The sequence below is a fragment of the Cryptomeria japonica genome, chromosome 5 (assembly GCF_030272615.1).
Source record: "Cryptomeria japonica chromosome 5, Sugi_1.0, whole genome shotgun sequence".
Lineage (NCBI taxonomy): Eukaryota > Viridiplantae > Streptophyta > Pinopsida > Cupressales > Cupressaceae > Cryptomeria > Cryptomeria japonica.
The window spans coordinates 462,523,202-462,667,380 of NC_081409.1; the positions used below are offsets into that span (position 1 = coordinate 462,523,202).

The 144,179-nt window shown below is 36.2% G+C and overlaps 1 protein-coding gene across 1 annotated transcript; it reads left to right on the top strand.

The window, feature by feature from the left end:
- Positions 1 to 34,321: 34,321 nt before the first annotated feature.
- On the top strand, positions 34,322 to 120,663 carry LOC131060972 (UDP-galactose transporter 1). The gene is made up of 4 exons (XM_057994466.2): positions 34,322 to 34,990; positions 35,083 to 35,290; positions 119,774 to 120,005; positions 120,112 to 120,663. The coding sequence occupies exons 1-4, from the start codon at positions 34,654 to 34,656 to the stop codon at positions 120,337 to 120,339; spliced, it is 1,005 nt and encodes a 334-aa protein (XP_057850449.1). The 5' UTR covers positions 34,322 to 34,653; the 3' UTR covers positions 120,340 to 120,663.
- Positions 120,664 to 144,179: the final 23,516 nt, after the last annotated feature.

Here is a 144,179-nt window from a genome sequence, read left to right on the forward strand (position 1 = left end):
TACACATGTACAAAGTAGTGCTCTGACTAGCTGTTGAAACAGGGACGTATGCAGACAATACAAACTGCAAATGGATTGAGCTTGCCAAACTGAGCAAATGGATTCATAGGGACTTGAAATTTGTCATGTGGACTCACCTATATGCATACAATCCAGGGGTATACTCCTTTTAACATGACAATCAACTAGTCATAAAATGCAAAGCCTCAAAGTAGGCCACTTAATAAAATCTGAATTTGTGCATAGAACAACTTTCAGCTTACCCCTTGAAATGGGTACTTGACAAACTGATCCAAACTAAAATCTGAAAGTTGTAGAATACTGCAAAGGCTAAATGAAAGGTATAGGACACATTTCCCAAGTCTTACCCTTTGATAATCAACTGGTCCCATTTTATCCTCTTCCAAACTAGGCCACTCTGGTTGATGAGTCAAGTGCCATTCTGAAAGTGCAAGAGCAAAATTTTAAAATGGGCCTCTCAAAATACTCAAATTTTATGAGTCCCAACATAATGCTTTTATGGGGTTGTTTTATAGGGAAATCTTTTCTATTTTTATTTTAAAGAAGTAAACCATAAGTAGGAAGTGGCGAGCCACTTCCCCACTCCTTTCCCTAACTTCCTAACTATCGTTACATGCAGTTCTTTTTAGTTTTTTATTTTATTCCTTGCTAGCCAGTTTTAATAACTTAGTTATTAATCCACTAATGTATTAAATTTTATTTAATATTTTTGAGTTGGATATAATAAATTTGATTATAAAATTGATTTAGTTTATAAATAAAGATTTGTTAATATAAGAATATGTAATTGATTAGTTTATGAATAAAGATTTGTTAATATGAAATTGATTTTTATAAATTAGTTTATAAATAAAGATTTTTTAATATATTAATATGAAAATGATTTTTATAAATTAGTTTATAAATAAAGATTGTTAATATAAAATTGATTTATCAGTTTATAAATAGAGATTATTAATACTTGAAAAATTTATTTAACATTAATTTTATTATTAAATAAATTATATTTGGGTGTTAATTATAATTTTATTTAAAATATATTTGTTAGAATTAAAAATTTAGGGTTTATATCATTAGACTTAACTTATATTTAATAGTTGTAAGAGCTTCATCTTATCTAAATTAATTTGTATATTTGGTAGTTAAAATTTATTTGGGAATTAAATTGTAAATTTTGGACCTTTCCTTCAATAAATTTCTTAGAATTTATTATCTCCCTAATGTGGGATAAGACAACCCTTTGGATATCAAAAGAGTAATTTTACAAAAGGCAAATGACTAACTAATACTTATGGGAGTTAGATGGATAATCAACATTAAGAGGCTCCCTTTACCTTAATATAGTGGTTAAACCTTCTTATTGAATAAATTAGTTTGAATTAGGAAAACAAAGTATTTATGATGCACCTTGGTAAGCTTTGCATAGTTAATGGAATTATTGTTTTGTCTTCATTAAGAATCACTAGCTAACCTCAGATAAATTTTTAGTAGATAGATAAATACATTCAAATTAAGTCTCTTACTTCTGAGTCATTAAAATCGCTTTTAATATTTCCGATTGGTGTAAGAATTAAAGGTTAAAGACTTTAAATGTCCAGTGAATGTGTTAGACTCATAGTTGCCCTCTTTTTGTGTACTTAAAGAAATATGGAATAATGTTTAGTTAATTTTTTTCCCTCAATTCGAGAAGATTGTTTCTTAAGTTTAAAAATATAGTATACAAGGCTAAAACATTTACCTTCTAGTTACAAAAGAACCTTAAGACTAGAAAACAGGAGAAGCCGCATTTAAATTACAAGAAACTAAAGATAAATTTAATTAGCGTCTAGAAATTAAATGTGAATTTCATAGTTGAATCTTCATACAACCTAAAAGGGTATAATTCATTTTGGATGAACTTTTGTATTAATTAAGATGTAAATAAATTCTTGAAAAGCAAATAGTTCTAGCAATGGAAATAGAATAAAAATTGTTATATTTTCACAAGATGTTGTTAAACTTGACCTCATCTTGCGTAATCTTAATTCTAGTACTCATCTTTTGTGAATGGTTAAGGAAACTTAGCTTGAATAATGAAATAAGTTATAAGTGGATTCTCACCTTAATATGAGTTCTAGAAATCTGCCCTTTGATCACTTAGGGAGTTAAATTGGAGAAAATTATAGAGAAAAAATTAGCTCACTTCTAAGAAATTGATATTGATAGGATTAAGTTAATGTTTCATCGAGTGGATGCTATAGTTAGTTACATCCTTATAATATTGTAAAGGAATTGGCATTAGTTCAAAAAATACCTAGAAGCAGATTAACTTGAGACTTAGCATTAGTTTGGTTAACTAGCAAGTGTTTAAACCCTTCTCTAATCTCTTTTCCAAACAATTAGTAATTAAGAATAATATGGTTATTTGAACCTTATTATCGAAATTCTCTTCAACCAAGGGAGTATTAAATTCATTTTTAAAGTATTATTATTTGATAAATTTTATTTCGAGCAATTTAGTACCTTTCAATTGTTTGGATTCACATTTAAATTAAGGTTATCCTTTGTGGATGAAATTTATGTTTCTTCAAATGAAATAATTAGTTGAGCTTATCATTAAATAAATTATCCCTTCAAATACGTAGGTGTTTTTCCAAAGTCCTCTTATTTAATCATTTAATTTCCTTTCAAGCAATTTAGTACCCTTCAAGTATTAGGATTCATATCTAAAGTGTATTGGGTTGTTCAAAAACAATTTTATCTTGCAAGTAATTCAAATCATTTTCTTAACGCACCTTTACAAGTATCACAATTTTCAAGCAATTAGTATTTTCATGTAATTAAGTTCAAGTTTTAAAGTTTTAATTATTATCATAGTTTTTTTTTCAAAGATTATACTATTTTGAAGTAGTTTTTTTGTTATGATCCTTTCAATTAAGTAAAATTTGTATCTTAGTTTTCAATTTCAAGCAATAATTATTTGTATTTAATAGTTTCCTAATTGTAAAGTGTGATGTTTATTTACGCTTTCAATAACTTATAGTTCACTCCTAGTTAGATAATTAAATAAGTGGAGTTGAAACCAAAACCTTAGCAGTGTTCGGTATCTATGGTGCCTCTGGGTCATGCTTACGAGTAATGTCGTCATGTTGAACTACTGCACTTAACGCCTAATAAAGCTGCAATAATGACGTATGTGGCATCATCCCTATAAACTGTCAGAGAGAAATAAGGGCCTTTTGGAATATAAAATCCAAGGGGTGGGTAATCCCCTTGGATCGATAATCTAAAAAGATGAAATTTAAATGAATTTACATCCACTCAGTTAAACCTTAGAAAACCTCATTAGGGTTGGTTGTGAGTGATGATTTTGGAACTTATTTATCTTGATGATTATTTCAACGGATGATAATGGATTAAGGGTGACGTATTTAATAGGAATTGGGACTTAGATGTTTTAGGGCACAAGCAGAAGGCCACTTTGAGCCTCCTTGCTATAGAGCTACCATCGTGAGTAGCAACCACAAAGAAACTGTTTGGGACATTGAACCTAGAAAGGGTTGCGTACCCACTAAACAGTTTACATTATATCATAAATAGAAACCAGAACTACATACTTTACGCCTTGATCCTGTACCGAAATTGGTATGTAGGTAGTCTAGGGACAAAGTTGTCCCTTGTACTCAAGCGTTCGAGGATGGGGACTTAGGGTTTGGTTATTGGTGAGATTTTAACTTTCGAAGCTCCTTAGTCCTACAAACTAAGTGAACAGATAATGATAATTGGAAGATTAAAAGTTTTTTGATGCATACTTGGAAGGGATCCTGAATGGATTCACTTGATTTCCTGAGGCTTTATGCCAAATTCTGAGGTGATGAGAATAAGTAAAAATAAGTAAAAAAATCAATTGAGATTTTGGATTAAGTTAAGTGGTTATTACATAATTCTACTTCAATCATTTACTTTCATTTACTTGCAAGTACTTTTCATTCTTTGGTTGATTCCAAAATTGGGGTTTGACCTGAAGGCAAACCCCCAATTCCAACAACATTTCCTCTCTTTTATGTGTAGGTTACAGGTGCATAGCTATATTTGCAGGTTTAGGCTTCATTTTCAGAGACAGAAAAACCCTTATCCGTGTACGGATTTTTTGGAGGAACAAGTACACTTGCAACTCGGTCTTGACAACTTTCGCTCAAATTTACATGGGAGATTTGTCTCAGCATTTTACTACTAATTCCAGGTGCACAGCTTCATCCCGCATTTCTATCTCAATTTATAACCATTTATTTGTCATCTTTACACTTAGCCTTAAATTGCTTAATTCAACTTGTCCATCTAAAAGAGGGGTTACTATACTTTTCAAATTCATTGTCAATTCACTTAGCATTCAATCTCTTTCCATTGATATTGGATCTAGTGAATTTAACCCCCTCTTTAATGTAATGTGTGTGAGAGGTTGAAGAGGATCCTTTGTGAAACTTTCACTCCTTTCTTGAGGAGGGTAAAGCTTTCCACTTGATCTCCTCATCACTCCTTTTTCACCATTACATTTTGGTGAACCCGACGTCTTACATGCTTGATATTTCACATTATTGCATATTTTTCATTTACAAGTTTAATTTTCTTGCAAACATTAATGGTTAATTCATTCAAAACCCTAGTTGCTAAAATTGGAATTGAACTTGTGTTTTGCAAAAATTGCTATCTATTGTTTTAGATCTGAAAATTGCATTCAATTCAATTCTTTCATTGTCTTGTTCAGTTTGCAAATCAAATTTACAAAATTAAGTGGTTAATTGTCAAAACCCTAATTTTCAAAAATCAACTTGAACTTGTGCAAAAATTGGATTCACATTTAATTTTCAGATTTAGAACTATTTTTAGCTTTGTCTTCTTGCCTAAAGTTCAAATTTTCAATTCCCCTCCTTTTTTTTCCAAAATCCAAAATTTAAAAATTCAGTGGTTAGGTCCTAAACCCCTAATTTTTGAATTCACTTGAATTTTGTGTAAAATTCAATCAATTTCAACCAATTTCAACCAATTTCAACCAATTTTAGTTTTCAAAACATTATTCAAGATGGCCTTATCCATTAGGTTTGACCTTTTTCAAATTTACAATTCAATTTCTTATCTTTTTCAAAACCCTAATAGGGTCCTTATTTCACATTCAAACCTTAATTTCACCTATCTAATTCGTAAAATCAACCAATTTTGGGGGGTTAGCTCTAAAATAATCATAGCTTTCATCCTTAAAAAATTTCGAAAAAGTTGGACGAACCAGGTGCACTTTCAACCTAGTCCTCGACTTTTTTCTTGAAATTTCAGGAGACTGATATGATTGTATTTAATTGCTTAAATCTAGAAAATTGGTTGATTTTGTCAAATTTTGATCCCTCTAAAATAAAAAATACTTCACAATTTCAACATCACAACTTTCAAGAAAATTAAGTGGTTAATTGTAATCTGTTCTGATTTTAAAAATACTAATTTTGTCAATTTTAATTTTAAAGTTAAGTGGTATCCCATTAGCCCTAATTTTAAAATTTCAATTTATTTTCATTCTTATTTTGGAAATTGTGTCATTTCTTCTTTCAACAAAGTCCAAATTGTATATCCATCATTTGTGCATTATTCAATTTTGCAAACTTTGTTCACTAAATTCAAAACTCAAATTCAAATTCAAAATTCAAATTTTCCCTCTAGTGTGTGAGTTTTGCCACTATTAGTCCTACCTTTACTATCCCCATTAGATGAAGCATTAGAATTAAGGCTTCCCAAGGTTTAATTCTTGGAGAGATGGAGCCTAATTTGGGTGAATTCTTCAATGTGGATAATGCTAATTCTTCTCATCCTAATAACATCCCTATCTACCCAATTGATGATTCCAATGATGAAGAAGAAGCTTTTACTAGAGTTTCCATAGATCAACTTTCAAAATTGGATAATCAATTTGACAATTTTCATCAATGGATGTCCCAAGAATATCCTACTAGTGAAGCTCTTCCATTAATTGAAGGTCTAAAATGCATGATTCAAAGTGATAAGAATGGAATTGATATATTGTGTGGCATTGCCTATATTATTGATTCTAATGTCATGCCTATAAATATTTTTGCTGAGAAGTTAGGTTAATCACAACCTCCTACACAAGTCAATCATTCTATTCCTTTGACTACTTCAATAACTAACATTCCTACTTTCACTTCAAACATCATGACTACATCAACTTAAAATGTTATACCTACAACCATTAGTCATGGGGGCAATCCCTCTTCTTCATTCAATCCTCCATCTTTATCTATGCCTTCAATGAGTATTCATATTGTCTCTCAACCAATCAATGTGACACAAGGGGCAATTCATCCAATCATTCTATCCCTCCTTTTAGTGTCCTATTTCCTACTCAATCATCACCTATGCCTACTTACCATTGTTCAACTACCCTATTCTCAATCAATGCCTTCTTTCAATAACATCACACCACCTTCTCAGTCAAACATGTCTAACATAAATTCTTCAACTGAAGCAACCATTAATAGCCTTGCCCAAACTGTGTCATCATTGCAAAAACAAATTGCTTCTATGAGTCAATCCAAGTTTAGTGTGCCCACATTTGATGTTGCAAGCCCACTCTCTCTTGATATTGTTAAAGTTGTCCCTCCTAAACACGTTGAAGTCCCTCAATTAGAACTCTATAATGGAAAAGGCGATCCTTTAACACATGTCAAAACATTCCAAACTTTGTGTACTGACTTTGCTTATGATCAAAGATTGCTTGCCAAACTATTCACTTGATCACTAAGAGATAAGGCTTTACAATGGTATTTCTCTTTGTCTTCCTATTCTTTTACTTCTTTTCAATAATTAGCAAATGCTTTTATTCAACAATTTCAAAACAACATAGATCCTAAAATCACCTTGACTAATTTAATGCACTGTAAATAAGGTGTTAGAGAAAAAGTGACTAATTTCATTGGTAGATATAAGCATTTGTATTCTCAAATTTCTTTTCCAGTGCTTGATAATGATATTCAAAGAATTTTTATTTCTAATTTGCAAAAAGACATTAGGGACAAACTTCTCCTTTCTGAGTTTACTTCCTTTCTGTAGTTTTGCGCAACACTTCACAATTATCAACTGACTATGAGTCAACTGGAGCAATCTACTCCTATGGCTCTGAGTGATAAGGGTGAGAGTGCTCAACAACCATTTGTGAACTTCAAACTAAATAAAGGCTTCATCAAATTCAATGACACCATCAACAACAACAATGTGAATGCTACATTAGGTGTGCTTCCTATTTCTAATTTTTTCATAAGAGAAAGACAATTTACTCCTTTGAATGAATCTTTGCATAGCATCATGTCTCAGTTGTTACAAAGAAATGTTATCAACATTCCTCAAATAAAACCAATTGAAATTTCCCCACAATGGAGAAATCATAACTGTTGATCATAGCTTATTTCGACCAACTGAAAGAAGCCTAGGTGTTCCTATTGATTACTTTTGGCCTCAACAATTTCAATCTCTTCCACTAAGAAGCAATGCTCTCTTTCAATCTTATCAAAATGGAAGAAAGATATGATCTTATCCTTAAACCACAGTAGAGCTCCAACACTTGATATTCCCACTATTCTTGAAGATGAAGTTCTTCCTCTAATGGATAGAACTAGTCTTCCTCCTAAGGAAGATTCCCAACCTATTCCTATGGATGAAACTATGCCTTCTCCTAAGAAGAACAATAATTTCCTTCCTAAGGTTATACATGTACCTCCTCCTCATGATGGACTTGGTCTCCTTCCTACACCGAACATTCCTCCTTTGTATGGTGCAGTTCCGCCTCCTTGGTCTGATAGAGAGAAGAGACCTGTATCTCCTCTTGTTCAACCTAAGAGACCTCAACCTAAACCTCCAACTACCAAAGATGAGAATATTTATCCTTCGACAACTATTCCTCATTTAATAAATATTCCTCCTTCTTCTCAGCCTTCCGTTAAGACAACGAAATCATTGTGCGAGAGATCACCGACGAAAATGTCGTGCTAGAGCTCGTGAAGTTTGTTTCTCAAAATATTCAATCTCCCAAAACTCCAACAGTTGACATGATTCCATTTTCTCCTAAGCCGGATATTGAACCTGAATCTCCAAATCATAAGTTGTAGAAAATATGTGATGCTTTTACTTCTATTCATGTTAGAGCTCCTCTTTCTATAAATCTTGATGAAGAAATAGGTGAAAATGTTATTCATGATGGCAATATAACTCCTAATGCTTCTGATAGTGATTATGAATATGTTGATGTTGACAAACATTTATGTACATAATTTTCAAAAGCCTTAATCCTACTTCCTAGAATCGAACAAAGTGACTTAGCACATGAGCATAGTCCTTGTTTGGATCTTGTGATAGCTCCATCTGTTGTGCTTGATGTCGCTCCTCTAGCGTGTTTCCCGCCTTCCTGAAATAGTGATAAGCAAGATCGGGAGGTGGATTGCATGCTAGACTAGCTACATTAGCACCGTAGATCTGCTACCTCTCTCTCTTTTCTTGCTCTTTTGTGACCATTCTTCTATGTGTATCCATCTTCTTCTATTTGTTGTCCCTATTAATGTCTACTTGAGGATGATGCAAAGCACTGAGATCTCTTTTGGTCTCTTTCATGTTGACTCCAAAGACACTCGTGTTCCCTTTCTTCCAAGGTAGTTTCTTTTCTTTGGGAAATGACAACTATTCTATGCATATATATACATGATATACATGAGTTATCATACAACATACTAACCCTGAGGAAAGCAAAACTACCTCGTGCTTTGTGTTTTGTGTTCATTATCCTTGGGTTTATTCCTCAATTGAGGGCTAAATCCTTGCGATAATGTGATCCCTCTCACTCTCTCTTGGGTGTATCCTACCTTAAAGTAATCACTCCCGATAAGGCATGCACGATCGCCGTAACGTGGGCGCATACACTCCGCTCATATTTTCCTTCTTGATACTTAAAGTTACTTAGTGAACTTGACCTTACTTTGTAATTTTTTGGTATCTTTTATTTTTTACTCATAGTGAGGGGAACCTTACTACTAGCAGTCATGGTTCCTCCCTTTTGATCTTCCCTTTTACTTTGCCAATTAAATTTGTAAGATCCTTAGTCCACTGGGGGCTTGGTGTATCTTGCCTCCTTGACGTGGTGAAAGTCTTTCAATCTTGTTTCCTTGTACTTTACTGGTAGTATTGGTGTATGCTTATACTCCTGCTAAAGTGGGGGCTAAATGTAGCGTCATAAAATTATGACCTTGCAATTTTCGACCACATTTGGGTCTTCATATTGGCAAAACGAATCCCTAAGCCTGATTGGAGACCTGAGACATGCTCATACCTTCTAAAACATGCATTTCCTTGTATCCTGCACTACCTATTCCCACTTCCTATCCTGAATTAGGGAAGGACAAGGGCGCGACACCCTTGTCCTTGCCCTATTTTGGGCCCCCTTTGCATTAATCCTGCATCGGGCTTGTCAATGGTGAAGCGGGAAAAGGTTTTCTATGTCGGCATAAGATGAAAAATCAGTCAAATAACCCTAATTGACGAATATATAAGATGCATTTCCCCTCCCATTTGCATAAGTTCAATCAAGTCAATAAGGCATGCATAAGCTCAACAAGTGAAAATTATGATCCTAAGTGAAATTGCATTCAAGCATTGAGCATCTCAAATCTCCTTTCAAGGCTAGGTGTTGCATTCAAGTCAAGGATTCAACCATTGAAGTGGAGATCTCTATTTACATTCAATTCTACATATCCTTTCAAACAACTCTATCAACATTTCAATTACATCCTCTATTGAGGTGAATTCTACTTCAGTCATTTACTTTAATTTACTTGCAAGTACTTTTCATCATTTGGTTAATTCCGAAACTGGGGTTTAACTTGAAGGCAAACCCCCAATCCCAACAACATTTCCTCTCTTTTCTATGTGTAGGTTGCAAGTGTGCACCTGTATTTGTAGGTTTAAGCTTCATTTTCAGAGACGGAAAAACCCTTTTCGGCGTGCGGAATTTTTGGAGGACCAAGTACACTTTCAACTCGGTCCCGACAAATTTCACTTAAATTTATAGGGGAGCTTCGTCTCGGCATTTTACTGCTAGTTCCAGGTGCACAACTTCATCCCGCATTTCTATCTCAAGTTATAACCATTTCTTTTTCATCTTTACACTTAGTCTTAAATTGCTTAATTCAACTTGTCCATTCTAAAAGAGGGGTTACTTTACTTTTCAAATTAATTGTCAATTCACTTAGCATTCAATCTCTTTCCATTGATATTGGATCTAGTGAATTCAATCCCCTCTTTTAATGTAATGTGTGTGAGAGGTTGAAGAGGATCCTTTGTAAAACTTTCACTCCTTTCTTGAAGAGGGTAAAGCTTTCCACTTGATCTCCTCATCGCCCCTTTTTCACCACTACAGTGTATGTGTATGTGTATGTGTATGTGTATGTGTATGTGTATGTATACTACATACATACATACATACATACATGCATACATACATACATATGTATATGTATATGTATATGTATATGTGTATGTGTATGTGTATGTGTATGTGTATGTTTATGTGTATGTGTATGCATGCATGTATGTATGCATGACATATTAGCATGGCACAAGTATACATACATATATACCTATGAGTGTATACTATGCGGAACACATATTTATATAAATACACATGTGTGTGTATGTATATGTATATGTATATGTATATTTATATGTATATGTATATGTATGTATATGTATATGTATATGTATATGTATGTATATGTATATACATACACATATATTTATATATATATATCTGTAGCATAGAAATTAGGAATCATCACAAAACAAGATAAACATAATAATCAATAGCTCAATCACAAAACTCATTGCAAATGAACCTAATCCTAAGCACACTCAATAGAGATATGAAAACAAAGCATTCAAAATGAAAGATTATGCAAACCAAATGCAGAATTGAATGCTCCTTCCATGCGGCTCCATTGTTGTTCTTTCCTCTTCAATGGATTTGTGGATCTCACCTACAAGTGCACACACAATTGAAAGCAAGATTGATGAAAAGCTCAAGAGTACTAGAAGCATAAGTTCGATAGTTCGATTAAGGATTTGGATTAGCTTTGATTGAAAATCATCCAATTTATAGAAGAATTGGATAAATGACAAGATTAGCATGATGCAATTCAAATGGAAATTGCAAATCAATATGACAAATTATGACAAATTATGCACTTTCCATGCACAATTTGATTGATTGATAATTCATGACAAATTGAAATGTCATTCCCATAGAATTAGGAGAGAAATAGGAGGAATTTGAAATTAGGAAATTAGAAAATTAGAAAAATTAGAATTGATGACAATTAGGAATTAGAAATTGATGGAAAAATAGGAAATTAGGAACTAGAAGAAATTAGGTAAATTAATTAATAATTTGTCATTCATTAATTAATTTACAAGAGGAAGAATAATTAGCCAATTAAATAAAGATTTAATTGTAATGAGAAGACTTAGGATTAATAAATAATTTAGTAATCCTAGAGGAAGAAATGACAAATTAGGTTAAATGAATAAATCATAAAACCCTAGAAGACGAATTAGGAATGCGAAAATGACAATTAGGTCTTGATTGAAGATAATTAATGTCGATCATGATTTTGATTTTGCATTGATAAATGACCAATGTGATAAATGATTTAATTGATGCGCCAATTGACGAGGAACAATGACAAATTGATCCAAATTGACATAATTGAGACAGACAATGATCGATAGCGAAATGATCGCAAAATGACAAAATTGACAAGAGGACAAGGATTGATGACAAATAGATTGCAAAATGACAAGATTGAAAATGACCACGATCGATGACAAATCGATCGTTAAATGACAAAATTAAACATGACAACGATTGAAAAGAGGACAAAACCCTAATTAGGATTGACGATGTCCAAAAATGATAAGATTGATGATAAGATTGATAAGAGAGCCACGATTGATGACAAATCGATCGCAAGATTGACAGGAGGACAAAACCCTAATTAGGATTGACGATGTCCAAAATGATGACAAATAAGCACGCACATTGATGCAATAGGATAAGATCGATTAAAATCATGACTGGATAGTGTTGTTGACAAGACCAAATTCGAGAGCGAGACAGAATGAAGAATGTAGAAGAAAGACTCAATGTTCGCAAATGATAAAAACCAAGTGCGTGACATAGGAGAAATGTTAATGCGACGCAAAAACCTAAAATGAGGCAATGCGCAAATGTTAAAGTATGACTCCGCAAGCGTTGACCATTTTTAGGTGTCTACAATATCTATGTATGTGTGTGTGCGCACGCGACATATTAGTGTGGCACAAATATACATACATATATACCTATATATAATGTGTACCCTATGTTGTATGCATTATGATCATAAAGTATCGTTATCAATACTAGAAGAACTTATCAATAAAGTAACACATGAATGTATGGCCCAAGGCCATGCTCACTTGTGTCAACAACTTCATTATTTCAAACATATATCTTTTGTGGTAAACTTTATTATGCCCATATTCTTTAATGTGACAACAAACTTAAGCAAATAGCCACGAATCTCATAAAAAATTGAAGGAAGCAAATTGAAGGAGGTTTTTGTTATATAGAAAACATTATAAAGAACTTATCATTGCATTAAGCATAATAAAGTTGTTGCCACTAGCTTCTAAGTTGGAAAATTAATAAACTCGCGAATGTGAGTGAATGTATCCTCACCACCAAAATGAATTCATGGAAACTTAACCAAAATAAACTTAACTCGCATAACTACTTAGAATAAGTAGTAAACAATAAGAATTTGAAATCCATTCGATAAAAAGAGAGAGAAGCAAGCTAAGTATTCTCATTCTAAAAATTGGAAGTGAAAATTATGCAAACTACTTTCCTTAATTGAAAGGGAAAAACACATTGATTACCTGCAAAACAATTGGTGATAGTTGGAAGGAAGGGTTGGAACTTAGAGTTCATCCTTAGCTTGATAAAAATATTAATTTCAAGTTAAATAATTGATTCTTTCCTTGCTTTGAATTTGAAATATTTTTCCAGTTTGGAATCAATTGCTTTTAAATTAAAGAGCTGCCATAAGAAAGGCAATTATCTTCTTAAGCTTGAAATCTATCTTTACTTTGAAAGGTTTAGAATGGCTGTGAAAGTTATAATATTTTGTAAAAATCATTAAGCCATGAACGACAAAAACGTACCTAGTTGAATCTTCTTTGAAATAGCAAAAATTAAATAAACAAAAGTTGTTTAAAAGACTCTAATTTTTATATTCCAACACTGCAAAGAGTAAATATGAACTTTGAAAGATATTGCAATAAATAAATAATGGTAACCCTCTCTTGTTGGAGTAGTAGACAAGGCTCATGACAACCTGCAAAACTAATCTACGACTTACCAGAAAATGGAAGCAATGTTAGAACCAATTTGTAATACTTGATACATTCCATTAAGAAGGAAAATATGGATTAAACATAATACAATCATGTAATGATATAGAAAACCCAAGAAAGAATTAAAACAAAGACAAAGAGTCATATCATACATAATGTATACAATTCTTTACTCATGTTGTACACTAAAAATCCTTATCACATAGTAGAGATATTAACAATGAGTTACTGATTTGAGACTCATTCCCATCATATGAGAAGGCATGTAGTATGCTACTCATTAATGTGGGTATTGCAAGTCGGTAAATATGACCTTAAAATGTAAAGGTAGAAGACCATTAATCTTGACAAAACAAGTTGTACCGAGTATGGTAACTAAATTCAGTGCAAGTGCACCTCTAGGTTATGTCAAAATGTTGTTAGCATAAGAGACTTCCTTGTTGGTTAGTAAGACTAAACTCGTATGAAGGTTCTAATTGAGTAGGGTGGTGGACAAGAAAACATGTAATTTGTGTATGCAAACAAATATTTGGCCAAGGTGACGCTTCGTAGAGAAATCATCTATCAATTCACATGGTCTAGATACACCACCTAGTCAAAGGGCATGCTAGCTAGGAGGTTCCTATGGTGTGTGGTTGACTAGAGTAGTGTAGGGTCAAAACACTAGTCTCAGATGGCAATAGACCAATTAACCATCTCACACCCGTGTGAAGGGAAAGGCTACTTCTAGTAGGAAGATGTGCGGATGACTGCTAGGTCAATGGTTGGGTGGGAAATCACCTTGATGATATTTTTCCTCTAATTAGATACTTGGGATCATTATGAAGTTCAAAATGAAAATCTAAAACTGTAAATTCTAAACTCTTCTTGTATTTATTGAAATGGAATTATGTTAGAATAGATTTCATTTGTATTCACATTGTTGCTTTATGATGTTAGTTAATTTTCCTTAATTGTATTAAAAAAAAATTCAGTTCTATGTTTTAGTAACTTATTCCTGTTTTAGTTGCTAGTTTTTTCATTCTTGCTCTGCTCAGTAAACTTAGCATGTTACAATCTATTATACAATATAATTCTAATATGTATATCTCTATGCTTATAATATTAAATATACATCTAGATGATCAATTTATGATGGATTCACAATGATTCAAAAATTGTTTTAATTAAAGAAAATTCAAACAAAATTAATATGTTGGTCTACAAGAACGATTAACAATAATACTTACATTTGTATGCAATATAAATCAATTTTGTTTAGATGTTTATAAAGTGTCTTAATATGTTATTAAGAATATTGTAGGAATGAAAAAATATATAGAGAAATCAAATTAGTATGTGAAACTATTGAACATACCACTGAGAGGGGGGGGGGGTGAAATAAGTTTGAACCTTAAACTGATTTATCTTTAAGCTTCTTAAACCTCAAACAACAATTATTTTATTTTTTCAATAATGAAACATGAAACCACAAAACACAATACATAAGAGAACACCAATTTTTTGTGGAAAACCCTAAGCAAGGAAAAACCACAATGAGAATCACACTCACAATATGAAAAATTGATTACAATGTTTTAGGCTCAATGCCAAGGTATCTCACTACTCTTGATTTGGACTTGTAGGACTAAGGTGCACAACCTTGGGGCAATAAACAATAAACTTGCATTATTGAGATGCACAATCTCAGGGAAAGGTACAATAGACTTGCAAGACTGAAGCTCATTATTCCAGTGTAAGATTCAAATTTGCACAAGTTGCCAAAAGGACACATTATCTTCCACCAGGCATAGGAAAATGATGAATTGAAATGAACAATATCTCCTGATCATGAAACTAACCTTGAACCACTGTGTCAATCGAACATTATGGAAAACATATCTCACACATTTATTGTCTCAAAACTTTGTCACATTGAAAGATATGGTCATCAAAGCTCATCAGAAACTAAAATTCTTAGTTCTTCTTCTCCACATATGTTTGCATATTATCCACAATTAATTTACACCAATCAATACCAAAATCCATGCATCTCCACACATATATATACAAGGTTATCATTGAAACCCTCAACTAGGTTGGCCACAAACATAATATACATTAATTACATAAAGTCGGCCACCATGAACAACTATGCTAAATGTTGTCCACTCTAGTACATAAAGGGGACCTAAATATATCACATCAATTCTTCCAAAGTTGATTCCAATGAGCCGCATACAATAACACATCCTCCAAAGTCAACATTAAACATAACATGTAGATAAACAATAAAGCACATTAACCAGTTAGCCCAAAAACACCACCTAATGCAAATTACTCAATGTGGATCTTCACATGCCATGGTGAGACCCATAAAAACAAATTAAGTCAACTCAAATGAATATCTAGACCAAAAGAGTATGATCCAAAAAAGATAAATCAACTGAGTCGGCCAGGGACCAACATAACTGACCACACCGAACAATAGAACAATATAACTTCACTTGCCGAGCAAACCAGCACATGAAATATAAACTGGACTACTACACAAACCATATGAACATGTCCTCCAACCCAACACTTCAATCATCATAGTGGAGCAATGTAGAGTATTCTCCAAACCATTCATGATAGACAACTTCACTATCAACAAACTATAACCACCAACTTTACCATCTGAGCAACAAAGGACCTAAAAACATGAAAGTGCAACATCCACAAACCATAGACACTATATCTAGAATTTCAAGTCATAATTTTTAAATACTAGAGAAAAATAGAGCACCCTCCATAAGGGCATTACATATTATTTCCTGCATATTGTAACTTCCACTACTTGTCATCTTCCAAAAACACCTCATACTTACTCAATGTCACCTGCAGACAACATAAAAACATCTAAACACATATCTTTGGATCATATACCACAACCGCACAACTAAACAACTGCAACTTCACCTTTGTCACCACTACACACAATAATAGACAACACAAGCTCATCTACACTTGTAACATCAATAAACACACCAAACAAGTTTGCATCAATGACAACACAACAATATTTGCTACAATCTCCCCCTTTGTCATTGATGGCAACACTTGTGCCAGAAATTGAAACATCTTCAGCCTTTGACATCAAAGACAAAGAGCGCAATACTACGAACTTGATCTCTGTAGCTATTTCTTCCTATTCCAGGTATAAATATGATATCAACAACACTCCCTCTAATAAGAATATATATCTTTTGCAGCTATTTTCCTACAACCAAGAAATCACAACCCTCACTCCTCCCCTTGAGAGTAGCACATTACTCCATGAGACAAAGGATAAACCTTGATTTTACCCTTGTAATGATGCACCACTTCTATGAATCTAGTTTGAAGAAGGGAAAATAATCACCAACTTATGTTGAAGATACTTAAAGGTATCTTTTGATGGTGACTTGGTGAAAATATCTGCAATTTGATCCTTTGTGGGCACATATTCCAATTTGACTTCCTTCTTTGCAACCTTTTCTCTTAGGAAATGATATCGAATAGAAATATATTTCTAAGTCCTTGAAAGTATCACTAGTTTCTTTGAAATGTTAATCGCACTTGTATTACCACACATAATAGGAATTGCCTCATCATACATCACTTTGATATCTTTAAGAGTTTGCTTCATCCACATGACTTGAGTGCAACAAGATGCTGCTGAAATTTATTATGTTGTTGTTGTAGATAATGACATTGAATCCTTCTTCTTGCTCAATAAAGAGACCAATATTTCTCCCAATAAAAATGTACCACCAAATGTACTTCTTTTTTCCTTATCACATCCAACATAATCAACATCAATGTAAGACTTTGAAGAGAAATCATCATCGTTCTTATACCATAAATCAAAATCTGGAGTCCCTTTCAGGTATCTGAGTATCCTTTTCACTACTTAATCATGAGATTACTTTGGATTATCTTAATATTTGACAACCAAATATATTGCATGCATAATATTCAGTATTGAGGCATTTAAATACAACAATCCACCAATCATAGATCTATAATGTTTTTGACCAACTTCTGGAGATCCATCATCCTTGCTTAAGTGACAACTAGTAACCATAGGGGTTCCAATTGGTTTATAATTTTCTATACCAAATTTCTTCAACGTCTCCTCTATAAAGATTTGTCCCTAAAGGTTTGAGCAAACAATTTAGCCATAATTATTTGTTCATGAGAAAAATCACTACACAAAGTTTGAAATGTTTTCACATGAGTCAAGGGGTCACCTTTTCCATTGTACAACTCTGATTGAGGACCTCCATATGTTTAGGAGGGACAACACAAACAATGTCATCAGATAATGGGCTCACTACATTAAATGTGGGTACATTAAAATTGGATTGAGTAATGAAAGTCAATTGATGTTGTAAGGATGTAACAGTTTGGGCTAAGTTGTTAATGGTTTCTTTGGTGGATGGATTAAAATTAGACATGTTGGATTGTGATGGAGGAGTAATGATGTTGTATGTGGGTGGAGCTTGAGAATAAGGAGGTGGAATATTATGATATGTGGGTATGGGAGATTATTGGGATACAAATGGAAGACTCGCGGAAGGAGGGATATAAGAATATTGATTAATAGGATTGCCCCCATGACTAACATGTTTAGGATTAACATTTTTTGTGGAACTTGAATAGTGGGTTGAGAGCAACCAAGGTCTTTGGCACAACTTTTGATTGGCATGATATTAGTGTGAACAATATGAGCAAGGCCATACAACAAATCAACACCAATTTTATCACTTTGCACTATTCTCTTTAATCCTTCAATCAATGAGATTGCCTCACTTTCAGGGTATTGTTGACTCATCCATTGTTGAAGATTTTCAAATTCATTGTCAATCTTCTCCAATTGGTCAATGGTAACCCTAGTTAGTGATTCATCTACATCATGAGAATTATGAGGATAATGAGAATAAATGATATCATTTGTTGGGTTGGAGGAAGCACCAACATTCTCATGAAATAAGTTATCCAAATTAGGCTCCATATCCTTAGTGATTTAACCTTGGGAAGCCTTAATTCTACAACTTCTTCTCATGAGAATATTGTAGGTAGGACTTGTTGTCATGAAGGATTGCGCCTGAAAATGCTAAGTGTGAAACCTAGCAATTCTGTAAAACATGGGAATACTTTTAGGCTTGTGGGTTTCTTATATTGAAAGTAGACCTCCAAAGATCAGGCCGACTTCTTGTCTTGATGAATATCCTACAACTTAATTTTACTATGAAAAGGGATAGAAAGCTTGCATGTAACAAAAAACCTATCCTAATGGAGGTGATACACCAAAACGATGCAATTCTACTTGTTGTCCTAAAGCTATAACTAGCTGCAACAAAGACCAATAATAATTTCACAAATCAAATAAGATCATGAAATTCATCAATATTTCATGCGAAGGCTCGAAGTTATCCAATTTCCGCATGTAGGAAAAGTGATCTTTCACAACATGCAAAGAATCGAAAACCAAATGAACACAACCCATAACCTGAATTTACTATGAAATCTTCCTATTTCTACAAAGCATAAAAAAGACTGAGCAAAGGATTCTAATTTAAATCACAATAAATCTATCGAATCATTCATCTGACAATGGAAAAATAAGAATAATTGACAAGGAAACTGAAAAACTCTCTATTGCATGCTGAAAAAAATCTCTATAACAATGTTGAAAATTGAAGTGCTGAGATACAATCCTTTTTCTGCTATGTGTGTAGCAGAAAAGAAAGAACCAAAGGCAAAAAAGGAGGAGAAATGAATATATAGAAGATTATCCTTCAAAAACCCTAAAATGAAAAAACTGCATGAGAAAAAGCCTTGGGCAAAATTTGCCTAAAAAACTCATGTGAAACTATGCCAAAAATAGCTCTTGATGCTGAAAATAGGCCTCCAACTCAAATTGCATGAAAAAGATACCTCTTGCTAAAAATAGAACTGTCACCTTTGCTCAAAAAAGCCCATCTGAAAAAACAAACTCCTTGTACTAAAAACTACACGTCAAGCTGATGCAAAAAATAGCTCATGAACTAAAAACAACTCCCTCTCTGAAATTTTATATGTCATATATGTTGCATACTGCCCGATATAGCATCTGAAAAGAAAAAATCACCTCCCCTTTGAAAGTCTACATGAAGGTATTTCTTTTATCTCTTAAATAATTTTATTTTAACACAAGAATAAAACAGTTCGTTTTATTTCAAGTGCTAGTTATTTATTTTCCTTTATTTTTCTTTAAAATAATCTTATTTAAATATTTATTTAAAACAATTAATAACATTGTTTTTAAATAAATATTAAAACAATTTATTTATTTAACATGATTTTATTTTAACTTTGCCTTTTATAACTTAAAATATATTTATTAAGATTTTTAATAAATGTTTATTTTAAGTTGTAAACAAAAAGTGAAGCATAGTTGAAATAATAGAGCTTTATATTATCTCTTACATGCGGTCTCATATTACACACCTAGTTCAATGAATTTGCAAGTCATGACCTCGGCCCTTTTATTACATGCATATTTGTTTTTTAATAAAGGAAATACAAAGCCTAACATTTTAGGGCATATCAAACCCTAAAAACATGATATCCGCTCATTCTTCTTTTGCATCTTCTAGAAGAACTTAGAGGTTTGTTTGTTGCCATGCATGTGTATTCGAGCTCGAACTTGGAGTTAGGGTTTCTATGACTTGACCCGAGCTTTTGGGGAACTCATTGCATGACAGGTGTGGTATGTTACACATGCACCTTTTGTATCGACTTTGAGCTATTTTTATTTCTAGCTATTATCTTTTAGATGATCTTCCTCATGGCTTTATCGTCTCTGTGTTCTGGACTGCTAGAACTTTTATTTTATCCTTTGTTATCCCTTTGTGTTGCAAGAATAATATCTCTAGTGGCGACTAATTGTTCTAGTTTGTTCTTACGGTCTTTTATTTTGTTGTTTGATGATAATGTTGTTTCTTAATAGCCCTATGGTTATATTATTTCTGCCATTTCTAGATTCTTTGCAACAATATTAAAATCAGGTGTTATATTGTTGTAAAAACACTAGGGTTTCGACTTTTTATTGAGAAAAACCTTTGAATATTTTTGCTCATATTACTGCCTTAGAGAGGGTTTTGAATCTGCTTATGATAATAGGTTTCTTGGTTGTTTGATGCTGCTCTGGAAGGTCTCATGTCCACTGTCACTATATTCTAGCAGACTTTGCTTTGTCATTGATTGTTGAGACTTGTGTTTCTGATTGTTATACAATTTGTACTGTGTAAAATTCTATTGAATTATCATTTGATTAGACATATTTATTACTTTAGGTGTTGCTCCTTTATGCTCAGGCTCTATCATAATGGGTCACTGCCATATGAATACTTTGTCTTGCCTACCCTTCTCTACCTTCTGACTGAGACTTTCTTTATGGGAACTCATTAACACTATTGATTAGTGACTTTGATTTGACCTTATGACTGTGTGAAATTTTCTATCCATGACATCATTGTGTTTATTCTTTTACATATAATCACTATTATTGAATTTCATTGCTCTGTTAGGGATTAATGTATACCCTGTGTCTTCAATGACCTTTTTTTTTTCTATAGATCTTTTTCACTGATCTATCTTTGATATCTTGTGCTCATTCTTGTACTCTAGGTTGTAAGCATATTTTGCTATTAGGTTGCTCTATTTGTAGGGCCTACAAATATGCATGAATTTTTCTTGTGATAACCTTTATTATCTTCATGTATAGTGATTGTAGGTAGTCATTTTGATGTTCATGGGCCTGTGTGGTGCATGCTGGTTACAGACTACTTATCTGGATACTTCTATGACTTCTTTTTGACAAAGACTGATAATGACCAATAAGATAATGAGTTGTGAAAATATCTCATAAAGGCATTCCTAGCCTTTATACCATTATCTCTCCATATGATAAGCTCCCTTTCTCTAACATTTCAAGTCTATCTTTGTGTGCTCCTGTGTGTTGTGATGACTGAGATTTGCAATGACTGTTTTGAGTTGGGCATGATCTTTGTATTACTTGCATTTCCTATAAGTGTATATTCATTGTTGTAGCAACCCTGAAGCTTGAATGTTGTCATCAAGAAGTGATAACTTAAATAGTCATGTAACTATTATCACTTTTCTTTATTATGCTGCTCCAAGATGTATAATCCTATAATGCCTTGTAACTGTGAGAATACTATTGATCAAGATTGAATTAAACAATACTGTGATTATTAACCTTTCATTGTCTCTAAGAATGCATATGCCATGATGGATGTATTTTGTCTTTTTTAGATCATGCAGTGATCTTTTGTACTTGCATTCTTGTCCCTTTCATCAAAACTTTATCTATTATCATTCAATTCTCTATGACTGATAGACATGTTATTTGAGCTAAGTCATGGCTATTTTGAATTGAAAAAATTGTTGTCCTGAAGCTCATTATGCTTGGCTATTTTGTCATGTTATATTGAAATGTTTCATTATTCTTGTATAAATCTACTTCCTTTTGATCTATCTCTTCTTATTTAAGGTTGTCTTTCACATAGTACAGTGTTATGAATGTCTTCTCTATCCCTTGTTACTTTTATGCTCTTTCACACTTATGTGATGACTTTAGTCACTCGTTGGATATCGAATGCAGTCTTATTCATTGTTGTACGTGCTATCATTGAATGACAATTTATATTGTCATTGAGTGACAATATATAGGACCGTGGATACTATCGTATTCCTTGTTTATCAAGATGATTAGAGTCACCTCATGAGTGATAATTGGTATGCTGAGCTCAACCCTTGTGGGAGCCCATTTTAACCCACATACCTGATATTCATGAAATTTGTATCTGCACATGAAACAAACAAGTTAGATAAAACATGATACTTTTTGTTATCTCATGGCTCCTTCTCTGCATTGATCTTTCTTTTTGCTCCGAGTCTGATGTAGCACTATAAGCACATTGGGAATAACATTATGTATGCAGGAGTGGGATAAGTAGCCCAGAGCTCTGACAAATCTTTTCTCTTTCTCTTTTCAGGTCATCTCTTGGAGAGGACATCAGAGCACTTGGACCTACCAGACTATTCTGAAGACTCCAAAGAGAACTCATCAACCTATCCAGGCAATGATAGGTTTGTTGGGATTTGAGAACACTGAGAGGGGGGGGGGGTGAATCAGTGTTATGCCGGAATGAACAGTTTTTAACTTTCGAAACCATGCATGTATGTACCGATAAACAAATAAGCATATAACAAGAAGCAAATAAACTGTCCACATAAATGAACACCATAACACACAAAATTTATACGTGGAAAACCTCAAAGAGGAAAAACCATGGTGGGATTTGTGATCCACAATATCAGTTCATTGGCCATATAAAAAGATATTACTTAAAATAGGGGCCTACACTTGCATAAAGGCACACTGCCTAGAGCATACTGCTCATCACAAAGAGCCTCGCTGACTACAAGCTTTCTGCCAAAGTAAATTATTGAAAATGAACTCAGGAATGCATTTGCTATGTGAAATAGAGTCCCAGTTCTGGTTCTGCTCTATACCAGTTCACAAACTTCAACTATTATCGGTATTACTTCTCCTCCAAGAATGCTTTCCAAGCTATCTATAGATCATTGCATGATATAATGTTCGCATACAAAAATGATCTCCATACATATATTTCGCATCTCACAGTTCTGCTATACCTATATATGTCTATCATCTATTCCATCACATCATATATTAAATTTACCTAGCAGACTGACTTATATACCTATTACACATGATATGCCTTATGTCGGCTTACAATGCATTTACAAAAGATATTCAATGTCAGCCTCGATAATAATTACAAAATGATTTACTAAATAAATCTTCCTTGATGTCGGCTTCCTTGAAGTATTGATGTCGGTGCCGGTGCCAGTGTCGGTGTCGGTGTAGGCCTGAATCCTTCCAATGCTGGTATTTGTTGGTATATGCCTCCTAGTGTCGGTTTGTGACTTCCATCAGATCTTGTTGCCATCAATGACAACAAAATGAATCCAATGAGTGTCAATTGCCAACAATCTCCCCCTTTGGCATTGATGGCAACACTCATGTGAAAAATGAATTCCCTGTCGGTGTGCTCCCCTTGAGCAATACACTCCATATAATCCATCTGATAATATTTTCTTTGATATTTTTCACATATGTACATACTCCCCCTTTGACATAAACGCCAAAGACTAGTGAAAGAATAAAAGAATGAAAGAAGTCTGTTAGTGTCACTTGAGCTTAGTCATCTTCAGGATTTCTGGGCATGCCTTTTGTAGAAACTGAAGATACGTGTCTTAGCCTGATTTGAAAGTATTAGATACCGATGCAAGTCCACTGAGTAAGTGGGCAAGTGATTCCTTCTCCTGGGTATCTACCAGTGTGGGTTTTGCTAGCATATCCATACATTCTTTCTTGTGAACACCTAATGAATCAAGTCTAGGGATTACCAATCCTCTAAAAATTCTTGCTCTCCTTATTATTTTATCTTTCTCCTTCTCAAAAGAAAAAACTTGGTTCTCCAAGGACAAAATTTGTCCATCAATAGATGTAGTTAGTGCAGTCAATCCATCAAAAGAGTTAGCAATATTAGCCATTTTGTCATATAACTCCTTCAATCTGCTATCTACATTAGATGTAAGATTTCCCAAATTACAACATACTCTATAAATATTAGTACATTGTTTTAAACAAATTTCAATGGGAATAAGCTTATCTTCTGCATAGGCTTCCTTACCGGTGGCAGAGGTGTAGTAGGCTGAGCTGCCTTTCTAACAAGTTTCCTCCTAGAGTCTGCCTTCTATTTCTCTACCGGTGGTTTTACCACATACTTCCTTTGCACCCTTCTGAAAGCTAGAGGTTCATGATCCTCAGAGTCAGAGTCAGAAGTGATTGGGGAAATGTGAACTTGTGGCTTCTTTACTTCTATAGTACCAACCTCTGCCGGTTTAGTTGCCTATTTAGATTTAGAGCCCAACCGAGTGTCTATCTTGTGGATCACATCTTAAACATATGCAAACATCTTCTCTATTTTATTTTCTCTTCTTTTCCTATTAAAACTTGTTTTTACTTCAAGAGTCTTCTCTCCTGTTGTATCGAAATGCTCTATTTTATCATCTAATGGGGCATCTAACAATGTTTTTGCATAGAGTTAAAAAATGATGTCATCTACCTCATATCCAAGCTCAGTAATCAAGATTTGCCTGGGTTCAACTACTTCCATGAGAGTTTTATCAGTTTTCACCATGAAACATATGTCGGTAGAATACTTCTCCACAATATTCTTTGAAATTATCTCCCTTTTCCTCATGTTCTCCTGAAATGTCTTAAAATAACCCCAAAGTTTCTCATCTCTACTGGTACCAAGACCGGTGATAGCTATCTTGATCTGCGTACCTACTAGTATGTCATGAGCCCATTGCTTCTTTCCTAAACTGGGTAGCTCATTCAGGAAATAAATCATTAAACAAACAATCAAGTTTCCATATCTGAAAGTGCCTTTCTTGGTTCCTTTGATCTTAGTAAGGTTTAGTATCAATTCAATCCTCATCCATTCACATAAATCATACTTCGCATTATTCCTTAGCATCTAATATGCAACATGAATGCATGAACTTGCAACAAAATTCAATCGGTTGGATTGAGTTACCTTATATCCTATGATCATGCTTGCAAACTTTATGTCTGTGTCAGTGATTGTGCTTATCCTCATTGATCTATTGTCAGGTGTAGAACCGGTGAGTTTCTGAACCTCTGTGTTGGAAATTTTCTTACCAGGTTCTTGTCCGACCCTGGGTAACCCGGTGATAGCTTGAATAGCTTCCTTTGTGATCATGTAGGGTTTGTCTAACCAAATGAATTCGTTGTGAACCCTTCTTAGAACGTATCTAATAACTTCATCCTTAAATTCCGGTAAATACAAAATACCAGTTAACCCTAGATCCTCAATTGCCTTGAATTATGGTTTGATCATTCTGGTGTCTCCCAGTATGACTGATTGATACATGCTTTTGATGTCTTTGGTGCCCAAATCCTCAAGAGTGCAGTGAATGTATGCCCTCACATCTTCAACATACATTACTCTGTCAGGAACCCTAGAAAATGCTCCCACAAAGTCTTCCTTCTTGGCAATTTCAGGAACCTCCTTAAAGACTGGCCATAACCTATCCTTGACTTCGATGATTGTAGGGTTTGCAATAAAAGTAGGAGTGGAAGATCCAAATGCCATTTCAAAAAATCCCTGAAAGTGAATGCTGGTGAAAGATTTGAGTGCTTCAGATAATTGCTCGAAATCCTTTCTCAATGCTTTGCTCGCTCTTAATTTGCCTTTACTTCGCTCTGATTGCTTGAATGCTCAGTGAGTGAAAGTGAATTCACTTACCCTCTTTTATTAGCAAATAAAACCCTAATTTTTTGTAATTAATGCTTCACCAACAACCCTATAGATGTTGATTTCACAGTTATGTGCCGGGGTAACCTTCATCGATGATGAACACAATTCTCCATATTTCTTTCTAGATCTCCTTGGATCTCTTCCGGGGTAATATTGAAAAATTTAGTAGTGACTTTGCCAACCCCTAAGGCTTATGCCTTAATTACTGGTGGAGGAATACCTTGTTCTACCGGTGGATTTGCTGGTATAGATCCATCTCCACTTTGTTCTTCAGATTTTCTAACCCATCTCTTGGTGTGATCTTGTTGTATTTCATCTACCTTCTGCTTTCCTTTCTCATTGTCTTTATCATTATTAGTCGGTTGAGTCTTGCTTTTGCAATACTTAGCAATATGACCTATTTTGTTGCATGCATAACATGTAACATTGTTCATCTGAATTGCTTTGACATATCCGGTATTATTATTTCTTGACCTACAATGATTAGAAAAATGTCCAAACTTTCCACATGCATGACATTTAACATTCATTCTACAATCTTCTGATCTATGACCATATTTCTTGCAGTTTGTGCATTGACCGGGAACAGAATTGTAGTTTTGATTTGCCTTATTTCTACATTGTTTAGCCGTATGCCCAAATTTATTGCAAACAAAACATCTACCATTGAATTTATAAGCATTAGGTTGCCTTACCGATTTCCTCTGTTCTGATGAGTTTTGCATACCGGTTGTCTGATCTTCATTTGCAGTACCAGAGCTTTCACCTTGTACAAATCCAAGTCCTCTAGAATCATCAATCTGTCTTTGTCTTTTTAGTAAGTCATCCAACTGTGCAACATTGATCCTAAACTTTTCTTTATACTCACTTGCAGTAGTCAAATCATCTCTCAGAGTAGTTACTCGCCTTTCAAGATCTTGTTCATTATTCCGAGAGTGTGCCAAATCAATTCTCAATAGATTATTCTCATGAGTCAATCTTCCACATTCATCAAATTTGTTATTTAGAGATATAACAAGATTATCTTCCTTCTTCTTTCTGTCCTCAATATCTTTTGATAACCTCATGGTCAGATCTTGCATTTCATTCTTCATGAGCATGTTTGCTTGACTTAGTTTCTGACATTGTTCCTTAAGAGCATTCTTCTCCTCATCATCCGGTTGTTGCAGAAGTTCTTTTGTCTTGGCTTGAGCAAATGATAACCTTTCTTGCAGGATAAGAATGAATTCATTTACATAATTCATTTTTTCTTGCAATTTCAAGTTCTTCATCCTTTCAGCATCATAATCCTCAAGAGCCATCTCAAGTTGCTTCTCCATAACCATGTTCAAAGATTTCGGTTTTAGGATCTTCCTCAAGCTGTTAAACTTCTTCTGAGGTACCAAGCTCTGATACCAATTGTTGGGATCTAAGAACACTAAGAGTGGGGGGGGGGGGGGTGAATCAGTGTTCTGCCGGAATGAATAATTTTTAACTTTCTAAATCATGCACGTATGTACCGGTAAACAAATAAGCATATAACAAGAAGCAAATAAACCATCCACATAAATGAACACCATAACACACATAATTTATACGTGGAAAACCTCAATGAGGAAAAACCACGGTGGGATTTGTGACCCACAATATTAGTTCACTGGCCATATGAAAAGATATTACATAAAATAGGGGCCTACACTTGCAGGAAGGCACACTGCCTAGAGCATACTACTCATCACTAAAGAGCCTCACTGAAAACAAAGCTTTCTGCCAAAGTAAATTAATGAAAATGAACTCAAGAATGCATCTTCTATGCCAAATAGAGTTCCAGTTCTGGTTCTGCTCTGTACCGGTTCACAAACTTGAACTATTACCGGTATTACTTCTCCTCCAAGAATGCTTTCCAAGCTATCTATAGATCATTGCATGATGTAATGTTCGCATACAAAAATGATCTCCATACATATATTTCGCATCTCACAGTTCTGCTATACCTATATATGGCTATCATCTATTCCATCACATCATATATTGAATTTACCTAGCAGACTAACGTATATACCTATAACACATGATAGACCTTATGTCGGCTTACAATGCATTTACAAAAGATATTCAATGTCGGTCTCGACAATAATTACAAGATGATTTACTAAATAAATCTTCCTTGATGTCAGCTTCCTTAAAGTATTGATGTTGGTGCCGGTGTAGGCTTGAATGCTTCCAATGCCGGTATCTGTTGCTATATGCCTCCTAGTGTCGATTTGTGACTTCCATAAGATCTTGTTGCCATCAATGACAACAAAATGAATCCAATGAGTGTCAATTGCCAACAGGGTTCCCTCTCTCTCTCTCTCTTTCATATATTCTTTTGATTTCTTATGTGTTTATTGTACTATGATCAAAAGATATCTCTTGGCTATTCCCACGGCTTGTGTGGGATTTCATGAACAATTTGATCTTTCTAAATAAAAATGTGTTACATGCAAATGTTTTATTCATGTATATCTCTTTTGATTCAAACAATTGCACATTTGAAATAAGATACTCACATGGCATAGATGTTTATTTGTAAAGATAACAAAATTGAAAAACATTTGTGTACCTTTCTTCGAAATGCAATGTATAGGGCCTGTAACAGGTCACCAAATTTCGGTGTAGCAAAATTTGGTAACATGACTAATGGTAACAAAACTCATGCACAAAGGAGAGAAATTTGAATGCACAAATTGAAAATTGTGATTAAACAATGCAATTTTTTGTTAAAGTGATTGATTAACCAATTAATTAAGAAATTTGAATTGTGAATTTGAATGATAAATATCTCTAATTCATAGCATAACATATCATAAACATCAGATCTGAAAATAGGCTTGAAAAAAGTAAATTTTAGAATTATAAATTAGGGTTTTTGTGAATTTGACCTCTAAATTTATGTAATTCAATTGAAAATGAGATCTATGAGTGCAAATTTGAATTTTACCATGCATAAACAATCAAATATGAGATAATGAATCAAAATTATGCAACTCACATGTTTAAATTTAGAATTATAAATTAGGGTTTTTGTGAATTTAACCTCTAAATTTATGTAATTCAATTGAAAATAAAACTTATGAAAGCAAATTTGAATTTGAAAATGTATGAAAATCAGATCTAAGATCACAAATCAAAAATTAAGGTGGAAGAAGATGGATTCACCAAAATGTAATAGGTGGAAAATTAGGGTTAGGGTTAAATTAAGATAATAAAACCACTAATTGACCTAATTGACCATTACATTAGGGAGGAGATGAATCCAATAGATCTATCCTTAAAAGACCAAGATTTTGATCAAATTCTAGGCTCCTTTGATAGAAATTTCTTCTCATTAAATTAAATTGAATTGATTTGTTGAAGATTAGGGCAAGATAATGAACTATTGAAGTAATTTGATAGAAACAGTGAGCTACAGATGTATTATGGAGCCACCAACCTAGATCTGAGCAAAACAATATGTTTCAAATCTGTTCCCAAAAGTTCAGGTTGATTTTTCAGAACCAGGTAGTATGAATTCACCATGGTCCTCTAAATTTCTCGCCGTCGAAAGTTGAACCTATTCATCTATGTGAATTCTATTGATCCTCTTGATTACAACTTTGTACCTATTCTTGCACACAAATAAAAAGGGGAAATATGTGGGAATAGGGGTTTGTCTTTGATCAAACCCTAGTTTTGGAATTAACCATGAAATCGAATTAAAAAATGTAAATGAAAGACTATAGTAAAATACTTTCCTGTTGAGGGAAAGACAGAAAAAATGACTGAAACACTAATGATATACCTCAATGAAGTTTTTTTTGTCTCCATAAATGAATTAGGGTTTCATGTATGTTGTCTTCATAAAACATGGATCATGAATGTCATCTCTAATGCTTTGAATCTTGACTTCACTTCTGCTCCTATGCTTGATGGAAGACTAATTGTTTGCTCACTTGAATTTAGGATCTTAATTTTTCTTTCTTGAGTTGATTAGGAATTATATTAGGGTGAAAATGAGAGGGGTAGACATCCTTTTATACTTGCTTGTCAAAAATCAAATTAAATTCTCACACCAATTCGACACGGGGCTAGTTTTCCCACTCACCAAAGATGACCATTAAATGGGGCCAATTTGGGGCCAATTTAAGAGGCCTAGGGCATATACGCCTTACTCCCGATTTAGGACTAGTGCGTGGTACATCCTAGTCCTGATTTGGGACCAGTGCGTGGTAAATCATAGTCTTGGAAATCAAGACTCGAAACTAGGGGCTAAGTTGGAAAATTGATGAAAATGTGAAGTAGATGGGTGGTGTAAGCAGAATTGGTATTGCAATAAGGCTTGGAGGATGAAATGCCAAAGTGAGTCTTAAGTGAGGACAAAATTGGGCAATGGCTACGCAGTGGACAAAATGGCCCGCCCATGCCATGCCTTCTCATCCCCATTCTCCCATGCATCATCACCATCCACTCAAACGGTCCCAGCAAACCGTACCGATCTGCACAACTTGTACCTTAACTCGGGAAAGGAAATGCTCCTCGTTGCCTCGACTGCTGTGCTGACTACCCCGTGCAGTGAAAAGGAAGGAGCAATTTTTTAATGTTTTTTTTAATTTGTTCAATATATGAAGTTTTGTATATGTTTATATTATCATTTTTAAATATGTCTATATAATGTATTGTTTAATATTTTTTTAATAAATATTATATAAAAAAATTTCATATGTTATTTTTTTATTGTTTTATAAATATGTATAATTTTTTAATTTAATTGTATACAATGTTTTTTTGTTATAATATTATTTATTTAATAGATTTATTAAATTATAATGTTTAAATTTTAAGCAAATCTATAAAATAAATAATTTTAAAATTTACTTAAACTTAAAATATAACTATCAAAATTTACTAAAAAATAAAAGTAATTCACTAAGTTTCTTAGTGAAAAATATTATAGTAAAGTAATTAAGTTACACATATTTAAGTTAAAAAATATCAAGTAAAAATATGTGTAACTAATATACAAATTTAACATATATATTAAAAAAAAATATTAATATAACTTAAAAATAAAATAAAAATATGTGTAAGGAATGTAAAATTTTAACATCCATAATATATAATTAATTAAATGGTTTTAACATATGTAAGTTAAAATTAATGATTAGTTACACATATTTAAGTTAAAAGAAAAATAAAAAAATTAACTAAAAGTAAAAAAAAAAAGTAACTAAATTGCTTAGTTAAAAATATTTACTTAGTTACTTTTATTTTTAACTTAGTTACTTAGTTAAATATTTAACTTAGTTAATATGCGTAACTTAGTTACTTAGTTAATATGTGTAACTTAGTTACTTACTTACATATTTTTAACTAAGTAACTTAGTTACTTTTATTTTTACTTTTAGTTAATTTTTTGATTTTTTTAAAACTTAAATATGTGTATCTAATCATTAATTTTAACTTGCATATGTTAAAATCACTTAATTAGTTATATATTATGGATGTTAAAATTTTACATTACTTACACATATTTTAATTTTATTTTTAAGTTATATTAATTTTTTTTTTTAATATATATGTTAAATTTGTATATTAGTTACACATATTTTTACTTAATTACACATATTTTTACTTTTATTTTTAAATGAAAAAATATAAAAAATATGTGTAAGTTAATATTTTTATCTTAAATATTTTTAGCTAAGTAGCTTAGTTACTTTTATTTTTACTTTTAGTAAATTTTTTTGATATTTTTTAACTTAAATATGTGTAACTTAATTACTTTACTATAATATATTACACTAAGAAACTTAGTTAATTACTTTTATTTTTTAGTTTTAGTAAATTTGATAATATTTTTTAACTTAAATATGTATAACTTAGTTAAAAATATTTCAGTTAAAAATAAACTATTATTTACCTATTTATATGTATGTAAATAATTAAAAAATAATATTATTAAAATTTCTATATGATACATATATCTTAAAAGCATCAATTATATATTATAAATATTATAATATGATTTTTCTTAAAATAAATAGAAATAAAAAAATTAAAAAAAAACATATAACTTATTATTAAAAAATCTAAATATATAATCAACTATTAATTTATTATATTACTTAGTGTAACTTTTAAATATATATATAATAAATTAATAACATATTAAAATAAATGAACGTGGTAGGACAATACTAATTTTGGGGGCAGAACTTCTGACGTGACAGTTTGATTGGACTGGCGTCATGGCATGGGGGCATGGAGAAGGGAAGGCATGGCATGGGGGGAGCGTTTTGTCCCCTGCGTAGCCATTGCCACAAAATTGTAGGCGAGTACAATTTGGGATGCTGCAGATAGTTACTTGAATGATGTAAAAAGGGTAACTAAAATTATATCTCAAAACGACTAGCTTAAATAGATGATTCTAACTAGATAGTTACTTGAATAATGAAAAAAAACAATTAAACCTTTTTTTATTAATAGTGTTCGATGGATAATTTTTTAGACATAAGTGTCAAGATCCTTTTAGATTGAAGGAAATATGTCTTAAGAGTTGTAAACTAACAAATTATATAGGAGTCAAATACTAGTGTTATGAGTAACACAAAATAAGTCTACAATCTAAATATTATCTAGTTTCTAAATATAACTACTTGCTATCTAATTGATTTACTCAAATGAAACTACTCATATTTCTATAGATTTTCTCAATTCTACTAGTTTTTGGCAAACTATGCCCAAATTTGTTCATAACTAGATAAAATTGAAACTATTAGGCTAGGGTTATTTGGTTTATAAGCTCTTTGGTATACTTGTTTCATTCATAAATTGTGAACCCACCCAAAATTTTAAAGCTCCAACTATGGAGAATTCCACCATCTCATAAGAACACTATCTTGATGTTGAATACTAATCAATGCACTACAAATTACAAACAATTGATGGTTGCCTATGACAAGGTTTCTATTAACACTATATGGTCTTTTGATATATGAAAAAATACTGGAAGCTCAAGTCTGTTTGTATATGTTGTTTGAGAGATAAGTATTGGAGTCTACGAAAATCCTCACTTTAGTAGACCCTTTTATGGGAAATTTTGCTTCGTAAAAATAATAATTCTTTACAATAGTTAAAAAAACCCTAACATAAGGTTTCTAACCTAGATAACTATTTTAGGAAAAAGCTTAAAAAAATTGTTAGTACCTTGCTACTTTCACCACTTTTTGACCATCAAGATCTCTTAAGGGTGAAGTGAGAATATATCATACATAGTTATAACATAACACTAATCAATTATGACTACAATGAAATGTGGCCCTAGAAAGAGCTCTAATAGGTCACTTGCAAGGAATATATAAATGATATACATAGATATATACATGAAATAAGAGAAAGAGAGTGCTTGGATATTAAATTTGTGGTGCCATTTCAAGGGATAATCTTCTCAATAGAACACAAATTCTGATTACAATATTTAAGACACCTCACTTTTGCTTAAACACAATTGTATATAGCTAACAACTAAATACAAGTCCTACTATCTCATGCACGTGGGATAAATACTTTATTCTAGCTAACTAATAGGGTGACGTGAAAAACGTATGCATACCCAAGCCTTTGTTTAATAATATAGAATGCACATGTGAGAAACGACATTCTTAATATATGTCTATTTAATTTTTTATTACTTCCTAAAAATTGACATGTGTTCTAAAGGTTTTCTCCTTGATCTCACATGTGAATTACTTGCACATTGAATGTCTTTAAATACTATGACATAATGACATGTTGCATAAAAATATGTTAAGTAAATTCACAACGACTAATAGAAAGAGAATAAACTTGGAATTTGAATTTGAACATTTAAAGTTCATGTTTATTTGACATGTTGCATAAAAATATGTTAAGTAAATTCACAACGACTAATAGAAAGAGAATAAACTTGGAATTTGAATTTGAACATTTAAAGTTCATGTTTATTTCTTCGCACCTCAAGATTGTACTAAGTCAATTCCTAATTAACAATTTTAATGTAAGGAACAAATATATAGAAATAAGTATGAAATGAGAGAAATACAATGAATAAGTAAATAAAGAATATTTGAAAATTGATGTAAAGAAGATAAATACTATTGAATAAAGATTAGGTAAAAAAAACCTAATTAAAAGAATGTCATAAAACTAAATAGAAATTAACATTAAGTATCACAATTTAAATTTGAGAATCATATGATTATCTGTCACGAAGAACATGCTCGTTAGGAAGAATCAGACTGTCAAATTTAGGCCCCTGAAGGTGTGCCAACGACCTTGTCCTCTGAAAACGATGGATACAAAAGACGGCTATTTGCAAGTCAAAACTTACTATACGAAGGTATTTTGTCAAACAAAGCCTAACAATTTGGCATCAGTGGTTGTGTGCATGTCACATGTCCTTCGCAGCGAGATTTTAGATGCAAGATTGGCGTGACCCATGGATCGAGAGCAGACGGTGAAGGCGAGCATGCCTTTGGGCTGGCGATAAGCACCTGAACTAGGCCAGTACAATTTAGAATTTCTGGGTGTGGCGGAATTGAAGAATCCCGAGCACAGTAGGAGGTGGGGATTGGGAAGAATGCCTTAAGAATAGAGAGGGGAGGAGTAAGGTGGAGTAGGGAGGAGGGGGGTAGGAATAGTAATTAGGCATTGTGTAAGAAAAAAAATGGAGGAGTGGAGGGCAGCGGTGGCAGTGGCGCAGTGGTGGTGCTTCAATGTGGCTGTGATAGTGATGAACAAGTGGATCTTTCAGAAGCTGGATTTCACATTTCCACTGTCGGTTTCGTGTGTGCATTTCATATGCTCAGCAGTTGGGTCTGGCATAGCCATCAGAGTATTGAAGGTGAAGCCCCTGATCCAAGTGAATGGACACGATCGCTGGACCAGGATCTTCCCCATGTCATTCGTCTTTTGCATAAACATAGTCCTGGGGAATGTCAGCCTGCGGTACATACCTGTCTCTTTCATGCAAACTATCAAATCTTTCACTCCCGCCACCACAGGTTTGCATACTTTCACATCTTCTTGCCTTACCAAATATTTTTACCTACAATTTGCCTAACTTGTAGATCGCTTGTATTGCTTGTTTTGGCAGTATTTCTTCAATGGCTGGTGTGGAGAAAAAGCTTTGATCAACGCATATGGTGGTCATTAGTCCCCATAGTGGGCGGAATTCTTCTCACTTCTGTTACAGAGCTCAGTTTTAACGTGTTTGGTTTTTGTGCAGCCTTCTTTGGATGCCTTGCTACTTCTACCAAAACAATTCTTGCAGAGACTTTGCTTCATGGATATAAATTTGATAGGTGTGCCATACTATAATTTTGCTTCTTTCGGATTAATAGATTTTCACAGTCCATATTAGTGAGATTGTAGAGCTTTAAAGTAAATTGGGTATATATTTTTGAATCAAGTTTCATATTTTATTAATTGTAATCTTTTTAAGTTGCCACACCTTTGACTCCTCTGTCTGCTATCTCCAGATTTCAATGACAATATTTATCAACAAAAATTCCTTGCAACACTCGTTTGTCTCCCTATACAAATGATAATGTTTTTCAAATGCAAGATTTTATATCTTCATACTTTCACATTTAAATTTACGACCAGAAATAGAAAACAAAAAGCTTTTCACATGCTGGAGAAGCATTATATGCAAATGCTTATGATTTTTTGTTGTGTAAGATGGCTTAGTCTTGTAGTTTCAAGAATTGAACGAATATCTGCCTTAGATAACAATCTAAAATACCAAGCATATTTACTAGCTCGTCGAACTGGTTAAAACATTCTCATGTTAAAATGCGTGATAATGGCTGAGGTAATCATAAGCAGCCATAAATTGTTTTCATAGAAATGCCCTGGAGGATGATTTCTGATCAATATAAGTACACTTGTTAACCATTTGCACTACAATAGATAGACTAAGGTAGAACATAGAAGATATTTAGCAATTTGATGGGCTACTCACCAAGTTAGCCCTGCCAAGCAGATTGTCTCATGGTGGTTGAGTTAGTTTTTTTTTTTTTGCTAGCTTCCATGCCCCCTACTAACATAGAGAATAACACTGATTGAGTTAGCTTACTCTTCTGAACACGTTCTGTTTCATTTTTTGTGATAGAATCAAAGAACTACATGTTATAATCTTCAATAAAGTTATTGTGGACGTAGGATTACCTTTTCAGGAGTGTCTCAAGAAGTGAAACAGATTGGACTATCAATATGTCTGTTTATTTTCTGTTTTTATACTTGTTATTACTTTCTCAATAACTTATCTATCATCTCAACCTTCAAAATCCAAAATGTGTGCGTGTAGCTTCCAAGCAGACATCAGAGCCAAAAAGAGCTACCAAAGCTACCATAGAAAATGTCTTGCAAAGATTCAAGACAGTGGAACAGAGTACAGGGTTTATTATAGGCTTGGTGTTAGTCAACTTTGATAAACTGGAGAATACGATAGATGACATTTTGACATTACTCAGTCAACTTTGATAAACTGGACAACACGATAGATGACATTTTATGCAGTAGACTAAAAATATGTTGAAGAGGAGCAAATACATCCAAAGATTCCAATGCAAACTGTAGGATAACATTGATGCCAGGTTCACAAGGAGTGACCATGCAATAACACGCTTGATAATATAAGTTGATCATAGGCAATCTTATTTCAAAAAAATGAGAGCCCTACAACATTAACTTGAACTTTTAAAATCTCTTTCTTCCAATCTAGATCAGACATGTAACAACAATAGAAATTCAGGAGGTGGAACTCGTGCTTCATGATTGATTTAAAAAAAGCAAAAAACATTTATTGAACATATTCTCATACAAGATGAAATTAACAAATTATATATTGAAACAAGAATGGTCAAAGGGAGCAATAAACCTGATCATAGTGGGTGTGATGAAATAGAGGAAGTAGTTTGTTAAGGTCAAACTCTGGTCAATCTCGGAATTCAACACAAGGAATTTAGAAGCCGAGAGATTTGGTAGAGACGAGAAACAAGAAAAGATTGTGTAGACCCTGTGTGTGTGTGTGGACTAGTATTTAACTATATTTTCACATATTAAGTTTTATTCACCCACTTTTCCCGCATACAGATTGGTTCATATTAAGGCGGCTTCACTTGCTTTCCAACCTAGCCTCCTCCGCAAATCTCCCAAATTAAAGGTAACATAGTCTTTTATTAACAAAGATTTAATATTATAGGATCACACATCATTATGATAAAAAAGGAAGAAGGAAGGAATGATGGTAAGGTAGTCTTCATCAGAAATACGAAAGTTGTATTCCTAGACAGAAAGACTGTTATTTAAAATTGAGGATTCTAGAATTGGATGGCCAAGGCTCTCCATAGAGAAAATTTTCTCGACTAAGTTGAGCGCTTGATCAACAGAACTTTGGAGAATGAAAAAATTCATCTTTCAAAAATGGAAGGGATTGAATTACTTTTTTTGTGGGGTATAAAATATGGAGGTAGTGGGTTTGCGGATATTGCATATCATATCAAATCAAGTCTGAAGAATTCCTGTAAGCAGATAGAAGACAATCTGTCATGCCCCCGCCATGTTAGGAAAAGTGGCAGCATTATTAACTCTATATTGCTGCCTTTATCCTTGAGAAAAGAGATACGAAGAGTAGTGATTCTACAAAGGGGTCGATGGAGATTAATTAAGGCATGCAAAAGAAAATTAATCAAAAGTTTCATTACAACGATTATTAAAAACAACTCCAAGGAAGCGACTAATTATGAAGGGGTGTATCCCTTGCAAAGGCAATAGTCTCAATCAAAGGGTGTGACTCCCTCTCATTTGAAGATGTAAGAGGGAGAACAAATCCTTTGGGAGAGGCATCAATTCACAATCAATTCAGAAAAAAATTCAAGCAGCACTCATTAATAAAAGCATTCAGGATTATTCATGGATTGACTTGTCAATCCATCAAGAAATATTAATCAGCAAAATACATCAAGTTATTGATTTTGAATTCTAGGGAGTATTTGCAAACCGGAAGGACAAAATCCCATTTGGGTTCATGAGAATTGGAAGGATGAAAACCCTTTCATGCTCTTATTGAGTTTAGATCCAAATCTTGGTTGAGGAGGATGAAAATCCTCCAAGGTGGTCTAAGAGTTGGAAGGACGACAACTCTTTTGTGCTCTTTAGCAAGCTAAGGACAAAACTCTTGATGTTGTCATTGTTGAGTTAGGGACGAAACCCTCTAATTCAGCAGATTTGTAAAGTATTTCTAGAGAATTCATGGTTTGATCAACCTTGGGTATTATGCTATGATTTATTGATCAGAATATGATTACAAATTCTTAATATTTGATAAAAATATTATCAATTTTTTTAATCGGTTAATGGTATTTTTATTGCTAATAACAGAAAATTACATCTTCAGCACATCAAAAAGCAAAGTTCGTAGCAGCCATACAAAGATTTTCACAAAGACTGTATCAGGCTTCCCCACCTCTTAAACATACAAAATCAAAATGATAATGGTTCCCCACCCATAGTATGCAGCTGATATGTCTTTACAGTGCTACACATTACAAAAACAAAGAGTCGATTGAAAGGAGAAAACAAAATAATCAACAGGCTAGACTACTCTGCAACGACTAGTTCCTTGCCTTTCCCACTTGCATCCCTGCCATGCTCCATCTGTTCCTCCGAGTCATTAGTGTCATCATTGTCTTCAGGCGGGAAGCCAATCCACATTGTTCGTTGGCATTGCTTCATCTTCAAAACCCTCGAGTGACCGCACTTGCATTTGGAAGGTGGAGTCCCGCCAGAGTGTAAAGATTTCATCTCATTCAGGCCCCATTTTTCTAGCTCCAATCTCAGCTCCTGCCTCTCCCACGCCTTCAGATACTCTTTGATCCCTTGCATTCCAATCTGCGTAGAGGCACGACGAACCTCCTTATTGTAGTTTGTGCTCCATAGGAGATATGGGCATAGGGGAGGTTGGAATTTGCTTACATGGAACCAAGACCCATTTGGGCAAACAAAGCCCACTCCATCACGTGTCATCCGCAAAAAACTGTCTAGGCCTCCACATCACTCCTCGTGGACACAACCACGCACAATCCATTCAACTTGTTTCTTGTCCTCGAGTTCAAAGCACCAAGCCACAAACATGGATGCAATGTCAGCATTGGTGTGATATTTGAACTGCGCCCGCAGATATTCCTCCCCAAGGACAATCTTAGCTCGGGTAAGGAATTTTTTCTCCTCAAAACAGGATATGTTAGCCAATCTTTTGTCAGAGATTTGCCCCTAGAATGCCATCATTGGCCTCGAAGCTTGCAAGGAAAAGTTTGGCTTCGTTCTCACCTGTGTCGAAATAGCACCGAGTCGAAGTGCAGACTAGCAAAATCTTTTGGTGAAGTTGTATCCTTTTCGCACAGCGGTTTCGTTGATATTACTTTGGCTTTTGTAGGAAGCAAAGCCATTACTAATATCACTGTCCTTGGCTAGGGGGACTTTAATGCGCTCAGCCTTTTGAATTTGGCAATGCTTATTAGATATGACACTACATGGAATTCGCATGTGGGTGGTACATTAATGCGTCGTCGGCTTAATCCATTGTGGTCGCACATTCAATTACGCCAACAAGCCCGAGAGATTTGGAAATGATTTTCATCTCTTTGCACGCCCGATGAAGGTTGTTATCGTACTAACTTTGACTTGCATTTACTTCCCTTGATCATTTCCACAACAATGACAAGTTTCGCCACTCGAAACATTGCCAACAAGGCAAATTCAAATCACTCCATGTTATAGCCGTTGGGGAGGTAGGTGTCTAAGGTTAATTCGCCAACTTGTAAGTCAAAAGCTTGGTTGGCACACAAATCAGCATCATTATTTTCTTCTTTGAGGACATGAGACACTTTGAAGTTGTGGAAAGAGTTGAGTTGATTTTTAATCCATTGAATATCTCTATCAATCTTCCAATTTTGAGCTTCACCCCTGATAATGGCCTGCGTTATGATTTGAGAATCTCCTTCCAAATGGAGTTTTTCCACACCAATCCTTTTAGCCATTTGAACCGCCAAAAAACCCGCTTTTACTTCGGCTTCATTATTGGTGCCCAAGGTTAGTTGCTGTTTACACGTAGCAATGACAATTCCATTACAATCTTTGGCTACACATCTTGCACTAGAGGGTCCCGGGTTTCCACGAGACGCCCCATCAAAGTTGATTTTTATCCATTTTGGTTCCGAAGGGCTCCAATTAGAAATCCTCCCTGGTGAAACAAAAGGATTAACCCTTTGATACCCATTAACGGGTCAAAATATTATCAATTTTGAGTAAATATTATTGTTTTAAGGCAAAAATCAGCAATATCAAAAAAGGGGACATCACAATTGGTATCAGAGTGTTGATCTTGCTAGCTTGGGGATCTAAAAAGTAGCTATGCAATTGAGCCAAAGAGCTGAACAAGCCTTGGAAAGAGGAAGGAGAAAACTAGAGTCAAGTAGCAACTGAATTCAAGGTAATCAAATGGTTGATTATGAGGGAGATCAAGTAAACGAATTGAAAGCTTATATGGAGCGAAAAGAAGAAACAACACAAATGTTTCTCCAAGCAATTCAGAACATGAATAATACAATTAGTGCTCTTAGACCTAACCAAACAATGGAAGGGATTTTAATTCAAACCATTCTGATAATAACGATACAACTCCATTAAGATCTTCACCTAGAGTAACACGACCTACATTTTTACCTAGAGAGGAGAAATCACGGGAAGAAGAAGAACCCAACATGGCAACAAATGATATTGATGAATGTGTGGAAGCATATTCAAGAATTGAACCTGGCCTTAGAAGGCATATTCTGTTTAAAGAATATTATTATGCAAGGTCAAGAAATACCTCAACAAGAGAAAGAAGGCAGCCCAACAAAGATTAATGGAAAAAAGTAAGATGACTTCCCACTTTTGATGGTTTGGGGAAAGACACTGCCTGAGCATGGATGCAAAAACTAGATACCTATCTTTTTCTTAGTACCATTACATAAGACAAAAGATATTAGATTCCCCATTCTTCACCTAGAAGGAATAGCACATGACTGGTGGCATCATGGACTGATCACACAAGGGCATCATCTCATCGTAACATATGCTGACTTTACACAAAGACTCATAGAAAGGTTTGATAGGAAATATCAGGAGATGCATTTTAAGGAGTTAACATGACCAAGACATCAATTTTTTGCACCTATTCCACTGAAGTAATTATCAAACAGTTTGCTTGTCTGGTTTGTGAAAGGTTTCAGTTGGCAATGGTGTTGCTATTTGTTTTATTGCAGATTTTGCCACATGAATAAGAAACACACAATGTATGCATAAAAACATTTGCATAACCAAAATAAATAATATTACTTCTCATTATGAAATAGCTGGAGTAAGATTACAAGAACAAAATTACAGAGTTTGACCTTTCTTTGTATAACTATAATCTGACTGAATATGGTATTGCAGCACCCAGAAATAATAACAAAAATATTTAAATGCAGATATCAATAACAGGGACCAGCAATATATCATAGCAGATGAAGGCCCAGTATGAGGGCAATACACATCAAATCTCCTCTTCTAATGGCAAGCAATGGTGCCCATTAATGGTTTTCTAAAGCACAAACAATCTCTTTTCTTTGCATCCCCTTATGAATGGAAGAATAGCAGATTCAACCCCTTTGGTATTAGCCATGACCACCTGAGAAGAGTGAAATACAAACAATGTACTCAGGAATTTTTCCACGTCCAGCTCCAACAACACCACGTCCTCCAACAAGAATATTAATACCAAAAAGTAGCCCAACAAGGAGTTTTGTAGCTATGAACTCACTCAATGACTGAGAAAATGTTCACGTCAGGTAAAGAAAATTGCTATGCCCAACAATCAAAAGATAGGCGGCCAGAAATAAATATTAGTTGCTTTGAAAATGCAAGTCGACCCTTAACTTCTGTCTATACGGTCCAAGGAATATGGATAACAAGGTTGCTCAAGTGGAAGGGAAGCCACGACCTAGTTTGGTATCAAGCCAACCCAACCTCCACACGCCCAACTGAAAATATCTAATACGACAAGACACAAAAGAAGAATCTCACGCCAGCATAAAATTACTCAAGTCCAAACCATACAAATTTCTAATTCGCCCTTTATTTTTTTTAAATCGACCCAATTGGCATAAAAGGGATCGCTCAATTCAGTCCCAAAGAGTCTTCATATTATATGCTTATAATAATGACACCGGTCCTCCTTGAAAATGAAATTAGATTCACAATAAATTACTTCAAATGCATAGGACCAAACAATTGCCTAGCACATAATATCAATGGCATCCAACCTTCAAGCAAATTTTTACAACCACACACTTGAAATTTATCTTTTTTTAAAGATTTCTGAAATTTCAATATCTTCGATCAATTAATCTGAAAAAAACCCTGAAACTTCCTTTTTGCACCAATGCAAACCTTGCCTGGATTGCCTCCAAAGATGCACCAGGAACAAGGGTTTTTGCCCTCACTCAAACCTTCAACGCCCTGTTGATCCTTGTGAGTAGCCACTCTACTGAAGTAAGAGGGTTTTCATCCTCAGCTCCAATAAACCATTGGGGTTTTTGTACCATTGGCAAGTTCGGCCACAAGCACAAACATTTGAATCTCCACAGAGGAAACAACAAGCTTTTGAATCTTTTGTATGTAACAAATGAGCCCTCATCCTCCTTTTATAACCATCTTGGGATTTTTTTGGAAATTGTAATATAAAATCACTTTATAATTTATTTAAGCCTTATATCACCATGAAGTGATTTAATTCATTATTTAATTATTCTCGGCACACAAATTCACTTTATAAGCACCCCAACATTTAAAACTTTCCATCTTGGTTCCAACAAGCTATAACACTAAGGTGCCTATGAAATTATTTTAATTAAAATAACAACTTTAGTAAATTAACTAAAAATAGCTCAATATTACACTTGAGTTACAAAAGCGGTTGAAATGCATTGGATTCAAAAATTGATTGTGCAGGAGTGAAACTGATGATGAATGATGATAATTGGGCATGCTGAGTGACAGTATAAATAGATGCCATCTCCAAGAATCTTGGAGAACACACCAGAAGTTGGAGATGACATTGGAAAGTGCCCACCGAGTTACCTCGACCATCTGATCTTGCTGGTAACACTAAATAACCACTTTAATAAGGCAAACACACACTTAGAAGGTTAGAGCCAATTGCAAAGCAAGAGAACCCAAAAATGGGGACATTACAATTCTCCCCTCCCAAAGATTGCTAGTGCTCAAGCCCTTGGCTAGAAATGTCTTCCCAAATGTCACCAACTTGGTGGGATACCAAGTTTTACTCATAACCTCTCTCTAGTCCACTTGCAGGAACTCAAATGGACTCATATGAAGGTTGAAATAAGAGGTAATAAAAGCATTATTATCACTTTTTTAGGCCCACATCTTCGCATGGGATACTTTTTCCATTATCATTAGTCACTAATAATCCCTGAAAAAGATCTTGTGCATAGATACCAACATAAAGAGTGACTCCACCATGCTGATGCTGCACTACTCTGATTACCATATGGACCCCATTGAGAGTACATTTGATGACGCTTATAGATTCAACATCCATGGTATCCACCCCATCAATCTATAGACCCACAAGGTCAATTGTCAACCCATGATGATGCAATCCACTATAGTTCACTGTAGGAAGTAAACCATCAACAATCCTGGGTGGCATGATAGACAATTCAGCTGGATTCACCTCATAATCGCACACCACACTTGGATCCTATATCTCACTTGTGTCATCGAAAATAGGAGTCACCTCATCATCCAACTCAAAGAGTGGATTATCAAAATTCAAATCAGCACTCATCACAAAAAGGGGGTTATCAACAAACTGGGAAGTATTCCCACTTTTTAACTTACACCAACCATCCTGCTGTCCCATATGTGAAAATGCCAAATTATGGTTCAGCTCTAAGTCAAAGTCTTCTTGGATTTGGTCAAGCTCTCCAATCACCTTCATGAGTTCTATTGCCCTTTTTCTGTTTTCTTGTTCCCTGAATTGTTCACCAACTACAATTTGATTTTCTGCTTCTAGTAGAGCCATTTGAGTATTCTCCAAGGCATCCCGAGTATCCTTAAGCTCCAAGGTGAGCTTATCAACCTCATCCTCTTTCCCTTTCAATGCATCAACATCCATTCAGCAATCTTTAAGATATGATCTCTGTTTGAAAGTAATTGCAAATAATCAGATTTCATAAACCCCAAAACTTCTTTGACCACTTGCAAATTTGCAAGAGAAAATTCACCTTCCAAGGCATCCTGAGTATCCTTAAGCTCCAAGGTGAGCTTATCAACCTCATCCTCTTTCCCTTTCAATGCATCAACATCCATTCAGCAATCTTTAAGATATGATCTCTGTTTGAAAGTAATTGCAAATAATCAGATTTCATAAACCCCAAAATTTCTTTGACCACTTGCAAATTTGCAAGAGAAAATTCACCTTCCATGCCCTTTTGTCTCCTCTCAATTTGGGCCTTCTAGTAGAGTTCTTCAATGATCTTGTGGGTGTCATCAATATGTACTTAGGTGGCAACAATCATATCCTCAGTGACCTTCAGCTGATTCTTCAAACTCTATGTCACAAAACCAACACCTGGAAATATATATTCTTATTGGTCCTCCAAATCAGCCCCCTTAAGGTCATCTTCTTTGCATGGTTTAGGCTCACAAGTTGGGACAGCCCCTTGGTCAAAAGGAAATTCATCGACTGCTGCAATAATTTCAGATTCATATGATAAACCTCCTTCCAGCAATATGTTAATTCTTCCCATTTCTGAATTCACCAAATAAGCATCGTCATTAAAATCAACCTCCTCATCAAATTTAGGATCTTCCAAGTTCCTTATTTTGGCCTCGAAAGCTGCGTTTGAATGACACAATTATGCATAAGTGAACTGCTACTACAATACATGGTTGATTCATCATACCTTTCATTGGAGTTGTTAGTGTCACTATAGGCCTCATAATCCTTGTTGGACTAATCTGAAAGCATAGCCAAAGCTGCTGTTTTGTCATCTTTGTCAAACAAATCCACATCATATGAAGATTCATGCACTTTAATGGAGCTATTTTGGGACTCTGTCATACCTCCTTAAGTTAGGCCATTTTCTTCAAACTCTATAGCCTCAACCGTTTCTTTGTCCTCAACACCACTTGGCTGCTATAATTCACTTTTTCTGTTGGTCCCACATATGTGATTAGGTGTCCAAGCCTCTTGACATGTGAAACAACGCTGCTCTTTTCTCATTTGGTTCTTCCTCTTTTTGGGAGATCCTGTAATTTGTAAACCCAATGAACTCAATTCCTCTTCAGTCAGTTGTCTTTTGAACTTCTCATTTTTCTGCCAAACCAATCATTTTGAGAACTCATGAGCTATAGGTGAGACATCTTGCTCCTTCCTCCAAATAACTGACAAGTCAAATTGCAATTGCTTGGAGAAGCATCATCCTCATTTAAAATCAAGCACAAAATAGTTAGCATAGCTTCTTTAACATTGCCTACATGATGTTTTTTGATTTTGGCAAAGAAGCATTGGAACATTTGGAGAATTATATTGTTACACTTGACATCAAGCAAAATAATACATGATCTAACTGTTGTCATTTTATGACACCCTTGGTCCATCAGTAAGAACCGATCAAAGATACGATCCATGGACTAGCGCTGCCCTAGTTGATCAAGGAGAAAGCAGAAGAATCATGAAGTATGAGGTGTTGCCTTGCCCGGAGGAAGTTCCTCCCTCAGCCTTTTCTTCCTTCCCTAGAATTTCGGAACCCCGAGGTTCCGAAGTTCCTTCTCTTTGCCTTCTTTCGTTTTCCTTCTCCGGAACTCCGGAACCTCGAGGTTCTGAAGTTCCCTCTTCGTTTTCTTCTTTCTTGGAACTTCGGAACCCCGAGGTTCCGAAGTTCCTTCCTTTTGCTGCCTCTCCTTTCTTTTCCCGGAACTCCGGAAACCCGAGTTTCCGAAGTTCCCCTCTTTCTTTCCCCTCCTCTTCTGTTCCTTGGAACTCCGGAACCTCGAGGTTCCGAAGTTCCTTTCTCTTTTTCTTCCCCTTCCCGGAACTCCGGAACCCCAAGGTTTCGAAGTACCTTTCCCTTGCCTTCTCCGGAACCCCGGAACCCCGAGGTTCCGAAGTTCCCTCCTAGCCTTTTTTCCTTCCTTTCTCCGGAACTCCGGAACCCCGAGGTTCCGAAGTTCTCTTCCTTCGCTTCCCTTCTTCCTTCTCGGAACTCCGGAACTCCGGAACCCCGAGGTTCCGAAGTTCCTTCCTTAGCCCTTTTTTCAGTTCCTCGAAACTTCGGAACCCCGAGGTTCCGAAGTTCCCTGCTGCTCTCCATTCTCCTTCTCAAAACCCCGGAACCCCGAGGTTCCGAAGTTCTTTCCTTGTCTTCCCCACTTCAGGAACCCGAGTTTCCGAAGTCCTCGAACTCCTTCTGGCTTGCAACACTTTCGGATGGCGTGATCGACACTCAAAGCTTTAAATGCTCCGATGACTTTTGTGACTTGTGCACCTTCTTTTGTGGAGCCACAGGGGTGCATTTAATATTTTTTGGCAGGATTTCCATCAAGAGAGGTACGGGGCCATGCTTGTTGTAGTGACTTATGTCATGTTTGCATACTCTGACTTTGGAAGGTCAGTCAATCCACCCTTCTCAGGGTTGCCTTTTCAGGGTATGGCTAGGTTGCTTGCATGCACAAAAGTCAAGTGCATGCACTTCCCTGCACTCCCAGACTGACATGCATGGGTCATGATCACTCTTGCAACCATTTTTCTATATAAAGGCTGTTAAGCCTCATTGTAAAGGGTTCTCTCCCTGCTGGCTTGAGCTATTCTATGTTCTCTCACTTGTCTTGTATTATTCTGTATTTTGCAACTGTAAGTTGGCCATTGACCTTATAATTAATTGAAATCACCATTCTTGCCTTCTTTCAACTTATGTATGCTGTGTATGTTTTCTTACCTTCATCATAGGTGTATGTTTTGTGGCTCTTCTCTCATTTATGTTGTGTTAACTTATTTCCGAGTGTGATTTGTGGGAAAGCTTCTCCCCTCTTGGCATTCAATGAATTCTAACCTCCATACATGCATTGGAGTCACTCATACAATTGAAGTTTGTGCATCTCCTGGGTTTTTCAGTTGATTCTTTGTGTCATTTCGGGTAGGGAGAGGAACAATCTCTTCTTGGTGCATCACCTCCTTTTATTTCAAGCAATTCTCTATTCCCTTTACCTCTGGAAGTTGTTTGGATAGGCTTAGGAGTAAGTTTTGAAGTGTTGAGTTGGTTCAACACCTGCACTTGGATTGAGAAGGAAGCCGGCCTTCTCCGGAGATTCAACCCCTTGCGCAAGGTCCCACACTTCGGGGTTGTTTCCATGTTTCACAAGGTTGCTGAGTTGATAGCTCAGCAAGGGTGCAAGCTTTTGTGATAACACTAACCTTAGCCAAAGCTTCTAAAATCTTAGCCCTTGTATCAAAAGAAGGGCTTCTTGTATCACTCAGCCAACGAAAGCTTTCAATAGTCAACCGTAGAATCTCCCTCATTATGTCATCATTGTAGGGAACTTTAGGAGCTGTAATCCTTGTGATCTCATTAAGACAATTGGTGACTATAAGTCTCATGCCATTATCTGGATGTCTCATAATGTAGGGTTGAATTAGTGCAATCAAAGGTACTTCGTTCCCCATTTCAAAGTCTCGAAATCAGATTTTTCTAACTGTGATAAATACATTTTTATTTCTCCCAACTTGTTAAGAACAATGTGTTTTGACTGATGCGGAATTCAAGTTGCTTTCCCAATGCATAAAGCATAGTTCCCACTTCTATTTCTTTCTCCAAGCCCTTAGACTGAATAAGTCTGAATGACTTTTTGAAATGTTCTGTTAAAGGATTCTTTTCCCTATTAGCCATCTTTAATCACTGAAAACAACACATAGGCTGGCAGGTTCACAAGCTCTGATACCACTGTAAGTGGCCACCCCTGTTTCTACCCAATTTTTTGCACCTATTCCCCAGATTAATTTTATGAAACAGCTTGCTTGTCTGGTTTGTGAGAGGTTTCAGTTGGCCATGGTGTTGCTATTGTTTTATTGCAATTTTTGTCTACTTGAATAAGAAACACACAATGTATGCATAAAAACATTTGCACAACCAAAATAAATAATAGTCTTTATTATGAAATAGTTTGAGCAAGATTATAAGAACAGAATTGCAGAGTCTGACCTTTCTTTGTATAAACCAACTGAATATAGTATTGCAGCACCCAGAAAATAATAGCAACAATCTTTAATGCAGATAGCAATCTGAAATAGCAATAAAAGATGCCAGAAATATATGACAGTAGATTAAGGCCCAGTACGAGGGCAATACTCATCAATTCACCTCTTCTAATGGCAAGTAATGGTGCCCACAAATGGTTTTTTGAAGCACAAACAATCCCTTTTTCTTTGCATCCCCTTATGAAAGGAAGAACAACAGATTCAACCCCTTTGGTATCAGCCATGACCAGCTGAGAAGAGTGAAATGCAAATAATGTACTCAGGAGTTCTTCCACGTCCAGCTCCAAGAGTACCATGTCCTCCAGCAAGGATATTAATACCAAAGAGTTGCCCAATAGGGAGTGCTGCAGCTATGAACTTGCCCAGTGATTGAGAAAATGTTCACGTCAGGTAAAGAAAATTTCTACACCTAGCCATCAAAAGGTAGGCGGCCAGAAATAAATATTAGATGCTTTAAAAATGCAAATTGACCCTTGACTTTTGCCAATATAGTCCAGTGAATATGGATAACAAGGTTGCTCAAGTGGAAGGGAAGCCATGACCTAGTTTGATATCAAGTCAATCCAACTTCCACATGCCTAGTTGAAAATATCTCATATGCCAGGACTCAGCAGTTATAAAGAATCTCATGCCAGCATTAGATTACTCAAGTCCAAACCATACAAATGTCTAATTCACCCTTTATTTGTTTAAATTGACCCAAGTAGCAAAAAAGGTGTTGCTCAATTCAGTCCCATAGAGTCTTCATATTATATGCTTATAATAAAGACACGAGTCGTCCATGATAAATAAATTAGATTCACAATAAAATACTTCAAATGCATAGCACCAAACAATTGCCTAGCTTGAAAGATCAATGACGTCCAACCTTCAAGCAAATCTTTACAACCGCACACTCCAAATTTATCTTTCCAAAGACTTCATAAATTTCAATATCTTCAATCGATTAATCTGAAAGCATATCTGAAACTTCCTTTTTGCACCAATGCAAAGCCTGCCTAGTTTGCCTCCAAAGATGCACCACGAATGAGGGTTTTCATCCCCACTCAAACCTTCAGCACCCTGTTGATTCCTATGTGGAACCGCTTTTGTGAAGTAAGAGGATTTTCGTTCTTAGCTCTAATAAACCATTGGGGTTTTCGTCCCGTTGGAAAGAGTTTGGCTACATACACAAATGTTGAATCTCCATGGAGAAAACAACAAGCTTCTGACTCTTCTATATGTAACAAATGAGCCTTCAGCCCCTTTTAATAACCATTCCACAAACTTTTTGGAAAGTGCAATATAAAATCACTTTCTAATTTAATTAAGCCTTATATCCTCGAAAAGTGATTTTAATTCATTATTTAATTATTCTCGGCGCATAAAATCACTTTATAAGCATCCCAACATTTAAAACTTTCCATCCCAGTTCCAATGAGCTATAACACTAAGGTGCTCGCTAAATTGTATTAATTAAAATAGAAACTGTAGTAAATTTTATTAAAATATAGCTTAATATTACACCCGAGTTATGAAAACGGTTGAAATGCATCAGAATCGAAAGTTGACTCTGCAGGAGTGATATTGATGATGAATGATGATAACTGGACCTGATCGGGTGACTTACTATAGATATATGTTCTCTCCAAGGATCTTGGAGAACACACTAGAAGCCAAAAATGTCATTGGAAAGTGCTCCTTGAGTCCTCTCAACCATCTGAGCTCACTAGTAACACTAAATAACCACTCTGATAAGGCTTACACACACCCAGATGATCAGGGCCAACTACAAAGCAAGAGAACCCAAAAGTGGGGAAATTGCATCCCATGATGAAAAATGAAGCTATTAAATTTGCCATTCTTCACGTAGAACTTAGAAGGAATAGCACATGAATGGTGGCATCATGGACTAATCAAACAAGGGCATCATCTCATTGTAACATACACTGACTTTACTCGAAGACTCAGAAAGGTTTGATAGGAAGAATCCGAAGATGCATTATAAGGAGTTAACACAACTAAGATAACGAGTTTCCTTGGAAGAATATGTAACAAAGCTCCAAAGGATCTCCGTCATGGTACCATACTTTACTGAAAGTAGAGTCAAGTTTTTATTTATCAAATTACTCTTTGAATCACTTAGAGGATTGGTTTGAGCTTTTCAACCATCATCTCTACAAGATGGTATTTGAAGGGCTTTAAATTTGGAAGACTCAACAGCCAAAAACAAGATCTATCACAAAAATATACAATTGGGGTCACATAAGCAACCCTTTGCCAAAATAATTGGCAACCAAAAGCATTACCTCCTTAATTCAACAAGGAGAAAGAATCCTTGAGTGAGCTTCAAAAGAAGAAATTATGTTTTAATTGCAGAGAACTATGGAAGTCAAATCATTGATGCTCCAAGGGACAAGTCTGCCACATAGAAACAATAACGGATGAATTTGAGGGAGAATTGGAACCTCATAGGAAGAAGAGGAAACAAGATGATCAAGAGTTTGCAAGTGGTACATTGGCTACACTTTTAGGGGCAACCAAGTATCACCCCTTTAGAATTCATAGTGTTTTACAAGGGCAAAAAGGGACTATTTTAGTGGATAGCAGTGCTACACTTTATTTCATTGATGAAAGTTTAATAATGAGGATAAAATTAAAAGCTGAAAACTTTGAAGGTTTCAACGTAGTCATGGTAGATGGATTCACTACCCCTTGCACACTGTAATGTCCCCAAATAGTGATTACCTGAATTTTGTCCTAAATTAGTAATTCCTCAATATAGTTTATCATTTTTTCAATATATAAGAGTAACTTCATCTAGTCATTCAATAAACTTAGGAATAGACAAATAAACACATGGATTAATAGCAAATATATTACATAGAATGATAAATATGTCTTTCTACCCATAACCAATCATAGTTTAGCTTGGTAGCAAAGCCTCACGAGGGTGCCTGTAAACTGCTCAACCCAACTAAGCCCAAGAGCACACAGTGTCTCACTATGACCCCTCACCTCTTGGCCCACAAGAGGCAGAAACGTCCCACTACGACAATTCCATCCCTTGGGGTGGCCTACTTAGCTTGGGAGAACCGGTAAACTGCAATTCCCTAACTTACTTCCTCCATTCATTCCTTTGATAGATTATGAGATAAGACATACACACATATATAAATAATCTAAGAAAATATAATCAAAGGAATTTATTCATTATATCCATAATAATATATATATTTATAATTTGTTTTTTTTATAAATATATAAATATAATCTTATTGATATTATTTCAAGTATATATGTATGTATATCAAGCGAATATAAATCTTGCTAACGTCATTATCATAGATAAATCTATTATCCTTATTCTGATTTGAATATATATACATAAATAAATAAATGAATTAAATTATATTACCAATTTTTTATTTATCTGCCAATTACCTATTATATATTATTGGTTCATAGAACCATTAAATCTCTTCATATGATAATTTCTATTGATAATACAAGAATATTAAATACTTCAAATATATAAGAAATTTACTATCCTTCCTATATACAATAATATTCTTATCATATAATCTGTAAATTTCTTTATTGAAATGGCGATCAATCAATATTAAATAATGAATCTTCCTTACCAATAAAAATTGGTGACTGCTGTTCTAATCTTAGTTTGACTGAACTGCCTTTCTCCTTCAGCATTCGATACCCTTTCCTTTTGTCATTGTTTTTCCTTAAGTAACACCCAATGGCTGTCTTAAAAGCCACGTCCCATGCCCATGACACGGTGGAGTCTCTTCCCAAAGTTAGTGCCTTTCCTTTGACCGCTAGGTAATGCTTGTTGGTAATAGTTACGTGTGCTCAGCCAGCAATTCATATTTTAATTCAGTTAGTAGTTATTATTTATTATAATTGGCAGTTTTCATTATTAGTAATAACTCTGATTTGATTTATTGTTAATTATAAATTGTTTATCCATTGTTTATTAATACATACAAGTAATATATATGTAATATAATTAAGGGAAATAAATAGATAATGATAGGCTCTGAAATATGTTTATATATTGATCAGTTGTTTAAAAGAATCATACCTGTTTTTAATTTGAATGAATCTCAATATATTCAAATACAATTTATTTTTTACAATATAGGGGATATGACACACAAAGAATTCAGCAACTAAGCATTACCTTGGGGAGACACCAAATAAGTGAAGACTTTTATGTAGTAAACATGGGAGATACAAATGTGGTTTTGGGCATTCAATGGTTACATATTTTAGGTAGGTATTATCAAGATTTTCAAAGGATGGAACTATGTTTCCAACACAATGCCAAGGAAGTAATTCTACAAGGACTATCGGATGGATCTCCAATGGTGGTGTCATTAAAAAGGATGGAGAGAGATTTTAGAAATGGGCAAGTAGAATGGGTGGCATAACGTATGATCCTTGATAAATTTTCATCCAAAAGAGGGAAGATGACACATGTTGATATTTAATCTATCTTAGACAAGTATAAGGGATTTTTTAGCAATAGTCCACCCAGACTATCTCTTTAGAGGGGTTTTGAGCATACCATTGAACTGGAAGGAGGAGCGAAACCTATCATTACCATACCTTATTGTCACCCAAAGAGATATCAGGAAGAAATCAAGAAAACAGTTAATGAGCTACATGAGATGGGGCATATACAACCTAGCTCTAGCTCTTTCACCTCTTTCATGGTATTGGTGAAAAAGAGAGATGGCACTATGAGGATGTGTGTGGATTATAAGACTCTAAATAAAAAAACTATCAAGAAACGATATCCCATATCTAGGGTTGATGAACTAATAGATGAACTTCATGGTGCAATATAGTTCTCTAAGATCAATTTAATGTTTTGGATATCATCAAATAAGAATGAGGAGAGAGGATGTTCACAAAACTGCTTTTAGTTGTCTTTTTTGGCATTTTGAATTTCTAGTCCTGCCATTTGGCTAACTAATGCCCCTGCCATATTTCAATCTTGCAAGAACCACATATTTAGCAAATAGTTAAGGAAATTTCTTTTGGTGCTCTTCAACAATATATTGATTTATAGTAAAACTTGGGAGGATCACTTAAAACATATTGATGAAGTATTGGGGATTCTTGAGTAACAATCACTATTTGCTAAGGCATTTGAATGTGATTTTGGAATGGATCAAATTTTGTATTTGGGGCACAAGATCAACACTCGAGGGGTTAGTGTGGATGAAGAAAAAATCAAGGCAATAGTAGATTGGCCATGACCAAAGACCTTAACTCATTTAAGGGGATTTCTAGGATGCTTCAATTATTATAAAAGATTTGTCAAAGGATTTTCAAAGCTGATGGCTCCATTGACATACTTAACTAAGAAAGATGCTTTTTCATTGAACAAGGAGGCCCAAAGAGCTTTTGACAAACTCACAGAAATAATGAGTTCTTGTCTAGTGTTAGCCATTCTAGATTTCTCTCTTACGTTTGAATTAGAATGCAATGCTTCAAGGGAAGGTATTGGAGCTATATTAATGCAAAACAAACACCCAATAGCTCTTGAGAGTCACAAGCTTAAGGAGATGGAAAGGAATAATTATTTTTATGACAAAGAAATGATAACTATTATGCATGCTCTAAGTTTAGACAATATCTAGTTCGTGGAAGATTTATTGTCAAGACTGACAATTACAACTTTTTTTGAACCACAAGGAACCAAATGATAGACATCAAAAGTGGGCTAGCAAGTTGCAAGCCTATGACTTTAATAGAGTACATGAAGGGAACAAATAATGCTATGGCCGATGCTTTATCGCGAAGACCTCACCTATGTTCTATGACAAACATCTCCGCGGACTAGAAAAAATCAACATATACGTAATATGCCACAAATGCATTGACAAATGATATATTGGAGGGGAAACTACAAGATTATAAGTACAAGGTGGTGGAGGAACTCATCCTCTACAAACATAGAATATATCTCATCCCAGGATTGAAAATGAAAGAAAAGATTATGAGGGCATCCCATTAACTCCATTAACGTGTCATCAAGGTTATTACAAAACATGCAAGCGAGGGAAATATTTTCTTGGAATGGCCTCAAAGGGGATATTTTAAAGCATATCAGGGAATGTATGGTTTGCCAAAGAAACAAGGTTGAGCAAACATTTCTAGCAAGGTTATTACAACCTTTGCCAATACCAAGTCAAAAATGGGAGAGCATTTCAATGGATTTCATCATAGGACTCCCAAAAGTAGAAGGAAAGGCTTGTATATTTGTGGTGGTGGATAGGCTAAGTATGCTTATTTTCATGTAATATTTTCTAAATATAGAACACCACAAGTAGATGATCTCTTCTTTAGATAAATCTTCAAATTTCATGAGTTACCCATAAACATCGTTAGTGACAAAGAGTAAATTCCTTAGTTTATTTTGGCAAGAACTGTTTAAGTTGGCTGGAACCCAAGCACTAGCTACCACCCACAAACAAATGGGCAAACTGAAATTGTAAATATGTGGCTTGAAGGATATTTGCAAAATTATGTCAAAAGGCAACAAACAACATGGGTTAAATGTCTACATCTCAGAGAATTTTGTTTCTATACTACTCATCATATGTCAATAAGAATGACTCCCTTCAAGGCACTATTTGGGTATGAGATATTGTCATTTGGATATTTGATTCTTATGGATAGGAGAGTCTCGGGAGAAAGACACTTGGTACAACAAAGTGTAGATATTCTAAACACCCTCAAAGAAAACTTGCAACATGCCCATAATCAACAAAATATATATGCTGATCGACATAGATTTGAAAGGACATTTGAAGTTAGAGACTTAGTTTTCCTAAGGTTGCAACCTTATAAACAATCCTCCCGCAAGGGAAGTGGTGTAGAGAAACTCAAGCCACGATTCTATAGGCCTTATAAGGTTATAAGAAGGATCGATGAATTTGCTTATGAATTGGAGTTACCAGAAAACAATCGAATTCATAATGTCTTCTACATATCTCGCCTCAAAAAGGTGCTATGTCAACATGTTACACCATGTCTGAAGTTATCCCCATTGGATGACGAAGGAAAATTAATTTTTGAACTTTTTGCCATCATTGATATGAGAGAAAATAAATCAAGGAATAAGGTTATTCCTGAATGTTTGGTTAAATGGAAGAATTTACCTATGGAGGACGCCACTTGGGAAGGAGCAGAAAAGAGATATAAAGAGTAGCGATTCTACAAAGGGGTTAATGGAGATTAATTAAGACATATTATTAGGCAGTGATTCCATAAAGTATGCAAAAGAAAGTTAATCAAAAGTTTCATCACAGTGATTACTAAAAAGAACTCCAAGACAGCAATTAATTATGAAAGGGTGTATCCCTTGCAAAGGAAATAGTCTTAATGAAAGGGTTTGACTCCCCTCTCATTTGAAGATATAAGAGAGAGAACAAATCATTTGGGAGAGGCATCAATTCACAATCAATTCAGAATGTCAATTCAAGCAGCAGTCACTTATAAAAGCATTAAAGGATTATTTAAGGATTGACTTGTCAGTCCATTCAAGAAATATTAATCAGCAAAATACATCAAGTTATCTGTTTTGAATTATAGGTAGTATTTACAAATCAGAAGGATGGAATCCCTTCTAGGCTAATGAGTATCAGAAGAATGAAAACCCTTTCATGCTCTAAGTTTGGATCAAAACCTTGGTTGAGGATGAAAACCCTCCAAGGTGCGCTAAGAGTTGGAAAGATGGCAATCCTTTCATGCTCTTTAGCAAGCTAAGGACAAGACCCTTGGTATTGTCATTGTTGAGTTAGGGACAAAACCCTCTAATTCAGCAGATTTGCATAGTATTTCTGGAGAATTCACGATTTGATCAACTTTGGGCTTGTGCTATGATTTATTGATCTGAATATTATTACAAATTCTTTATCTTTGATAAAACTATTATCAATTTGAGTAAATATTTTTGCTTTGAGGGAAGAATCGGTAATATAAAAAAAGGGGACATTACACAATCTCAATTGCCAATTTATGTGGTTTGAATGGAGAGATAAAGACAACTCAATAATTTTCATTATCTTTCACCTGGCTCTTAACAATTCATAGCAACTTTTCTTTGTACATAAAACAAAGAAATAGCTAAACATTTCCTTTTGAAAACCTTGGCAAAACTATTGGCCAAATCAAACACAAACGTGAAATGTGACCGTAATGCTTGAATATACAAAAAGGCTACTATTGTTAAATGCGATGTTGAGTTCTTTCCACTGTGACTTGTTGAAGATCCAACCCAGACCTATTTCGAGATTTGAGAACATGTTTGGTCAACTACTAATTAAGCTAATCAATTGCGATGGTTTAAAGAATTAGCAACACTATTCGTGTACATTGAGGGAAATGCAAGAAACATAATTCATATTGTCATCTCCTCGATTTATTGAATTAACCAAATTGAAAGCATTGATATTAGAACTGATCATGAACTTGATTCGTATCATAGATCTGTCTTCCTAACATTAAAAACAAACATAACTTGTAAAGGCAAATCCACACAAATAAAAAATCTACAAAGATGCTGTTCAAACAAAAGGACCACAAACCTTTCTTAAGAGATCTCCAAAATACTTTTTACATCCCTCTTATTTTTTTTTTCTATTGTGATCTATACAATACCTTCACCTCCACGGGCACTCTCACAAAATCTCCTTTAATCATAATTGTCACGAAACCAACAAGTGGTATGTCTTTGATTGTAAAGTTGCTAGACAAAACATTAGCCTTGCAATGACAATGACAATGATGTAAGATGAAAGAATTCAAGAAAGTATCTAAAATAAAAAAATCAACTATTTACTATCAAGCATCAGAAAAACTTTAAGATCTTTGCAAACATAAATGTAAAGCAAACTTTGAAGCAAATCTTGTATAGGAAGCTACAATTGACCTTCAGATTGATGTAAATGTCTGGAATAGCTATATTAAGCAGTCCAGCTACAGAGACTATATAAGATGGTGCCTGTCATGCGCCCGTCAGATTTGGGTTAACAACCTCAAATGACTGTCTTGTAAATTTAGACAGTAAGACTTAATAATTACAGCTGACTATTGGATAATAGAAGTTTCAGATCATTGGAAGTAACCAATGTCTTATATTAGTAGACACTTGCTAATAGCAGAAATTACATCATCACAAGCCAAGCGATCACCCTTAATCATGCATTATGGAGGTCGACTGCTAGTATGTGAATTTGCTTATAAGAAAGTGGCAATTCATTATAAACGGCAGCGACTATATTTATGAAAATCTGCGCTTAGGATAAGGAATGACTATAGGTGGTGTTTCTTAAAGGATTAATACGGTTACAGTTTAAAAGAATAATAAATCAAATCTGATTGCTTTTTAATGAAAAGGTATGATTATATAAAGACATGACTCACTTAGGAGATTTCTAAATGCATAAGGGGTATGTCTCCTCAAATATATATATATATATATATATATATTAATGCATTTGATGGGGAAGGCATATATGGAAGTATATTTTGACATACACTAATATATATAAATCTGAATATAATCAGAGATCAGATTGAATTACTGCAATCAAGATTGTAGCAACAGATTGGTATGCTGTATCTTATTTATGAACTAAGTGCTTATTTACAGTAATGTTATATATGAGTTCTAGTAGGAATAAGGTGCAGATATATGGCCTATAATATAAGCTATTTTATTTATCCTTATATATATACATATAACAGAAATAATGTCAATAAGATATATATTTGTTAATCAGATTTATATAATAAGTATTGCTTAATTTCACTTGTTTACACATAGTCATAATACATGAGATAATAGTATACTCATAGCCTAATCCTTAATCATTCTCTATTGTCCCTCATGAGGATAGGTTGGTTTTGTTAGGGAAAGGCAGTATTAATATCTCACAAAGTAGGTGAGCCCCAAGAGGTGCTATGGATGGGTGTTCTTGAAACCCTTGGGCCTATTTGTCGAGAATGGTTTTCTAGCGCCCTGACATAGTGATGCAGGAGCATCCCCGGTTCATAGCAATCTTGCATCAACCACAAACATTTTCTTTCTGTTTTGCTTTCTATTTGCAGTTTCAACATTTCTTTCCGTGTGTCCCGGTTTTGGCTCACCGGATCATGTGGAGTTGGATTCTACTTGAAGACTTGATCATCTTCCTTATTTCCAGACCGCATTGCATTTGGATCATTTTCTGACAAGATATCGCTATCGGTTTCCTTGACAGTTTCCTGTTACTGGTTGACAGTTTCTTATTACTGGTTGCCTGGACCTATTTTGGTGATCTATTGGAATTCCTTCCGAAGCTTGCGGAGCCTTGGGCATTGACTCCGATGTTCCTTGGCGTGTGGCCAACCTTTTCCCGCGATCTACACTTCACCTTTGGATATTCCGGAGGAATCTCTTGGCGGAGGCCGACCTTGTTGATTTTACACGTTAGGTCTTGTTCTTTGGGTTTTGATCCCTTTTTGGGCCGACCGGATCCCCTTGGATTGTATATATAATTGTAATTGCGCATTAGAATGTATCGATCGAAGAATCAAGTAGCTAGACTGAGCGTAGAAGATAGACTTAAGATCAAAGGTCTCGGCTGTGACCTATTTTGTATTTGAGCATGTTCTAGCCGGCCTGCGAGCCGGTTATGCTGTAACTCGGTTGTTACCGGTTGGTTGTAATCAATTTTCATATTATAATACAATCTGTTCTGCATTGCCTCCATCATATCTTTGTGTTTCCGTTGTGTTTACTCTTGTTGACCGGTCCAAATTGATCTCTTTGAGATCCCTCCTAATCGGTGACTGCTTCAAGTGGTATCAGAGCAAGTTTTGTTCCGGAGGTTGCGTGTCTTGAGATTTTGTTGTAGGGTGGCGAATTGTGGATCCGACCTGCAGCTGCAGAGGACCGGAGTGAACGATGGCGCGAAGAGGAGCTAGGAATGGTGGAGCGCATGGGAATGCAGACCCTGCTGTGATGGAAATGTTGCGAGGTATAGAAGCCCGGTTGGAAGCCGTGGAGACAGCCCAGAGAAGAGGCCAACATATTGAAGATGCAAGTGAAGATGAAGGAGAAGAAGCCTCGAAAGAACAAGTAAACCCATCGGCGGTTGATTCGGATGAGGAAAGGTTTTTGAGGGTTTTGAGTAGGGCGAATACTAAACCTCATTTTACCCCACTGGAATATGATGGGAAGTTGGATTCAGATGAATTGATGGATTGGATCTCGGAGATGGAGAAGTATTTTGATTTTGAAAATACTGCAGAAGAAAGGAAGGTGAAATATGCTTGTATCCGGTTGAAAGGTCATGCGTCTCTTTGGTGGGAACATTTGCAAGTTGATAGACAAAGAAGAGGTAAAGAGAAGATTAAGGCATGGGATCGGATGATTGCTAAGTTGAAATCAAAATTTATGCCAGCGGATTATCAAGTGAATCTGTTCCGGAAGTTGCAAAATTTGAGACAGAAGGAATCCAGTGTGAAGGAATACACCAAAGCATTTTACAAGTTGAATATCAGATTCGGACATGTTGATGACGAAGTTGAACAAGTTCCAAGGTATTTGAATGGATTGTGAGTGTCTATACAAGATAAACTTAGTTTGATCAAACTATAGAGTGTTGAAGAGGCTTACTAGTATGCCCTAAAGGCAGAAGAGAAACTAAACAAAAGACATGAGTAGAGGCAGAGAGGCAGAGGTGGAAGGTTTACTGGAGGAAGATTTCAAGGAGGAAGAGGATATACCTGAGGTAGAGGAACTTGTACAGATCAGAACAAGGACAAGGAAGTGAACAAAGAAGGTAATTCATACCGGAAGGATGATAGAAATTTCTATCGGAGGAGAGAACCGGATGGCTATTGGAATGAGAATTTTGGAGGACAAGACAAGAGAACATTTAGAGGAACTTGCTATAAGTGTGGAGGAGGACATCATGCTTTCGAGTGTAAGAAGACATAGAATACCGGAAGAGCAGCAGTGGTGGAAGAAAACCCCATTGGATCAGACAATAAACTGGAAGATGGAGAACTGTTGATGATGAGGAGAGCTCCGTGTCATACCGGGAGAGATGAAGAGCCCTTGCAGAGGAAGAATTTGTTCAAGACCAGATGTATGGTATCCGGTAAGTGTTGCAAAGTTGTTATTGATAGTGGTAGTTCAGATAATCTTGTTTCAGAAGAGATGGTGAATAAGTTGAATTTGGAGGGATTGAAACACCCTAAGCCTTATCAGATAGCATGGATTCAAGATGAGCATAAGTTGTTAGTAAGTGAGCAATGTTTGGTGAAATTGAAAATTGGGAATTATCATGATGAAGTCTTGTGTGATATTATGCCTATGGATATTTGTGATCTTTTGTTGGGTAGACCTTGGGTAGTTTGATAGACAGGCAGTAGATGATGGGAGGAAGAATACATACACTATTGTAGCCAATGGAATGAAGCAAACCTTGTTACCCTTGGAGGGACCTTTGAAGAATTAAGTCTGTACGAATGCTAGAATCTGTTTGGTAGATGGAAGGAAATTCTTGGATGGATTGAGACATGAGAATGTGTGTTTTGCCTTAATTCCTAAGAAGACTGAGAATCCAGAGCATGAAGAGGAACGACCGGAAGAGATAAAAGATTTGCTGACAGAATATGAAGACATCATTTCAGATAATGTACCTGATGGATTATCACCTGTGAGAAGTATCCGTCATTGCATGGACTTGGTTCTCGGAGCTCGTTTGCCTAACTAAGCTGCACACCGGATGACACCGACAGAGAATGAAGAACTGAATAGACAAGTGCAGGAGCTGTTGAAGAAAGGTTTGATTAGGGAAAGTCTGAGCCCTTGTGCAATACCAACAGTATTAGCACCTAAGAAGAATGGAGAGTGGAGAATGTGTACTGATTCCAGAGCAATAAACAAGGTCACAATGAAATACTGGTTTCCTTTTCCTAGGATGGATGACATAATGGATTGTTTGAGTGGAGCAAAATACTTTACAAAGATATATTTGAAGAGTGGATAGCATCAGATCAGGACCAGAGAAGGAGATGAGTGGAAGACAACATTCAAGACAAATGAAGGACTGTATGAATGGTTGGTGATGCCTTTTGGGTTAACTAATGCACCGAGTACTTTCATGAGGCTGATGAATGAGGTATTGAAGAAATTCTTGGGTAAGTTTGTTATTGTGTATTTGGATGACATTCTGATTTTTAGTAAGACAAAAGAGTAGCATTTGTTGCAGTTGAGACAAGTTTTGTAGAGGTTGAGAGAAGAAAAGTTGCTGATAAATATTAAGAAGTGTACTTTCATGAAGGATGAGTTAGTCTATTTGGGATTTGTGATATCTGAGGATGGTTTGAAGATGGACCCTGAGAAAGTAAAAGCAATTGGTGAGTGGCCTACACCGAAAAACATTGGAGAGGTAAGATCATTTCATGGATTGGTTAGTTTTTACCGGAAGTTCATCAGAAATTTCAGTTCAGTTTGTAACCCTATGACTGAGACCATGAGGGGAGATCGGATGGAATTCAAGTGGACCACTGGAGCAAACAAAAGTTTTGAACTATTGAAGCAAAAAGTGACTGAGCAGCCTATGTTAGCTTTACCGGATTTCAATAAAGTATTTCAGGTGGATTGTGATGCAAGTGGAACATCAATAGGAGCAGTCTTGAGTCAAGAAGGAAGAGCAGTAGCTTATTTCAGTGAGAAATTGAATGATGCCCGGAGGAGATATTCAGTGTATGATCAGGAGTTCTATGCCATAGTTCAAGCCTTGAAGAAGTGGAGACATTATCTGTTGCCTAAGGAGTTTGTGTTGTATACAAATCATCAAGCTTTGCAGTATTTGAACAGTCAGAGTAAGTTGAATCAAAGACATATGAGATGGGTAGAGTTTTTGTAGAGTTACACCTTTGTGTTGAAGCATAGAAGTGGAAATAAGTTGAATCAGAGACATATGAGATGGGTAGAGTTTTTGTAGAGTTACACCTTTGTGTTGAAGCATAGAAGTGGAAAATCTAACAAAGTTGCTGATGCATTGAGTAGAAGGAATTTGCTGACACAGATGAGTGACAGTATTAGGATTTGAGGAATTGAAGACCTTGTATGATGATGACCCAGATTTTGTAGAACCTTGAAAGCATGTAGAGAACCGGTTATGGTAGATAGAAGCAAGTGGTTGGATTACTTCATTTAGGATGGGATGTTATTCAGAGGAGTTCAGTTGTGCATACCTAAGAGTTCTATGAGGGAGAATCTGATAAAGGAGAAACATAGTGGAGGATTGGCTGGACATTTTGGTATTGACAAAACAGTAGCATTGGTGAGTGAGTAGTACTTTTGGCCCCAGATTCATAAGGATGTTAAGAAATATGTGCAAAGTTGTAGAGTTTGTCAACTTGCAAAGGGTAGTAGTCAAAATGTGGGATTGTATAAAGCTTTGACAGTACCGGTAAGACCTTAGGAGGATATAAGCATGGATTTTGTACTTGGATTGCCTAGAACACCGAGATGGAATGATTCTATATTTGTGGTAGTGGATAGATTCTCGAAGATGGTTCATTTCATACCTTGTAAGAAGACATCAGATGCATTACATGTAGCAGACCTATTTTTCAAGGAAGTAGTGAGATTGCATGGATTGCCTAAGAGCATAGTTTCAGACAGAGACACTAAGTTTGTTGGCCAGTTTTGGAGAACACTTTGGAAGAAGATGAAGACAGATTTGAAGTTTAGTTCTACTTTTCATCCACAGACTGATGGACAAACAAAAGTAGTTAACCGGAGCTTGGGAAATTTGTTGAGATGTTTGGTGGGAGATAAAACCGGAAGTTGGGATTTGATCCTTTCACAAGCAGAGTTTGCTTGCAACAATTCAGTAAATAGGAGTATCGGAAGAACACCTTTTGAGATTGTTACTGGAGTGCATCCTAGAGGTATATCAGAATTAAGAGATATTAGCAGTGAAGACCGGAGAAGTTCAGAAGTAGAAGATTTTGCAGATCACATGGCAGCCTTGCATATTCAGGTTAAGTAGCATTTGGAAGACATGAACAACAAGTATAAGAAGGTAGATGAGAAGAGGAGACATAAGGATTTTGAAGTTGGCAATGAAGTGATGGTATATCTGAGAAAAGAAAGATTCCTGGTTGGAACTTATAACAAATTGCAGATGAAAAAGTTTGGACCTTCCAGGATTTTGAGGAAGTTCAATTCTGGAAATGCATATGAAGTGGAGTTACCAGATAGTCTGAGTATTTCACCTGTGTTTAACATTGCAGATCTTCATTAGTATCATGAACCAAAATTCAGTAAGGACAGTATTGCAGACTTGGAGAAACAGTTGCCCTGGAAGGAACCGGATTGGATTGAAGAGATTTTGGATAGTAGGATTGGGCGTAGTACCCGAAGTAGTCAGTATAAGGAGTATCTTGTGAAGTGGAAGGACAGACCAGTTGAAGATTCATCTTGGATTTCTCAGGCAGAGGTAGACCGCCTTGGTTTTCCTCTGACCCCAGCAAAGTGAGAGGCTCACTTTTTCAATAACCCCGGATGTCTGATGCAGGAGCATCCCCGGTTCATAGCAATCTTGCATCAACCAAAAACATTTTCTTTTTGTTTTGCTTTCTGTTTGCAGTTTCAACATTTCTTTCTGTGTGTCTTGGTTTTGGCTCACCAGATCCTGTGGAATTGGATTCTACTTGAAGACTTGATCATATTTCTTATTTCCAGACCGCATCGCATTTGGATTGTATATATAATTGTAATTGCGGATTAGAATGTATCGATCGAAGAATCAAGTAGCTAGATTGAGCGTAGAAGATAGATCTTAAGATCAAAGGTCCCGGTGTGTGACCTATTCTGTATTTGAGCATGTTCTAGCAGGCCTGTGAGCCGGTTATGCTGTAACCCGGTTGTTACCGGTTGGTTGTAATCAATTTTCATGTTATAATACAATCTGTTCTGCATTGCCTCTATCATATCTTTGTGTTTCCGTTGTGTTTACTCTTGCTGACCGGTCCGGATTGATCTCTTTGAGGTCCCTCCTAGCTGGTGACTGCTTCACATAGTAATTCCCCATCCTCTGTTAGGGTTGATGATTAGGAAAGGATTAAAGACTAGGAGCTTAAATATAGTGATTATCAATTGTAATATGAAATCTAATTGTTCCTCTAGTTTTAATAATCTGATTTAAGGCATAATAAGTATGATGAAGTATGTTTAATTATGGAAAACAGGCATACTCCTAGTAGGGGACATTACATTCCCGAGCATAATCCAAACCCTATTTGGGAATTTTAGGGCAAATTGAGTTAAGTCCTGATAGGGGACATTATAGTGTCTAATTTGTAGCTCCTGCCACAGTCTAATGTTGACTATATTCACATTGTCAATGAAGAAAGCTTAAAAATAAAATCCCATGGTCCAAATTTAAACACCTTCTAGCCAAAAAGATCTTACTCAAATCATCTTATGGAACTAATGCAATCTCCAACTCATGCCAGCAAGCAAACTTGCTCTAATGCCATTTGAAGCAATCGCAGTTCAGATACCTAGTTAAGGGCCACAAATTTCACAGCCTCCAGACACAACAACAACTATTAAATGTATTACAGAAACAATTACAGTAAATACTAACTGTATTTATCAACACAAATTATATGTTTGCCTTACAGGCAATCAATCCAGCTATAGGGACCTTCAAACATCACTAAGAAATTTGCTGAATATATAGTCTGCATACAACTACTAATGCGCAGGCATTTAAACCATCATAACCATCCAAAAATTCATATTTTATAACTATAACTTCACTCTTCTACAGACCCATGGCCTAGTGACATAAGAGTTCAGTTGCAGGCATTAGCCCAGCTATCAAAGGAAATTGTTCACTCAAAAAATTGCTTTCAACCCCAGTCCCTGTCCCACACCCCTATTAAAACTGGGCATCAGGGTTATAATTATTGCTGCTGGTAGCAGCGACCACCTTCCAAACTTAGGCTAAAGCTGCCAAAAGGCTGCAGCAGGTCATAGTATGATCCAGGACTTAATGGAGTCAACAACGACCATTTAGAAATAGTTTAGGAGTTAATAAATCTGCCAGGGGTTGTCAGGGCTGCTGTAGTCATAGAAACATTTTCTCAAAAATAAGGTGGGGCCTGATTTGTAACTGCCACCTCAGTCTAACATAGACTATAATTTCATGGTTGTTAAGTCCCATGACCCCGCCAGCAGTGCCCAGCAATGAACAAAACATAAAAATAAATTCCACGATCTAAAATTGAATGCTTAGCAAAGGAAGACAATTTCCATGGGTGCCATAGAATCAGTCCGCAGACATGATAGAAAATTTACGTCGAATAAGGCCTTGGCAGGTCCGAGCATAATGTTATGTTTTCTAAAAAGTCCGAACTTTTGTGTCCCTTTCCCTTTTGTGTACCCCACACACGACAGTCTTGTCCCCACAAACATACAACCACTGCCAAGGAAATAGTGTGGGTCCCAGCAGGAGAATTAGCAGTGCCTAGGTAAAGAATGAATGGTTTTTCAATTCCTTCATGTCCTCTTGTCCAGATCATCCCACATTCAAGGAGATATTCAGTGGGTCCCACCAAGCAAAGAATTTCAACAGCCAGGCCTCGTGTGCTTCCCACAAGTTCTTCAGCTGCAAGCAACCAAAAATAAACCTACACATACACAAATTAGAACAAATCTAAAATTGACCTGCAATGTTTTTTTCTATGTTACTGTGCTATCCTGTCGGAGGCCCTGTGCCTGCTCTGAAACGGCTTGGGAGCAAGAGCAGGAGTGGGAGTGGCTTGGGAGTGTCCCAGCCATCCTGAGTTCTCTGTGGGTATCCCAAGGTGGCTGGGATGCTCCCAAGATGCTCCCAGGCCCTCCCAAAAGATCCCAAGTGCTCCCACAGGCAAGCAAAGACAACACACACCCAGAAACGCTTTAAATGGTGATTTTCAAAATCCTAAAACCTTAAAGTTGAGGACTAGCTTCTGTGAAAGATTTTATGCTATTAGAGTTGGGATTGTGGGTTGTAAAGGTGATTTGAGATGTTAATCTGGTTAAGTACTGTCTACTAGTGATTCTTTTGTTTTAGTTGAAAATGAAAATTCAGTGGGGTTGCTAGTTGAAAATTAATCTTGTGACTGTATTTGGTTTTGGAGTTGTTGGAAAGGGTTTGTTCAATGTTTCCTTCAAAGTTAATCATTTATCTCTGGCTAGGGTTTGTTTGATCAAAACCTTGTAACCTTACCTTAGAGCTATACAAAGAATTTGATTACAAACTAGATCTGAATGACCCTTTTCATTCTCAACGAGTCATTCATCATGCCCTAACTGATAAGGAAAAAGTGAAACAATAATATAAATTACTATTTCCACCTTGCTTTTCATCTGCATTTACAATGATTACTAGGTATTAACAGTTAACAAATGCATCTAATCCTCCATTCAGGACCAACGTCTTTGACACAATTAGATAGGCACAAATTTTTCTCAGATTCAAACATGCAACAGTCCAAAACCTCACCAACATTCCAGCAAGATCAACTTCTTCAAGGTGCACTAGACCTCAAGCTCTTATCAATTTTTCAAGAATGGTGGTGCAATATGGACCCAACTATAGGATCACCATGGTTCAAGTATGCAATTGCAACATATATATATAAAAACGTACTATACCCAGTAGAATTTTTTTTTGCTGTATCGAGCTTATTGACATACCAGAACCCTGCACCCATACCTGACCCCATACTAGAACCGGCAACTTTGTTTGCTTTTGGGCAATGTAGGATTCCCTGTGGTCCTGTATGCTCTTGCATCAATTTGACCTCAGAACTTAATTATTGGGGTGATTGTGACATGATCGGGTCAATCAAAGAAAAAAAGGTGGTCTTTGCCTTCATCCTCACTAAGTTAACCTCCACAATTCTTCAATTCCTAACATCCAATTTAAAACAAGTTTGGGAATGGGAGCTTCACATTACCTAATTGACAAAGGTACTCTAAAAGTGCTTGAAAAATTGATAATTTTTATCTTAGATAGACTTGTGACATTGAACATATAAATTTCATCATGGATGTCAGACTTGAGATTCCTAGGTAACTGTCCATTCCTCCAAATGTCACAGTTCAGGAATGTAAAATGCTCTTTTATATGTTGCTCCAGCATCTTGTGTTTCCATCTAAGGAGGAATGGTGGTGGGACATCGAGCACAATATGGTTTTATGATGAATATATCGTTTAACAGATTGAGGGTTATCAAATAAAAATCAAAGAATGAAACCAGTTAGAGTTTGATGGAGTTTTCTAGAATGGTGGGAATCTTCTTGAAGACCAAAAGATGATCAGTGATGGGAATGTAGCCTGTTGTGTATATACTATATATGCTTTCTGTAATGAGTCACTTCTTTCTCATGTCTTTATACTTTCACAATTGAAGACTGGAATTTGGCACTAGGCCCTTGTAAGACATCATCCTCAATATCCTTCTTATGGCCTGAAGAAGAAGAGGTCATAGAAGAGAGATCGAAGGGTTTCCTCTTGAATTCGCCATGGTAAGTAGGGGTTCTGCACCTCACTCTGCTCTTTCTTTCTTTATTAAGTACGGCTTCTTCATAATTCTCCAAAGCCACCAGGTTTTCATCTATTGCTTAAGCCCAATGGCAGAAATCATCCAGGTTATTCTCTGTGTTCTATGCCCAACTGGATAGCACCATTTGTAAACTTCTTCAATATATTAAAAGGAAAAAACTTGCTAACCAGTTATGCTGCATCACTTCACTGCTTTGCACTGATGCAGTAGGATTTGACTTTTGAGGATATTGAACAGCAGTCAGTCATCTCTGGAGGCTGATCTGGGAAGGTTGAATACCTTACTTTTCGAAGTCATCTGCCAGTCTTTATGGTAAGAAGTTTCCTTCTATGGGAAACTTCTTATGAAACATGAAAGATCTGTCAAGGTGCTTATAGGCTATTTTTCACTGACATGCTCATTCTTTTGTCAACATTTATCAAGGTGCTTCATAGGCTCATTTCCACTGATAACTACATTCTATTTTTCTCTTGTTGACACCCGACTGCTACTCTAACTGTATATTGATTGGCATTCTCCTTGGTGAACATATGGAAGTTCTTTCCTTACATCAGGTTTTAACAAGTATATAAATATGATAACAGCCTTTTTTAACACACTTCGACTTTAAGATAAAATGGTTAAACTTTAGAGATACCCACTTTATCTTCTGACTGTTCTAAGATAGCTTTTGTCTGTACTTCGTAGACTTGTGTAATCAAACTCCAAGTTAGCAAGTGAGCATGTCTCACAGGGATAATGCTGGTGTTTGATGAGTCTGTCTATGGAATCTTTAGAAGGGAGATGACAGACATTAGATCTCATGATATTTTTTAGGCTGGAGAATCTTGTACTATTAATTTTGGCAAACACGGATCCTATTCCTGTATCTATGCCTTTTGTAGCAGTAAGGATTTTTAAGCTTTGTGAAAATTGGAATCCCCAAGACTTACGGTGAAACTTAGATATATTTCATTGCATTGCATGTTTTTATCTAAAATATACCTAGTATCCTGAAACTGATCATGCCTACAATCTTTGTTAAAGCTCCAAAATGGGCGTGCTTATACTTTTCTTGGAAACCAAGCTTTCTAATTATATTAGTAACAGAGGTTAGTTTTAAGCTCTAAAAAATAAATTGAATGAATGATTCAATAATCGGATGATTACATTGAATGATATACACACGTATATATAGAGGTTACAAGACGATGTTCTATAATTAGAACATAACGTTAAAGTAAAAGATTAAAGAGCTAAAAACTAAATTAAGCTTAAAAGCTAATTAACTAAAAAGAAAAAGCTAAATGCTAAATAAAGCTTAAAAGCTAATTAACTAAAAAGCTAAATGACCATTAAATAAGGAATTAAATATAGGTGACTAAAATATAATTAAATATTCTAATACCCTCCCTTAATGCTCATGCTATCTATCACATCAAGCTGCCTTCTAAATTTGAGAAACTTTGTCGGGCTCAAGGACTTGGTGAGGATATCTGCAATCTGATCTTCTATAGGAATGTACTGCAATATCACTGATCCATCTTCAACATGCTGGACCCTCCCTAAATTTGAGGAAAAAATCAGCAAACCCTTTTATAGAAGAGTACCAACTCCAAAACTAATTGCAAGATACCACGGTTGCAGATGTACACCTTGGCAGATGCGACCCAAATTGATTGTAACAAAGCACGATTTTTGAGGTCTGCAAACTTAAAACCTGAAATTTTTCCTGAAAATAATCAGAAAAAATAATAATTTGCAGAAAATAAAAAAATACCCATGATTTTTTTTTTGGAAAAAAAAAGGGAAAAATATTGATGACTTTTTTCCAAAAAATAGGGCAGAAACCCTAGGTCGGATGTACAACATAAACAACGCCCACAGAATTAGCAGAAATCGTTGACTGTTTTTAAATTCCAAGGCAAATTCGTTGGCACAAAATTTGAGGCACGGAAAACGAGGCAACCAGAAAAATCTGAGATCAACCCAGAAAAGCTCTTGAAGAACCCACCAAGAATCTAAAATCAAAATATAGATCCGACGACTCAAAAATCGAGGCACGGAAAACGATGCACCTAGAAAAATCTGATGACGACCTAGTTGCGGTCTTAAAAAACCCACCAAGAATCTGCAAGCAAAATAAAATTTCGACTTAAACTGAAGGGTCAAAACTCTAGTAGAAAATTGCAGAAACCCTCAAAAAGTTTTCTAAACAGCAAAATCGTTTTTTTTATAAAAAAACAATAAAAAAAAAATCTGGAAAATATTCCAGAAAGAAGGGCATGAATTTTTATTAAAAAATTCGCCAAACTTTAAAGAATCCCATTGACCCGCTCTAATACCATGAAAAATAAATTGAATGAATGATTCAATAATCGGATGATTACATTGAACGATATACACACGTATATATAGAGGTTACAAGACGATGTTCTATAATTAGAACATAACGTTAAAGTAAAAGATTAAAGAGCTAAAAGCTAAATTAAGCTTAAAAGCTAATTAACTAAAAAGAAAAAGCTAAATGCTAAATAAATCTTAAAAGCTAATTAACTAAAAAGCTAAATGACCATTAAATAAGGAATTAAATATAGGTGACTAAAATATAATTAAATATTCTAATAAGCTCGACTCCCCCATTTTATATACTTATATTGGCCTTTGTCTTCTTGGCTTGAGTTTAGGTTAAAACAGCCTTAAAAGATTGAAGGGATTGCAATTGTGGCCTTTGTTTCTTTGAAGGAGATAAATTTGAGCAGGATCTTGCTCTTTTCTCTTGATTACATATATTGATTTCCATGGTGCTTTTAGACATTGACTTTGATATTTTGCTAGAACACTGAGTTCATAACCGTACTATTTTTCTACACCAAAGCATCATACACATTAGTCGAAACACCCAACACTATTTGTCTTACAGTTTGTTACCAACCTAATTAACTACTAGTTAGCAACATATAGACAACAATGGCTACTAGTTAAGTACTAGAACCCCCATAAAACATTGGCTCACTCTGACATTCTTCTTCTTCAATGAACAAGAACAAGAATAAGGCATATGGTCTTGCTGTCAAAGTCCTCTCTAGTTTGAATGTTACAGGCACATTGTAAGAATAGCTAGGTCCTGCTATCCAAGTCATGTTCAGCTTCATTTAGAGAGAGAGAGAGAGAGAGAGAGAGAAGTACGTGTTTTGTCTAATAGGCACGTCCCATTGCTGTTAAAGTCCTCTCAAGTTAGAATGCTACTGGCAGATCATAAGGAGTAGCTAGTTGCTGCTATCCAAGTCATTTTCACCTCCATGCGTCTCAATTTAGTCAGAGAGGAAGGGAGGAATGGATGGATGCCACAAGCAACACTCGAGAAAGATAACAAACTAAGTGCAAAAGAAATGCAATAAGGAAATCAAGGGCTTAAGAAAATGGTGGCTGCAACAGTTTAGCAGACCATATCAGGGTTCTACATTGAGTTCCAAGCACAATGCCCCAAATTTGAAGACTTGCATTGATTCACTAACCCAAGGCAACCTTAACTGTCAATAGATAATTCTAACGATAATTTTTTGCAGTCAAGGAAAGGAGTTTCAATGTAGGACAACCTAAACCCAACAACCTAACATTTGCTAGCATGTGCAAACGCCAAACAGGAGCAAATACAACATTCCTTGCATTAAATTGCAAAATCAGCTTGTCACAAGCTTACAAACATGCTCAAAAAGTCCTTTAGAGTACATTGTTCATGAATGAATCAAATGAGTTTTCATTCCCTTGGAGGAATGTGTTACAGACTAAATCCCTCTCCTTGTTTCCCCTATCTACTTCCATCCAAAGGATCTATTCTTTTCCTTGTCTGTCCCCATCTAAAATGAACAACTTTGCCTTGAAGATTGATGGATCTTTTCATGGTAAGGATATTCCTTTATGGCAACTAAAAGGGCACTCAGAGTGACTGTTCAATTGGCAAGATACTGACTGACAATACAATCCGTGCAAGCACTAAACACCCAAATGACCAAGAAAATGGCCTGTATGCATGGAGAAATGAGTAGTAGCCATCTAGAAATTTAAACAATACTCACTTAGGGAAGTTGGACGGTTGTTGACAAACAACATAGAAGAATGTTGCTCGAAGGAAATTGGAATAGTAACCAAGTTTCAAACAAGGCAAACAGCCATGGTTAGGAGGATGAATGATTGTCAATGAAATGATTTGATGCCCTAGTGTTGTCAGACTAGGAAAAGATAAAAGCTCAGTCCTTTTAGGAAGTCAAAGAAACAAACAATTGCCTACACCTCCACAACCTTCAACACATCATGAACACCAAGAAATATTGCAAAAAGCAATGAAATTGTTCCTGTAATGATCCAAATAGAAGAATGTCACCACAAAGACTTGTAGGAAGAATAGGCCTTATGCCATTTAGGTGTAAGACATAATCCTTACAGCAATCTGTAGACATGTATACAATTTATACCATAAGTATTGCTAGATTTGTGGCCTAACAGACACTTTGAGGCAACTATAACAACATTTTGAGTATGCATGCTTTACTAAAATGTCTACTATTCAAACATCAACCAAAACTTTGAAACATATTTTTTTGGTGATGCAAGATCGCTTGTGGACCATGATGCTCTTGCATCACAGTCTAAACGTAGATGATATAAATTAAGGAAATAATGCAAATGAGAGATGCAATAATTACACTTATAAAACGTTGATGAGAATAGATTAACCAGCTTATGATGGGTTAGGATCCATACTAAGCATTATAATGACTCACAAAAGTGAAACCCAATTTTCTTAATTCAGATGAAACGATCACCATTGCCAAATTATGATTAGATGGGGAAACATCATGTTATTACAATTGGCTTCACCTTGAGTTGGAATGGCTTTACAGGAGATTTCTTAAAGAAATTTCATTATTTACATATGAACTATTTCAATCAATTAATGTGGCTACGAGAAACTAAAGTTGTTAAAGAATATATTTCTCGATGGGAATCACTAGCTTCTTTGGTAACAACAGAGTTGAAGCCAATTATTACTTGAAGATTGTATCCAAGGTCTTTGGCATGATACTGAGAGTGATGTATGAATGCATGAATCTCAAGCACTTTAGTAAGCTATTCAAAAAATTCATATGGTTGAGGAAAAACTTACATATTAGTGAAGGTTCATTTATTTTAAAATACCTAGAGACAAATAAAAGTCCAAAACTTCAGACAACTAGACCTCCATAAGAAAGTAAAAAAAAATAGATATAGTACACGAAGGAGAAAAAGGTAGGGAAAAACAAGCTAAAGAAATTATACTTCTATGAAACCATAGCCCAAGAAGATGGTCAAATTTTTAGGAAACTATGAATGATGAATCTAACATGGTTGTTAACCAAGAAAACTTGACATGTATCAAAAATCAAAATTCAAGCATATATCAAAAAGAAAATTACAATCTTAATTATAACTTTATTGTTGGTGCACCCATATTAACATTAAATTTGTTCTTGTATCCCACCAATGACTTAGATGCAATGGTTGGGATGGAGCAATAGGATCTTGCCAAATTGTAGCACCCTACTCTCTACAATTGAAAATCTACTAACAACTAGAGTTTTTTTGAAACTAAATTCATCTAGTTTAACAATTGGTACTCACTTTATTCCTTCCTAATTTTCTTAGTCATTTTGTTTAAAGGTTCAACCCAAAACTATTTTGGGCTTTGCTTTTCCAACTTAACCAAAAGTCGTAGAAGCTCTGATTCCCATTAAACTGAAAACCTTGCAATGGTTGAAGCCTACAAGACCCAATCTGATGCAGACTACTGCCTTGGGTTCTAAGCATCCTTGAGTTTTGAAATTAGACAATGGTTGAGGAATATATTATTAGACAATGGACCAAAAATGTAACTTGTTTATCAATCTACGAAACTCAACTTCATTTAATTCAAGCTTGATAAATCTAGGTTACTTTAGTCCAAAGTAACCAAATGCCATTTTATTGTGTTATCAGCACTATTCTTCATCTTCATTCCTCTAAATACTTTGATTAGGCAATGAATTTTGGTTGTTGACTCAACCTAGGTTAATAAACATAAGTTAACTACTTATTTGGGCGTTTTATGATTAGCACCAATGCTTTAGATTGGAAAGTTTGTTCAGCTATGATATTGCTTGAACAGGGCACATAAATCCGGTAAGCCTGATTGATATTTAACCCAAAATGATTAACCTTGGTTCAAGTACTTGAGAGCTTGAATCTTAAAATTGGGCATTTTGAGCATGAGAAAAAGAGCAGATTGGGGACGATTAAATCTGATTTTGAACTCTAGACTTGAGAATGCAATCTAGTCTAGTTAAATTGCAACTTAGCCCTAAGATAATTTAAATCAAATAACCTTAAGTATCATCTGAATCTGAACTATTTAATTTGGGCTATTTGCATCGTCAATGCCGTTTTGTTTAAATTTGAAGGTTCTTGTTATTAATAATCCAATAGGGCAATCAACTTGATTAATTAGTTAAATTGACTTCCTAATTTTGGTTAGTTGGCTATTGGCACCAAGGGGAATTAACATCAGACAAGTTATTTGGGAGAAAGATTTGGACGCAAAACAAGATTAATTGATTTGAAACCTAGCCTCATCTTTGTAAGCTTTATTGGAGAACCAAGGCATCCTATAAACTCAGTGCCTTGCAAGGAAAATGTGTATGCAAGGTTCTCACTCTATTGCATCTTGGGCCTGCTGCCAACTAAAATATAGAAAATCATGAGATGGGCCATGAGAGGGATTCTGCTGTGAGGTAACTATCATATCTGGTTTATTTTGAAATTCATCACCTATAAACCTTTTAAAATTCTAACCTAGGTTGAACTAGGGTTTATCGTAGCCTCAAAATTTAACTAGAGTTAATTGTAAGGGTTAAGGTTTTTTCTTCCTTGCATGATGGACAATTGATTTTGGGTTTGATAAGGATTACAAACACGAGAACAGTTATTCAATTGGATTTTTTATTTTGATCGTGATAACTTTATCTATTATAGTTATATTGCATTATTTGGGTTATTGGGGGCCAAAGATATTAAAAGAGGCAGGTTTAATGCAAGAATTCAAGAAGATATGATAATACTTAAGAATCTAGTCTATTCCATGCTTAGTAATTTTCCAAATTCACTGCATAACACTTTTACTATAGTTTTGCTCATTTTTTATCATGGGGGTCAAATTTGTTCTTTGGTTGATTGCAAGGTTTATAAATTCTTACATTGGCATAGCATGAAAACACTGGTTTTGAATGTGATACAAGGAACAAATATGAAGGATTAATTAAATCTGGTTTAATTAAATTTGTTTCTTAGTCAACCATCCGAAAGCATCACAAGGACTATAAGGCAGGCGCACAATAGTGATTTGTCGAAGGGTTTGATACTTTGATTTTAACCAAGGTTTATTGCTTATTGAAGGCCTTTCAACCAAAAAGGGAAGAATTTCTCAACCAATGGTCCCAATAATGTGAGTGCGTTGATTGTAACACCTGTCCCAATTTCAAGGTGCAATCTCATCCACTTGGCCTCCATACTTGGCACCAACAATTGCTTAGGTTCAAAATATAAATCTAGAAGTAGGCTGCATGAGACTCAAACATGTGTCAATAATTAGTGCTTACTGAGCATCAGGGTAAATCTGATAGTCGTTTGAATGCCCCAGGAAAAAAAAGGATTTGTCAAAGGAATTGGACATCATCTAGTTCAGCCGTGGATGTGAAAATATTGTGGGGCAAACTTCAGATCTTTGGATGGTATCCAGAATGGCTTTGCCAATACCCCTGAGCATAAATCTAGTGAAACTGAATGATATGAAATCTGGATTTATTACCTGATTCTCATCAGCGTAGGAGTAGATTAAATTGATCCTCAGGGTTTGGCTTTACTTAGGGTCTTGGGACATAAAAACCTTAATCTAGCAAATGAGATTAATATTGTAGGGCGTTTGATTATACACAAGATCTTAGACTATCAACCTGAGACTTTGACTCAAAGGCTTAGAGAGGCAAGTCTTTGAAATCACTGCAAGAAGAATTGTGAGTTTGTAACTTCAGGAAAGATAGAGAATACCTTAGGGGAAAAAGTGTTTCTCAAACCATCCCCAGAGGCAGTCATGTAGCAGTGAACCCATATAACTCAGGCTCATCTTAGAGTTTCATTCTGCTGCTGCAGGGAATAACTACATGACACTTGGGATTTAGAATCGTTGGGAAAACATCAAGAATACTCTTGGTTCATTTTATCTAAAATCCAGAGGCTAGTGCACTGATGCAAAGCAATAAGTGAAAATAAACCTTTTAGACTTAGTTGAGAATTTCTAATAAACCTCATCAAGCAATATCCCTTAGTAAATATTTAAAATCAATGCTAATTCCCATTTCCTATTTAGAACTCAAAATTTAATGGAGGTTTCAAAACAGTATACAAATAGTTTCCTTACTTGAATTCATAAGCATGCATGTCCATTCTGTGTTCATAAGTCTCATAGACTTGAGGGCATCTACTCAACCTGCCCTCTGTAGGCAAACCAACAGATCTATTTCAGTCAGTATTTACAATTAACTTCCCAGTCTTCAACCTGTCTTTGGAATAAGTCAACAAACTTAAATCGAAACAGAATATTCCAAGTTTGATCATACGTCAATCCATATACAGACAAAGTATAACTCTTTTTCTCTTCTTTACAAGATGAAGACATTGGACAGTTCATAACCTTTATGCAAGCTTACACTCATTAGATCTAATCTCTATGTGTAGATGTATAGTCTTTATCTTTCTCTATCTCTATGCATAGATATTATCTTGCATAGAGATTATACATACAAAGTATAACTCTCTTTCTCTCTCTTTTCAAGATAAACATCTACACATCTCTCGCATCGGTGACCCCTCTTCTAATCCAGTCAATCTTCCCCATGTCCTTGAGTACATTGTTCATGGCATGCACACAACATGGGGTCCACCAAATATGTCTATAGGCTGCCTCAATGAGTCTCCTTGCTGCTCTACACGCATGGGCTGCATCTGTCACTACTTGGACCACATTTTGTGGCCCAACCTCCTCAATAGCCTCCTTGAGGACTTGTAACTGAAAGTCAGCATCTTTGTGATGCCCTGTACAATCAACTGCTCTAAGGAAGTATGGGCTCTCTACACATGTGACCATGACATTGATGAGTGGATGATGGCTAATGACTGTCCACCCATCCATAACTATGCTGCACCCAGATGCCACCCAACATGCCTTCATCTTCTCCATGAAAATATGATCTTGGAATAGCACTTATCCAAGATTGAGGTCCTCATTTTCGTCTCACTTGGTGGCACATATGATGTTCCTCCCTTCGCCACCATAGCCATCATCTCCCTATAATAAGGAGACCGTGTAACATGAAATGGGATGCCATTGGCAAAGAAGAACCTGCCAATGGATTCATCTATCTCATCTCTCAGCTACACATTAAACATATCAGCTACGGGGTTACTTTGTGTTGTCTACAACTTGCTTTTCCTTGTCCCCCTAGCCTCTCGTGATTAGGGCATGCAATAGAAGTGGAAGTGGATGGAGATCCAAACATCATTCCTCTCCCCTGCGAAGCATGAGGAGAGGTATGTGGCGCATGTTGGCTGTGCTAAAGGGCTGCTCTAGCAGACAAGTAGTAGGGACTGAAATATTTGTGTCATTTGGAACGCCCCAAAGCTTGTTAAACTCAATTTTGTACTGTATATTTTTAGCTTCCTTCAAAAACTTACAATGATCCACACCTTTTCCAGTCCAAAAAAGAAATTGTGCATTCACTCTAGTGATGCTACCAAACCATTCGACCCCACAAATGTTGCACTTCCACTTCCTTGTTCCCCCACCTGAACATGATGTGCCTTCTACTCTTGAAGCAAGTTGTTTGAGAGGAAATTTAGGATCCTAAGCACCCTTAGCATACTGTGCCAACAACTCTGAAGGGCAACCTGTACTAGCTGGTGCATTCACCATGGAACTAGATTGGGCTCCAAGATCAGCCCCATGGTCACCCCCCTCATCCTCAGGTTCAAATTCTGAATTATGTTCACTATGAGAATGGATTTCCATCTCATCCTCACTCATGTCTTGGGAGCTCATTGTGAAAGTGACACTGCATTTCACAAAATAAAAATAAAAATAAAATCAGCCTAGTTTAACAAATTGAAATACAATTTTGAAATACAATTTTGAAATTTCAATTTTGAAAACAAAATTTACAATTTTATAATTTTATATTATATAAAAATAATAAAATTTGATGTTGAAACTTGAGGGCAAAATAAATAAGAAAAAAAAACAAGTTTAAAAAACAAAGAATTGAAAAATGAAAAATGAAAATCAGAAAATGAAACAAAAAGAAAAAGATAAACCCTACCTTGTGCTTGAAAAATCTCTCCAAAATGCAGTAGAATCCTCTTCCTCCTCTTCTTCTTGCTCCTTCTCACTCCTATCACACTTGCAATCACTCTTTTCACTCCTTCAATCAAACTTCTACAAGTTTTTCCTCCTCTTCAGCTTGCTGGAAAAAAAATCAGTCTTTCAAAATGTGGATGAAATCATCAAATATGATGGTTTTGTGTTGTTTTGGGGGAAGGGGTGGGGCCCACGTCAAATTAGGGTTACCCCCAACCCCCAAAAGTCAAACTTATTTTTAAAATTTTAATTTTTTTTGGGCATTTGATGTGGGGGCGATGACCCTTGAGAAACACCTAGGCGTCTCCCAAGGATATGTGGAGGTTTCTCCCAAGGAGACTTGGAGATGTCTCCACGTCTCCTTGGGAGATGCGGAGATTTTTCCTTGTCTCCGGCAAAGCACCGGTGGCGGTGGCGGGATGGTGGGAGACGTCACGTCCTCGTTTCTCTGTCCCGGAAACGTCCTGTCCTTCGAAATGCGGCCTAAAAGGGGGGAAACACGTTTCCGTGGAACACTGGTAATATGTGATTGACTGTTAGTTAGTCCCCAACATGCCTAAACAGAGGAAGTGAAGCTGTTGTTCCACCCAGTCACTGTCACAGTGGGTGTAGGATTCCTTTAGGGTTAATGAGGATGAACATCATCTTGTTGTAGCCAATCTCAGCAGTGAGTTCTGCTATTGTAGCTCATGCCAATGCTTTATTTTGATCCACAATCCATTTAATCCTCCCACTGAACCGTTTACTCCTTCCTCAAGGATTGCATGGGTAAGGCACCACTACAGGCACTTTAACTATGCAATCAGAAAAGAGACTCACCATTTCAAAAAGGAGAATCTGACTGAGCAACACAATAATGCTTGTACAAGCTTCAACAACATAACAAGGCCCATGTTGTCATCAGTTAAAATGTTTAAAAAACAAGGATTATAATCCTTACAAAAATGACTTGACTCAAACTTCAATCATGGCAAGGGAATGGCATCAATCCAAATGATCAGATAAGGAAATAGTTTAAGCTCAATTTGTCAACCATCAATAAAGTAGCATCAGTTCAAGAGTCATACAAGACAGACAATAAAGAAGAGACCACTAGATCAGCTAGATTGGACAACAACATGAACTCAAAAGCTCAGTTTGATCATTGAACAAATAACAGCATTGACTAACTATCAATGATCGGAGACATCATCAACATAACATGATATTCTTAAAGATAACCTTTAAGATTTCAATAACCAGTTTATCATAATCCTTAAACCGTTAATTGAGTGAAGCTTAGAAAAATCAGATTATTCTAGAATATTTATGGTCTAGGCAAATTGCTGATCCAACAGCCTTTGCACAAAACAAACATCCAGAAGGATTGGGCACCCTGCCCATTAAGGCTTTGAATGGGCTTGAGCAAGGGCATATGATAGGTGTGGCATACACGATGCAAGTGTCGTAGAGTCAAAATCTCAAATACAAAAATATATGCATGCTTTACCTTCAGGGGGAGTAGATCTGGCTCTAGGGGTAGAATGGCTCCATGAATTGGGCACAATTAAACTAAATTTGGATAAGAAAAATATGATTTTTCCCTTAGGAGGGATGAAGGACTTAAATAAACGAAAGTCAGATCTGAGCTTTTACTTTGGAGAGAGGAAGTACATACTTTAAGATTAGCAGGCTCCACTGACATTGTTAGTATGCTCGCATCACATGGAAAAAATGATCCGGAAGGGGCTTTTATTATAGTAGCAGTTTTATGCTTTAGAGAAGATACTCCAGTCACATAAATAAGAATACTCAAGAAATGAACAAGATAATAGAAGTGTTATGAATACTCCATTTGAGTGAAGCAAAGAGAAGCTAACTGCTCCTGGAATAGAATGAACCTCAGGAGAGTGCAAGTGCAGACTTGACTTAGTGGTTGAGCCCCTCCCTTTTGTAGTCAGTTGAGTGCACTTATGATATGATATCTTTCCATTGAAGGACCAAGGTGAGCACATGTAATGTCCTCTACTAGGAGGCTGCCTGTTTCCCAGTAATTAACATACATCATTATACGTCATTATGCCATAAATTAGATTATTAATACTAAGGAACAATTAATATTCCTAATACAAGTGATAATTACCATATTTTAGCCCCCAATCCTTACTCCTTTCCTAATCATCAACCGTAAAAGAGGATGAGGAATTACTTGTTAGGGCGCTAGGAAACCACCTCCACAAATAGGCCCAAGGGTTTCAGGAACACCCATCCTTACCACCTCTTGATGCTCACCTATTTTGGGATGGAATTACTCCGCCTTTCCCTTAACAAAACCAACCTACCCTCATGAGGGTCAATATGGAATGACTAAGGATTAGGTTCTTAAATTGCTAATCTCTTATGATTATATAAGTAAATTAATGAAATTAAATATGATTGTTATATATATCTGATTACACTATTACTAACACATATAAAACTATTAAATGTATATATATAAGAACTAATGAAACATATTGTATTATAGGCCATGCATATGCCCTTATTCCTAATCGAATTCAAGTATAATATGACTGTAAGTAAGTATTTAATTCATAAGAAAGACACATCATACCAATCTGTTGTAATAGCAATGATTGCCAGTAATTTTATATTATCTGCCTTTATATTAATACGATCTGCCAGTAATTAATAATGATCTGCCCCTTCGATGTCTTTCCTTCAAACAGGGGTCTGCCTTATATATCCTCAAGAGCGGACGAAGAGTCACCCTTTTACCAAGAGTGCCACCCCTTTTGAAATGATATATCTCTTCTTAATTATTGTTGCATCCTTTGTCTTTAATCACTGCTTATTATCATTAATGATCTTGTTGATGTTGTTAAGGGCATGTTGCTTCATATAATACTTTCCATTGCTAAAATTAATCTCCCTTAAAGAATACGCTGCCTTTACAGACTTAATTTGCTGGTTTCTTTTATGGCCCTCTAAATGTTAATTACTGATATTAATATATGTATGCCAATAACTTGGGCTCCAATAGAGAAGTCAGCTGGATAGTTGTTTATATTTGATTTACTCTAATCCTCCTAACAGGTGAGTAGCATAATCAGTCAGCCTTAGCAGAAATTTACGTGTCTTTACTTTGTAATGTTCCCTTAATCAAGTCGACCTCTAATTATAAGCTATTTTTAAATCTTTGTCGGCCTTTGCTTTTGCCAATAGGGAGATTTGAGTTTGAAGATTGCAAATAGTAATTTACAATGGCTGCAACCTCAACATTGGCAGGGGCTATGACAGCACATGGATTTCAGTTAATATGGATGTGTGCAAATCCAGTTGGGAGATGATAAACCATGAAACAACAGAAGGAATAGCTGTGAAGGACATGGCCAATTTATGACAAGGGTTTTCTTAGCTCTCTTTGGGGCATTGAATCACCATGGAACTTGAGGGTGTGCTCTTTATTGATGCTATTCTTGTATAAATCGGTATTTTATCCTGTCTGTAGCATTGAGACTTGGATTCAGCAAAACCTTGGCAATTAAAGAAGTAATGATATATGAAAAAATATTCTTAATGGTTTGTCGTTTATTTTTTTGTTGAAAATTTCAAGTTGATCTTATTTTTCACACTTTGTCGAGTCTGATAACCAAGAATTGTCAAGTCTGCTAGTCTCAGCTGCAGACATGCCAATCTTGACAGCCAAGAATCGCTGAATCCCCAAGTCTCAGCTGCAGGCTTGCCAAACCTCATTCAAACTAGGATTAATGAGTCCTAGCTGAGTCTCAAATGTAATGTCCCCATTTTTACGCCTTCTATTCTTGATAGGATTAGCCTATTAATCTTGGTGCCCGCATCAGGAGTGTGGATGACCTTGCAGGGAGTTTATTGGTGCATTGAGATGTTTGTTGCCATACTTTCTATTTTTAGGAAGTCACAGGAGGAATGCCGGTAGGGTCAATGTATGGATTTCCATTTTTAGATTTGTGCAGCAGGCGCCTGGATATTATTATTTGATAGTTAATTATAGTCCGGAGCTTTATAATTAAAATAACGTTATTATTAAAGTTAAATATAATGTTTAACTTTAATGTTATTTTAATAAATTTAAAGGGGACTTAATGTCGACGCCTAAATGAGAATTATAATGTGACTTTATTTTGGTGCCTAGGGAGTTATAAGGTTTTAAATAATTTAATAGAGTGTTTTATGGTGATAGGCGCCAATATAGGGAGATATAAGGTGAACATAAAAATTAATTCTTAAAGTGACTTTATGCTAATTAAAAACTATATAAGGGGTCACTTTATTATTGTGAGATTTTGCCAAGATCAAGAGGCAATGGAAAGCACAAATGAGAGAAAACAAAAATAGATGATAAGAATAAACTGTATTCTATCAAGATGAAAAATACTGATCAACTAGATCATCAATCGATGTTACATACAATGAATATGAGCCTCCTTATATAGGCAAGGCTATATGGATATGTGAGCACACAAACATGACATGTGGCTCAATAAGAAACAAGGGTAGGTAGGAAATAGGTGTGGGTAGGTAGGAGAAACAATATAATAGTCCACATGAGGTGGATGACCCACTAAATGTGGAGTGTAACAACAAGATCACACCATAAAAGGTGGAAATTCTCCTACACACACTATCCCAATGTGGCGCAAACACCCAAGTGTCTCATACCCAAACTACTATGAAATGCATGTACCTAAGTAAACTTAAGTAAGCTGTAATAATATCCAAGATGAATAATTATTTACACCAACACCCCCCCTTAAGTGCAACTTGGGGGAATGCACTAAGTCTACAACTCAACTAAGAAATGCAAGATGAGTCTCGGCTACGAGGCCATGTTAGGTACCCATGTACCAATGCAAATACATGAAAACCAATGCAAGGAAATCTCTCACAAAGCGGGGAAAGAGAGAAAAACCCAATGGGAAAAAACCCTCCCCCAAAAGAGAGATGAAAACTAGATACAAAGAACTCTCATAGAAGTATGTGAAGGACAAAACCCCATGTGAGGAAAAAGTCCCCCCCATATGAGAGAAGAAGAAGAAGAAGAAGAGAGACTAGGAAGCCCCCCCTCAATGTGGAATCTGCACCAATGATAGAAGCTCGAAGATGAATGAAGAAACTGCTCCATGAACGTCGAACCACGTTCCTCCCCTTAGGAAGAAACAAAACCAAAGGTGTATCCAAAAAGTCTCCCCAACCATGAAAGGAAGATGGAGAAAAAATACTCATGATGAAAGGAATCTCTGAAAACTGCTCAAGTGTCCCCATGTCGATGCTGAAAAGTACCCCCTCCAAAGGTGGTAAACTGTGCCACACTACTGAAAAAGGCACTCCAAGATCTAGTGAAGATGAATGTAGAACAATATCCAAAGACTCATATGTCTCCTCAAAAGATAAAGAGACCTCCTCCAAGTGTTGTACAAAAGTATCCATAATCATGTCAACCTCTAAAGATTGATCATGTAGAGATTGCACAAGAGGGTCAGAGTGATCCCTTGCAACAATCAAAGAAGGATCATCTTCATCAAAGAGAAGATGAATGTCATGAATGGTATCTCCCAAATCTGCAATGTAGGAGTCCACAAACAAACCTGCAATGTCTGTCAAGTAGGCATCCCAATGAACTGAAGCTGGAAGACATGAAATATCCTGCTGCACTGAATCATAAGAAGGCAAAACTGTCGCACTAGCTGCATCATCAGGTGCTATAGGTGGTGTGATATCAATAGAAGGAGATGATATGAAAGGCTCAAGAACGGGATCACAAGTGAGAATCCCCAAGTTCAAATGCCCAAAGTTCTCCTCAAAATCTGAATCATCAACATAGGAAGAATCAACCTCATCAATAGGACCAAAATGTGAAAAAGAGTACAACCGAGATGCATGATCAACCACCCCAGTCGCAATGATAGCTCCACTCTCCAAGTCTCTAATGATAACTGAATCAGGTGTAAACTCCACAGTTTTCCCAGTTGCCCCATGTGTGATTTGATAGATGGAAAGAAGATTATTCGTCAAGTGGGGTACACACAATACATCATTGAAGGAGTTATCCCCAATGGCAATAGATCCTTTCCCAATCACATCCATGTATGTATGATTGCCCATCAAAATCTGTGGCATGTGGCAAGGCTCAAATGTAGAAAACATAGACTGCGAAGATGCCATATGATGAGAAGCCTTTGAATCTAGAAGCCATCTCCCTGAATCATGACTTGTAGTAGCACAAAGAGCTTGTCCCTTTCCTTTATCTGTCCCAAAAGAGTGATCCTTTCCTTTATCCTTGGAAGAAGAAGCCGATGTAGACATTCTAGAAGGTAGGTTGATTCTATTCTTTTCAAGAAGATTCTTCAACTCATCAATATCCTTCTTATAACAATGATGTTCACCATGTCCTGACTTCTTGCAATATCCACAAAAAAGATTGTCCTTATATGATTTCCTCTTAGGTGAGAATGGTGAATCACCTTGTTGTGGAGAGGAAGATTGTGCTCCATCTTGATGTGGTTTAGACTTAGGTTGCTTTTGATTCTTGCCTTTTCCTTGATTACTTTGATTCCCTTTGTTAGCCACCAAAGCTTGTGACTTTGAAGATTTGAGAATCCCCATCGTGGTCAACTTAGATTGCTCAAGTATCAACATCTCCGTGAATGAATCAAATGAGGGAGAAGTGTATGAGGAACCTTGAGCTAACCTATGGGTGTGAAAGCTAGATACAAAGGCTGCATACTCTGAAGGAAGCTTGTCCAACAAGTTATAAACCAATTGAGCATCCTTTTTGTCAATTCCACAATCCTTTAGCTTTGCTCTTAGCTCAGTTGCTTTTGTGACATAATCTTAGATTGTATCAAAATCCTTGGGATCCAAAGTTGTGAGTTCACTATCAAGCTTGTAGCCCTTAATCTCATCAACTTGACCATACAATTTCTTAAAAATATCCCAAGCCTCTTTAATTGTTGTACACTTATCAATGTGAAAAATGAGGTCATCTGATACATACTTTCTAAGAGTTCCAAGTGCCATAGCATTCTTAGTAAGCCATTCAATTTGAGCATTAGGATCAGCCTTAGGATCAGGTGGTGCTGTAATAGTTTCATTTACATAATGAATGAGTCCTTTTTCCATTAGTTTACTTCATGCCTTAATTTTCCATGATGCATAATTATGTGGAGTTAAAAGTGGAAATTTAGGAGAACCCATAGCACCAAAATGAAAAGAACACAAGATAAAGAGAGGCACAATCACACAAGACACCCCTCCAAAATACTCAATCAAGAAATCCCCCCAAAATGGTGATTTTGGCACTTTATACTTAGTGCGTATACAACGGGCCACTTGCAAAATAAGGAAAGGTGGACTTCTGATTTCAATTTACAACTTCTCAAAATGAGATCTAAGAGACTTCAACAAATACTGCTAGTGATCTAAACTGAGATCCAAGCAAAATGCAAGTACCAAATATGCCAAAAATGGCCAAATACTGAAAGTACAATTTCTACTTAAAATCACTGCAAACAGATGGCAGATTATGAAAGTAGATGAAAAAATATGCACTTTAAAAAAAACGGCACCTGAAAAGGAGTCCATATGAGCCCAAACGAAGCCTCCAAAGTTGTAAAAATCGGGATTCCGCGATTTCCGAAAAACCTATATCTGAAAATCAGAAAAATTCTGCACCACTGTACAGATCATGAAATTCTACCCCAAAACAAAAAAAATTGCTCGAAAAAACGAGTCTGGATGAGTGAGATATCGCTATTTGAAAAATGCCTACAAAATTATAATTTCTAGAAAATTTCCGCCGCAACGTCAAACTTCAAATGCCTCTAGATTTGGCCTCCGAAGTCCGATTTGGATGAAACAAAAGGCAAAACTGATTTTCTTGTTCCTCCTAAATCCAATGGTAACCTCAGATTTGACCCATCAAGCTTCAATAAAAACTTGCAATAGAAAGATCCAAAATGCAAACCCCAAATAGCATCAAATTTCTCTCAATTAGCAAACCAATGACACTCTAATGGCTCTGATACCATGTGAGATTTTGCCAAGATCAAGAGGCAATGGAAAGCACAAATGAGAGAAAACAAAAATAGATGATAAGAATAAACTGTATTCTATCAAGATGAAAAATACTGATCAACTGGATCATCAATCGATGTTACATACAATGAATATGAGCCTCCTTATATAGGCAAGGCTATATGGATATGTGAGCACACAAATATGACATGTGGCTCAATAAGAAACAAGGGTAGGTAGGAAATAGGTGTGGGTAGTGTTGACGGGTATTTTGTACACAATCAAACACAGAATAAAATACCCAAGGGTACCTGTTGTGACGTTTTCACACATCGCCCCATTGCAAATGGGGACCCATGTTTTTTGCTTTTAGGGTTTGTTTTTTTTAGGTCTTTTAGGGTTTTGTTAGTTAGCCTTTGCATTTTGAGTGCTGTCGGGGAGATCAATAGGATAGCAGGTCCTGCTGGAGTGAAGTCCTGATCCTGAAAATTTGGCTAAGTCTGGAAGTCCTGATCCTGAAAATTTGGCTAAGTCTGGAAGTCTTAATCCTGAAATTTGGCTAAGTCTGGAATGTCCTGATCCTGAAATTTGACTAAGTCTGGAAACTGAAAAACCTCAAAAAACTAGATTTTGCAATATAACTCCTGGAGGTCTGAAACCACTCTCAAACATCCTGAAAGTATATATGGAATATAACTTAAAGTATAAGAAAGAAGAAAGATAGAAGGAAATGTATTCCATAAAAATTATCCTGATAGAGAGTTCAAAAAGTCAAATTTCGCTCCTGTTCTTCACTGAGGATCCAGAGCGAATTTCGCTCCTGTCCCTCTCCAAGGGACCAAGGCAAAACGCTCCTGTCCCTCACCAAGGGTCCAGGGCGAAAAGGCTTATTTGAGTCATTCCTGACCTTGTTTGGTCAAATTGGAACATCAAAGGCATGGTGAAGGACAAAATGAGCATGATAGAGCATCCAAACTTGACAATGAAATAATGAAGTTTTTGCCTAGAAGGTCAAATTCGCTCCTGTCCCTCGCTGAAGGACCAGAGCGCTTTTCTTTATATGCACAATTTTTAGACCTTTTTTGGACATTAACTTTTATTCATAGCATGAAGTAAGATGATATCTTCCTTAGCCAAGACATTTCATGGTGAAAAGTGAAGCATTTTGGCCTAGAAGACAAAATTCGCTCCTGTCCCTCACTGAAGGACTGGAGCTTGAATTCCAAATTTGCATTATCCTTGCAAGATTTAAGTAATTTCGCGATTTGAAGAGGTCAAAGGAAGTGTGTTTTATTCGTTGAATATAACTTGAGTGGCCTACAAAGGAGAGAATCAACTCAAGTTGCAATAGGTGCTCCTGTCCCTCTCCAAGGGACCAGAGCGATTTTCTCACAAGACAAATTTTTGGCAAAGGTAAAGCGAGTTTCATGTTTGAGATGAATGAAGGGAGGCATAATCGGTCCATTGAAGATAATTTTGAAAGTTAGCAAAGCATAAGTGTGCTCATAGTTGCCAAGGCGCTCCTGTCCCTCACCAAGGGACCAGAGCAAAATCTTCAAATATGCCTAATAGCCTAACGTTTTGGAATGCTACTTTCGTTTTCAAGACTCAAGATGGAATAAGGAATGATGTTTTATGCCTTGAAGGCAATTGGAGATTGATGTAATTAAGAGTTTGTACCATGAACTAGAAGGCGCTCCTGTCCCTCTCCTAGGGACTAGGGCAATTTCTATAAAATCAACAATGTTCCTCCAAAACCACGCCAAGACAAGGTGATGCAAGATGAGAAATGCCTTTTAAAAAATGGTGAACAAGGAGTTGCTTCCAAAATTTGACAATCCTAGGCCCAAATGCAAAAATCGCTCCTGTCCTTCACTGGAGGACCAGGGCGAAAATCTTGGAAAGCCTATTTTGCCTTGCAAAAAACGAGTTGAACATGCATTGAAGGGACAAAAGGGATCATTGCTAGCCCCACAACGTGAATTGGCATTTGAAAAAGTGAGGAATGCAAAGCAAAATTACTACTTCGCTCCTGTCCCTCACCAAGGGACCAGAGCGAAGTTAGTGGCATTCACATTTGGGCTTTAATATCTTCCAAATCGTATTAGATGCTAGAATTGCCCAACTTCGAAATATTTGAAAAGGAAAAATTAATTAAATTGGCATTCAATAAAAAATACATTGGCATTTAATAATTAATTTTGAGCCTTAGAAAATCGAAATTTTTATTATGAAGGCATTTAAAATTAATTATTATTAATTTAAAATTAAAAAAGGGAGCGCTTGAGGTATCATTTTTATTATTTTATTAAGTCGGCCTCTTCCTTTTTAGTTTTATTTATTTTTTGGCCTATTTTCATCAAGTCGGCCTATGGGGAGGTGAAATGGTGAGCGCTCTATATATTTGGGGTGTGTTTTTCATTATTCAAATCATTCAATCATCCTTTCAAGTGCGAAATTGGAGAGCAATTTGAGGAGCGAAATCCAGAGGAGTGGAGCGAATTTCTACTAAGTTTGGAGAAGCTAGTGGAGGGCGAAATTCATCTTGAAGGCTATTGGAGAGGCGTATTTCTTGCTAGTTTGGAGGATAATTTCCAGATTTTTGAAGACATTTGAAGGCGAATTTCCAGATTTTTGAAGAGGAAGGTGGAGTTCTTTTCCAAGCTAAAGGAGGTGCATTTTATCCAAGGGAGAGCTTTGATCTACACTTTGCCTAGCAAAATTCATCTATTTTTTACATCATTTCTTAGAGTTAATTCTCAAGAGGAGGTATGGCAAAATCATCTTGACACCCTTATTCAAGGTTTGATTTTTTAGATATTTTTTAGAAAAGTCTAAGTATTGCATGGTTAATTAGGAAATGATAACTAAAGATTTATCATGAAGTTTCCTAATTAAAATCTTGAATCTTCCTTTTAAAGTTTAATTTTTTAGATTTCAAGATATATTACTAATTTTGAAATGTTGTGTAGGTATCGACATGGCGACTCCAAAGCCCGGAGGATCTACAAGTCGGCAGGTTCTCATCAAGGACGATCAAGCAAGGACAAGGACGACCTTCTTCGATCTAGCCTAGCATTGACAAGGGCGACCTCCTCCAGCCTAGCATCGACAAGGATGGCCTTCTTTGGACTAACGTCATCAAGGGCGACTTCTCCAATCCAGTATTCCAAGGCGAGGTACAACAATCATCCTGCACATCAAGGACACAAGAAGTTAGAACAAGGGTTCGTTGAAGAAGCAGATAGTTCCAGATGAATTAATTAAAGCTAGCTTCTCAACAACATCAAGTTGAATATCTACCAAGTTACAAGTGTCAGACGAGGTGGCATCCTAGTCATCACTTCTCCAATCAGTGTGGTCCACCTCAGCATTTTCAGATTCAATGTACCTAACTCATGGAAGGTGGCACAAACTTCGATGTACCTACCCCAGCTATCCATTGGTGGAATTTTCTAGAGAGGACATGTGTCCAAGCAATACAATTTTATCATTGGTCAAGCATTAAATGTTATGTAATGGTTGTAACAAACCCTAATTAGGGTTTTCATTGTTGAATCTTGGCCATTGATCTCGAATTGATCTAAGCCATCGAATTGTATTGAGGGCACTATATAAGCCCTGGCATTTCATTTTGTAAAGGCAATTAGCAAGAGTTAGAATAGAAATAGTTGGAAGCAGTTAGTAGATAGAGAGTAGTTAGAAGGTGATTAGCTAGTTGATAGAATAGCAATTAGAGTAGAGTAGAGAGAGAAGGCAAAGATTGTTGCCAAGATGTTGTTGTAAAAGACTTGTAACTTCATTGAAGAAATGGTGAAATTTATGGGTCGATTCGACAATTTGCATGGTCTCTATACTTCTTGTATTTGATTTCATGTTATTAGATGAGTGGAAGAAATGTGCTTGATTGATGGTGAAATTCGTATATCCATACTACTAGCAGTTTGTTGATTGCAGACTTGCCTTGCGTAGTCAACTGGAATCGTTCAGCTTAAGCCTAACTTCAATTATCGCTTCTTCATTGATATGCATCAGCGTGATGGTGTCTATGCCTGCAGTGATGATTTGAACATCATAAAGCTTTCCTTCGAAGATCGCACTAGCCTTGTGGAGATGGTCTAGCGATGTCAAAACAAGACTTAGTTAGAATTTCATCGAAGATCAATCATTGCTCCTGCATTCCTTAGTATTAGGATTAGATCCTCTCCTCGCCCTCGTCTTTTTTTTCCTTTTTTCAAATCAAAGCTAGTAAGAGCCTATGTTCCAGCAATATTCAAAGCAAATCAGAAGTTCAATCATCAAATGTAAGTCCCCTTGTGATTCCAGCAAATCACATCATACCACAGAGAGCTTATCCACACGTAGAGACCCTACATATAAGAACCTTGAAGTCATCCCGATTGATCCTTTTCGCGACATCTTCAGCATTCGGAGGCTTTACTCAAGAGAGGATAAGGTACCCTTGGGTATTTTATTCTGTGTTTGATAGTGTACAAAATACACGTCAACAATACCTTATCCTCTCTTGAATAAAGCCTCTGATTGCTGAAGATGTCGCAAAAAAGGATCAATCAGGATGACTCCAAGGTTCTTTGATGTAGGGTCTCTACGTGTGGATAAGCACCAGTGGTCGTTGTGAATGCTGTTTCATCAAGGGGCCTTACGTTTCCGTACAGGAACGAAATTTCCTAAAATTAACAAGTTCTCAAAAAGATCAAAAGGTAGGGTTTGCAAGAGATGAATTCTAATCTAATCCTAGGAATGACTCAATGTAGGCTAGTCCTGGTAAGATTCTACCAATTTCAATATTGCCAAAACATAACAACTCAACTGAAATTGATGCGATCTTCTAAGGTGACTAATGATTTTCCAATTCATCAAGGATCATAGACACTACCATGAAGGTACATATCAATAGTTCAATGATGATTGAAGGTTTAAGTAATCCAAATATCTCTAGTTGACCACACAAGGCGTTCTTACAATCAGTAAGAAGCTAGTGGTTTGGAACGTGAATCTCACCAAAGATCAAGCTCAACACTTAGTCCTTCAAATTTTAAATACTACTTCGACCAAGAATGATTCAAGAAAGTAAGCAACCATGAAAGTAGCCACAAGAATTGCAATAAAACACCATAACTTCAATATTTTATTGATCTCAAAGTCAAAATAGACAACAATTGCTTGAAATTCTCTCATCAAAACTCAATCTTGCTACAAAATAACTTTCTTCTCTCAAAAGCTCTAATTCTATTATGCTATTTTCTATCTATATTCTAATTTTCTCATCCTAAAATGAAAATGAATGAGGGTATATATAGCATCCTCAATTACAATGAACGGCCCAGATCAAAAGAAGATCAACGGCTGAGATTCTGACACCTAAACCCTAATTAGGGTTTTATTACAAAAAGTTCCCCTTTTATTGAACAATATTAAATGCATAGCCAAATATTTAATTGGCACAAAAATCTAGGAAACATAGACCAATGATAATTAAGGTGCCACATCATCTATAACAACCTCTCTTCTAGAACCTTGTTTCCTTTCCAATGCTCCTTCTTAGCATATGCAGTGAATCTAGACACAATTCCCTCGATCTCAGCAATAGGAATCTCTGGAAGATTCCTCATTCGTTCCTCCAAGTGGATGACCTGATCAAAAGCCTTGAGAAGAGCAATGTCCCATCCAGGCTCGAGTTTTTTGATTTTCTCAATCAGGAGCATAGTAGCGAACATTTGATCTCTTTGCTCATCTGTGATAACATTCTCATCTTTGCAAAAGATGACCTTGACCTTCTCCTCCAACTCTTGAAGATTCACATCTGTCTCATCTTCAATCCTCCTGCCAAGAATAGAACATAACACCTCAAACACCTCGTCTTGAATTGGATGGATGACCTCCTCAACTTGATTGCATTTTGTACTAATATCTTCGAAAAGAACTTCCTTCATCTGAAGTAGAGTTGACCACTGGAGTAAATTATGAGCTCCTCCATCCATTATCTTTTCTTGTGCTAAGATCTTCCTTGGCATTTGCCTGATTACTTGTAGAACAGGAATGATAACATCTCTAGTGTGGGCAAAGGCGGCTACTGTTATCATTAGGTTGTGAATGATCTCAAGGACCTGGATAGCTCGATGGGTAGTCTGCATCATTCTTGTTGCGAACTCAATGGCAACGGTATGGGATTTGTCAATCCAAGAGCTCATAAGCTGGACCAAGCTCCTAACTCTTTCTGCCTCACCAACTGATTCAAGGGGAAGTGCCTGCACAGGAGATACTGCTGGATCCTGACGTCCCAAAGGCTGATTGAGATGGCTAAAGTAGCCTCTCCAAGCACCAACCTCTCGCTCAAGCTTTCTATTCTTTTCCATTTCTTCTTTAAGCTTGTCTTTAAGTGCCTCAAATGAATCAGTTGCCTCATCCAGTGTCTGCTCGGCTGTGAGTGGACCAAGTTCAAATGTTTCTACATCATACTCTTCTGCAAGGATTTCACCTTTGTACTTGTCCACTGTCGGTGTAGCTATCTGCAACTTCCTGGATCCTGTCTCATCTCTGATCATCTTGGACATTTTGGTGGCCTTCTTTCTTTCTGTTACTACCTGAGAATTTCCAACAAGGCTTTCTAAATCAATTACATTATCTTCGTCTTCGATCACAATCACCCTTGTTAGCCTCTCCTTTAACCAATCTGGAATGGCGGACCTTGTCTCTCTGACTTGTATCTCTTTAGGCACTGATCCCTCTTCTCGGAGAGGAGATGTCACTTCATCATCATTCTTGTCTTCATGTAGCTCATTGACCTGGGGAGATTGACTTGATGAACGTTGAGGTGCTTGCCTTTCTTCATGTTTATCATTCTGGACCATTGATTCCATAGATTCCTCAACTTCAAGTACCCTCTTCTCTTGTCCTTGACTTGTCCTTTTTTCATGTCGGGAAGATGTGCCAGATGAGTGATCTCGATGGGCCTCTTGCTTCTTCTTGGAGGGTTCCCTTTTCTCAGGTCTTTCTTTCCTCTTCGCGCTTCTAGGATGAGGATTGCCTTCACTTACGCATCTAGGGTGAGGATTGTCTTCATTTGTGCTCCTAGGATGAGGATTGCCTTCGCTTGTGCTTGCTCCTCCTTCCCCTGGCCTTTCCTCCAAAGTAAAAGTCATAGGTATGTTCTGTTCTCTTAACTTTTGATGTTGCACATCAACCCATCTGCGAGTACCAGACAAAACTGGAGCCATCAAAGCCTTTAAGTCAAAAACCTCAGGTTCATTCCAATCTATCTTTACTGCTTTGTCTTCTCGGTCATAAGATGATTGGAGATGTTTGCCACTGTCCTGAGCTTGATCAGCCACTCTGTAAACTTTGCATTTTCTGATGAAATCCAAAGGTAACCTGGAATGCATCTTTCTTTTCACTTCTAAATCATCTGAGAGATTCATCAAAAAGTCCTCTATCTGAAATTCGTGCTTGTACTTTCTACCAATTGTTTCTTCTATATATCCATAAGGATCAAAGTTCTCTCTCAAGGCAAAGAACGAAAATGAATATAAGGCCAATTCTTTCTCTGCATCATCCATGGCTAGAGCATTAGGACATACCTCAACTGAATTCCCTAGTATGATAGGCACAGGAATTCCATTTCCATGCCTGTGTCTGAATGCCTTCGCATAAGCTGCCAACTGCCTAGTCATCTCCAGTAACACTATTCTGTCTGTCGGATATCTTGACAACATATATGGAGGTGAAGGACACCCATGAACTCTAATATATGTAAACTTCTGGAATTGGATAAACCAAGCACCATACCTCTTTACAAGCTCTTGTGCATCTTGAGATATCCGATTGTGAATCCCGCCTTGCAATGTCCTGGTGATGTTCATCGTGAAGGTATCATTAACTAACTTGTAGTTACTTCCAGGTGGGTGATGCAAATGAACATAAGATTCACAAACTCTGACTTCCCCGGGCCCTCTTCCGATCACTCCTCTGTGAGGTAGTCCTGCATATTCAAAACTCCTGATCAAGGCGTATATGATGTACGAGCTCATGTGGAATGACTTGGTAGCCTTCAGTCTTCTCAACTGCACGTCCAAGCAATGGCTAATAATTCTAGCCCAATGAATTGTTCCTTTCCCTTGAACTATCACTTGGATGAAGTAGAACATCCACTTCTCAAAATAGAAGGCTTGAGGAGCGCCCGTAACTCGATTGAGTAAAGTTATCAAATCTCTGTACTCCTCCTGGAAGTCGATCCTATGTGGTGTGTTGGGAATCTTGCTCAGGCGAGGACGACTTTTGAGTAACCAATTCTTATTCATGATGCTCAAGCAAGTGTCTGGATCATCTTCGTACATGGATCTAGCTCCTTCCAAGCTTTTATAAATCATATCTTTATGTTCTGGTAGATGGAGAGCTTCACTGATAGCCTCTTCTGAAAGGTAAGCCAAAGTGTTTCCTTCCTTGGACACGATTGATCTTGATTGTGGGTCATAATGGCGGGCACACTCGATCATCAGCTCATGGCACTGGATTGCTGGAGGGAAACCGGCCGCCTTAATAATGCCACTTTCAATTATTCTCCTTGTGACAGGTGATGGCTTTCAAATGTAAGGGATGTCTCGAAACTTCTTCACACTGAAGTTTCCCAAGTTGGTATCTCCAATGTTGCTCCACTTTGACACGATCTTGGTCTCCAATTCTTCATTCTTTTGATCTTCCTTCATGAGGGCTGGACGACTAGTGGATGCTCCTGCCTTTGGGGTCGCCATCTTGATACCTACACAACATTTCATAATGAGCAATATACTTTGCAACGTAGAAATATAGATTAGACTTAAGTTTTAAATTTAGGAAACTTCATGATAAATCTTTGAATTATCATTTCCTAAATATAACTATGCAATTGGAAATTCAAAATTCAAAATTTCAACCTTAAACTAGGAAGATCTCGCCATACCTCCACTTGAGAACTAATTCTAAGAAATAAATGCAAAATTAGGCAAGTTCGCTAGGCAAAATGTGGATCGAGGCTCTTGCTTCAACAAAATGGTCTTCCTCTAGACTTCGCAAGCGTTAACTTTACCTCCTCTAGCCTTCAACCAAATTCACTCCTTCTTAGACCAGATTTCGCACTTTTATTGCTTCTTCAAATCGCACTTGAATGGATGATTAAATGATGGATTAAAATGCTTCAACACACCCCCATTATATAGGCGCTCATTACCTCATTCCTCATAGGCCGACTTGGTGAAAATAGGCCAAAAAATAAACAAAATTTAATAAAAGAAGAGGCCGACTTTTATAAAAAATATTAAAATAATACCCCAAGCGCTCTATTTTTAAATTTAATTTAATAATAATTAATTTTAAATGCCTTTATAATTAAAAAATTTCGATTTTTTAAAGGCTAAAATTAATTATTAAATATCAACGCACCTTTATTAAATGCCAACTTAATTAGAATATTTCAAGGTTTTAGCGAATTTGGCATTTAATACGAGTTTTTCAAAGTACGTGCTCAAGCATGGGAAAATAGTAGACATGAATAACATCGCTCTGGTCCCTTGGAGAGGGACAGGAGTGCCCATACATTTTAGACTTCGCATTTCTAGTTTTTTTAACGTTTAAAATCCCATCCTTTACGTTCAAAATGGCACTCTTGCTTGGAATTTTGAGTTTAATTCATGTGACCTTTGGAAGGAGCTTGCTTTAAAACATTTTCGCCCTGGTCCCTTGGTGAGGGACAGGAGCGATCTTACCTTTTGTCCTTGGTCCTTGTCTTCCAAATCGCCAATTCGTGGTGTGAGGTAGTGTTGTGACGTTTTCACACATCGCCCCATTGCAAATGGGGACCCATGTTTTTTGCTCGTTTTCGCTTTGCTTTTTAGGGTTTTGGTTTGAATCCAGTCTCTTTTGAGAGCTTTTTGAGTTTCCTTTCGTAGGATGCAAATTTTGAATGCAATGAATTCGCCAAAATGGTCTAATTTTCAATTGGAATGTTGATGCAGAGCTTAAATTTGTCTAAGTGTTGAAGATGAAATGTGAATTTTTGTCCAATTGAATATTTTTGACCAAATTTTGACTTTTTTGAATTTTGATCCTAGGCATTTCAAATGATTTGTTTTCGCCTTGTGAAGTGATAAAATGTGTAAAATCATGATATTTTGGCCTGTAGGAGCAAAATCGCTCCTGTCCCTCAGTGAAGGACGGGAGCTCGTTTTCAAATATTTTACTATTCCTGCAGGGTCAAGATGAATTATGAATTGGAAGTGATGGAGAAAGGCGAGATCTTTCCATTGAATATAAATTGAAGATTTTCATGAACACAGAAATGCCTCCAGGGGAAAAATCGCTCCTGTCCCTCAGTGAAGGACCGGAGCTACAAATCCAATTTTGCTTTGTCCTTGCAAGATTTTAACGTCTTGACGATGTGAAAAGGTCCAAAGAGGTGCATTTTATCAAATGAATATAACTTGAAGCGCTGTCGGGGAGATCAACAGGATAACAAGTCCGGCTTGAGTAAGGTCCTGATCCTGAAATTTGGCTAAGTCTGGAATGTCCTGACCCTGAAATTTGACTAAGTCTGGAAACTGAAAAAACCTCCAAAAACTAGATTTTGCAATATAACTCCTGGAGGTCTGAAACCACTCTCAAACATCCTGAAAGTATATATGGAATATAACTTAAAGTATTCTTATACTTAAATGTTATATTCCATTAAAATTGTCCTGATCGAGAGTGCGAAAAGTCAAATTTCGCTCGTGTCCTTCTCCAAGGGTCCAGAGCGAAATGCGCTCCTGTCCCTCTCCAAGGGACCAAGGCGAATCGCTCGTGTCCCTCACCAAGGGTCCAGAGCGAAAATGCTTAGTTGAGCCATTCCTGACCTTGTTTGGACGAATCGAGACATCAAAGGCACGGTGAAGGACGAAATGAGCATGATAGAACATCCAGACTTGATCAAAAACAATGAAATGATGAAGTTCTTGCCTAGAGGGTCAATTTCGCTCCTGTCCCTCACTGAAGGACCAGAGCGATATCTACAGAATGGCATAAATTTCAAAGGACAAACAAGTTTCGAGCAACCAAGAGGGTCGAAAGGACATCATTTCACGTAATGAAGATGATTGCAAGTTGGTAAAAACAAGAACAAGCACATAATGATGAACTTCGCTCCTGTCCCTCAGGAAGGGACCAGAGCGATATTAAGTATATTGATCAACTCATGCAAGAATCACGTAAGGTCAAGGTTTTGCAAGGTCTTAGAGGGTCCATGGAGTCTTTTGAAGGTGATACACGAAGATTTCAAACGTAAAATGATCATCGAGTTGAACATAGGGACCATATCGCTCCTGTCCCTCTCCAAGGGACAAGGGCGATGATCCCTTTAAACGTCCAAACACCTCATGCAAACAAATGGAACAAGCGCAAAAGGAACGAACAAGGATGTTACTCACTTTACAATGAAAGAATGAGGTCGAAGATGCATAGTGAACGTGAAAATATGAAGATCGCTCCTGTCCTTTGGACAAGGACCAGGGCGATGAACATCCAAAAGGGACCCATGAACGCACACAAGGCAATCAAATTCGAAGGACCATCATAATGATCAATGTTGAACGTTGAAGTTGCAAGAATTATGACAAAATCATGGATCGCTCCTGTCCCTCTCCAAGGGACCAGGGCGATGAGGTACGTCCACTTCATTTTCATTTTTTTTGGCGCCAAATAAACATTTCAAATTTTCCTTAAATGCCAAAATCGATAAATTTTGAAAATCCTATTAAATTAGCATTTAATATAGCATTGATCATTTATTAATTATTTTGCCTTTATTAAAAATCGAAATTTTACAAATTAAAAAACGTTGGCAAATAATTAATTAAGTTTTTTAATAAAAATTGAGTGGAGCGCTTGACATTTATTTGTTTATTTTACCAAAAGTCGGCCTTTTACTTTATTTTAAATTCGCTTTTAATTACAAAGTCGGCCTAGTAGTAATTAAGGTGTGAGCGCTATAAAGGGAGGGTGAAAGATTTCATTTTTACATCACCTTTTTATCATTCAAATGCGATCAAAGGGAGAAGTGCGAAGTTGTATTCAAAGGGGCGAATTTCATTTCAAAACAAAAGAAGGCACTAGTTTTATCCAAGGCGAAACATCTATCCAAAGGTGGTGCGAACTTAATCTCACTTGAGCGAACTTGCCAAGGACATATGAAGGGTGACGAAGTTGTCATTTTGAAGAAGAATCACGTTGATGACCATCTTACGTCAATTTTGCCTAGGCAAATTCTTCATTTTGCATTCTAGAGTTAGCTCTCTAGTGAGGTATGGCGATTTAATTGTTATTGCTTTATTCATTCATCGTCATATTTCAAATTTTGAAATTTTGTTTTTCCTTAGCTCAATCGTTTTTTAGGAAATGATTAATAAAGGACTTATCATTAAGTTTCCTAAAAAATTGCTCTCTAATTTATGTTATGTATTGCAAAATCATGTTTCTAATTTTGAAATGTTGTGTAGGCATCAAATGGAGATCTCATCAAGGAAAATCAAGCCGAATCAAGGACGATCTTCGCCAGGACGGTCTTAGCCAGGACATGGGCGACCTCTTTCAATCCAGCGTTCCAAGGCGAGGTACATCATCTTCCTGCACATCGAGGACGCAAGGAGTTAGAACAAGGGCTCGTTGAAGAAGCAAAATAGATCCAGAGGAATTAATTAAAGCAAGTTTCTCAACAATATCAAGATGAATATCTACCAAGTTACAAGTGTTAGATGAGGTGGCGTCCTAGTCATCATTTCTCCAGTCAGTGTGTTCCACCTCAGCATGACCAGATTCAATGTACTTAACTCATGGAAGGTGGCACAAACTCCGATGTACCTACCCTGGCTATCCATTGGTCAATTTTTCTAAAAGGGACATGTGTCCAAGTAATACAATTTTATCATTGGTCAAACATTAAATGTTATGTAATGGTTGTAACAAACCCTAATTAGGGTTTTCATTGTTGAATCTTGGCCATTGATCTTGAATTGATCTAAGCCATCAGATTGTATTGTGGGCACTATATAAGCCCAAACATTTCATTTGTAAAAGATAATGTAGAATTAGAAAGAGATAGTATAGAAATAGTTGAAAGTAGTTAGTAGATAGAGAGTAGAATAGGAGGACAAGGCAAGAAATTGTTGCCATTGATTGTAAACAAACTCCATTTTCATTGAAGTAATGGTGAAATATGTCGTTTTCTTGCAATTTGCATGGTTTCTTGTTGAGTCTTCAATCTTAGATGGTAGATAATTAGATGAATGGAGGAAATGTGCTTGATTGATGGTGAAATTCGTATATCCATACTACTAGCAGTTTGTTGATTGCAGACTTGCCTTGCGTAGTCAACTGGAATCGTTCAGCCTAAGCTCAATTTCAATTTGTCGCCTCTTCATTGATATGCATCAACTTGGATGGTATCTATGCCTGCGGTGATGATTTGAACATCATAAAGCTTCCCATAGAAGATCGCACTAGTCTTGTGTAGATGTTCCATTGATGTCAAAACAAGATCTAGTTAGAGTTTCATCAAAAAATCAAGTCATTGCTCCTACATTCTTAGTATTAGGATTAGATCCTCTCTTCGCCCTTATCCTTTTTCTATTTTTCAAATCCAAGTTAGTAAGAGCCTGTGTCCAGCAAAGCAGATCGGAAGTTCAATGTAAGTCCCCTTGTGATTCCAGCAAATCACATCATACCACTGGAGCTTGTCCACACGTGGAGACCCCACTAAAAGAACCTTGGAGTCTACCTAACTGATCCTTTACGCGAATCTTCAGCAGTTAGAGACTATTTTCTCAAGAGAGGATAAGATGCCTTTAGGTATTTTATTCTGTGTATGATTGTGTACAAAATACACGTCAACAGGTAGGCAATGATCATTATTGCTCGTTCTGTGCAAGCTTAACTCGTTTCTCCAAGGCAACATAGACTCTCCAAAGATTTTCGCCCTGGTCCTCCAGTGAAGGACAGGAGCGATTTTTGTTCTTGAGCCTAGGATTGTTGATTTTTGGGGTCAATTCTTTGTCCATCATCTTTCGAAGGACTTTTTCCCATCTTGTATCGCCTTGTCTTGGCGTGGCTTTGGAGGAAAATGGTTGATTTTATGAAAAATCGCCTTGGTCCTCCAGTGAAGGACAGGAGCGATTTTTAGTCCATTGCACAAATCCTTAACCATATCAATATCTAATTACCTCCAAGGCATAAAACATCATTCCTTATTCCATCTGGAGTCTTTGAAACGAAAGTAGCATTCCAAAATGTTAGGCTTTTAGGCAAATTTGAAGATTTCGCTTTGGTCCCTTGGTGAGGGACAGGAGCGCCCTAGCCAATTTTCATCAAGTTTTGTGGTCCTTGCAACTTCATTCTTCCTTGAAGCATTTTAAATATCATTGCCATCTTGTGCCTTGGCCTGGATTCGTCCCAATTTGGGAAGGAAGACTTGATAATGTGTTTTTCGCCCTGGTCCCTTGGTGAGGGACAGGAGCGCCTTGGCCATTATGAGCTCACTTGTGTTTTGCTAATTTTCAAAATTATCTTCAATGGGGTGATTACGCCTTCCTTCCTTCATCTCATACTTGAAACTCGCTTTACCTTTGCCAAAAACTTGTCTTGAGGGAAAATCGCTCTGGTCCCTTGGAGAGGGACAGGAGCGCCTTTTGCAACTTGGGTTGATTTTCTCCTTTGTAGGCCACTCAAGTTATATTCAACGAATAAGACATACTTCTCTTGACTTCCTCAAATCGCGAAATCACTTAAATCTTGTGAGGACAATGCAAATTAGGAACTCAAGCTCCGGTCCTTCAGTGAGGGACAGGTGCGCCTTTTGGTTTCAAGGCCAAATCTTTTCACTTTTTACATTGAAATCTCTTTGCTGGGGGAGATATCATCTTTTTACAAGCCACGAATGAGAGCCCAAGTCTAGGAAAGGTCCCAAAAGGTGTGTGTGGAGAAAATCGCTCTGGTCCCTTGGAGAGGGACAGGAGCGAACTTGTCTTTTAGACAAAGAGTTCAACCTTTCACTGCTTTTTGGCTAAGTCTGGATATTCAATTACGCTCACTTCATCCTTCCTTGTGCCTTCGACGCTCGAATTTGACGAATCAAGGCCAAGAATGACCCTGATAAGCCATTTCGCCTTGGTCCTTCAGTGAAGGACAGGAGCGATTTTGTCTTAATCATTCAAAATCATCATCTTCAAACCTCCAAAATCCTTAAAATCTTCAATTCACGTCCAATTGACTCCCCTGGCAACCCTGCAAAAAACAATTAAAGGAAATTAGAGACAAATATGCATTAAATAACATTTTCGCCTTGGTCCCTGGGAGAGGGACAGGGGCGATTTCTCCTCTATAGGCCAAAATATCCAAAATTTAGGTCTTCAGTCACTTCACCAAGCAGGGTTAGGTCATCTTCAAGCCAGGGATCGGTTATCAAGCCTTCAAAAATTTGGTCAAAATTTACCCGGACAAAAATGCACAATTCCATCCTCAAAATGCTAACACTTAGACCTAGCTTGAATTTGCCCTCAAAATCCTGAATGGACCCATCCTGAGACCTATCTAACTTCCTGACAGACTCATCCTATTTCAAAAATTGCAATCTTCGGGAGGATGTTTAATAATCTTTCAAAATTTGACTGGACTTCGGCTTGAAAATATCAAAAGAAACCCCTAAGGCTTAACCCTAGTCTAGACAACTCACTCACTTACTCAAAACCCTAAAAGCAGAGAGAAGAACAGGCAAAACAAAAGCAAAAAAGAGGGGATCCCCATTTGGATGGGGCGATGTGTGAAATGGTCACAACATCTGGCGACACCACTGAGAAATGTTGGTAAACATTTGGGAATCAATCTTTCTTGAAGAAAACTCAGAGAACCTCCCTCAATAAAACAAGGAGTTAAACAACACTTACAAGAAGAGATCTTCATATTAAGACAAAGTATCAAGTCCACAGTTACCCATGTGTGTGCAAATGAGTTAATTCCCCTCAACAAGACAATCATGATCCTCCAGGTACCCCTGTGATAAGCTACGTAGTTTATCTGGACTCCAAAAGCATCCTGGACAGAGCCTCGCTGCCAGTCAGATGTCCATAGTCCCGACGAGGTTATCGCCGCAAGCTCACGAACATTGCTCCATTGCCAGCCAGGCATCTATAGCCCCGATGGAGTTACTCGTATATTCCCTTTAGCCAATTTGATATTTTCTTTTTCTATTCATTTTTTCTTTTCTTTTGATTTTTTTCTCTTTTCGCACTTTCTCATTTTTTCTTTTGATACTGCTTTTTAGTTCCGTCAATTCTTTTGGCTCGTGAGCAGTGAAGCTCACTAGGGTTTGAGGATTGCGGTGGCGTTGAAGTCAGATTTTAGATTTTTCACTGATCACAGCTTTGCCTGGAAACCATAACGACTCGGAGATTATAAGTGTGAAAAAATATAATAACTGGAGGACAAAAATAGCTAAGTTCAATAAGCTAATCTTGCTTCATTGCAAATACGGCCTGACTCAAAGTTTTATCAAAAGAAACCCCTTTGTAATTCCAAAAGACCTCATAATTGCCCAACTACAACCAACAACCTAGCGGGAAGTTAGAGTGCTTCATGACAAAATCGCCCAATTTCAAATGGACATCCCTCAGGACAAACAACTAATCTAAGACAAGACACCTAAACTAAGACCCAGAAAGCGAAGCGAAAAAACAAACAAAAACAAAACAGGCAAACGAAAAAACAAAACGAAAGCAAACTAAACTAGCTATGTACAAGGGAAGGTCCTTTGCATCCTAAGACTGGAAATAATGTTTGAGATACCTCCCATTGACAGGCAATGGGACATCTTCTCCGGTTAAAGTCTTCAATCTGAATGCATTTTCTCCCAAAATCTCTGAAATTTGATAAGGGCCTTTCCAAAGTTTATCAAATTTGTCATGCTCTCCCCTTTTCTCGTGTGCTTTATCCCAGTATAAGGCAAGATCTGAGATCCGGAACGCCTTGACTTTAGCTTGCCGATCGAACCATCTTTTCACCACTCCTTGGTGTTTTGCAAAATTTTCCAATGCTTGATCTCTCTTTTCCTCAAGATTCATTAACTGTGTTAATCGGGCTTGAACAACATCAGTGTCTTCCATGTACTCCTGAATAAATCTCAAGGTCGGGATCCTGAGTTGCATGGGGAAAACTGGGTCTTGGCCATAAACCAGAAAGTAAGGTGAAATCCCTAATGCGTTCTTGGTCCTTATTCTGTCTGCCCAGAGGGCAAATCTCAATTGGGTATGCCATTCTCTTGGACTTCTTTCTAGCAGCTTCTTGATAACACTGAGTAGGTTCTTATTAGTTGACTCAGCTAACCCATTACCCTGAGGATAATAATTTGATGAAAATTTGAGGGTTATTCCATACTCAAAAGCCCAATTCGAAAATTTTAATGATGTGAAGGCTGAGCCATTGTCGCAAACCAATGCATAAGGACATCCAAACCTCGTGATGATGTTTTCTTCCAGGAATTTGATTACGGCTTCGGTGGTGCATACTTTGAGTGCTTGTGCCTCTGACCATCTGGTACAATAATCAGTAGCAATGATGATATATCTGTGTTGTGCCGAGGATGCGGGGTTGATGACACCAATAAAATCCATTCCCCATTTGGCAAATGGTCTCGCTTCTATCACTGGGTTCAATGGCATGGCAGGATTTCTTTCCCTGAAAGCTGTGACTTGGCATGTGTGGCAAGTCTTGATATGATTAAATGTGTCTTTGAAAAGCGTAGGCCAGTAATATCCTGCTCTTAGGATCTGGTGAGCTGTAGCGAGGTTGGCGCCATGTCCGGTCCCAAACTTGGAGTGAAAATGTTCAATTATTTGTTTGGCCTCCTCTTTGCCAACACACCTCAGATATATCCCCTCGTGATTCCTGCGATAGAGAACGGATCCTTGAAGCATATAATGTTGACACTTTATTCTTAATGCTCTTTTTTGTGTAGGTGTCATGCGAGCAGGACACTTGTTGTTGAGTAGATATGTCACAATTTCTTTGTACCATTCATCAGAGGTGACATCCTCCAACTCATAAACTTGCTGGATTAATCCGGGTCCATCAATTGCCAATGTTTGTGCCAAAGCTTGTCCTCGAACAAGTTTCATGGGCTGGATTTTGATATCGAACTCTTGGATAATGGCGACCCACTTGCCCCTTCTTTCTCCTAGTTCATTTTGCATGAGGAGGGTCTTGACTGCTGCATCTGGCACTATTGCATAAATTTTGGCCCTTAAGAGGTAATGTCTGAATTTTTTAACGGCCTTGACCAGTGCATATGCTTGTTTTTCAATGTTGGGATATCTGAGTTCTACATCTTTCAGTGGGGTGCTCATGAATGCGATTGGATTTTCGTCCTTTTCTTCACTTCTCTGGGTGAGAATAGCGGCACAAGTGTAGTCAGAAGCGAAGGAATACAGGTAGAAGGGTTTGAGGTAATCAGGACTGATTAGTACTGGCACTTCTGCGATTGCCGTCTTTATCTCCTCGAATGCCCTCTTGGCTTGTGGCGACCATTCGATCTTTGCATCCTTCTTCAGCATCTCATTCAGAGGTCTGACTATCTCAGCAAATCCAGTGATAAATTTTCTGACAAAGTTGATCTTGCCGAAGAATGATTTGAGTTCTTTCTTACTGGCTGGCAAATTGATAGTAGATATAGCTTTTACTCTTTCAGGATCGATGGAGATTCCTCTTTCTGAAATGACATGTCCTAAAAGCTTTCCTTCTGTTACCCCAAATATGCATTTCTTCGGGTTGAGAGATACCCCATATCTTCTGCACCTTTGGAAGACTCTTCTTAAGTCATCCACATGATCTTCTCTTTTTCTGGAGAAAACTGTGATGTCATCCATATATATAATAATGCATTTTCCAATTAAATCTCTAAAGGCGATATCCATGGCTCTTTGGAATGTGGCCCCAGCGTTGATAAGTCCAAAGGGCATTCTTTTGTATGCAAATGTTCCCCACTTGGTAGTAAAATCAGTCTTTAGTCGATCTTCAGGCTTGACCAAAACTTGATTATATCCTGAATATCCATCTAGAAAAGACATCATCTGCGACCCATTAACAATTTGCAACACTTCATCCAGCGATGGTAGCGGATAATTGTCTTTTTCCGAAGCTCGGTTGAGATTTCTGAAATCAACACATAATCTGATCTCTCCACTCTTCTTTCTGATAGGAACCAGGTTGGCGACCCACGTCGAATGTCTTACCGGGAAGATGATCTTGGCTGAGAGCAGCTTCTTAACTTCTTGATATATCAGGGGTTCCAATAAAGGATTAACTGGCCTTTGTCTCTGCCTAAATGGTTTGCTTCCTGGCTTCAAGGGTATGGTATGAGTGATAATTGCAGTGTCATAAGTCTTGAGATCTTCATAACTCCACGCGATGACATCTGGGAAATCTCTCATATTTTTCAGGATTCCATTTCTTTCTGGTGCGGTGTAGGACTTTCCAATGAACACATTCTTAACTTGTATGTCATCACCTATGTTGATTGTGTCGCACATGTTTCCTTCCATACTGTGGCTTTTCATCTCTTTCAATTTGTCGGGATCAAAGATTCTTTCTAACTCCACCATACCTTTTGGAATAGTGTTTGTCTTCAAATTCAGAATTCCTTCCGCATCTAATTCTGCTCCCTCGGCTTCTTCTTCATCAATGATTTGAGCTAGGAAGACATCCGTGTTGGTCAAGAAATCTAGTATGTGCTTGTCATCTTCAAAAACTTGAAAATTGGTGATGTTATTTGGGACTGAAGGTACTGATGTTAATTCTACCGTGAACTTCTTTAATCCTTCCATTGCTAACGGTATCAAAGAGCTGGCGGCTTGTGCAAGGGAATTAGCCACTTGATTTTGATGCCTGTATATAGATTTGATGTTGAAGGCCTCGAAACTCTCGATGAGGTCCCAAACTCGATTTTGGTATCTGGTCAACCTTTTGTCGTGGCAGACGTACTGTCTCCTGATTTGCCTTATAGCTATTTCTGAATCTCCATATACTTGCAGTATTTTTGCTTTCTTTTTGATAGCCATCAGTAACCCATGAATCAAGGATTCATATTCAGCTACATTGTTGGTGCAAGGAAATTGCAATCTATGAGCGGCAAGATAAGTCTCCCTTGTTGGGCTAATTAATTCGTAGCCCGCTCCGGATCCTTGTTTGGACTTAGATCCATCGAACCTTAGTGTCCATATTACATTTTCTCGGCCTTCGGTTCCTCGGTCCTCCTGACTTTCGGTTGATGTGTCGGATAGAATCTCGTCTTCCGAGGAGCTTTCATCTTCTGAATGTTCCATTTCTTCCACAATCAATGTCTGCGGGACTCTTTTGTACACTTGCTCTAATGCAGTCTGGCACAAAGCACAGGATAGTTCTGAATGGACGGCATTATGTATCCTACACCAGTTCGGAAGGAGCAGATCTCGAACGGATGCCAAGTTACCAAGTTGCACACTTTGCTGTATGTTTCTATGTACGGACTTTCTGAAATTTTCAAACATTCCGTCATCTTCTTGGTCGGATCCTTGGTCACTTTCCACAACAATTTCTGTAGATTCTATCACTTCTTGCTGACCATCTTTGTCTTGTAGGTTTTGTATCATCAGGACCTCACCTACTTTAGGTTTGTATGTCCCTAAATCTGATTCTAAGAACAGGACTTCATTGTCTTCCCCATACTCGGTTATCATAAGTCTCAATCTTGGAGTGCTGTCAATTTTGATTTGATTTGGGACTTCATTGTAACCACATATGTGCAAAGTCAGTTGACACATACCCATTCAATTTTCGTGACCAATCTCTACTCAGAAGCATCCCATATGAATCAGGAATATCCACGACTGATATGTCTATGAAATTTTGAACCCTTGGGTCCGCAGCTAATTGCATATGGATATTGTTCAACTCGCCCATGACTGGAACTTCTGTCTTGTCAAGCTGAGTGACCTTTCTTTTGGTAGGGGCAGGAGTTATTCCCAATCTCTAATAGACAGCTAAGGGCATCACATTACTGGAAGCTCCTGAATCATAAAGGCAATTATGTAGTAATTTTCCAAAAATTCTGATTGATAGCAGGAACAGGGCGGGTTCATCTTTTCCTTGGGAAAGGACTGAGGAATCCCCACTGTGTTCTTGATGTTCTACTTCATTGACCTTCGGATTGTCATTCTTTACTAGGCCTTCCTCTTTTGAGTGATCAGTCTTGTTTGGAGATTTCTCTTTCTTGAGCACATCTTTCTTAACGGCAACCTCCTTTCCTGGAAGATTCTGACTGGTGGTGAGACTTTCTTTGATGGCAGGTTGAGTTTTCTTAGTCTCGCCCCTTTTGAGTAACACCTTGCCTTCCAACATATCTTCCTTTTTGGCTGGGAAGGTTATGGTCTGGACCATGCATTCGTCTTGTTCAGACTGCCCTTTGTTATCGGCTTCCTCTTGAGTCACATTGATGGTAGCTTGAGCTTTGTTGGTCGAGTTCTGAACATTCGACCCTAGTGTGCTTGACCCACTTAAGCTATTAATCACTGCATCTTTAATTTCTGAGACCTTGAGTAGCTCATAGAGTGGTAGGCTAACTTTGACCTTCTTGAGTTCTTCCAACACCAACGTGGCCAATCTTGTCATTTCGTTGCCCATGGGAGGTGTAATATTCTTTTGCCTATATTCTCGCGTATGCTGAGGATACTCTGGGTTATTGCTGGCCTGTGGATCTGGAGGAGTAGAGAAATTGTTTGGAGGAATTGATGTAGTTAAGGGTTCCTGATTTCTCTGACTTCTATGATATACCCTTTGATTCACACCTCCTGAGGACTGGTGGAATACCTCCTTTATCCCTTCAACCAGGACACTGTTGTTCAAGGGTGGAAAATAATACTCTAAGTCTTCAATGGGTCCATTTGCGGACGCAGGTGGGAACTGGGAACCCGGAGGTACCATTGGTCCATTAGCAGATTCTGGTGGGAATCTCCCATTTTGAGTCTGATTATCTTCCTCTTGTGAATATCTGTAGCTTTCCACAATCATGGCTTGATCATACCGTGTAGTTGGGACCATTTCGTATCCAGTCGTGGGCGGATTTTCGGGCGGATCGTTGCTACGTATCTCTTGCTGGAATATGTCAGCTGCAATTTTGAATTCAAGACACTGCAACTCGGAATGCTGGTTTGTATTGTGGAGTCTACACCAACTAGACAAGGCTGCTTCTGCTAGAAACACTTTACTGGTAGGATGACTTTCTTGATTCTGCGAACTTGATGGGTTATCTAGTGGCGTCACCACATTTCCATTATTAGGAGCAGTATTCCATGGCCTCCTCTGAAAGCCTTGGTTGTTATTTCCCTGATAATTGTTCCTGAAACCTTGGTTATTATTTCCTTGGAAATTTTGATTGTTCGTATGTTGGCCGTGGTTGACCCTCTGCATGCTTTGGAGTTGATTATTCTGGTTTCTTAGATGAGTTACTTCGGTTGACAGCTTCTTGACTTGTTCAATCAACTCTTTCATTTCATCCTTCTCTTCCTGTGTTCTTGATGAGTTTGTTGCGTTTTGCAGGTACACAGGTTGTGCTGGTGGAGCTTGTGAAAGTGGAACTCCGGGATGAGGCACCAACTGGTTTGTCGACTGTATATTAGGATATGTTGCTTGTGGAATGGGATTCATAACTGGAGTCTGGTTGGCCAGTGCCATACTAACTGCTTGCATTTGATTTGGTGCTGCGACAGGTCCCATATGTAGTAGCGGCCCAGTAATATTCTGTCCCATGTGCTTACTGACCTCAATAGCTTTTGCATATGCTGCGTTTAGGTCGTTTGGTATAGGATGTGTCCTTACGAACATGGCGGTAAGATGATCTAGGGCTCCATAATAGATTTCCCTTGGGTCAGCAATGAGGTAGGGATGTCGTAACATCGTGTATGCGCGGTGGAACCTATTGTTGAAAGAGGTGATTGGCTCATGTTCTCTCCTTCGGATTTCAACAAATTGTCTATATAGCTCGGCCGGCGTGGTTGGCATACCAAACTTAGAAATAAATGCATCCTTCATTGCATCCCAGGTCCTGATTGACCCTATAGGCAAATGAATGAACCAGAAGTACGCCTCTTCTCCCAATGAATAGGGAAAAAGCCTACATGCTACATCTCCATATTCGATTTGTCTATTACGAAGATGATCCTCGAACATCTTGATACGATCCTCTGCTGTACGATTGAAATCACTGACATTGAATTTGGAACAAAAGTGCTTTGGATTCTTTGGCATATCATGATAGACTGAAAATTCCAATGGTGATGGATTGTTGATTAGCCAAGTGGCGCCATTAAGTGCATGAGCAGGAGGAGGGGGAGGAGGAGCATGGTGTGCCATTGTGCTTCTCGGAGTTTGAAAGCTTGACAAGAGACTTGATGGACTGGCTTGGCTTGTCGGTTGGGAAATTGCCTGGATACTTGCTTGAATTGCTGCTTGTACCTGTTCTTGAAGAGACGGAGCTCGTGATGACTCAGGAGATTCCTCTAATCTTAGTTCAAACTCTTTGGGAGTATCTTCTCTCTTGACTCGCTTCGACCTTGAAGTAAACTGAAGCTCACTCAGATTTTTGACGCCTGGTGTCGACCTCAATATCCTTTGATGTTTCTCGGGCGAGAAAGAACCAATGCGATCCAGCGTGAAGTTTTGGTCTTGCGGAGACTACTATAGGTTCCTTTGATTGCGAAGCCCTCTAGCGACGACCCTTCGGTGTTCTTCAGCCCTATCTTCTTCTTGTTCCAAGATGATTCTCACTCTGTTGTACTCAGCTTCACTTCTCCTTACATTCCATGCTAGGTGATTCAATCCCGAAACAATATCTTCTTGAATGTTGCCTATCTCCAAATTAGGTTGCACTACTTGATTCAATCCTTCATGTGGCAACACCATCGTGATTCATGATCATGTTTGAAATGTATTTTCTTTTTGGTAAATTTTCTGGATAGCACTTTTCCTTAACGGAAGTTCATTAGGCCCTCCTTCTAGCGCCAATTCTGTTGACGGGTATTTTGTACACAATCAAACATAGAATAAAATACCCAAGGGTACCTTATCCTCTCTTGAATAAAGCCTCTGATTGCTGAAGATGTCGCAAAAAAGGATCAATCAGGATGACTCCAAGGTTCTTTGATGTAGGGTCTCTACGTGTGGATAAGCACCAGTGGTCGTTGTGAATGCTGTTTCATCAAGGGGCCTTACGTTTCCGTACAGGAACAGAATTTCCTAAAATTAACAAGTTCTCAAAAAGATCAAAAGGTAGGGTTTGCAAGAGATGAATTCTAATCTAATCCTAGGAATGACTCAATGTAGGCTAGTCCTGGTAAGATTCTACCAATTTCAATATTGCCAAAACATAACAACTCAACTTAAACCTTCAATCATCATTGAACTATTGATATGTACCTTCATGGTAGTGTCTATGATCCTTGATGAATTGGAAAATCATTAGTCACCTTAGAAGATCGCATCAATTTCAGTTGAGTTGTTATGTTTTGGCAATATTGAAATTGGTAGAATCTTACCAGGACTAGCCTACATTGAGTCATTCCTAGGATTAGATTAGAATTCATCTCTTGCAAACCCTACCTTTTGATCTTTTTGAGAACTTGTTAATTTTAGGAAATTCTGTTCCTGTACGGAAACGTAAGGCCCCTTGATGAAACAACATTCACAACGACCACTGGTGCTTATCCACACGTAGAGACCCTACATCAAAGAGCCTTGGAGTCATCCTGATTGATCTTTTTTTGCGACATCTTCAGCAATCAGAGGCTTTATTCAAGAGAGGATAAGGTACCCTTGGGTATTTTATTCTGTGTTTGATTGTGTACAAAATACCCGTCAACAGGTAGGTAGGAGAAACAATATAATAGTCCACATGAGGTAGATGACCCACTAAATGTGGAGTGTAACAACAAGATCATACCATAAAAGGTGGAAATTCTCCTACACACACTATCCCAATGTGGCGCAAACACCCAAGTGTCTCATACCCAAACTACTATGAAATGCATGTACCTAAGTAAACTTAAGTAAGGTGTAATAATATCCAAGATGAATAATTATTTACACCAACAATTATTATTCCCAATTGCAAGTAAATATGAAAATTAAGAGGGAAAATTAAATGGGTTTTTTGGAAGCTTCCTTGGAGAATTATAAAAGGGGCTCGAAATTGGAGTGTTGCAGGTTTGGCTCGGAATTGGAGAGGGGTACGGTTCTAGGCCCGGTATGAGCCAGGTTTGCCCTTAGGTTCATCCCAAGCGTGTCCGGGTCTGCTGCAGGTTAGGGCACAATCTGAACACATTGTTTGGCTCCAATATTTTAGCGTGTTGTTACCTTGTTTGGTTTAGTCATCTTCAAGAGGTGCAAATGTAGTTAGTCAATGTGATTTCTTGACTGATGTGATATGTTTTTTACAGATTTAGTTGATGATTGAAGTAACTTTGTAAAGGTATTTCCTTTTTTTGCAATTCGTATTGTAAATTAATATCGCTCCCATAAAAAGACATGCCCAAGTTTGCATGATTATTATTGGGTGTGCTATTTATAGACTTTTAGTTGACTTATACACTTTATTAACCTAAACAAAAATAGATATTTAATAAATCAATTACATATATATATATATATATATTTGTACGGACGTACGTGTACCCGCACCCAAGGAATTATTTTTTTTGTTGTCGTACCCGTACCTGAATTGGTAACTTAGTTTTATTTCTCTCTGAGAACCTTGAGAGCTTTGGCTTTTATTTACAAGAAATTTGAGGACGGAAACCCTTGGAGTTTCTTGGTTGTGTGGATGAAAACCCATTTAGCCTATTGGGTGGATTCATTCTAGAATTCACATTGTGCTTATTTGATCAGTTGGTAAAGATTTGAAGATTTTATGAATTTTGATAGCATGCTACAGTGATCTGCACTGCTGCTATAGTGTTCTATACTGTCGCTACATTAGTTCGTACAACTATAGTGACATGCTAGAGCACTAGGTCAATTTCAATTTGGTTTTCTAGGGTTTTGGATGAAGTCTATTTGCAGGTGGAAGACATATTAGTTCAGATTTGGAGGTTTATTTGCCATATTTTCATAAAAGCTTGGCCGGCTAGGGTTTGGAGGTGAATGCCATGTTTGGAAGGGGTTAATGTGTTTGTTGGCATCTGTCATCATTCAAATTTGTGTTTTAGACCTGGCAAAATTTATATCAGACTTCAGTTCAAAGGGATTTGAGACTTGTTTTTATTGCTGGGTGCTAGTTTCATCATTTTCAGAATCTGATTTTGTAATCTGGGCATCAATAAGTCATTGGTTCCAGTTAATAAGGTTAGTTTGTATTTCAGATTATTATCCTTTTGTCTGAGACTGTATTTTAGGACAGGAATTACTCTACAACTGTTATATTCTTATGGTGTGTATTAATGGTATCAAGCTTGCAATTTCGTTTGCTTTCTTTGATGTTATTATGCAAAATCCATTGTAAATGATAAATGAAATCAATATCATTTTGAGACAAATATAAACGTGCAGGATTGCAAACAAATTGTTTGACGAAATTAGTCAAAGGCAAAAAAATTTATAGCTACATTTGGGGTGGGATACTTAAGTGGCATTAGAGCCCAAGTTCCTGCCATCCTGTTGGGTGATTTAGTAAAAAAATTAGAGTTATGACAATGGATTTCAGCAGGGTTGAAGATCAGATCAAGAGGAGTCATGAACATGAAGCTACCCAACTTGTTGAAGAGTACCAAAGCATGCCTGGGGTTTGAAAAAAATGTTTTCTTTGATGATTTCTTAAGTGTGGTTGTAACATCAAAAGAATAATGAAAGAAAAATCAGAAGTTACCCTTGAAGAAGGGTTAGTGAAGGAAGAAGAAGCACTTGTTTGTGACTTGCATCTTACAGGTGATCTTGGAGAAGATAAAAATCATTCAACATGCAAGGATGATTGGACTCTAAGCTCTAAAGAAAACAGAGCCACAAGTTCATCAGCCCTATGAGGACAAGGACTTAGGAAAGTCACCTATTGAAGGTATAGATGCAGAGTACATGAAGATTGAAGGAGATGCCTTCACAGAGGTTGCTGAATCAGAAAATCAGTCATCTATTGCAGCCACATCCGAGGAGCAACCTTCACTTGAAAGTGCAATTTTCAGTCATGGGTAGTTGTGAGTGATATTATTATTTCTAACCCACAGCACTTCATACATTGGCTAGCACATACTGTATTCTATAAAGTTGATTTTTCTCTCCATCATATCGTTGACTTTTTCTCTCACACTTCACCTTGTGCATATTGGTTTCAGAAGAAAATTTCTTCACTCTTCCCATTTTATGCATATTGTATCAATGAATTTTTATTACACTGTTTCTTGACTTCAACACTTTCCAAAACAACCTCACACTCCCCCAGCATCCCTTGCTTTTTTTGAGCTATTCCTGCAATCCTCTTATCTGTACTTCCTCATCCTGTGATTCAAAAGATACACAACTATTTTCAAAAGCTTTCTCTCCCTCAAAATTTTTAAGGTAAAATGTTTTCTTCTGAACAAAAAACAGAAGTACTCACAAAATTTCAATTAAATAACATATGTTACATCATGTAAAAAGGGTTTTGAATACCTGACATAAAGATTTGTACATTTGTTGAGCTTCATAATAATTTCCTGCTTGTACACTTTTCTCCATTTTTTCCAGCGTCTGGTTTTATAACACAATAATCAACAATAAGCAATCCTGTTTGTGATTGCACTTTTTTTTTCAGATTGGAAAAACAAATTCATGCACCATATAAACAGTATGTGGTAAAAGTGACTGTAAGCAGTTTGCTGTAATAAAGACAAAAGAAAGAATAATGAATATAAAAAATGAGTTCCACAATAACCAAAAAACAACCATACGCATTCAGAATCAACTTTGATATAGTACAATTTTAAGAAAAACACAATCGAACTAAATTGACTCTACACAGCAATGCATTGCACAAGATGTTATTCATTGAAAGACTCTGGACACAACTGATTTCTATTTTTATCATCATAAATTGACTAGTCTCATTAACCATTCATACTTCTTTCAACAAGGCACACAAGTCGCAAATAATTGAGGAAGAATATTGGTACAGTGTCAAAAGATGAAAAGAATTAGCAGGTTTATGTTCTGTGAGTGGGTTTGTCAGAAGTTATGACTCATCACAGGTTTATGTCATATCTGTAAATGGTGTCCCTTTCAAATGAAAAGAGTAATATTATTCTGACAAGCAACCTTGAAAGCCTAGGAGAAAAGAGATTTATTATTGTTTGAACTTTGAATAGTTATATCAAGGTTTTCAAGCAGGTAATGAAGTCAGATTCAGTATGAAACACCTCATGGTTCAGCACCTAATGATGGGCAAATTGTGGTCAGATATGATGGAGCCTTCAAATCAACTAATGATGATGGTTCTACATTTAATTTCAGTGATGATACAGGTGGTGTTTGGTTTGAACTTCAAACCAAGCCCATGGAGGGGACTGACTGTCATGATGCTTGTACTTGGGAGTTGGAGAATTATTTAGTCATAGAGGCAAACAATCATGAGGAATACAGTGGTCCTGCTTGGGATGTATCTACTTTTGACCATAGTGCTGTTCCAACTTCATCTATACAGTTGGGCATGAAAGATGGTATGGATAGTGTATATGATGATGTTCTCCAATCAGCTAATGATGATGATTCCGCATCTTATCTAAGTATTGGTGATTATGATGGTTCGGGTGTGTTAGTAACTAATCATGATAGAGATTTGGGGTTGGATAATTTTCCTCTTAATACTGATCTAACTTCTCAGGAGTTATGCATAAAGGATGACAAAGAGGAAGCTAATTTTGGGAAAATTTGTATGAAGATAAGGCAATTGAAGGTAAGTGAAGACATGATCATTGCATTTATAAACCATTATGGCAAACTGTTGTTGGAGGACTCCAAGATCACATAAGAACTTCGAAGGAGAACTTTCCCTTATAGCCTTTTAGGCACTCAGAGAGGCATTTGTGGTAATGAAATCAAATTACTTACATCTACTTCCAGATAGAGATCATCTTCTCCAGCTTGATGAGATTTATTTTGATGCGCTAAAAGGGAAAGAAGAGGAAATTGATAAGCTTACTTATGAACTTAAGGTTACCATGGATTCTTTTAAGAGCACTCAAATGGCCCTTCAAGAATCATAAATTCAAGTTGATCAGCTTTGCTTGGAGTTTAGCGTGGCACATTCTTCATCATCTCCTACAAAAACTAAGTCTTCTATGGCAGCCTCTTCTAACAAACAACAATCCCATACGAAGAGTGTGAAGACTAGACAAAGAGATGAAGAAATTGAGGGACCCTATGGTAAGGTCTTAGGGATGGAAGAGACATGCTCACATGAAGATATAATTTGCAGCCATGAGGCAGAAATTATGACAAAAGATATATGTGAGACAAAGAGATGAAGAAATTGAGGGACCCTATGGTAAGGTCTTAGGGATGGAAGAGACATGCTCACATGAAGATATAATTTGCAGCCATGAGGCAGAAATTATGACAAAATATATACGTGATTTACAGTGCTCCACTTCCTTAGGACCGACATGTGATACAAAGCATAAAGCAAAGAAGAAAGAAGTGCTTGGGAACCTTAAATACACTGTACAAAGATGTGAGGAAGGGTCTAATTTTCTGTTTTGCAACAGCAGTTCATTACCCTTACATAATCATGAGTTGGCAGCCATAACACATGAGGGCGGTAGTGGTACTCATGATTTGAGGGAAGAGACTCTTACGATGGTCCAGCACATGGAACTTTCAGTTTTACATAGGCTTAAGGATAGGCATGATTCTGAAATTGCTGAGTGTACACAACCTGCATCATGGAGATCGTGAGTCACCTTTGTGGGAGAGCCAATTGAGGGCTCAAGACATAGATGAAGATGGGATAGTTTAGCACACACTTGGTGGATCAGCCACTAGTGTTATACCTACACATGTAAAGGGGGACATAAGTGATTCATAGTTGGTTGGGCCCTTGGTCATGCGTGGAGAGTTTGAGCAGTTATCTCTTCTAGAGGCTCACATGGTAGAGCTTACGTCTTTTGAACCAGCTTATGAAGGAGTGTTCATGGATGGTGACATTGCTGATTCAGGATTCTTTGAGCATGTGGATGCTCTTGGAGAGGCCATTGATACACTATTCCCTCATAATGCATTATCAGAGTATGGAGCTGATTCGTTTTTAGGGTATGAGGTATGCATCAAGAGAAGCATTTTGACCCTAATTCATTAGGTTGTCGTCCACACATTGGTGTTAGACAACTGTTCTGTTCTCCTGACCATAGAGTTTTCAAATATTGGGGAAGGTGGATGGCCAATTTATCTATGGGATCTAGGTGGAGTGCACCCATGGGAGGTTATCATACATGGAGACTTCAAGAGCATGAAGATACTCCCTTTGGTTGATCTATTTAGGTATACCTATCCGGTCACTTTCAGGATATATGATGACTCTTAGACTTGGGATCTAAGGATTTGCATGATGGATGGAATCCTTCCCAGGGTGTTGTAGCATGACAGTGTGGTTGATGACAGTTATATCAGAGTGGTGCAGTGGATTGGTAGAGTAGTGTCTGAGATTTATATGGGATCTTGGTATTAAGACTGGCATACAGGTGCAGAGAATAGTTGGTTTGGTACGCAGATGTAGATTGCTTGAGGGCAAGCAATCTTTGGGAAGGGCGGACTGCAATGTCCCCATTTTTATGCCTTCCATTCTTGATAGGATTAGCCTATTAATCTTGGTGCCCGTAGGCTAATACAGTGGTTAGGGAACCTATCTGGAGTGTGGATGACCTTGTAGGGAGTGTATTGGTGCATTTAGATGTTCGTTGGCCATACTTTCTATTTTTACAAAGTCACAGGAGGAATGCCGACAAGGTCAGTGTATGGATTTCTATTTATAGATTTTCTTAGCAGGTGCCTGGATATTATTTTTTGACAGTTAATTATAGTCCAGAGCTTTATAATTAAAATAACGTTATTATTTAAGTTAATATAATGTTTAACTTTAATTTTATTTTAATAAATTTAATGGTGACTTTATGTGAACGCCTAAATGAGAATTATAAAGTGAGTTATAAGGTTTTAAATAATTTAATTAAGTGTTTTATGGAGATAGGCACCAATATAGGGAGATCTAAGGTGAATATAAAAATTAATTAATAAAGTGACTTTATGTTAATTAAAAATTATATAAGGGGTCACTTTATTACTATTCTCAATTGCAAGTAAATATGAAAATTAAAAGAGGGAAAATTAAATGGGTTTTTAAGAAGCTTCCTTGGATAATTATAAAAGGGCTCATTTAGAGCTCATTTGCATATACTTGGCTTATTTTATTTCTCTTTGAGAAGCTTGAGAGCTTTGGCTTTCATTTACAGGAAATTTGAGGATGGAAACCCTTGGAGTTTCTCGGTTGTGTGGACGAAAACCCATTCAGCCTACTGGGTGGATTCATTGCAGAATTCACATTGTGCTTATTTGATCTGTTGGTAAAGATTTGAAGATTTTTATGAATTTTGATAGCATGCTACAATGATCCATATTGCTGCTACAGTGATCCATATTGTCACTACAGTAGTTCGTACAGCTATAGTGATGTGCTATAGTGCTAGGTCAATTTCAGTTTGGTTTTCTAGGGTTTTGGATGAAGTCTATTTGCAGGTGGAAGACATATTGCTTCAGATTTGGAGGTTTATTTGCCATATTTTCATAATAGCCTGGACGGCTAGGGTTTGGAGGTGAACGCCATATTTGTAAGGGTTTATTGTGATTGTTGGCATGTGTCATCATTCAGATTTGTGTTTCAGACCTGGCATTTATATTAGACTTAAGTTTATAGGGCTTTGCAACTTGTTTTTATTGCTGGGTGCCAGTTTCATCATTTTCAGAATCTGATTTTGTAATTCTGGGCATCGATAAGTCATTGGTTTCAGTTAATAAGGTTAGTTTATATTTCAGATTGTTATCCTTTTGACTGAGACTGCATTTTAGGACAGGAATTACTTTACAACTGTTATATTCTTATGGTGTGTATTAATGGTATCAAGCTTGCAATTTCGTTTGCTTTCTCTGATGTTATCATGCAAAATCCATTGTAAATGATAAATGAAATCAATATCATTTGGAGACAAATATAAATGTGCAGGATTGCAAGCAAACTGTTTGACGAAATTACTCAAAGGCAAAAATCTTTATAGCTACATTTGGGGTGGGATACTTCATCACCACACTGCTCCTATGACTATCCAATACTTCATGACATCTTCATCAGTTTTTCTGTTGTATTTTTATTTGTAATGAATATTTGAAGCAATGCTTTTCTTTCAGGACCTTAGTTCTGTACTATTGCCAGATTAGTTAGTTTTCCTGTATTTTAGTTTCCATTTTCGGCTTCGCTCACACTTGCCAAGCCTGACAGCCAAGACTTGCTTAGACTGCGAGTCTCAGCTGCAGAGTCACTGAATCTGACTTGGACTAGGATTCACAAGTCCTAACTAAGTCTCAACACATTGATCCTATCCAATAATTCTGGGACATCTTCATCAGTTTCACTGTTTTATTTGTATATATAATGACTTGTTTGGAGCAGTGCTTTGTTTCAGGACCTTAGTTCGATATACTATTCTCAGATTAGTTAGTTATCCTGTATTTCAGTTTCCACTTTCAACTCCACTCTCATACTTGCAAGCCTGACAGCGAAGACTTCCCAAGTCTTCAAGTCTTGGCTGTGGACCTGCTGAGCCTGACGTGGACTAGGATTTGTGAGTCCTAGCCAAGTCTCAACATGTTGCTCCTATCCAATACTTTCCAGGACATCTTCACCAGTTCCACTGTTGTATTTTTATTTATAATGAGATATGAGAAGTGCTTTTTTTTGGGACCTTAATTCCATAGACTATAATGAGGGAGGTTAGTATTCCTGAATTTCAGTTTCCATGTTTAACTCAGCTCACATGATGGTACTATGGACAGTCAATAGTTAGTTAGAAGCTTTCTTCAAGGTCAAAATATAAAATTGTTGGCTTATAATCCAAAAATTTTGAGAAACAATAATAGGCATTTCTAATAATATGTTTATTTTGTCTTTTGCAGTATCAACACTGTGTATTATATGGCACCTTTTGCAACTATGATCTTGGCTGCTCCGGCTTTGCTTCTTGAAGGGCCTGGTGTTTTGAATTGGGTGCAAACTCATGATGCCATTTATAGCTCATTATTTATAATATTTAGCTCTGGCATTTTTGCCTTCTGTCTGAACTTTTCAATCTTTTACGTTATTCACTCTACAACAGCAGTCACTTTCAATGTTGCAGGGAATATGAAAGTGAGTTAGATTATTGCTTTTGTTACAACTGATTTTCTTTTCAGTCTGCTGGTGCTTTACTTTTTCACCAAGAATGCAGGATGAGTTTGTGTTTTTCATGCTGCAGGTAGCAGTAGCAATAATGGTATCATGGCTTATATTTCGCAATCCTATATCTATTCTGAATGCAATTGGATGTGCAATTACCCTATTAGGTTGTACTTTTTATGGTTATGTGAGACACAAGCTATCTCAGTCTCAATCTCAAGATGCTGCAGTAGGAAAGTTCGTTGACAACAGCCTGCGAATGTCTGGAAAGCTTGAGATGCTTCCACTTGTGAATGACAAGAAGTGAGCATTTATATTTATAATTATTGCAATCTTATAATTTAGAAGTAGATACAACTAAGATTAATATTTTTTTTAAGATATTAGAATCAATCAAATCACCGAAATGTTTTCATGGTGAACTTTGCTTCAGATGTGAAAATTAAATTTGTATTAACAGTCAATACCCCTCCCATTAAATCTTTTGAATATCACTCCATTATTGAAGCCCTAAAGAAAAAGAAATTTTTTTTTGCAGATATTAAAGGTCTTCTACTTACCAAGAAAACAAATTGTGTTATTTTTTTAGTGCTAAAGTGCCCAAAATAAAAGAAACTTTTTTATGGTTGAATGGGAAATGATGATATGTTCTATGGTACCTATTTGCTTGCTTTTGCCAATAGGGAAACCTAGAAACGTGTGTTAAGAATAAGAAATGGTGTTGCTGAAACATCCATTAAGAATAAAGTTCTCTACTTACTAGAAAACAAATTGATGTATCTTTCTGCAGTATTAAAGGGTCAAAATAAATAAAATGCTTTATTATGGTTAAATAGGAAATGATGATATGTTCTATAATACCAATTTGCCTACTATTGCCAGAAGGAAAACATAGAAATGTGCATTAAGAATAAGAAATGGTGTTGCTCAATTGTTCATTAAGAACAAGAAATGGTTTCATCAAACATGCATTAAGAATTACATTCTCTAAATAGTTTAGTTTGGGTTAAAGAGACATAAACACATAAACAGAGACGGACACAACAGACAAACATATAAATGCACATCACACATGCATGTGGTACATACGCACATGTTCACTCTTGTAGATGGTCATGCACATGCACCCACAAACATGTCCTTGGCTTCTGGAAAGACTTCTCTGAGTTTTGCAAACTATTTTGAAACAAGCATTTGATTTATTTGTCACATGATTTTATATCTCTCCGTTTACTTCCTTCAGATGATTTACACGTTTATGACAAATTGGAGGTGCTTACTGGATCATGCCCCTAATAAAACTTCTATACCATATAAGATCTATTCTTTGCTTGATTTTATATCCTCCTCTTCCTTGAAACTGTATTCTATCCTTTCCACCTCATTCATTTAGCACTTATTTTTGTCCCTTTGCACCTAAATGTAAATGTTGGTACATCTAGTGTATCCTTACAAACACAGAATGTACATGTGAGTAGAGGACAATCTTTATGAAACTATAAATGTTATCAAATTGGCGAGACCTTGCTAACACCACATCGAAAAAGCATTACCATCTATACAAGCGTTGACATTGCCATTCTTCTAAGGACCACATCAAGTTTGGAATTGAAATGTCTGCCAATTTAAATTCTAACTACTTCGAGGGGTTTATTTGATCGACCTGGTTTCATGTTGCTCCTTATTGTCCTAGGATTGGTGGATTCAATTGTTTTCAGATCGTTGGGCATATGCTTGAATGATTTTGTCGTTATTCTTTGCCAAATGCAATCTCTAGTTTTATTGACATTCACTAGCTGCACTTTGCTCTTCATGGCATGTGTAGCTGGGTGAAATTGTACCCATCCACTTGTCCACAATCCCATTCAAAAGGTTGAATCAAGTTCTAAAGCTTAGGATTTTTCCTTACCGGTATTTCTTTGCCAAATGGAATCGCTAGTTTTTATTGACATTTACCACCTACACTTTGCTCTCCATTTCATGTATAGCTGGGTGAGATTGTACCCGTCTACTAATAAATAATCCCATTCAAAAGTAGAATTACTTTCTAAAGTAATTTTATTTTTTCGCTTTTTGAATTCTTTTGATACTCAGTAACTTTGAATGTAAGCAAGGTTGACATCCACACAATTACTTTTGTCATTGACAATGTTAAAAGAAATCTATTACAAGATTGCATCTATACCTTACTGGATTAAAAGAAAATGTTTGTAATGTTTTTTCTTCCTTAAGGAGGACATTTTCGTAAAAGTCTAGTATTCCTTTCCCCCCACATATTAAGATACCAGAATAAGACTTATTCAATTCTCCTAGGCACGTATAGACCCAGACAGTTCCGGCTGAAGTAGATCGGTGCACTCACAATGTGTGCTGTGCATGACTTAGAAATAAGCAACCTTTGACAACTTGTGACTAGTGACTTGTCTTATAATAAATTGATGTAACATTTGTAAGTGATACCTTCAAGGGTTATCATGAATGCATGACCAAAACACAAGCATAAATCTAAAGATATTTTAGATAAGTATAATTACATAGTAATTTCAAAATTCTTAAATTCAAAAAGTCAAATTAGCATCCATTTTTCCAATTTAGGGAAGGATGGGACTCTTGACCTGCTTAAGGTGTAATAGATTTTGAGTAAACTGTTTAATCGCTTAAATACATAACATTAAAATTAAACTAATATGTTAGATTAATCCTAGATCATTGTGAGTCACCAATGAAAATCAATATTCACAATGAATCACTAACACACTAACACACTGAATCACCATGAAAATCAATATTCACAATGAATCACTTAACACACTAAATCACCAATGAAAATCAATATTCACAATGAATCACTTAACACACTAAAGAGGGAATCAATAGGAATTCCTAACTTAGCACTTTATTATAATTAGTGTCCACTCGCTATCAAAGTACAATTGATATAACTAATCTCATAAGAACTTGGTACACAAACCCTTCACTAGACTCCTTACAAGATCTCACAATGGTAGATCTCTATTCACGTTAGAGAGAATATAATGTATCTATTTTTTTTTTTTTTTCTCTACCATATCTCTCAATCTTAATTGACCCCTTTACTAAACCTAACAAATATTGTCCTTGAAACTAATTATACGCACTCTAAAACATGAAAACGGAAATATACAACTCATTAAGAATTTAATATTCAACCCAAAGATGGAACTCAAATGTAATTATTCCTTACACAAGCCACCTTTAGTTCAAAGTCTTAGCAACAAAATTCTGGTGATGCACCAAACTATTTTTAACAAATTTGCAAGCTCATATTTTCCCTACTACATGGATGGAGAAGGTACTATTAACAAGTGTATCATTCTAAAGATAAAATGCCATAGAAAACCATTTATAAAAATGCACCAAAATGAACTTGCACCCAATATTAAATACTTTAGTGACAATAATGTTCATCAATTGATCCAAGCAATGAAGGGGGGCTCTTAAGAGCCTCCACTTAATTGTATATTCTAATAGTTCTTAGCACAATCATAGTATTACATTTCATGTTTGTGCGTTTTGATAGGCTTTCTCTAGATTAGTAGATAAGTGTCATGGCATTAAACACATTACATGAATATTGTAATTTGTGCAACATGAAGATCATCACACTATCACAAGTTGATTTGCACCATTCAAATGGTTTTGCTTGGATTGGTGCCCTCATTGTTGGATGTACTCATTTAATGTGCCACTCAATTGACACTCTAAGGTAAAAAAATGACATGTAGGACCTTTGAAGTACCTTGCATAAGAAGCATTCCTTGCACAAACACTTGTATGCTAGTATACAACCAAGGTGAATTATGTACACTCCATGCATGCGAAAGGAAAATAAAATAGGTTTGTGTTAATATTTGTGTATTTTGTTTCCATTATAGTGTGTATGAAATCAATGCTTATGAAAGATCATCTTCAACTAGTTCAACACTAACCTATCACATGAAGATGGGAATGGAAACAAACAAGATAATAGGAAGAAAAAAAACCCTATAAGATAGAAATAAGAAATAAGATGTAAATGAAATTGGATTTAGTTGTCATAGTGAGAGGAAATGTTGGAAATGGTGATACTTGTAGAATTTTAGGTTAAAATTAATACATAATAGATGCACCCATATAGATTTGGGGATTGTAGGTGTCCTCGGGTAGATGCAGGGGTGAATAGAGGGGGTGTTGGTATAGTGAATTGGTTCCAAATTAGCTCAAACTTTTAGATTTATTAGGTACAAGGTTTATGATATTAAATTCGAAAAGTTGGGATTCTTGCAAGTGTTATAAGCAATATAAAATGAGGCAAGAACAATAAAATCTATCACATAAAGGAAATGCATGCAAAAAGGAGAGAAAATTGGTCTTTGAAACTTGAGATATGCTGAAAAATAAAAAGTAAGAAGATGGATAGGTTTGACATAGTGCTAGGAAAATCCTTAAAAAATATGGTGGTTGTATGATTGATATTTATTTGGGGTTAGTTGTGTTAAGTTGGCTGGTGGGTGTACAAGTGTTTTAGAACAACAATGACAAGGTGACTTATTATTGTGTAAGTGAACTATCACAAGATGATCTATAACCTTAGGGATGATTAGTATCAACATGACGAACAATCCTAAAATAGTTTCGCTTGCTCAATTTGCTTTGATTCTCCCACAAGTCACATGTAAGACAAAATTTGCTAATAAGAACCCTACAAGGTGGTTAGATAAAAGGGGAAGTTGTCTCAATTAGCCTCTTCATGGGTAATTCAAACATAGATCTACTTGAAAATGGAAATTGCATAAGTCTAAAATCAAAATTGAGTATACGTTCGCTAATTGAAATGAAACCAAATCCCTAACATTTTACCACTTAATAGATACAAGGAAACTAGGGTTTGGTAGGAGAAGGAAATGGAAGGCAAAATATAAACAAGGCTCAATAAGGATGATATGGGGCTAAAGAGGGGAGGTCTAGGGGAGAGAAAAAAAACAAAGTAGAGCACATTAGGATGGGTTGGAAGGGCAATTGGATGAGGTAAAGAAGAGTGGCAATGAAGAAGGATTAGGACCACACAAGCTACTCCTTAGCTTTAATATGGTGCATAAATGAGCTTCAAATCTTATTGAAGATGCTCCAAAGATAGACAAATTCTCGAAAGCTCCAAACCTTCAAAGGTTGAATGAGAAACCCCCACAATGTAATAGTGTATTTTGTAGTGAATATGAATATATTACTAGCATGATCTTAATATGTTCTCAATGTGTGATAGGAAGGCTCCTTTTGTAGATTTTTAGTGACCAAATCTTGTTATTTTGAAATAGAATTGTGGATTGTGAAAATGTGAAATATGAAAAACTTGGAAAGGATGCAATAAAAGTATCAAATTCACACTCAACAATCACTTCAATAGAGTGTAATATCAATGCATGAAAAAAAATAATATACATTAATACCTACACACAAAAACCTCAATATTGCTCTATTGGTCCTTGATATTTGATATTACTAGCATGATCTTAATATGTTCTCAATGTGTGATAGGAAGGCTCCTTTTGTAGATTTTTAGTGACCAAATCTTGTTATTTTGAAATAGAATTGTGGATTGTGAAAATGTGAAATATGAAAAACTTGAAAAGGATGCAATAAAAGTATCAAATTCACACTCAACAATCACTTCAATAGAGTGTAATATCAATGCATGAAAAAAAATAATAAACATTAATACCTACACACAAAAACCTCAATATTGCTCTATTGGTCCTTGATATTTGCTTGAATAATGGATATGTGAATTGCTCTCACAATAACATAACCTTTATAGCACAATGATAGTATGATCGCACAAATTCATAATAATTATGCATCCCCAAAGATTGTGGAGGTTCAAAATTTCATGGATAGATATTGAGTTGAGAGATGGTTGATTTATAGATTTCACCTAATATTGATCAATAGTGGAGATTTATAGCCGACATAAAATGCCTATTGTTTTATTTGATAATATTTGTTATTTGCCAATATATTAATTATTTGTATTAAGTGGGTTGTCACTCTCAAGTTATTATGCGTCTACTAGTTGACAGTTGTGTTCCTCTCGACAACTGTCGGGTACTTTGGATATGTTGTGTACCGCCAAGGAAGGTGGTATGGTATAGTCAGATTAATTGTAATCCTTGGCTTGCCATCTCTGGTCTTCTTCTTCGTAATAATTTCATGTGTGAATAAAGATATATTTTACTGCCATGTCTGGTATTATTTCCTCTATTTGATTTATGAGAAATAACAATAAACATTTGGTGTTGTTGCTTTAAAAGAAATTCAGTCAACCTTGAGTGATTAATGCCCATAGACCCAATAAAGGTGAGAAGAGGCCACTGGGTGGTCAAGACCAAATGATTAGGTAATCCGTTGACCCTTGGCCGAAAGGAGTACATGGAGCCTAGAAGTACTCAAAGTTTTGGAACACTAGAGGTGGACATGTAGAGGACACATGCATGGCCGAGAGTGCAAGGAAATCATCAAAACGTAGCAATCGAAACAGTCCACCAAGGTTCAACACACCTATAAGTACCTAGAGTGTTGGGGATGCTGGAGGTGGACATGTTAAGGACACGCATGTGGCTGAGAGTGTAGGGAAAGCATCAGAACGTAGCGGTCAGAACAATCCACCCAGGTTCGACACACAAGAGAGGCTCCTTGACAAGGGGCTTGAGCCGAAGACTTCAATGAGGAGAGAGTATAGAAATGAATAAGGTGACCAAGGTGTAGAAGATGCAAAAGGTGGATGCGTAGAGATCTCGTGTGTGGTCGAGAGTGCAAGAGAGGCACATGAATGTGAGCGAGAGTGAGACGGTCCAATCTGGTCGAATACACACGGTACCTTCCGAGTGAAAACAATGATGAATACCCAGGAGAAGCATAAACTCCCTTAATTTATAGGGGACAAATCGAAGGATCATGTACACTATTGCAAGACCTACATAACAATATGGGAGGTGAATGGTCAGGACAAGCAAGATTACTGGTTGAAGGCATTCCCTACCACCCTACGATGAATTGCCATTGACTGGTATACAAACTTAGCGGCTTAATACAAAGCATCGTGAAATGAATTGAAGAAGGCATTTTAGGAAGAGTTTAAACTGTTGAGAGATGACAATGAGATTGTTGCAAAAATTTACTACACTAGGCAAGGGACGAACGAGAACATGCAAGCATACAATCATAGGCTCAAAGAATTATTGAACAAGATGGAGAACTAGCCAACCGATAGGTTGAAGAAGAGGTGGTTTACTGAGGGGTTGATTCCCTCGCTGTGCAAGAAGATGAAATTAGTGTTGGATATTTGGAATATTGAGAGGGGAGGGGTAAATCAGTATTCCCTTGAACTTATTGAAACTTCTAATTAACCAATCACATAACATAATTCAAATGCAATGAATGAAATAGATACACAACACATAACACCAGATTTTGTACGTGGAAAACCTAATATGGGAAAAACCACAGAGAGATAGATCTCTCAGAAATGATACAATATGTAATCGGTTACATGGTACAAGGTTTGGCTCACTGTCAGATTACAAAAAATGACTTACAGCTAGATAATAGAGTATACAAAATTTGAACCGTTGCTGTCATATGCATAAGTTACAGTTCCTTTGAAGTACAGAAGCTGTCTCATATATTCATAGTATTCAATTCACACATCAATATTCACATCCACATATTTTTCGCATATAGTACACAAAGTAGCTATTTTCCAACAACCACACATCTAACACATAACACATATGGCAATATATATCCGCATCAATTTGAATGACAAGTTGGCTCAATCAGAAGGGATGAGACCAAACTTATCTACACGCTAAAACAATCAAAGTATCTTCATGCGGTGTCGGCTTCCATCATAGATCGTTAGAACATGCTTCTAGCATATCAAGATAGGACCGGATCTAAACCTTCTCAAGAGAAATTGCTTTCATCACATCCGGATGGTACCGGACCTAAGAGCAACTTTTGGTAAGGGAAAACACTGGACCTCAAAGATGTGCATACATACAATGCATAATAAAGAAATATATATATGAAGTAAACTTTCGAACTTGAACTACATGCATACATGCCGGATAAAACATAACATCTGAGACATCAATGACAACAATCTCCCCCTTTGTCATTGATGGCAATATAAAATAATGCATTGTAAGTTTGCTGAAATAATAAACACTATTTGAAAGTCTTGCATGAAAATGACATAAAAGATAATCATCACCAACACCTACTACTACTCCCCCTTTGACAACAATGACAAAGGGTCAAAAAGGAGTTAGAATAGTGTAAAAATAAATAAGACTGAAGCTCCCCCTATCAGGGATGATCAATGTCAACCAGAGGACTACTTTAGATTCTGAGCATGAGTGGTCCAAGCATCCTTGTGCTTATCCCAGTGAGAAATGGCTTCTGTCAGAAACTCAATGTGCACCAACAGGGATGCATGCAATTGCTCCGCCTCTTGAATAGAACAGAGAACAAAGTATGTAAACTGAGTAGCTCAGGAGAGGGCTCTGTTCATAAAGGAAATTCTTTGATTTCTCAAGTCTCTCAGCTTACTTAAGGGAACAATGACGCTATCCCTTTGCTGTTGCAGTTCATAGTACCTCTCATGGAGTTCCTCAATATTTGATCTACCAGAAGTAGATAAATCCTTAGACAATTTGAAATTGGCATGTGCTTGCTGGATCTTGTCTTCAATGATGTTCATTTCATCTTTAATGCTTTTGGTGACATCCAACCACTGAAGATTGAAGGAAAATAGTATGTCATTGTTTTCTAAGTAAGATTGGCCTAGAGAAACAAGTTGTGAAAGTTGAAGACGTGGTGATTCACATTTAGCCTTGAATTCCTGCAAGAGCTTTTCTCTGTCATAAGCTTTATCCTTTTCACATTTTTCTCTTATTTTTTCTGCGTGACTATCTAGAGAGTTGATTAACATCTTGCTTTTCTCTACATTGGGAGTGTCCAGATCTAATTGGTATTTTGACATTGTAGCATGAAGTGCTGCCAATAGATCCTCAATAATCTTGTCTTTATTTTGAAAATATTGCTTTGTAGATGAAATAAATGCTTCACCAATCTTAAGCTTTTGGACAGGATGAACATTAGAAAAGTCAACTAATTGCATGGATGATGTGATAGGTGGAAGAATTAAAGGCGCGAAAAATATTTTCTTCCAAACATCTTCAGATGTACCAAAATTGGTACTGATTATAGAAACTTGTACACAGGATTCCTTTGCTGGGTTACCTGTATTAATTTCTAATGAAATATTGGATTTCGATTCATTCCTTTCAATCTTATCAGACACTTGCTCATCAACAAAACCTTCAAACTCGTTGCCTTTGTTAGACTCAATGTTAACCAGAGGAACTTGTAATGCCCAAACTTTTGGGCAAAACACAACCAACAATTTTTTTTTGAAACACTTAATTACATGCAACCATCACTTAAATAGTTGCGACAACTTAACAAGATGTTCCAAGTGAATTTTTAAATGATATTAAATACTATTATAACAATTACGATAACTCCTATTATCAAGCGGTTCGAATAAAATTTATAAGAGTAATAATAAATTCACTCAAAAGTCCCCTTTTATTTCAGTTGCGATTATTAGTACATAATTAAATCCATCTCTTCTAATTAGACATTAACATAATTACTTGGTTCATCATTAATTATTTATTACATATCAAATTTCCTCCATCCTGTTAATACATCCTTTCTTAATATTTTAATTTAAATGTAACTTAATTCTAATCCACTCCCTAAACAAGTTGACGAGGTACGATTTGTTTCCAATAATCATTTATTGCTTTAAGGAACTAATTAAATTTAGTCCTAGCTCTTAGCTTATAGATGTCTGTCATTAATTAAATTATGATTAATTTTAACCGACCGAAGAGTTGATTAAATTCATAATGATATTCGTCCTGTAAGGTTTAATCTCACAAACCTATATTTAGAATAAACTCCAAAGTAGTAATAAAATCTAAATACATCCTTTTGTTTCTTACCCTTAAGTCTAACAAATAATCACCTAATAAAATATTAGATTTACCATTTATCCTTAAACAACATTATCATTAAATGTCTAAGGTAAGGTAAACATTATTATATAATAATTAAATTATTTATATTTTTCCTTAACAAATGTTGGTACAATATACCCAATTCCCTCATATAATTTTATCCCGCTCTAAATCTATATATATGTGAATATAAATATATATATCTATATACATATATATATACCTAAATACACATATATATAAACTTTAAATATGTTTCACATTATATAAAACAACCATGGATACCCTAATTTTATTACTATAAAAATAGAGCACTCTTTATTTTATTCATTCTTTTCTTATTGTCCATATTACCCTAGCCTTAACCGGCTAGGGTTTTATAATTTTTTATTTTTATTTGAAACTTGGATTGTGCAGGGGGCTATGAGCGAGCGACGGGCATGACACACAGGCGGGGTTTTATGGAGGGCGTGGGGAAGGCAAGCAGCGGCGACCCCGGGGGCACCGCCCACTGTGGACTCCCACAATGGCGGCGACCACTGTGGACGCCCACAGTGGCGACCCTTGGGCCGTCCACTGTGGTCGCCCACCGTGGCGGCTCCCGGCCACACCGTCCACTGTGCTAAGCACAGTGGTTCGGCCCTTCCGCCGATTTAGCATAGTGGTTCGGCCCTTCCGCTGACCACTGTGCTTAGCACAGTGGCTCGACCGAACCCTATTTTTTTGTTTTATTTATTTTTATATATATATTTTTTTTCAAAAATTTAAAATAAAATTATATATATATAAGCACCAATATGTTAAATATGTTAATATATTTAAACTAAAATTTATAAATAAATATATATACAGATATATATTTATTTATATGCTTATGTTTTGGAATTCTCATTAAATTTCTTAGTTTCTAAAGGAAATAAATAGGCTAACTAAATATAGGTTTTCTTTCTATAAAAATAAGAAATTAACAACATTAGATACATTTAGAATGACATTTTTAGAATTTATTCATTCCCATTAAATCTGATTAACTATAAAATTTATTTCTGCATTTAAAAAATGTCAGAGTCTGATAATTTTACAGCAACTATCCAAATGACAAATTTTAATGAAATAAGCAGCAACTATAGAAATATGAAATTATTTTAAATCAATTAGTCCATTTAATCGTTAGATTTTATTTTCTGTAATTAAGTAATTTACAGTATTCAATAATTTAAACAACATTTATATAAATGGTGGAATTCAATAATTTTAATAGCAAGTAAATGTTTTATTAAGTAATTTAAAACTTAGAGATATGTATAGAAAATAGTCTGATTTTTATTTTCAGAATAAACATGCATGTAAGCATTAAAATTTTAAGAACAATGTAAACTGATATTCAACACAATCTTTTCATTTATGCAATATTAAATTAATAGAAGTAATGCAATTATCTAAGGCATTTTTAGAATCCAATATAGACATTATTACAAGAGGGTGAAATACCCAAACTAGTCCCTCATTCCTATTGAATGAGGACTTCAATTAAATTACATACATCTTCTTTCCTAAATGGGTACAACATATAGTTTCCTTTTACATTTCTGCACTTATAATATCAATTACTTCGTTTCCAAATATTTTTCTGCAAACAATTAAAACAACAACTTCTACTTGTCTTTTTCTTTCCTTTCAACAACCTGCAAATAAATCAATGCTATGACCTTGGAGTGCTCACCTCCCAGCCTAGGCTAACTAGTAGCCACCCCCGAGCTCGGAGAACCAAGCCCTAGACAGGTAACACACATGCAAACTCAAATAAAAAAGGGAAAACAATCACAATCACATTCCCAACCCAGGCTACACTGCACCACACAATGTGATGTCTTTTCAAGGGTGGTAGTGGACCAAGTACCCTGAGGAGACTACAAGTATGGTAAAACATATAGCCACCTCATGGCAAACCAAATACATAAAGTGTAAAAACCCCACATTCCTTATGCCCCCCAAGGCATTCATGCCTTATTTCCCTCCTTATGACCCCCAATGCATAAACAAGCCATGTAGCAAGGGTCGCATAGAATCCCTTGTGATCACTCTCATAACGAGAGCCTCTCACTCGAGGGCTGTCACTTCTACCACCCACAAGACCCTCCTCTCTCCCAAGAGTAGGAGGTCTTGATTACTCCCAAAACACATACATGGCATAAGCATAAAACACCAAATAAATTTCCAAGAAATACATGCACGAAAACAAGTCTTTTACACAAGCATTTCTTTCAAAACAACATGCAACAAGAAAATATTATAAGAAAAAAAAAAAAAAACCAACCTTAAACTACCCAAAGGTATGCTAGTTTTGTTGAGGATGAGCAGCCCAATTCCACAGTTCTTCTCTTTCTACCCTTAGCCAAAATTTTCAATCCAAAATCTATCTTTTTCTTTACAAAATTCTTTTGTCTCCAAAAATGGAGAGTGGGTGATTACCCCCAAAATCTCTCTTTCTTGCTTAAGAAGACACTAGTGTGAGTTCTCTCAAGTTTCTAAAATTGAAAAAGGAAAGTAAGGTAAAATGGGAAAGGGAACTCTCATTCGAAAAGGAAGGTTCACAACTTAGTTCAAGTCTTCAAACTTCAATTTGCGCACAACTTAGAACTTTTTAGGGTGTCTAAAAGGTCACATGGGAGTAGAAACTTGCCTAAAATTACCCCTAACCCTTAGGTATACCTTATGGGCTTTAGGAAACCCTTAAACTACCCCTAGGTGTTCATTTAACCCTTTTAAACCCCTCTGAAGTTTATTTTCGGGTCAAACCTATGTTGACCATCCCAAAAATTCTTTACCCAAGGCATTTATGGAATCACATTACATTAATTGAAAAAGCTACAGTTAAACAATTCCCTCCAAGAGACGAATTTAAAAACTCAAACATAAATCAACACATGTGTCTAGTGACACAAAGAAAATACTTTTACAGAATTGCACATGAAATCTTGTCTCTTGTTGGATTTAAATAAATCAAATAAATAACATTTAACACACATGCATCATATACTATTATGAATAAAATACGACACAATGGGGTGTTGTCTCTCCAAATAGACAAACCCTGGTTTTACGAACATACATAGGTCTAGGTTTGGTTCTCCGTAATATTTCCATGGTGACATGGGTAATCTTTTTCTGCGCCACTCAAATACACATTAGTAATTTCCAATAACCTCGTATAATATTAAACACATGAATTAGAATACACATCAAACACATCGCATACAATTTACATTTGAACAATTCACTATATCTCATACCCAAATAAATCCACATAAGCAATTATCATAATTCTCATAATTTTGGTCCACACATAAAACATAAATCCTAATTCTATCATCGTAATAAAGTCTGGCAAATCCAATAATGACATACATCATCTCCAATTTATCCTATTCTAGAATCATATAGAGTTCTATATCATAAAGCATATAAATGAAGCATCGACATCCATCAATGTTATCCAATCATGGAATCATAGAAGTTCTACATCCAGACATAGCTGACATACGTTAAATCAAGATTATCTAGTCAATGGATTTTTAGGATTTCAAATTCATAACACATCAAAATGTACACCACAAGGTGCAATAACTCTATAACTTGGTTCAATTACTTTTCTCACCAATCTATCTGTCTAACACAATCCATTCTATTGAATTATAAAGCATTTATTAATAGGGTCAAACATGGTCAACTAAGTTAATCAAAGCTGGGTTTGGGGAAGGCCTTACATCCTCCTCTCCTAGAGTTCGACTTACTCCTGGAAGTTGCATGAGTAGAATTACGAAGTAGGGACATAACATTTCCCACAATTTCAAAGAGTTACTCAAAATCTTATTTTGCCTACTAGAAGGTTGAAATACAAAAATCAACTTATTTTTTTTTGTAATTAACTTACTATCCGCACAAGGTTAAATTCTTAGTATTTTTATTACGTTTCCCTTAAATCTCAGGTAGGTGTTTACAAAGTTTTATCTTCCAACAACTTACATTAATGTGCCATCCAAACTATATCAACAACACACATCAACCCCCACAATCAAGGTTACACATATTGAATTTCTAGGGGTCCTACTTTGTTTAGGATTTGTTTTAAAACATGTTTGTCCTACTGTAGTTCCCATCCATGCAGGTTACTTAAGGAAAATGGCATCACACTTATCTACAACGAATCTACTTACTCTACAACCAGGCACCTCATTAGGGTGTTAATAAAATATTTGTTAAACCGTCTTAGGTGCATAATTTATTCCAACTTCCTTAAGTAACAGGGCATAATAAAATTTAGGTTCTTCAAATCTGCCCCTATATAGGGTAGTTTTCTACCACTAGGAATTTCAATGTTTATATTTCTAGGCACCAAGGTTTAAGTTTCATAGGGTACATTATTCACAATTTCCAAACATTAAGGTACATAACAATCCCATTCTGAGGGAGTGATGGGAATTATTAATACTTATTTTAGATATCATCCACGCAATCATCTCCATACACATGCTAAATTTACCAGTCGACAATCATTACTTTCGTAATTCATTAGGTCTAGATCACACTATTGCTATAAATTTTTCTTTTTCAGATTGCTGCAATTAATTTAACTTAGGGGGATATTCCTTCCTTTATCTTAATTTGATAATTTTTTTTTGTTAATTCTTTGTGCCTAATTTCATTCCTTGCGGTATTCTCCCGTGACACACTATCAGTGGTTCAGCGAACATGATAGACATTTAAACAGATCACATCACTAGGGCTAGTTATATCAACCATCAAAACGACCACTTTGACACTTTACAAGATCAAAATACAAGTTAGTTCTGCCAAGTCCAAAAAAAGAAAAATGCTGGCAATTGCAAAATATTAAAACTAGAAACATGGCAAGTGCCATAGCTCAAATAAAAAGAAACATAAATTTAGTGGTCCTTTCATCATAATAAAAAAAATAGACAGAAAGTACTAGCCCCTAGGTCACGAAATGCTATTCAAAGGAAAATAAAAAATAATGTCGAATCAAACTCGAGACAAGATGACCATTCTAGCCATGCTATAGGGAGGAACCGCAACACATCACTCAAGATCACGTGTCCTGAGAGTGTTAGGAAGTGATTATTAGACTCTTAAGGTTCTTAGATTCTTTATAATCCTTTATTGATTTATGAAATAAATTATTATACACAAGAGATCGCAATTGTTTAATAGATCATGTTCCATTTTAACCTTCACGTGCTTACTATTACCAACAACACTTTCCAATATAAACCGCTATCTTTTTGGGGTTATTAACATCCATAATAATATTTAACAGGTGATTGCACTAACTCTACCATTCTCCGTCCATTCTTCTTGAACTTCCATTACTTATCTTAATATGCTAAACCTTGATTCAATGATATGTGGCAGCTCAAGTATCGACACTTTCATGTCTTACACACTTGGTTGATAGTTCGGTACAAAATTGACACTTGTTTACTTAGAACCATCTAGGGTTTGTATAATGTAATCATATAATTTTACTAGGGACATCATTTGTTTTCTTAGCACCTTATGCCAACTCCTTATATTTTCACCTCTAACATTCACTTGCCTTCATTAGGTAGGAGCTTGTTGCCAAATTACTAACACTTATGGTTAAGAGCCATTTGAGGTGGAATTATTGTCAAGTAAGATCGATAATGGTTGATAACAAGTTTCTATCCACACATTTCATGACATATTTCAGATAACTCGAAGAGTGGACTTATCCTCTCCTACTTTACTTATGCGACCATGAAATCAAGGGGGTGTGCACTTGAAAGTGACCAACACCCCTCCTTTTTATTAAAATTTAGTAAAAAGGGAAGTTATCTCGTTCCTTATTACTTATTTATATTTACTTACTAGCCCATTTTCAGCCTACCACATCCTTCGATCTCTTTGATCTAAACAAACCATCTTACCATCCTATTATCCAGTTACCCTATTATGGTATAACATAAGGATGTCCAACAATTACCAATGTCTTTAGACTCCCATAATTTCCAAATTCTTAGCTAACCACATAATTCGGCTCCTTATCAATGTTCTCATAAAATATTTTATACTTCCAACTATTCCTCATTTAAGCTTTGTTATACTATCATTTCCTAAGCCATTTCCATCTGCACGTTGTTTCATCCATACTTAATGTTTTCGCATACTTTCACACTTGAGTGCCAAAATTTACAAAGCTTCTTTGATTGTGCCTAGTAGTTACATTGTGTTACATATTGTCTTGTACCTAGCGACTAACCATGATTGGGTTGCACTTTTCTTCTTAGTTTTTTGAACGAATATTAGTTACTTATTCCTAGATTATAAGATCTTAATTCTTTTACACCCCTTGTACTTGAATGGGGATTTTTGTATGATTCCTAAATCAACTCTACTCTCTCTTCCATTATTTATTTATTTATTTATTTTCCAAGATTATCTTCCCATAAAGGAACTAGTTGAGATTTTACTTGCTTGTTTTCCCAATTATATAACCATGGATGAACTTAGGGTTTATTGTAAATACGTGTTCTTTACCCAAGAGGTTCATGCCTCCTTTTCCTTATTTAACTTACCTATAATATTACTAGGGTTTTCTGATCAAGGGAATTTCCATTCATCATTTTAGTTCTTATCTTCAGGGTTATCCGACTCTAGCTCTACTATGTTGCTACAAAAATTGTCCAACAAATGCTCTTAATAAGAACTCTAGCATGACCACAATCTTAAGGTACCTAGTCATTAGGATAGGTTAATGCTTCTATCTGAGATTCACAAGCGTTCCTTTTAATTCTTCCTCATTTATGTCTCCAATGACGACCTTGATCTTTTTAACCATCAAAATTTCACATAGCTTAAAACTTAACTTGAACTATCTCAGTCTTATTTATCTTGTTTATGGTGCCTTCATCTAAGGTCTAATTTATCTCGCTTGATTTTCCATGTCAAGAACATATCTCGATGGATGGCATTCCTTTAGTTACCATCAGAGGTATTTTATTGAAAGATTAACTCCTCATACTTGATTTGATTAGGGCAGTTATTGCGTTTTAGGTTCCAATTGAATGGTAACCCCATAAGTACTAAAGAACTAAATTCCGTTAATACACACCGAAATTACTTCATATGAATAAATAGTTGAATATTTTGCAGCCTTTTGGGTTTTATTTAAGCCATAAATATTATGACTAATAAGTTCAAATTTCAGGGTTTTTAGTGACCCTTGGAACCCCTTGAATTGATATATGTTGATCTATTGATCCACAAGAATTTTCACTTATGTTTCACTTTGTTATTTCGCAAGTTTTCACCTAGGTGTTATACTTCAAGCCATAGTTTGTTTTCAACTAAGTTATGAATGTAGCCCATGTTCACTAGTGTATGAACCTAGGGCTCTGATACCAAAATGTCATGCCCAAACTTTTGGGCAAAACACAACCAACAATTTTTTTTTTGAAACACTTAATTACATGCAACCATCACTTAAATAGTTGCGACAACTTAACAAGATGTTCCAAGCAAATTTTTAAATGATATTAAATACTATTATAACAATTACGATAACTCTTATTATCAAGCGGTTCGAATAAAATTTATAAGAGTAATAATAAATTCACTCAAAAGTCCCCTTTTATTTCGGTTGCGATTATTAGTACATAATTAAATCCATCTCTTCTAATTAGACATTAACATAATTACTTGGTTCATCATTAATTATTTATTACATATCAAATTTCCTCCATCCTGTTAATACATCCTTTCTTAATATTTTAATTTAAATGTGGAATATTAAAAGAATTATTATTATTATTTTATTTCCTCAATTTTAACCCATAACTTAATTCTAATCCACTCCCTAAACAAATTGACGAGGTACGATTTGTTTCCAATAATCATTTATTGCTTTAAGGAACTAATTAAATTTAGTCCTAGCTCTTAGCTTATAGATGTCTGTCATTAATTAAATTATGATTAATTTTAACCAACTGAAGAGTTGATTAAATTCATAATGATATTCGTCTTGTAAGGTTTAATCTCACAAACCTATATTTAAAATAAACTCCAAAGTAGTAATAAAATCTAAATACATTCTTTTGTTTCTTACCCTTAAGTCTAACAAATAATCACCTAATAATTTTTTTTTTAATTTGAAACTTGGATTGTGTAGGGGGCTACGAGCGAGTGACGACCATGGCACGCAGGTGGGGTTTTATGGAGGACGTGGGGAAGGCAAGCAGCAGCGACCCCGGGGGCACCGCTCACTGTGGACTCCCACAGTGGCGACGACCATTGTGGGAGCCCACAGTGGCGGCCCTTGGGCCGTCCACTGTGGGACGCCATAGTGGCGCCACCCACTATGGTCGCCCACAGTGGCGGCTCTCGGCCGCGCCATCCACTGTGCTAAGCACAGTGGTTCGGCCCTTCCGCCGACCACTGTGCTTAGCACAGTGGCTCGACCGAACCCTATTTTTTTGTTTTATATTTTTTTTTTCAAAATTTAAAAATAAAATTATATATATATATATATATATATATATATATATATGCACCAATATGTTAAATATGTTAATATATTTAAACTAAAATTTATAAATAAATATATATACAGATATATATTTATTCATATGCTTATGTTTTGGAATTCTCATTAAATTTCTTAGTTTCTAAAGGAAATAAATAGGCTAACTAAATATAGGGTTTCTTTTTGTAAAAATAAGAAATTAACAGCATTATATATACTTAGAACGACATCTTTAGAATTTATTCATTCCCATTAAATCTGATTAATTATAGAATTTATTTCTGCATTAAAAAAATGTCAGAGTCTGATAATTTTACAGCAACTATCCAAATGACAAATTTTAATGAAATAAGCAGCAACTATAGAAATATGAAATTATTTTAAATCAATTATTCCATTTAATCGTTAGATTTTATTTTCTGTAATTAAGTAATTTACAGTATTAAATAATTTAAACAACATTTATATAAATGGCGGAATTCAATAATTTTAACAGCAAGTAAATGTTTTATTAATTAATTTAAAACTTAGAGATATGTATAGAAAATAGTCTGATTTTTATTTTCAGAATAAACATGCATGCAAGCATTAAAATTTTAAGAACAATGTAAACTTATATTCAACAGAATCTTTTCATTTATGCAATATTAAATTAACAAAAATAATGCAATTATTTAAGGCATTTTTAGAATCCAATATAGACATTATTACAAGAGGGTGAAATACCCAAACTAGTCCCTCATTCCTATTGAATGAGGACTTCAATTAAATTAGATACATCTTCTTTCCTAAATGGGTACTGTTGGGTCTCAAATCAACATATTGGATAGGTTCTAAGGAAATGCCAACTCCTATGATCAAACCCTCCAATTGACTTGGCCAACTTATACAGTGAACCTATTTGGTTACTAACTCTCTCACTTTAGGCTCTGCAGGACCTAGGCGGGAATACCTACTCACTAGTTGTTCCTTCAACTAATGCTTTTTATAGCAGATTTAGTGTCTTAATCTGATGTCTCCTAGTCTCAGAATGGCATAAGTTTCTTAAACAAACTGACTTCAGATGTGTGTATTGATCTATGTATCTTACAAAAGTATATATGTTACACTTTGGCTAAATTACCTACTATACCTACTCTACTAATCCTAATGCTTAAAAGTAAAGGGTAACTGGTATGGTTAAAGGGTTTGTTTACAAATGATCAGTGCCTTTCCTCTTATTTGGGCTACAGAGTCTTATATTTCTTCAGGACTTATTGTGTAAACTTATGAGACAGTTTTTAAACCCACCACCTCTCGATGAGTCTGTCGGTTACCGTTTCTTATGAGCTCTACTTCAATGTCTATATTGTAAACTGCTTGAATGGATTTAACCCTAACTTTTAAGAGACCATCCAAGGAAGAAATACAAGGAACAATTACAATTCATGAGTAAATCTTTTTGATCCAAATCTACAATATGAAACACATAATTTTACTGGAAGAACACAAATAACCTTATCCACTTTTAGATAATATCATAAGCAACTACCTTCTAAAAATATGTTAACTCTCAACACATATGAGAAAGAAAATGCAACTGGTTATTTTTGATAAAAAGTTTTAAAGTACAAAATTGCCTCCACCTCTTCCCTTTTTCTTTTTTTCTCTTTACATTTTACATCACACATATATATGTGTTTGAATGGTTTTCATACCCTTTTGGGTGAAAAGACACCCCCCTTTTAAATAAAAATAATTCCAAATCCCGAAATTGCCTTAGTTTATGTAATTAATTGTCACTTTACAAGTTGTTTAGGCATATTAGAGGTATTTTAAGGCTATTTTATGGGTATATAATGGATAAATGGTCTTTAAATGATGTAAATACCCCCTTTGGTGCTTCACACTCCATTTTTTATGCCCATTATTGTGTTTATGTTATGGTTTCATATTGTGCAACAAATATAAAATATATTACTTGTACCTATTCAATATATATATGTATATATATATTTAGAATTTTTCTTGCTTCTTGTCTTGGAATTTGGAATTCTAAAAATTGCAAATTTTAGGGTTCCAACAGGTACAACATATAGTTTCCTTTTACATTTCTGCACTTATAATATCAATTACTTCGTTTCCAAATCTTTTTCTGCAAACAATTAAAACAACAACTTCTACTTGTCCTTTTCTTTCATTTCAACAACCTGCAAATAAATCAATGCTATGACCATGGAGTGCTCACCTCCTAGCCTAGGCTAACTAGTAGCCACCCCCGAGCTCAGAGAACCAAGCCCTAGATAGGTAACACACATGCAAACTCAAATAAACAAGGGAAAACAACCACAATCACATTCCCAACCCAGGCTACACTGCACCACACAATGTGATGTCTTTTCAAGGGTGGTAGTGGACCAAGTACCCTGAGGAGACTACAAGTATGGTAAAACATATAGCCACCTCATGGCAAACCAAATACATCAAGTGTAACAACCCCACATTCCTTATGCCCCCCAAGGCATTCATGCCTTATTTCCCTCCTTATGACCCCCAATGCATAAACAAGCCATGTAGCAAGGGTCGCATAGAATCCCTTGTGATCACTCTCATATCGAGAACCTCTCACTTGAGGGCTATCACTTCTACCACTCACAAGACCCTCCTCTCCCCCAAGAGTAGGAGGTCTTGATTACTCCCAAAACACATACATGGCATAAGCATAAAACACCAAATAAATTTCCAAGAAATACATGCACGAAAACAAGTCTTTTACACAAGCATTTCTTTCAAAACAACATGCAACAAGAAAATATTATAAGAAAAAAAAAAAAAAACCAACCTTAAACTGCCCAAAGGTATGCTAGTTTTGTTGAGGATGAGCAGCCCAATTCTACAGTTCTTCTCTTTCCTCCCTTAGCCAAAATTTTCAATCCAAAGTCTATCTTTTTCTTTACAAAATTCTTTTGTCTCCAAAAATGGAGAGTGGGTGATTACCCCCAAAATCTCTCTTTCTTGCTTAAGAAGACACTAGTGTGAGTTCTCTCAAGTTTCTAAAATTGAAAAAAGAAAGTAAGGTAAAATGGGAAAGGGAACTCTCATTCGAAAAGGAAGGTTCACAACTTAGTTCAAGTCTTCAAACTTCAATTTTTACACAACTTAGAACTTTTTAGGGTGTCTAAAAGGTCACATGGGAGTAGAAACTTGCCTAAAATTACTCCTAACCCTTAGGTATACCTTATGGGCTTTAGGAAACCCTATTAAACTACCCCTAGGTGTTCATTTAACCCTTTTAAACCCCTTTGAAGTTTATTTTTGGGTCAAACCTATGTTGACCATCGCAAAGATTCTTTACCCAAGGCATTTATGGAATCCCATTACATTAATTGAAAAAGCTATAGTTAAACGATTCCCTCCAGGAGATGAATTTAAAAATTCAAACATAAATCAACACATGTGTCTAGTGACACAAAGAAAATACTTTTACAAAATTGCACATGAAATCTTGTCTCTTGTTGGATTTAAATAAATCAAATAAATAACATTTAACACACATGCATCATCTACTATTATGAATAAAATATGACACAACGGGGTGTTGTCTCTCCAAATAGACAAACCCTGGTCTTACGAACATACATAGGTCTAGGTTTGGTTCTCCATAATATTTCCATGGTCACATGGGTAATCTTTTCCTGCACCACTCAAATACACATTAGTAATTTCCAATAACCTCGTATAATATTAAACACATGAATTAGAATACACATCAAACACATCGCATACAATTTACATTTGAACAATTCACTATATCTCATACCCAAATAAATCTACATAAGCAATTATCATAATTCTCATAATTTTGGTCCACACATAAAACATAAATCCTAATTCTATCATCATAATAAATTCTGGCAAATCCAATAATGACATACATCATCTCCAATTTATCCTATTCTAGAATCATATAGAGTTCTATATCATAAAGCATATAAATGAAGCATCAACATCCATCAATGTTATCCAATCATGGAATCATATAAGTTCTACATCTAGACATAGCTGATATACGTTAAATCAAGATTATCCAGTCAATGGATCTTTTAGGATTTCAAATTCATAACACATCAAAATGTACACCACAAGGTGCAATAACTCTATAACTTCGTTCAATTACTTTTCTCACCAATCTATCTGTCTAACACAGTCCATTCTATTGAATTATAAAGCATTTATTAATAGGGTCAAACATGGTGAACTAAGTTAATCAAAGTTGGGTTTGGGGAAGGCCTTACATAACCTCAGAGGTTTCAGGAATATCCATACTACTGTCCATGACATTATCCATAATATTTTCCATGACAAACACATCATTGATTGGGTCATTAATAGGATTATCAGAGGGATTATCTTCAGGGATGTCAACTGGCACATTCTCAGGCATATCGATAGAGATACCGGAATCAGAAGGGAATAGAAAAAGTTTCTTAGCAATCAACATAATAGTTTCCATGGTCTCATTCTGAAGCATTTCTTTGGCAGTGGCTTCACCAAGCATGAGACTATCTAGAGTCTTCTTGGTTCTTAATTTAGTTTTGTATGCCTCAATCTTAGTAGCTTTATTATCATAAGAAAGGGGTGAACTGACTAAGTCAAATACACGATCCTTAATGGTTTGTTCCTCTTCTCTAGAAATTTGTCCGATCCTCATCAACTCATCATACAGTTCATTTGGAATAACGTTCCTAAACTAATCAATTGCAACATCATACTTTACACAATACATTATAAAAGCTTTAATTATATTATTTTGATCCTCAGCATTATCCTCCGTGAATAGATTGCATACCTCTTTTAGACTTGTGCCTTGAGCAAGGGATTCACATAAGCTTTGTTGAGTGGCTTCTTGACCTTCTTCCCTTTGGATTTCCAAACATGTATCTGGTACTGCTTTGCATCTTCCTCTTCCTCAAATTAAAGAACAATGGTCTTCATTTTGATTTCAATTTTCTTCTTTGGAGAGCTCGATGAGGGAAGCTCCTTCTGAGCAACTTTACCTACTCCAAGTGCAACAATTCTCTCAAAATGCCTAACTTCAGTAATTTCTTCCTCAATCAGCTTTGCTTTCTCCATGGATTCTTGAATCACCTTTTTCACTTCCTTCTCATGGTACTTCTTAGCATGCTCTAGCCATACCTACAAAGATTTGTCATCTACAATTCGAAACCGTTCCTGAGACTTGTCAACAAGAATTTCCAAAAGAACCTTGGCTGTACCTTCAAGTATATCAGGTGTCACCTCATATCCGAATGTGTTGGCATTGAGTTGTCATTGATGTCGACCGGTATTGAAGGCACGATACCAGTAGAGGTATGTCCTCTGGTATGAAGAAGAATGTACCAGTATGGTGAAAGACAAGTAGTTGTTGAGACTATCAGTGAATTCACCGGTATGAGGTGAGATGCATGTGTGTGTGAGCATGTTGAGTGATAACCGGTA

Excerpts from the sequence above, each read along its gene's own strand:
- LOC131060972 (XM_057994466.2), top strand. The coding sequence starts at position 34,654 with ATGGAGGAGTGGAGGGCAGCGGTGGCAGTGGCGCAGTGGTGGTGCTTC. Across the intron at positions 35,291-119,773 it reads CATGGATATAAATTTGATAG|TATCAACACTGTGTATTATA; the intron begins GTGTGCCATACT and ends TGTCTTTTGCAG. Across the intron at positions 120,006-120,111 it reads ATGTTGCAGGGAATATGAAA|GTAGCAGTAGCAATAATGGT; the intron begins GTGAGTTAGATT and ends TTCATGCTGCAG.